The sequence below is a fragment of the Eubalaena glacialis genome, chromosome 18, assembly GCF_028564815.1.
Source record: "Eubalaena glacialis isolate mEubGla1 chromosome 18, mEubGla1.1.hap2.+ XY, whole genome shotgun sequence".
NCBI lineage: Eukaryota > Metazoa > Chordata > Mammalia > Artiodactyla > Balaenidae > Eubalaena > Eubalaena glacialis.
The window spans coordinates 28,241,164-28,383,997 of NC_083733.1; the positions used below are offsets into that span (position 1 = coordinate 28,241,164).

The following is a 142,834-nucleotide window of genomic DNA, read 5'->3' on the forward strand; positions in this document are numbered from 1 at the left end:
TTGAATGGACATAAAATAGATATCAGTGGGATGTGGAACTAAAAATGGTTACCATGACACAGTTGTATCCAGGGTGAGATCAATTCTCAGAGGTACTACCTCTGCTTACCACCAAGTAGAAGGCAGGCATCCAGAAAGGTTTGCTGAATAACTGGACCGAGTTCTGTAAGTCAAACACTGGTCACACAGCCCAAGGCAAACTCAGCAAATTTCCTCATGACCTACTTTCTCTATAAACCACACTTACTTCTGCTGGACTAAATGAACTTGCCCACACGTTCTACTGCTAATACATATACGGGATCAGAGCAGAGGAGGAAACTTGATTTCATCTATTCTGGTTATCTAATGCTGTTACAAGCCACCAGAAAACTTATTGGCTAAAAAAACTCAATTATTTTGCTCTCTAGTCTGCAATTTGGACAGGACTTGGTAGGGACAGCTAGTCTCTGTTCCACCTGGCATCAGTTGGGGCAGCTGGAATGGGGCTAGAGAAGCCTCTTCCAAGAAGCTTACTCATGTGGCTGGCAAATCAGTATTGGCTGGGGTAGCTCAGTTGTGGATGTTGAATAGAGGACCTGGGAGGTGGGGGGTGGTCACCGTTCCTCTCCACATAGGTCTTCCCATGGATGCTTGGGTTTTCTCACACCATGGCAGCTAGGTCCAAGAGCAAATATTTCAAGAGACGGGAAGTGGAAGCTGCCAGTCACTCAATGGCCTGGGACCGGAAACTGGCTCAGTATCCCTTCCACCGCATTCAATTGGTCAAGCAAACATAGAGCCCACCCAGATTTAAGGGGAGGGGGCAGAAATTTCATTTATAGATGGGAGGAATGTCAAAGAATTTGTGGCCCTCTTTAGTCCACTTCACCATCTCTGGCTCTAAGAACAAATGGGAATAAAGAATAATAGGTACCCACCTATTCAGGCATGTGCCAGATACTGTGCTACACATTTAAAAACACATTGTTCCCTTTTAAAATACTTGAAACCCTATGAGAAAAAACCCCAAAACTCTAAAAAGTATTATCTCCATTTTACAGATTAGGAAACTAAGGCGTAGAAGTTAAGTACTTGCATGCAGGTGATAGGCGGCATAGTGGGGTTGGAACCTGGGTCTGCCCCACTCCTAAGAGCCTAACCATCAAGTTATGTATGGTCCCAATCCCCGAGTTGTCAAATAATATTCCTGGAAATCAGAACATGATGTTTTTCTGCTGAAAACAGAATGGCGGACTTTTTGTAGAAAAATAGAAAATTCACTTGTATATATTAAATATTTTCCATTAATAATAATTTCGTCATTCATTTTGGGTTGGCATTAAGAATTGTTTTATGTGACTAAATAGCAAGAAAATGGACCATCTTGGAAACTGCTGATCTTACTTAGTTTTCTTGGTTACATAATCAAGATGGTTGAAATTCATACAAAAGTCATTTTCTGCTAATGAAATTGTTTTGGTTTCTGTGATTGAATCATCATTCCCTGGCATTCTGCAAATGGCACCATGACTTTATCCTGCTCTATCAATATCATTCAAAAAACACAGCAATTCTTAAAATCTTTTTGGCTGGAACCCCGGGGGGCATTTCCCCAATGACTCATTGGAGAAATTACTACAAATTACCTATTTTTCCATCTACTTTTTTCTCTCTCCACTGAATTTACAGACCACTTTTACCTCTCTGCTGGACTACTTCAAAGTCTCCCTACTGGTCATATTATTTCCATTTTTTGCTTGTTCTCTATACTGTGGCGCCCCGCCCCCCTTCCAACCCCACTCCAATTCCATTCTCCAAATAGAAGCCAGAGCCATCTTTTAAACTTATTTATCAAGGCATAGTTCCATGCTTAAACTCCTTTGCTTTCTATCGCACTTAGGATAAAATACAAAATCCTGAACATAGCCTTCACGAGCAGGTCCCTGACCTCTCCAACCTTGGAGCATGCTTTTCTACCCACTCAGTTCCTACCTTACTAGTTCAGGGGACTTCCATCTGATCCTGGGGACTACTGAGCTCCTTTCCTCCTTAGTTAAGGCCTTTGCCTATAATGTGTTCACCTAGCTACCCAGTCCTAGAAGCCTGTCCTCAGTCTCTCTGCCTGGCTACATCCCTAGGTCCTACTTCCTCCTTTAAGTTTTTTTTTTTTAATGGATTTATGATTTTATTTATTTTTAATTTATTTATTTTTGGCTGCGTTGGGTCTTCGTTGCTGTGCGCGGGCTTTCTCTAGTTGCAGCGAGCGGGGGCTACTCTTCGTTGCGGTGCGCGGGCTTCTCATTGCGGTGGCCTCTCTTGTTGTGGAGCACGGGCTCTAGGACCGCAGGCTTCAGTAGCTGTGGTGCACGGGCTTAGTTGCTCCGTGGTATGTGGAATCTTCCCGGACCAGGGCTCGAACCCGTGTCCCCTGCACTGGCAGGCGGATTCTTAACCGCTGTGACACCAGGGAAGTCCCTCCTCTAAGTTTTTACTAATATTACTCCTTCAGTGAGTTTTCTCCCTTTCCCCTCATCTAAATTAGGTTCCCCTTGTTCTTTCTCAAAGGCACCCTATTCTCTTTCAGGGCACCAAAAATTTATTACAATAAGGAGAAATATAGTTTTCTCCCCACTACCAGACGTCAGCTCCACGAACAGATCTGTTTTGTATACCATATAGGTGCAGAGCCCAGAACATATTAGGTGTCCAATAAAGGTTTGCTGGATGAATAAGTGATTAACCTTGTTTCTTTTTTTTTTTTTTTTTAACCTTGTTTCTTAATTCTAATACTTGATTCTGTCCTACGCCGGAAAGTATAAACCTGAGAGTATAATATCTTGGAACCTTAGCAGCAGGCACCAATGAAAGTTGTGAAATCTTAGTCAAAAAAGGCAACAAATGTTTTATTTCTTCAATGCAAATTACTGTATTCACCACAAGCTAAAGAAGAGAACATATATATATATATATATATATATATATATATATATATATATATATTTATATATATTTTTGAATTTACGGAAGACTAAAGACATGGAAAAAATCCAGCACCCCAACAAGTACGGCCAGGAAGGAAATCAGCTCTGTAATAGGACAATTTAATGAACTACAAACAAGAAAGGGTGGGAAAGGAAGAAAAAAATGTGCATTGAATTTAAGACACTGTAAAACTCAGAAGACATATTTACTATTCAAGTATAAACTCAGTAAGGACTTGGCATAAATTGAAAGGCAGCTGCTGAGGTACACCATTATAAAATAAGTTCTATGAATTTACAATTCTACCTTCCAATTTTCTGGGAGAAAAAACCAAACTCTTGAAGGTCTTCACCAGAGACCCTGAGAGGGAATAACACTCTGGATGAAGACATAGTCAACAATCCATGACTGAATTTACTATTCAAAAACATGTATTTATTTTAAACAATAGGAATACGTGCTCTCAGACTGTCCTCTAAGAGTTTTTGAGACTACTGGTTCAAGAGTTGCAAAGTATATTACTTCCAAAAACAATACTGATTTAAAAAAATTTTTTTAAACAAAAAACAGAGAGACCTCATTTGATGGTAGCTTAAAAATACCCTAAATACCAAATTTTCTCCAGTCTAACATTGCGATTAATTTAAGAATTCCTCCTGCATTGTTAAAACATTTTTTCCTCACAAAATGTGGGTACTGAAATTGGATAGAAACACCATGAATGTGAAAATACCACCAATTTTCTGCAGTTAAAAAAAACTAGAATGTTCTTTGGAATTACTGAAATATCAAAAATTTGGGTTTTTTCCTACAGTCTGTGCACCTTCTTTCAGGCCCTCCATGTTGCTTGTAGTATTGACCTGTGTGATTCTAGTTTCATAGCTTCAAGTCTTGCAATATCCATGCTTAACACACCGGTGGCTCTCTGACCAATGGGAAGTTATGCTTAACCCAGAAACGCTGTCATTTACTTCTCCATAATGACTTTTGCCCAAAATAAAAACTTCAGAATATGAGACAAAACATCCTGTGTTAAACAATCAAATGAACCCAACCTGGAGAAATCCGGTGTGGTTTCAGCACTCAGGAGGGCATTGTCTCCTATTGTTTCTCATGGAAGTACCGCAGGCCTAGCTGTTAGCATGCACTTTTCCTTGGCCTTAAAAGGAATTTCTCAGGGCTGGCAAGTTGGGTTAGATTCTAGGAGAATTTTGTCTTTGACAAACTATCGTTTTTTAGCATAAAATCTGGCCATGGCTATAAGTTTCAATGTGCGTACAACTGATTAGAGAATATTTTTTTCTTTGTTTTTCTTTTCAACATTGGCTGGAATTGAGTAGAAGTAAGTCCATGATGCCTCTTCACGTGTGTCATGAAATATGAGAAATCTGTCTGACTCTAGACACTATTTCTTTACGACACAATGGGCAGGTCTCCAGTTGCAAGGCACAATCCATGCACAGGTCACTGAGGAGAAAGGCATAAATGCCAGTTAGGTCAGTGCTTCAAAAGGTCAGGATGACGATCTGCTGACTACACCTAAATTGTTAACAAGCATGTTAACTGAAAGGGTAATAATCGTACATGGCTAAAACAAAAAGTAAATATATAAACAGCAAGTCTCTCTTCCATTTCTGATCCTCAATCTTCCTCTTCTGAGGAATAAGTTAAAAGTTCATGTGCATTCTTCCAGAAAGTCTATATGTACATAGCCTATACATACAGATGTATATATGTAGGTAGAGATACAATGCTATTTTTTCCCAGACAGCTAGCCATCTATCCCAATATCATTTGCCGAATAGTCCTTCTCTCACCACAGATTTGACAGAACGCCTTTATCATATGTTAAATTTTTCTTTGTAATCAGTTCTATTTCTGGACTTCTGGTTCCATTGTTGTGTCATTCTTTTCATATACTGGGACAAAACTATTAACCTTTCTTTAAGTATAGTTGATTTACATTATTGTATTAGTTTCAGGCATACAACATAGTGATTAAAATTTTTTATAAATTATACTCCAATTAAAGCTAGGGACTTCCCTGGTGGTCCAGTGGTTAAGAATCTGCCTTCCAGTGCAAGGGACGCAGGTTTGATCCCTGGTCGGGGAACTAAGATCCCACGTGCCACGGGGCAACTAAGCCCTAGCGCTGCAACTACTGAGCCCTTGCCCCACAACTAGAGAGCCCCCGTGCACTGCAACCACTGAGCCCTCGCACTCTGGAGCCCGCATGCCACAACTAGAGAGAAGCCTGCGCGCCACGACGAAAGATCCTGTGTGCCTCAATTAAGACCGGATGCAGCCAAAAATAAATAAATAAATACATTAAAAAAAAAAGATATTGGCTGTAGTCCCTGTGCTGGACAATATATCCTCGTAGCTTATTTATTTTATACATAGTAGGTCGTACCTCTTAATCCCCTGCCCCTATCTAGCCCCCGCCCTCTCCCCACTGGTAACTGCTAGTTTGTTCTCTATATCTGTAAGTCTGTTTCTGTTTTGTTATATTCACTCGTTTGTTTTATTTTAGATTCCACATATAAGTGATAACATACAGTATTTGTCTTTCTTTGTCTGACTTATTTCACTAAGCATAATACCTTCCAGGTCCATCCATGTTGTTGCAAATTTAACGTTTATTTTAATATATTTTAAGATGTGGTAGGTAGGGTTGGTCCTCTCCATAACTCTTCTTTTTCAGAATTTTCTTGCCTTAGTATCATAAACTTTTAAGTTAGCATTTCTATTTCCAGAAAAAAAAAAAAACAACCCCAAAACCCATGTTGTCCTTTTTATACGGACCAAATTAAACTTAGAGCTTAGGGAAAACTGTCACCTTTACGACACTGAGAGGTCTTCCTATCCGAGACCAGATCCAGTTATTCAAGTCTTCTTTACATTCCTTGGTAGTTTAAAAGTTTTCTTCAGATAGGCAACCTATATTTCTTGGAATGTATTCTTAAGCTTTTTTTTTGGCTATTGTAAAAGGGACCTTCAAATATTTGTTCTAATTGGTTGTTATTTATATATAGAAAGCTATTGTTTTAAGTTATTTTTTGTAACCAGCTAGCTTATTCAATTGTCACAATGATTCTAATAGGCTTTTAGTCAATTCTCCTGATATCTACCTATGTAATCTATTATCTCCAAATGATGAGTTTGCTCCTTTTTCCAGTTTTAATCCCTTTTCTCTTTCTTGTCTGTTTTAGCTTATACAATGCAAGTCACAGTGCTGATAGCAGGCATCCTTGTCTTGTCCCCAGCGTCTCTTGCAATTCTTCCAGTGTGACACCATTAAAAAGATGTTAGTGTTCGGCTGAGATATATACATCTTTTATATTGCTAAGGAAGTATCCATCCATTCTTATTTTATACTATTTTATTCCCTACATCCATTTCTGTTTTGCAGTATTCCATCCATTTGGGATGGATACTGAATTTTAACAAATACCTTTTCAGCATTTTTGGAGAAAGTGTTAATTCTCTGCTCCACTGTCCCTTGGCCTATTTGGGAAATTATACGAATTGATTTCCTATATTGTACTAACCTTGCATTCCTGAAATAAGCCCCCCTTGGTTGTGTTGCTGGGTCCTATTTGGTAATAATTTATTTAGGATTTTTAGGTTTATATTCATAAGTTTTCTTTCCTTTTTTTTTTTTAAGATTTTTTTTGATGTGGACCATTTTTAAAGTCTTTATTGGATCTGTTACAATATTGCTTCTGTCTTACGTTTTGGTATTTTGGCCATGAGGCACGTGGGATCTTAGCTCCCGGACCAGGGATTGAACCCGCACCCCCTACATTGGAAGGCGACGTCTTAACCACTGGACCACGAGGGAAGTCCCACATAAGTTTTCTTTTTTTGTGTGTTTTGTCAGCTTTTCATATGATTACGATGCAGGCTTTGTAAAAAGAATATTGTAGTTTTCCTATTATCTCTGTGGTCTGGAGAAGTTTAAATAGAATCTATCTATTCTCTGAAAGTTTGAAAGAATTCACCTGTGAAACCATCTGGGCTTAGTGCTTTTAGTGGCGGAGGCAAAGGTAGCTTTGATAATCATCTCAATTTCTTCTATGGTAACAGGAATGCTTAGATTTTCAGTCTCTTCTAGGGGTTGGCTCATGTCATTCCGTTTAGCCAGATTTCTCTTCTTAACCTCTACCCTTCTAAAATTGTTGTTGTTGCTGAAAGTGGAGCTAAATTTTCTTATAATTCTTTTATTTCCTCTTCCAACTCTGTTTTGGATATATCTAGGAAGGAGACTGTGGTCATACTTAAGATACCTGGTTCTAAGTTTTTAGATTTCAGCCCTCTTTCATGAGCCCTTATTGTGCACAAAACCACCAAGAAGGGCCAGAAAGCTCAGAGATGAATAAGCCCAGATCCTGAGGCGTTCTGGGCTAGAGAGTTCATACAGAGGAATAATCACAGCTGGAGTCACTGTGCCTTTCTTTCAGAAGAGAGACTGGTATAGCTAGTGGTGAAATGAGATAAACTCACTGCATGTATGTCCCTTACCAGACGATTAGATAACAACACATTTCATAAGATGGCAAATGTACAGAGGCAGAGTCAGGGGCTCAGGCTGAGTCAGACCTGGGGGAGACAAACTGGGGTCCATCACTCCAGGCTCTGGACCCGTAGGCGACCTGCTAGCTAAAGCTATGTCAAGAATAAGAGCAAGGCAGGGTATGGGATGTGATGAATTACAGGGAGCTGGCCTGGAACATCAGCATAGGTATTGATCATATACAGTCAGCACACATGCCTGGGCTAGGCCAAGGCCAGCACACTGCCCAACTCCTCTTCCCCTTTCTAACCTTAGTTGGGATGGCCTTTTTAGGGACTGTCTTACTTGCTGCTCTTGCTGATGTTTTAGACACTCTGTTCTGTAGGATCCAGGCTGCCCTTATCTCATACAACTGAAATTTGGTTAGATGGCAGGGAGGTGCTGCCATCTCAGTGCTTAGGAGGGTGAATAATAAGTAAATGAGAAGGCTCTAAAACTAAAAGGGATTTCCCAAGAGGCTCATAATTAGCATTAAACCTTTTACATTTTGTGAATAAAAACTGTGTTTAAACGATAGTGTTGAGTAAATTAGGTAAAACAAAAACAGGCGTTCCATATCAAGCAGCTGCTTCTATTTCAGGTACTTTCTGGAAGACAGCCATGTACTACTTGGCAAACTCTAATTCCTCATTCAGCCCACTTTGGATATTATAAACCTTGATGAACAGCTATGGAACTGGTAACACTGTAAAAAGCAATTCAGGAACAGGATGAAACTTTGTCTAATGTAATGTACAAAAGAGGAAATGACCAAACAAACCCTCTTACCTGTGTCCACATGGCTTCAATTGTGTGTCTGCTACCTCATCGCAACACAGGGAGCAGCAGTTTTCCCGGATACTAACTTGCTTCAACAGAGCAAGACGCCTGTGCCTGAGTAGAAAACACAGTTTGAAACTCATTTTGTCAACAAATAAATGGGGCCTCTTAGCAGTGATGCATACGAAGTGCCTTGAAAATGCTCTGTACATGTGAGTCTACCATGTATTCCCTAAGCTTTGTTCAGTAAAGTTTTCACACAAGACATCTCATTTCAATCTTACAATGATTTTCTAAAATAGAGAATGAAGGAGGCATGGTCATTCCCATTTTACAAAGAAAAGGGCAGGAAATGATTTGCATAAGGTCACAGACAAGGAAATGATTTGTATAGGTCAGACACAGTAAACAGATTCAGGAATCAAATTTAAGTCTTTTGGTTCTAAGTCCAGTGCTCTTTTTATTTTACCAGCAAATTAAAAAAAAAAAATTTGTTTATCTATCTATCTATCATCTATCTATCTATCTTATCTATCTCAGCTGTGCTGGGTCTTAGTTTCGGCACTCGGACTTCTTGGTTACAGCATGCATGCATGATCTAGTTCCCTGACCAGGGATCGAACCCGGGCCTCCTACATTGGGAGCAAGGAGTCTTACCCACTGGACCACCAGGGAAGTCCCTACCAGCAAATTTTAATGTTTTAAGTCACACATCTCTAAGAGTTTGAGGAAACGCATAGAGCATTTCCAAAGAAAAATGCACACACACAATTTTCAAGGTGTTTATGATAGCTCATCATAGTCACCCTGGAAGTCCAGATACCTCGGGTTAGAACCCTCGCATTATACTTTCACTCAGCTTGGAATGGAAAAGCAGACATGCAGAACTGCTCTGCTGAAGGTACAGCCTGATGGATGGGCAAGAGAAACAGGAAACAAACATTCGTTCAATTCACATAAGGCCTTATTACGTGCCAGGCACTGTTCCAAGCTTTGGAGATTCAGCAGTGAAGAGAGGACTAAAAAAATATCCCTGCCTTCAGAGAGTTTACACTCCAGTGGGGGGAAAACAGACAATAAATCAGATAAAAAAGTAAGGTATGCATAATTTTAAATGCTAATGAGTAGTGTGAAGAAAAAGAAAGCAGGGAGAAGAATAAGGAGTGTGTATGTGAGAGGCAGGGAGTTATAATTTTAAATACGGCAGCTAGGGAAGGTCTCACTAACATGACATTTAAGTGAAGACATGAAGGGAGTGAGAGAGTGAGCCTTGCGGGCATCTTGGAGAGAAACTGTGATTTATGATAAAAAATATATTTTGTTTACATCTGCATTCCTGGCACAGATTCCTAAAACCCTCGACGATTCATAAGTTAAGAGACCTAGAAAGGTCTTTTGTTCTGTTAATGAGGCGGCTTTTAAAAAGCCCCCTAGGTACCTAAGGATGGGACTGGGAACCAACCAGGTGATAAGAAGGTTGGAACCTTTCAGTTCCCTCCTCTCTCCTCTGCCCCACCTCCTGGGATGGGAAGTGGGCTGGAGACTGAGTTCAATCATCAAAGGCCAATGATTTAATGAACCAGCCCTGTGTAATGAAGCCTCCCTACCAACCCAAAAGGACAAGGTTCAAAGAGTTTCAGGGCTGGTGAACAAGTGAGAGGCAGGGAGATTGGCATACACAGATAGCCCGTTCCTGAGTTATATCCTATTATAATAAACCGGTAACCTAGTAAGAAGTAAACTGCTTTCCTGAGTTCTGTGGTGGTAGCTCTAGCAAATTAATCAAACCCAAGGAGGAGGTCATGGGAGCCTCCAATTTACAGCCAGTTGGTCATAACCTGGACTTGTGACTGGCATCTAAAGTGGGAGAAAAGAGCAGTCTTTGCAGGACTGAGCCCTTCACCAGTGGGATCTGATGCTATCTCCAGGTAGACAGTGTCAGAATCGAGTTAACTGCTCAGTGGTACTGGAAAACACACATCAGAACATTCTAGTAGCAGGAAGCATTGCGACAGCAGAACATTCTAGTGCAAAGGCCCTGGGGCTACAATAGTAGACCTGGTATGCTTCAGGAGCAGCAAGGAGGCCAGGATGGCTGAAAGAGCAGGAGCATATGGGAGAGGGTCGGAGGTCAGAGAAGTAATGGAGGAGAGGAGGGGACAAATCGTATAGAGTCTGCTAGGATTTAAGCTTTCACCTTAAGTGAAAGAGGAAGCCACTAGAGTCTTTTCAGCACAGAAGTGCATGATCTGATTTATGTTATAACAAAATCATTCTGGAGGCTGTGCTGAATAGAGGGGTTAAGGCAGGAACAGGGAGACTACAGTTTAAGGGCAGGGCAAGAACAATCCAGGTGGAAAATGATGGCGGCTTCAACCATGGTGGTAGCAGGGAGAGGGACAAGAAGTAGTTGGATTTGGGATATATTCTGAAGGAACAGCCCACAGGATTTGCTGAGGGATCTGTCGTGGAAATGGCAGAAAGTCATACCCTGCCTTGTCAAGGATACTCTAGGATTACAGCCAGGGAAACTGGAATGACAATGGAGCTATTAACAGAGATGAGGGAAAACTGTAAGAGAAGCAGGTGGTCATGAGTGGATGACTTTTGTAGCTGAGAGGTGGGTACATGGTGCTTTATTGTACTATTCTTTTTTTCTTTTGTGTGTATCTGAAGTTTTCCATAATAAAAAGTTTAAGAAGAAAAGAAAAAGAATGAATAGAAGAAGAGATAGAGGCAGAGAGGATTTACAATATAGAACAATTTACAAAATGCCAGATAGAAACAGGATCATGATCTCCTACCCTGAAGTCAGAAAAGAATAGTATTCCTATGAGTGAAAAAGGACCCCTTGGCATTAAGGAGGCCACTCAGTCTCCAACAACTCCTGTCTTGGTGTCACTGTCACAAAAAAACAAAGTCTAGTGTATTATAGGACTGCCCTAGCTTGTAACTCTGCTGTTCTTATTCAAGGCAGGCTGCACTTTGGGCGCCAAAGTCAGGTGGTACCCAGAGAAGCTGCCCATAAAAGAAGACTTTCCGACAGTTGGCGCCTATTGCCATCTGACTTTTGGAAAGTTTAATTCTGCAGGGGCGGTTAACTAAATGCTGAAGCAGTTTTAACCAAGGCCAGCCTCCAGGGGAACTCTTAGATGGATCGATTGTACCTTTCAGGGTGTATGTGAGAAGGCAGACTTGTTTATGGGCCACATCCAAGAAGACAGGCTACATAAAAAAAATGATGGGGTATGACAGATGAGAAAGGTGTTACTGCACACTTTCACTAAGAGGAATCTGAAGTTCAGAATCCCTGTCAGGCACCGAGACAAGGTGAAGGGAAGTTCTAAGAATGAACCTCAGATCTCTGAGCTGGGATACAAGTGGCCCTTCTGTTCCTGGGATATTATGGAGGCTCTGCCGCTGCAGGCAGGGCTGTCGTCACTGTGTGACATTTTCTAGTTCATCTGGAAACTGCTGACTGAGCCACTCTCAAGTCTTGGGACACTGAGTCCAAGGGTGAAGTACAGTGCAGAAGGGCTCGTTACAAACCTGCTTTTTGAGCCAGAACAGGAGCTAGGATTACAACATTACGTTATAGATACCTTTAAGACCATAAAGGCCCAACACTGGCTATGCCATGGCCGGTGTGGTCTCCTTGACTGCAGATTCCTTACCTAGGCAAAATGATTTTCTCTTCAGCTGTTAGGAAGGCGTAGTCATTAAAAGTGCTAAATTTCATAGATGGTGGATATTTGAATGGTTTTGCTCCAAAATTGAACTCACATTGTTGATATGACATGAAACTAGCTGCAGCAAAAAATCCAGATCTACAAATAAAAATGAACAGAGGTCAAGAGAATTCATAAAAACAAAGTAAAGCTCATACACAAAGTGGAGTTCAGAAAGTGGGAATAAGTCATACCCGAGCAGAAAGAAGGGTGACATTCTGTTTATTAACCTAGACAGGACTGTGAACCAGAGAACATCCTGCTCTTACCTTCCTATATCAAACTCTGGGATAGTTTTAGGTAAGATCAAATGGGTCTCCAATTACTTGAAATACAGTGATTTCTCATCACAACTGACTACATAAATGGACAAAGTTTGTTTTTTTCCTGGAGAAAAGTACATTCCATGCATCTGCTCAAATTTTTGACTGAGAGGAGGTACTTACACAGTAGATGAAAAGACTTGCTTCTCAGGAGGCAGCTGGTTGCCATTTAAAAAGAAAATCATTTGCTTTTCATTCAAGTCTAACAGAAATCCTACTGTGTCTCCTAGAGGATAAAGTGAAACACTGTTAGGATATGGAGATTCTGCTGTCTCAGGGTTTTAATGTCACTGTATTAAGTCTGTTTTTATAGCCCTGTACTCAACATATTCATCGTTTTTGCTTCTTCTGCAACTGATCTGACCCATTTACATCAATATTTGGATGTACCATTAAGAGGAAAATGCTGCCAACTAATCTATGAAAAGTCATCAATTGTAAGATGCATCCCAATTTCAAAGATGTGAAAATGTGGGGAAAATGTGCATTCTGGGATCAGTAAAATACGGTAAGATCAAAATCATGAACTTTTTTGCCTCTCTGGTGAGAGTTGAAACTCTCTGAGAGGGAATTCCCCGGCAGTCCAGTGGTTAGGACTCCGTGCTTTCACTGCCAAGGGTGAGGGTTCAATCCCTGGTCTGGGAACTAAGATCCTGCAAGCTGTGAGGCACAGCCAAAAAAACAAAACAAAACAAAACAAAACTGTCTGACATAACAACTGCCCCCAAACATGTTTTATTTTTAAAGCATTCATATTCACTCATAAAGTTTTTGCTTTTTAAAATGTCAAAGGGACTTCCCTGGTGGTGCAGTGGTTAAGAATCTGTCTGCCAACGCAGGGGACACAGGTTCAATCCCTGGTTTGGGAAGAGCCCACGTGCCACAACTACTGAAGCCTGCGCGCCTAGAGCCCTTGCTCCGCAACAGGAGAAGCCATCGCAATGAGAAGTGCTCGCACCACAATGAAGAGTAGCCCCCGTTTACCGCAACTAGAGAAAGCCCGAGGGCAGCAAAAAAGACCCAATGCAGCCAAAAATAAATAAATAAAAAATAAATTTATATAAATAAATAAATAAATAGTCAAAGATAAATACATGAAATTATAAAGTGATGACAAGAAAAACTGACACTCAGTGGTACTGGAGGAAAATCTGGCAATATATGGCAAAAGCCTTGAAATTCTGTATACCCTTTGCCAGAGAAGATTCACTTCTAAGGATTTACCCTGAGAAAATCCAGAATGGTTTATAATTTTTTTATAATAATAATTTTAAAAGGCAAAAATGTAACTGTCCAACCTTGAGGCATTGATTAATATAGTACTATTATATAATGGAATATTGAAAAGCCATTAAAAACAATGTTACTTAATAACCTGGAAAGCTGTTCAAGGCATAGTAAGTGTAACAACAAAAAATATACACCATACACAAAAATAAACTCAAAATGGATTAAAGACCTAAATGTAAGGCCGGATACTGTAAAACTCTTAGAGGAAAACATAGGCAGAACACTTTTTCACATAAATAGCAGCAAGATCTTTTTTGATCCACCTCCTAGAGTAATGAAAATAAAAACAAACAAATGGGACCTAATTAAACTTAAAAGTTCTTGCACAGCAAAGGAAACCATAAACAAAATGAAAAGACAACCCTCAGAATGGGAGAAAATATTTGCAAACAAAGCAACCAACAAGGGATGAATCTCCGAAATATACAAACAGCTCATGCAGCTCAATATCAAAAAAACAAACAACCCAATTAAAAAATGGGTGGAAGATCTAAATAGACATTCCTCCAAAGAAGACATACATATGGCTAAAAAGCACATGAAAAGATGCTCAACATCACTAATTATTAGAGAAATGCAAATCAAAACTACAATGAAGTATCAACTCACACCAGTTAGAATGGCCATCATCAAAAAATATACAAACAATAAATGTTGGAGAGGGTGGGGAGAAAAGGGAATCTTCCTACACTTTTGGTGGGAATGTAAATTGGTACAGGCACTATGAAGAACAGTATGGAGGTTCCTTAAAAAACTAAAAATAGAGCTACCATATGATCCAGCAATCCCACTCCTGGGCATATATCAGGAGAAAACCATAATTTGAGAAGATACATGCATCCCAATGTTCATTGCAGCTCTATTTACAATAGTCAGGACATGGAAGCAACCTAAATGTCCATCAACAGAGGAATGGATAAAAAAGATGTGGTGCATATATACAATGGAATATTACTCAGCCATAAAAAAGAATGAAATAATGCCATTTACAGCAACATGGATGGACCTAGAGATTGTCATACTGAGTGATGTAAGCCAGACAGAGAAAGACAAATATTACATGATATTGCTTATATGTGGAGTCTAAAGTAAGGGTACAAATGAACTTATCTACAAAACAGAAATAGAGTTATAGATGTAGAAAACAAACTTATGGTTACCAGGGGGTAAGGGCGGGGGGACGGACAAATTGGGAGATTGGGATTGACACATACACACTACTATATATAAAATAGATAACTAATAAGGACCTACTGTATAGCACAGGGAACTCTACTCAGTACTCTCCAATGGCCTATATGGGAAAAGAATCTAAAAAAGAGTGGATATATGTATATGTATAACTGATTTGCTTTGCTGTACACCTGAAACTAATACAACATTGTAAATCAACTATACTCCAATAAAAATTTAAAAAATTATTTGAAAGGTAAATTAATTTAAAAAATACATATCTATATATACACACTAGATTGTGTTTTAAAGAAATCTCTGGATGGAGGAATTACATGAGATTTTGGTTTCATTTTGCTTTTTACCCCTATTTTCCAAATTTTATAATAAACTTAAGAAATCTTTTAAAAAATCATTTAAAAAACAAACAAGACAGTCTTTGCAGACAGTGCCTCTATCTTATGCTTTGTTAAATGAAGAAGTGTTGGACTTCCCTGGTGGCGCAGTGGTTAAGAATCCACCTGCCAATGCAAGGGACACGGGTTCCATCCCTGGTCAGGGAAGATCCCACATGCCGCAGAGCAACTAAACCAGTGCGCCACAACTACTGAGTCTGCGGTCTAGAGCCCGCGAGCCACAACTACTGAGCCCACATGCCACAATTACTGAAGCCCATGTGCTTAGAGCCCGTGCTCCGCAACAAGAGGAGCCACCACAATGAGAAGGCTGCGCACTGCAACAGAGAGTAGCCCCTGCTCACTGCAACTAGAGAAAGCCTGTGCGCAGCAACGAAGACCCAACGCGGACAAAAATAAATAAATTTATAACGACAACAAAAAAATATCAGAAAAGTATTTAAAAAAAAAAATGAAGAAGTGTTATGTTCCTTTAACCTGCAAACCCTTAAAATGAGGGCTTATGTCGGCTTTGCAGGTTTTTTCCTTTCCACACTATTAGTTAATTAAGAGAAGCTGTCCCCTCACAGCAAGGGTCAAATTCCTGCTCTCTTAGCATGCCTGAAAATTCAGTTTACATCTATAATGCTGATTGCGGCAGGAAACAGAGAGAGGGAAGCTTGGAGAAGAAGCTGGGCTATATCCCCCATCTAGCTCCAATGCTGGGAATAAAATTTTTCTGGAGGTTCCATCCCCTACCATATGACTCTATGTCTTCAGAACAAGGCAGTGCACCAGGAGGCCCCTTGAGAATACTACCCTCCAGTGCAGTGGTGCTGAAGCAGGGAAGCCCTGTTTTCACTGTATTTAGTTGGGGGTAAAAACACTCACCGTAAATTTTTTGGTATAAGTGTTTAACAAATCAACTGTGGCTCTAACTATGCTGTTTGAATCTTTCATTAATAAATGTTTTCATGGGTCTAGGGCGGTGGATATTGCAAAGCAGTTGGAAAAAAAAACTGAATGGGGCAAAAAAGATCATGCTGTTGATAAGATATATTCTTGCTAAAATCCTAGAGCCTTGATTGAGAGTCCTGGTAGCCTATGCCCCTGCAGCACCCTGAGCCCGATGTCTGGAGAAATGAGGCTGGGCAGAAGTGTTTGAGACTAACAGTACTCAAGTCACCCTTAAAAGCTGCCCTAGAGAGCCCCGGAATGTGTCCACTGAATAGTGCCGATTCTCTGAAAATAACCTTATTTTATTGGCATTACAATTTCAGTGTCCTCAATATCTCCACGGCTGCTTTGATTTAAGACATATACCCAGAGAGGAAACTAGAATTCATATTAATCTTAAGATGATCATTTTCCCACTAAATTAAGAATTTTATAGTCTGAAATGTTTTGCTAAAGGAAGGGCTCCATCAGAGGTGAATATCAGGAGAGTACGGTTCACATCTATGGTAGGGGATACAAAGGCTAATATCCCTTTTCACATTTACTCTTTTTCCATTAAAAGATTTTAAAGCCTAACATAATAAATGCCTCATCATAACCAGATGTCTTAACCTAATTAATAAATTCATGATGGAGAGGAATGAATACCTTCTTTCCAGCAGGGGTGTTGGTGAGGCTTACTTCTGGCGTTGTACCAAATCAGCTGCCGGCAGCCATCGTATGCACAGGAGTATTCGTCGTCCCCAATGCCGTAGCCTTCCTGGAGGGAGAGAGGGCCCAGAAGATTAGCAAGGCTCTGCCTGCTGTGTTCTGAGAAAACAGAGTGTATCTTTTATAACCATTAACCTGGTGGCTAGAATTCTAAGCTTTTTGGATGAAGGGAGACAGCCTACAGTTCTTGGAAGATACCAAAATTCTGACATAGAGTCAGAATAGAGTGTGACTTCACCGACAAATTTTTCCCAAGTTTCATGTCTGTTAGTTCATTTAATTCTCATGAACCACCTTGAGGCTGGTGGTATTATATTCCATTTTAAGAGGAAATAAGGCTCAGAGAAGTCAACCAGCTTGCCCAGGGACATGTTACTAAAAAAGTCAAGTTTGGACCTTGGAATTTTCTGATTCCAAGGCTGGTGTGGGCAAACACCTTTCTTTCATGTAGTACACTTCAAAACACCCACATGCTCAGAGATTTCAAAACTGGAGACAACAGAAGGTTACAGTGGGTAATCAGCTAATAGGTATTCTGAGATATCTGAACATCACACAAGTCCTTGGCAGCTTCTTTTATTACTTACTGCCTTTTAGTTATTTCACAATTATTTTATTGTTAACATAAAAGGGTAGGTGGGATCTTAAGAAATTATTTTGAGCACTTATAAGAAGAAAATAGAAAATACAGAGGAAACATGCAGATCAGACAACTGCTATCTTTAAGCCTCAATGGTGAAAGATTCTAGTGGAGAAAGGCATTGAAAATGTGGGCTGAATCCAAGTAAGATCTCAGATCCTGGTGATGGTCTGCTTATTCTATGCGATAATGAAGTGAGGAGATAGATTGGAAAAAGGGCTCCAAGATGCTTCTTGACTACTCGGACCACAACATACTGAATTCGGATGAGTGTTCTCCAAAGTGAGGCTTCTGAATGCACTATTCAGACTATTCAAGAGTTAAACGAACTTGCATTAAGTTCTCAGCGTAAGGCCGAGAAGATATTCACCAGTCTATTAGAAAAAACACCTTGCTATTCCTTTCAAAGCCTGAACAAATAAGTAAAAACTTATTTTTTATTTGTGGGTGTTGGGGCATAGGCAAAAGGCAAGCAATTCTTTTCTATCTTTCCTTTCTAACGTCCTATGAAGTCCTCCACTGAACACTTGAAAGAAATTCCTAGAAGATTCCCAGCCACCAAGAATTGGTTAAGAGCAGACTTTACCATGCAATGTCTTCTATGCCTGGATGAATTTCACAGTAGAGTGGCATTTGGAGACAGAGGGGGGACTCTAATCATTTTAACCACAGATCAACTTCTACAGGCTAAGAAGTAGGTGCCTCTGCTAAGCAGAGATACACTTTATTTTTTTTTAATTTATTTATTTTTGACTGCGTTGGGTCCTCGCTGCTGTGCACGGGCTTTAGTTGCAGCGAGTGGGTCCTCGTTGTGGTGCGTGGGCTTCCCATTGCAGTGGCCTCTCCCGTTGCGGAGCACGGGCTCTAGGCACGCAGGCTTCAGTAGTTGTGGTGCCTGGGCTCAGTAGTTGCGGCTCGCGGGCTCCAGAGCACAGGCTCAGTAGTTGTGGCACACGGGCCTAGCTGCTCCATGGCATGTGGGATCTTCCCGGACCTGGGCTCGAACCCATGTCCCCTGCATTGGCAGGCGGATTCCCAACCACTGAGCCACCAGGGAAGCCCAGAGATACACTTTAAAAAGCCCTTTGAGCTCACACACCAAAGAGCAGTCCAGATGTACTACACCCTCTTTCAACGTGAAAACATTCCCAGCAGAACTATAACTATGGTCTCCATCAGCTGAGGCAGATAAATGAGAGAACAGTGTAGCTAGCTTGGTACTTGGGGTGATTATTTTGATCTGCCTGTTTCTGGTCATGTATACTCTAGTAATGGCAACATTACTAAAAACAAACAAAAAAAAAGCATTTATCCATAGTTTGTTGTTTAGGAAATATACTGACTCCTTCCCTATGTGGTGGACACCATCTTTTCTTCTGCTGTCCAGTATCCCTACCACTTCCTGCTATGGGGAATGTAATGAAGATACAGTGTCCTGCCTCCTGCTCTGGAGATGGAGGGGTAAGATGTGACCTTGGCCAACCGGACCCTCCCATCAGATACCTAGTGTCTGTGACCCCACATGGAGGAATGGTTAGGACCTTTGTGGCAGCAGTGTTGGCATCCTGGTCCCTAAAACACTGGCTGTTGTACTTCTTGTGTCTTGGCCTCTGACGCTGCCTTGGAGCCTGTCTGGTTCCCAAACCCCTCAATAGTCTGGGAGCCCCCAATAGGCTTCCAAGTCATTCTTTTTCTGTTTAAGATAGCAGAGTCATTTTCTCCATGGCAAGAGGCTTCAACAGGGAAAGAAGCACGGGCTGCCTTGACCAGGGTTTGAATTGTTCGCCAGCAGTTGGAGGCTAGGTGACTTTGGGCAAGTTTCTAAATTAATTTCTTTTAACTTCATTCTCATCTTTAAATGGGAGAATAATACCTTCCCAAACTCTCAAAAAGATTAGAGATGAGTATGTGAAAGACCTGTCACATGGTAGATGCTCATGAAAAGGCAAAAGATATTTTAGATAAGTCCAAATGCACCCTTGGAGACTTGCTCCTCCCAAACCCCCATAAAGATATACAAGATAACTATTCTCTAAGTGACCTGAACAAGAACTATCCTTTAGCTTCTCCGATTAATGATCTATGTCCAAGCCCAACACTTTGATCATCTTTTCAAAACCGAAGCCCAAGCAGTAGGAGTTAAAATAAGTCTATGAACAGACTTCAAATTTTTAGAAACTGCGTGTATCCTAGCAATGACTTATTCCATAAAACCACACTCTATCTGTACAGGCAAAAAGATTCAGAATCACCAGAACAATGTCCATGTGAAGCAAAGTTGTAAGTATGGCAACATCATTAAAATCCTACATTTGGGGAAAGATACATCAGACTTCACCACTTTCTAACCAACCAGTACTTGAATCAGGGAAAAATGTTTCATTTTTGTTTTTTAAAGAAAGAAATTAAGTCTATCAAGCAATCTGGAGGGTAGGAAGATAGTATGTTAAGCCTCTTAACTTGAGAAGCCAAAGTTTTTGCAACTATATGGCAGAAATTAGTTTCATCCATCAGATAAAATGATCCAGCTTCATTGGCCATTAAAAAAAAAAACAATCTGCAACATTCAGTCTCAAATATACTACACTCAGACCTGTAGTGTGCTGCCAAATTAGGAGAGGCACATTTTATATCGAAGCTTTCTCCCGAGAGGAATCCACATTTCTTCTAGTTCCCGAACAAATCTTTACTTCCAAATGAGACTAGCTACTTCTCTGAGACTCTCCCCATTTTCAAATGCAAAGAACACAACTATTGTAGAATAGGAAGGGGACTGAATTCTAGTCCTAGTTTCTTTTTGTCCCAGTGTTAGTCTCAGTTTTCTCATCTGTGAAATGGAAACTGTGACAGTAAAAACTGTTGTGGGAATCAGATGATAGGCTCTAAAATGAAGGTGCTCTGGAAATTAAGATTTTTTTTTTAAGTCCTAAAAAATCATCTTGAGGACATCATTTGGGGCAGGCTGTCAGTGTAACTGATACTGTCTTCTTTAAATTAGTGCCCAAGTTGGGCACTAAAAGACTAACTGGCATTGCTCTCCAGACCCACTTACTTCTGACTACATGGTGCCACAAAAAAGCCCCATTCTTCCAGGTTTTAATTAAGGCCTAGTGGACTAGGAGGCGCTGCATCAGGGAAGGTTCCCAACAAAGCAATGGCAGACTGGGGTCCAGTTTTCCATCCTGGACAAAAATCCAGACCTGACCTCTCCCTGGGCCCTCTTCCTCCAATTTGTCTCTTTCCAGCAAGGAGTTTAGTAAAATGCCATGAACAATTCCAGGATGCTGTACAGCCTTGTTGAAAGGGCACTTTAGAAACTAGCTTTATGGGAGGCAAGTTTAGTTTGATTTTGCTGGATCACTTCTAAAACCCATCCCAGGACCTTACATATGGGATGGAAGGCTATTATTTAGATTAACATAAAAAAAAAAAAATCTAAGGGACTTTTCCCAGCTCAAAGGGTAAAAATCATATGTCCACAAAATATACCTGATCAAAACTGGATTAATTCCAAACAGCTTATAATATGACTATGAGAAGAAAGCCAGTTGGGTTGGGCATTAGAAGGGTATAAAGTGGCAAGAAATTAACATTTGTAGGAAAGCGAAGAACCCCAACCTCTCACACCCAGGTAGAGGCAGCCCAATTCTGCTTCCTCTAGTGGACTTAATTTTCCCTTATAAATTACAGCTTTGTATAGCAAAAGATAAATACTGAATATTGAAAACAAATGTGCCTACTAATTACAAGGTAAAAGTAAAGTAAGAGGAGTCAAGACAACATTTAGTATTTTATGAAAGGAATAGAATTCCTACAAAGTTCCTAAAGCTTAAACGCAAGGTAAAAACCATCACTGGACCCAATATAAAAACTGAGCCAAAGATGTGGCTGGGGCTGGAGCAGAGCCAAAAAAGAAAAAGAGGGGCTTCCCTGGTGGTGCAGTGGTCAAGAATCCGCCTGCCAGTGCAGGGGACACGGGTTCGAGCCCTGGTCCAGGAACATCCCACATGCCGCGGAGCAACTAAGCCTGTGCGCCACAGCTACTGAGCCTGCACTCTAGAGCCTGCGAGCCACAACTACTGAAGCCCGCACGCCTAGAGCCCGTGCTCCACAGCAAGAGGAGCCACCCCAACGAAGAGTAGCACCCCCTCGCTGCAATTAGAGAAAAGCCCACGTGCAGCAACAAAGACCCAATGCAGCCAAAAACAAAATAAATAAAATAAATAAGTTAATTTAAAAAAAAAAAGGAAAAAGAGCACATCTAAACTCTGGGTGGAAGATTAACATGAACTTAAAACTTGAGGGAAAAAACCGCTGAGGGGCAATTTCACCTGTGTTTTCCTAATTCTAAATCAGTTTAGAAAACCACTGTTAGGGATTTGGCACCATGTGATTCAGCCCAAGGAACGATTATTGTGCAAAACTATCTGAAAAATGAGTATCCGCCACCCACTCGCCAAAAAAACTGCTGCTGCTCTCATCCGCACAGGTCTCCAATGTACTCACATGATTGAGAAACTTGCTGTCTCGTGTGGCCCAGCCGATCTGCATGACACCAGAAGTGACCACTGTTACTTCGTAGTACCACACCCCAGCATCCACACAAAAGGTGCAGCGCACACTTTCAAAAGAAGAGGCATCACAGCGAGCCTGGCAAAATCAAAGAGCATGGCAGTCCACCATCAATGCCTGAAGACCACCAGAGATAACCGACTGCTCAGAAGGTGGAATCTATTCTTCCTCATTAAAGCTCCTGGTGGACTACTGTCTTCTTCCCTGTGCATTCTCAGTGACAAAAAGTACAAAACCAAAGGAAGGACACTCTATTTTATAGTTTAATTTCCAGGGAGTTCCAGATTGAAAGGATTGGAAGACCTCAAAATAAGAATTAGTGAAGGCTACTGGCTTCATTTTTAAGTACTTACAGAGCTTTGCTCTTATAGTAGAATCTTTTCCAAATGCATAAACATTGCCTTAACCTGTACTTGTTAGGGAGGGAGATGAGGGAGAGAAGGATATTGAAGGGTATAAGATGGAGTACCTAAAAATAATCTAAAGCAGAAAACTACGTAAAGCATTTGGCAAGACGTAAGATCAAAGAACCTATGTGCAGCCATTCTTCAAATGGCTCTTTAATCTTGACATGTCTAGTGCCTAACGGTACCTTCCTGTATATAAGTGGCTCTTTCATTAACCTTCACCCCCAAATCAGCAACATTTTCAACATACAGGGAGAAGGTGAAGCTCTAGACTGAATACAATTGGTTATGCAGGGATTTAAAAAGGGAAGGGCCTCTTTTAGAAACACTAGTCTTTGTACCTTTAACTGCATAAAATGGCAGAGATGAAAATCAGACATATTTAAACCAATCAATAAACATTATAGCATGTACTATATGTATAGGACCATGTGAGATATGAAAGAGTAAATAATATCCCAAACACGCTCTCTCCCACCACTTCTACCTCTAAACACTCTTTGAGTACGTAGAAAATTTCCATCTATTTTGCAAGGATTGCTTTTGTTCAGAACCAGGGCACGAAAATGAGGACAAGATTTTCTCCCCAGAATGGTCCGTCTATGGAAGCTTTACCTCCAAGCCGTGAGGCGAGATCTTCAGGTACTCGCTGACGTCGTTGCTATTTAGCATGGCCTTAATGCTATTCAAGTCCACTTTCTCATAGGTCAGCTGCCTACCTTCTTTTAAAACTGCAAAAGAAAAAGTGGGCACATTTCTAAGGCAGGCTGTTGTGGAGAAAAAAGCTACTGTCATCGCTAGTTGCCATTCTAGTTAAGAAGTGGAGGTGCTCATAAATGGCAGAATTGGTAGACTTATAACCTTAGCTTTGCTGCTACACTGCCATATGAAGATTAATTAAGCAAATGCTAGTAAAGGCAGCACTTCTAGGTTTATATTTCTGTTCCCTATAGTCATTATTTTGCATGTAGCAAAATCCAAATGGTACTTTTTCAGAATTATTCTTTAACTGGCACTACACAGGCTGGGCACTGAGCTACTCCGCATAATGTTGCAGTAGGAGCAGAGGGGTCACATGTCCAACTGTGCTTTAGCACAGTGCTACCTGTGGGAGGGGGAGTGAGGTTAGAGCAGTAATATAGTTTTAGTTCTTGCAGCCCTTGGAGGAGAAAAAGAAAAGTTGGGAGCAACTCTCACGGTATAGGTAAGACATGACTTGAGTTTTGAAGAGCAAAGCTGGGACAGAGAGAAGAGTAAAGAGGGAATTCCAAGTGAGGGGAACATGCCCAGGGGTAGGAATGATTGGGAACTGCTTGTAGGACAGTGAGAAGAGTTTGTGTTGGAAAGAGTTGATTAGACAGTGGCATCTGATTAATGGCCTGGATGTAGGAGGAAACAGGGGACCAGTAAAAGTTTTTGAACAGGAGAGTGCTGCAATTAGAAGCATTCCATCTAATAGTCTGAAGAGTCCCTAGAATACTTTACTGCTAGAATATAGCCAACCCACCAGTAGAGGACCTTATACGGAAAAACTCACACTGTCACAAAATAAAGACCTGTGATCCTATTTAAGAAGTGGATCTGGAAATGAAAACAGGCATTTTAATAAAGGACAACTCCTACTTACAGAGATTGTCTAAGCTCCACTGGGCACAGAAACCAACTTGACGTTTCAGATAATCAGGATCATCAGCCCAGGACTCTAATGTGACAAGCCGGTCACTAATACTGGATTCAGATATAGTCAATTTATTTTCACCTGTTGGGAAGACATAAACCTTAAATTAACCATGAAAGAGTAGGATGATTTGCTGGGTAGATTAATGGAGGGAAAGAGTGAGGAGAGACAATTAGAGAATCTGGAAACTATAATAATGACAAAGCCCAAGAGCTCTATTTTCTAGAAAGTAGCAATATGATCACTAAATTTTTAAAGCTATAAAAAGTGGGTAATCACGGTCACCAAGTTTTGATTCTTTTTATTTATATATATATATATATATATTTTTTTTTAACATCTTTATTGGAGTATAATTGCTTTACAATGGTGCATTAGTTTCTGCTGTATAACAAAGTTTCTGCTCTACATATACATATATCCCCATATCTCCTCCCTCTTGCGTCTCCCTCCCACCTTCCCTATCCCACCCCTCCAGGTGGTCACAAAGCACCAAGCTGATCTCCCTGTGCTATGCAGCTGCTTCCCACTAGCTATCTGTTTTACATTTGGTAGTGTATATATGTCCATGCCACTCTCTCACTTCGTCCCAGCTTACCCTACCCCCTCCTCGTGTCCTCAAGTCCATTCTCTACGTCTGCGTCTTTATTCCTGTCCTGCCCCTAGGTTCTTCAGAACCATTAAGTTTTGATTCTTTAGGTGAGAAAACTCTTGCCTTTGTCACTGTTACATCTTACTGGCTTTGAGATGTTTACCCAGACAAGTCAGAATGTATGCATGCTTCTTATTTATTTATTTGGCTGTGCCACACGGCTTGAGGGATCTTAGTTCCCCAACCGGGGATTGAACCTGGGGCCACGGCAGTGAAAGCCCAGAATCCTAACCACCAGGCCACCAGGGAATTCCCCAGAATGTATGCATGTTTGATGGGGTTCAAAAGCATCAGCTCATCCAGTAACTATGAAAAATAAGATTTTTAACAAGCAATATAGATCATTAATGTAAGAAGTCACTATACCTACTTGTCTGTGCAAACTTTTCCAGTGCGATAAGTGCAAAAAGCATGACTGTGGGGTGGGACTGTAATTTCTGAAAGACAACAAAAGATAAAAAAAAAAAAAGCAAGAAAAAAATCATTGTCCTGCGGAGGCAGCAAGTTATCAATTTCCTCTTCTTACCCAATGTGTGCTAGATGTTTTTTTGGAGCAGTAGGAAAAGTTTTACTCATTCAAGTCCATGATTATCCATTTGCTAATATTGTTAGTAATAAACCAAGATAGAGTCTCTTAAAATCTTATATTATTTTCTTGAAGTTACTGTGTTCGTTTATAGATATGGAAATTTCAAAAGTATCTTATTAAATGTACTATGTTATTTTACTTAGTAACATTTATATATTAAAGCTTTGTTAAATAAAATCATGCTGATTCTTATATTCCTTTAAGCAAGCCAAACAGAAGCCCAGAAATATAGCTAAAAATGGCTTTTTATTCAGAACCCTAAAAGGAGCCATTCATCACTACCAAGTTCCAAAATTATAAATAATGAAATTAACAACTCATGGCTTCATTTTCAATCTGTTCTCTGAAAGGAATTCTACAAATGCTGATGGTAGGTGGGAGAGAGCAACAAGTGAGCTCTTTCAGTTACATTTAAGTTCATGTCACATGTGTTCACATTTGAAGGAAGGTCTATCTGCTTAACATCGTATCTTCTCACAGCCATCCTTCCCCACAGCTATGCTAGGTGCCTGCAAAAGAGCTCTAGAACAACAGATGATTTCCACTCACTTTTCTGGTGCCCAACTGGATTCTGCAGAGCTCATGTAACCATCGCCCTTCCCTGCTGCAAAGCCTGTTTAGCACCCTGCTTCTTGCCACATCCATCCTCAATCCCTCTGTGTGGTTTTTCAGGCCCTGAGCCCTCCCCACCTGGCTACTAAGTCTATGTCCTCCTGTCTCTGAACACTGTCTTCTGATCAGATAATTCTCCGTAATATGCTGGGAACATGGCCATTTCTGGCTCTAGGCTTCTGCCGGTGATGTGCCCTTAGCCAAGAAACCCATTTCTTCCTCCTGTGTGCACAAACAAATCTTAGCCCTGTGGTGTGACCCAGCTGAGGTCCCACCTTCACCAGGAAGTCTGCCTCCCATGACTCCCAGCCTCCTCCACCCGTTTCTCCCACCTCCCAACCACCTTCTCAGATCCCTTGGCACTTGGTCTGAAGGAAGCTATTTTGCCCTTGATCATATCCTGTCATAAAATGGAGGCTAATTGTCTTGTCTGAGTAGTTTTGTTCCCCTAACCAGGAAACTGCTTGAGGGCAAAGGACTATTAGACTACTTCTGTACCCCTACATTGCTTACTTAGCATAGTGTCAAGTGTTTTAAGTACATATCATATAGGTCCTGAAAAATAGGGTCTTTCAGATTTTGAAAAAAGGCCAATGCACAGTAGGCCTGCAAAAATAACTTTAAAAAACACAGACCAGTCAAGACTGCAGTCAAGCAGTGTGAGAGATCCGATAGCACAGCCTTGGCAAACCACAAGCTTCCCAGACCATATATCAAATAATCAACAATAGTTTTAAGAGCAGTAGTGGTGGGAGGGATGGAGGAACAGAGATTTATATACACTGGGAACCTGACCTCACAGTTTCCTGGCCGTGTAATTTTGTTTCCACTGTGGAGGTTCCTACTACCATTTGGCAGACTCTAAGGACGCACACACAAAAAAGCCAATCATAGCACCTATCTTATGACTAAATTTAAAACCAGACCAACTCAGCTGTTTTTGCTTGCAATAAATTCCTATCCTCCCCTTACTTTTTTTTAAACACAGGAAGGAATAGATAAACACTCAGGAAACACCTGCAAATAAAATTTATAGCTGATTCCATTCTCTGTGCCAGTGGCTAAGTGGGCAATTTTAGAAAAATGCACAATTCTAGATGACTAAGAATAACTAGCTTTGATGTCTCACTTACCAGACACTGTAGCAAATATTCCAGTATTCCTGGGCTAAGTAAACCTATACTTGCAGGACCTAGAGGAATACAACAAACACTGGATATAATTAAATGTGTTACATTATTTTGAATTTGTAACTAATACCAATAAAATTGTAGAGCTCTTTTACAAAGTACTCTCATGTGCATTATCTTATTCAAGTCTCCTGCTTAAGGTAGGGAATAGTACTATCCCCATTTCACAGTTGAGCAACTGAGCCCACTCCTGGGACACACTCCTGAAGTGACTTACGCCAGGGCACTTGGGGAGCACATGGCAGAGGCTGAACCAGTACCCATGTTTTGATTTCTAATCCATTGTTTCTTCCACCATAAATGATACAACTAGCTGGGTTATTCACCTATACTTTGATGTTAACTTTCCTAAAATGGGTAACATTCACAGACAAGTAAAAAATCTGCTTGTCTTCTCAGGAATTGCTCCAATTTAAAGTTCCTTTTCTTCTTCCGCTACCGAATATGTCTCTATTGCCTAGCTAAACTTTATAAAGTGTGTGTATACGTATATTATATATTACATACAATCTTTATTTATCATATGAGCTTAGCCTTTTCTCTTATTTTTAATTTTAAAGCAAATAAGGAAAACTTTTTCTTTTACATTTCCCTCTGAAAGTCCTCAAAGCTAAATTAGTTTGCATTTACCTCTGTGGCCTTGAGTAATTTTTTTCCAGTTAGGCCCTGTTGCTCAATTTTATTTTATTTTTTTAGAGACACTTCTTTCTGGTAAAGCAGGTTTGATCAAAGACCTGCAGTGCCATCTTCCCCTTGATGTTAAACAACTTAAGATCTTCTTTGGTGGAGCTTCCCAGAGTTACCTGCTAGTTTCTCAGCCAAGCAGCCTAGGACTGCAGATGTGTTCCTGTGTTTGGCAGGATGACCTGAGTCCTGGCAAGCTACTTCTCCATTTAAGTTGAGAATTTCAGTCAATTTCTGGAGTGCATCCTAAAAACAAAAATGTACAAACGGATTTGATAAATATATTACTTAGGTTTTTTTTCTCAAGGTAATTCTTTGACACAAAAGCAATAACAACGTGTTAAATTAACTCAGAATGACCATACAAAAATGATATAATATAGCCACAGGATACCACTATTGATGGGAAATATTATTTGATCAACCTGAAAGTTTTCTTAAATGAATTGCTAGATTCCATTTCATTCAAAATGTACCAGTTGTATCAAATATATGCTATATACTTGAGTCGTTAAACAGACTAAATCCACCCAAATGCCAGTATGATTGATAACAATAGGGCCTAGTGATACTGAAGTAAAAAGTTTCATACAAAATTTTTTTTTTATCAATCAAGAACAAATATCACCAGAATTTTAAAGGCAAAGACTTTAAAAGACTAGGCAAAGGTCAATTCACCAGTGACAAGGCCAAAGACTTTTCCCTCTGTCCATGTTTTCCATGTTAGGCCCAAATGTCTGAGGCTTAAACAAATGAAAGATGCCAGAATCCAAAATTTTTAAAAAAGGATCCCACAGACCATATGGAATAAGGCAATGTAAGTTAGATACTTTCGTTCTACATAAGGGATAATCAAAGTTATGCCAATATTTAATATGTTTAAGACTCAAAAGTGCTTTTGGTATAACAGTGTTTTCTCTTAATAGAAAATATTTAAAAAACTTTTGTTATTAGGAAATTGTTTGGAGAGAGATAAGTAAATCAGCTCAGCAACTGAACATTCTTTTCTAGTTTCAAAGATTGCCATTTCAGATATAAATGCTTCCATTTTTAACATTTTTAAAATTTTAAACTAAAGTTTTAGAGTAAGCTATTGACAGAAAGAGGATGTAGCAATTTATTAGTAATAAAAAACAAGTTTACATAATGAAATTAATATTAAATAAATCAGACCCAAAATATATAAAAAGAAATGCATTATATCAAATGTTCTTTGTGGTCATTCACCCTGTGTTTAAGCGTAGATGTCAGTTTCATAAAAGATAAGTATTAACTTACTTTAGTGGGCAATGGACATTCATCTAGTAATAATGTTATAACAGCTGGTCCCAGTGGATCTTCCAATGGAATAACTCTAATTAAAGACTGGACAACGTCCAACCATCCTTCATCTAGGAGCAAATCAAGACGATTATACGATGGAGCCATATTTTAAAAATGTGAAAATACATAACTTACAACACAAGATGACTTCACATTAAAATAGAAACACTCTTGGAAAATAGAAACATCCTATAGCTTTTAAGCAGCTAGTATTTGGCATGGACATGGTCATCAATTGCTAGCCATCACAGTAGAGACAAAGAATCCTAACTTATAGGAGTCTGGTGATTTGGGGGTATCTTTATTTGAAGAAAATTTAAGCTATGGTTCTGGGTTCTCAAATTATGATTAAATAGTTTCCAGCATCTTATTTATGACATAGGAGTTAACTGAGAAGATTAAGTATCTGAAACAGTTGGCTCTATTTTCAGAATGACATTTAGGAAATTGAGGGACAAAAAAATTATCCTCCCCATTCTAGAAGAGTTATAGTCAAAGATCTGTCAATGCCAAAAATAATTTTATTTTAATAATTTTAGTGAGATAAAACCATTACTGAAATATGCAGCATATACTCAGGATACAATACAGTGCTTATTAATTATTGTCCTCATACAAGAAAATTTCCATAGACTAAGGGGTTTTTTCTTCATCATGTGTGTTAAGTATTTTTGAAGTCTTTTATTAAAAAAAAAAAAAGTGGCTACACTTCTTCATGATCATTAATTAGGAAGTATTTTAAAAAACTTTAAAAATACCTGTTTCTGCCATTTCGTGCAATGTAATCATTGAATAGGGAGGTTCCTGATCACTGAAAAACAAACATTCAAGACATCAAACTTGAAGAAATAAGAAATGACAATTTCAAATAAAAGTTCAAACTGGAAGTGTGGGGGTAGGAAGAGAAAAAAATGTACATGAGTAAGTGTAGAGAAAGAGATGGAGGAGACAACCAGAGCTATAATCTATAAGGACAAACGCACACCACGTGTGCTCATTTCCAAGGTTACTGTCTATGACGGCCCACAAATAAAATGGGCACAAGGGCACATGAAAGGACCACCATGTAGCCTGAAGTCAAAGCACGGGACTAATACTGGAGCCCAGAGCCCACTTTCAGCTTTACCTCTAGTGGCCTGATGCCAATAGAGACAAGCCAGGGAGGTCAACATCATCTTCCTCATATGTACCTCAAAGAATCACCAGGAAGGGAGATGACAATCCCAAATGAGGACTTACAGAAGCAAGGGCCTACATAATATCTTCATATTTAAGTGTTCTTCTGGTAAATATCACTATGTGCTTAAACTTCATAAAATGGTGTTAGAAGAAAAAGAAACCAAACTTAATTAAGGAGCTACTTAATCTTCTAGACACTGCTCTAAAATGGCATTTTCCCCTTAATTCAGTGGATTTTCAAACTGTGATCTCAGGAATCCAAAGAGGTGCTTTAAGGGAACTTTTAATAATGAATGAAATATTTCCCATCAAACAATGATAATCTAATTATTTAAGGAGTATATTCACTGCTTATTTGTTTACATATTGTGGCTCTCTGTTTCACTGTGAAAAAAAACAAAAACAAAAACTATTGTCTTCAATCTTTTAATCCTCAGAATAACCTTGCAATATGCGAATTACTAAATTCATTTCAGGTACTCATTAGGTTCCGGTGTTGGACACATCCTGTGCCTTTTCATAATAAGGGAAAATTCTTATTTAAAAGAATTGTCTTAAATGATATAACTAACTGATACAAACGTTGCTCTGGGGCAATCTGGCAATAATGAAATTAGTATGCATATACTCAACAATGCTAGAGAAAGTATTACACAGGTGCATATGAGGTTATTTGCTGCAATGCTATTTGTAGGAACAAAAAATTTAGAAGTAGTAACCTAAGTGACTGTCACCAGATTATATGATAACAAAATATAGTACTTTTGAGCATATAAAGGAATACTCTGTAGCAGTCAGAAGCAGTTGTAGCTTTATATACAGCAACATAGGTCTCAAATATAATGTTGAGAGAAGTTAAAACCAAAGAGACTTCTCTGTTATGTAAAATTTAAAAATCATACACAAAACAATATTTATAAACTTCCTATACAGACATAAACAAACATATGCCAGGCATATTGGAAGAACATACCTTAAATTCAGTAGAATGATTACCTACTGATATTTGGAGGTGGGTGGTAAAAAGGACAATGGGATTAGGGAAGAAGGGCAAACTAATAAAAATATGACAAGGTCAGTGACCAATAAGGAATATGAGCACCTGAATTCTATACAGACACACTTAAAGGACATACACATCCCTACACTCAAAAAAACAAGATAAAATTCTTTGTGGAACAGAAATAGTGCAGAAACTTCCGGTGGGATGCAAAAGCTAAAGTCATCAGACTACTGGGCTCTGGGTCAGGAACTAGACAGAGGTCACCAGGAGCTTTATGCCTGCAAGGCAGGTAATGGGGACCAAAACCCCACCTGTGCAAGTGATGGAGCAGACTCACCAAATAAAGTGGGAACAGGGTACCGTTCTCAGTGAAAGGAGTTGCAAAGCTCTGAATGATAATCTGAGCTGCAACCGGTATAAACCTTCAAGTCTCCGGTGACAGAAAAAGGCAGAGAAAGCCATGCAGCAGGACCTGGGCTTCTTACAGTGGGATGGGAACTCAGAACCACCACCACTTTTAGGTTCAGCTGTGGACTGAAGGTCCCTGAGACCCAGATGGAGACAACAAAGGTGACAGAGAGAAAGGGAGAAAAAGACAGGGAAAACAGACACACACACACACACACACACACACAGAGTGAGGAAAAAAACTTCCATCAGGAGGAGCCTGCAAATTAAAATTCCAAAGTCATGAGAATAACATTAATACCATTAGCAATCTGAGGGTAAAGTTACTACCAAAAAAAAAAAAGCAAATAATCAAACTTCAAAATGATTTTAAAATAAGTGTACTTCAAGTGTATTTCCTATAGCAGGTCTCTCACTATGCCATTAAGAACTGTACTGTCCTCTCAAATCAAGGTCATCCTCTCCTAAGTAACAAGGAGGGAGGAGAACAATAAATATAGGTCATTTTATAATTGTGATATCTGCATACACCCTTTTACATATATTCTTACTAAGCCCATCTGTCCTTTTTTTTTTTTATGGTTTTTTTTTTAACATCTTTATTGGAGTATAATTGCTTTACAATGGTGTGTTAGTTTCTGCTTTATAACAAAGTGAATCAGTTATACATATACATATGTTCCCATATCTCTTCCCTCTTGCATCTCCCTCCCTCCCACCCTCCCTATCCCACCCCTCTAGGTGGTCACAAAGCACAGAGCTGATCTCCCTGTGCTATGCGGTTGCTTCCCACTAGCTATCTATTTTACGTTTGGTAGAGTATATATGTCCATGCCACTCTCTCACTTTGTCACTTCTTACCCTTCCCCCTCCCCATATCCTCAAGTCCATTCTCTAGTAGGTCTGTGTCTTTATTCCCGTCTTGCCACTAGGTTCTTCATGATCTTTTTTTTTTTCCCCTTAGATTCCATATATATGTTAGCATACTGTATTTGTTTTTCTCTTTCTGACTTACTTCACTCTGTATGACAGACTCTAACTCCATCCACCTCACTACAAATAACTCCATTTCGTTTCTTTTTATGGCTGAGTAATATTCCATTGTATATATGTGCCACATCTTCTTTATCCATTCCTGTCTTTTATGTTTAGTTTTAATAGCCTTATAAACTTCGCAAGTTAAGAAATTCTTTTCTTTAGCAGTTAAAAAAAAATAAGCTATGTAACTATGTTTACAAACTGTCTGAACCCCATTTTGCCATTATATTCTCCAACATGTCCCTTCATACTTGCTCTGCATCTGCCTAAGTTTTCCATTCTCAGAAGAGTTTTAACTATAATTCAGTACAAACAGGTTTAAGGTAAAAGTTAGGCTGTTTTTCAAGTGTACACTACTTGCCTCACATAAGTGGATTATGTGCTTTAGCAACAAGTTCTCTTATAATTTGTAATATTTTCCTGAAGCTTGGAATTAAAGCTCCTCCTGCTTTGCCCCCACACTCTCTTAATCACCCTTTTAAAAAATACAGCAAAGTCTATTCTGTACCTGTTTTTCCAATGGGCTTAAATAACACTGCTGTGGTTTACTTCCTTATTTGGGAAGGACAACTTTTCATTACAATTTCACAGCACGTTTTAAACGTCACCATGAAGAAACTTTACATAACAGCTTCTAGACCCTTGCTTGAATTTAGAGGATGTAAATGGCATAGATTTATATTCAATAGATATTTCCCACAAACATATAAAGATTACATTAAATTAATTCAGGTACCAGAACTACTTCAAAGGCAGGTTTTAGTAAACTTAGGAAGGCCTTTCTGAATTGGTTATGGTGAATATTTGTAAGAACTACCTTCCCCCAGCATGCTCTATGGCAGATAGAAAAATATGCAAAATAAATCTATTTCTATGAGGAAAAAAAATACCTCAGAATAATATGCACAGGTATACCTTGCTTTATGCTATACTTTCTCAGGAATAAACAAAACTGTGTTTTTATAAATGTGGTTATCAAATATTTAGATACTTAAATATATAATACTAGCTGACCCTGAAGCAAAAAGAACCCAGATAGAACTTTTAAAAAAATAGTCTTCTTTTGAGCAATTGTTACATGCAAGGCACCATACTAGACGCTTTATATATATTTTATCATGATAATCCTTGTAAGAAAGGTATTATTCTCCTTTTATAGATGAGGAATCTGGGGCTTAAAAGAAGTAATTTACTCAGTGTCATATAGCTAGTTAAGGGGCTGGACTAGAATTTGAACCTTTGTCCACCATGGTTCTAAAACTTACTCCTAACTACTGTGCTATAGGGTTAAGTTAAAATATTTTTTTCAACTTGAACAATGCCCTTTAATTTCACTGTTATTCAATCTGGGATTTCGTACTTAGACAAAGCAGAGGGGAAAACAAAACAGGTACAGGTGTGTCCTGTAGTTTCTTTTAATTTACAAGCTTCCCAAATGGATCTAAGAGGGCCAACTAAGGGGTAAAAAAGAGGGAGGAGGATGAAAACTCTCCTTGGCCTAAGTCCTTCCATTGCCAACGGAAGTTGCATGCAGCTATGCTCTTGGTAAAACAACTCATCTTGAATCTCTGGTCAGTGGAGTAGATAGTCAAGCAAGATAAGAGTGAGTATTCGTGAAACCATTACCTCTTGTAACTTCAACACAAACTCACTCCATACTGACTACGTTCCCTAATAAAGATCATAGCTTTAAATAGTGTTTTCTGCTACAGAAATGTTTACACATTTCCCGACCGGTGTAGATGTTAGCAAGTAAAAACATCAAACCTTATAATTTACTCTGCCATCAGAGGAGAAATAAAATATTCTCCCCTTGCCCTATGAGCAACAAGGCTTGGCAAATATATCCTAATGAACCGAAGGAGTCCAAAAGTTATGGTTCCTGGCCGAAGGCTTTTCATTAGATAGGAGGTGACCGTGAGCCAGATACTTACTTATCTACAAGAGTCCGTATGACTGCCAGTGTGTCCAGCACTAGCCCGTCTACATTTTGTTTCTTTCTCCTTGGCTCGTGAGGTCCTCGGCCCCTCCTTGGTGGCCGAACAGGGTCCCGGGGTTGGCTCCTCATGTCAGCAGTGGGTACTGCACTGTTATCGGCCTGCTGCTGCTGGGTGTCAACGCTGTCTTCTGCTCCACTGTCGTCTCGGCAGATACAGGAATTACCCATGGTAGCAGTGGCACCTCTAGTCCCCAGGAAGCGGGCTATGTGCTCCTCAAGAGTCAACAGCAGACCCTGGCCAAGGCTTCTGCTCGCTAAGAACACAGCCCAACCAAAGATAATCATTTAGATAGTTTTCAGTTTTCCAAGTACTGTTGTCATAATCTGGATTTGAGGAACCTGCATCCTATTTGTTTTTAACAACTGAATGCTGAAGAAAGTTGCAGAGTTGATCTCCAACATTATCAATTACAAGGAATCCTGGTCATCCAGTGGCAGTTCTAAAAGAAAAAATGACAAGGAAAATGAATAAAAGATTCTTGCCTACTCAATTACTCAAACTTTCCTAGTTTGATATTATAGATATTAGGATTACAATGAAGAATCATCTTTGGTTATTTTTATAGGTTTCTGACGCAAAGAGGTGTCTTTATATAAGAGTTAACAACCAGTGATTCCTTTCTATCATTATAGTATAAAGTTGATTGCTAAACTATATCCTTGTAAACCATAGGAGTTACCATAGATTTTTTTAAAAAAAAAATCTCTATCGATACAGAAATACATGAGAAGAATGTGTACAACTGTTTTAAGGGCTCCTTTTGTGGATTAAAAAAAAATTTGTCTCCTTTCTTAATTTAAGTGTATGAGAAATTTTAATATGTTTCAAATAAAAATATCTAATTACAGATGTTTGTCTACATGGGGAAGGATGGCTACATGTATATGTATGGCTGAGTCGCTTTGCTGTACACCTGAAACTGTAACAATGTTGTTGATCTGCTATACTCCAATATAAAATAAAAAGTTTAAAAAAAGAACAGAAAAAAAAAGTTATGATACCAACGTGATAGCACCCACTTTATAACAAGAATAATAAAAGGATAGAGTGTTCTATTTAAATTACCCAAACTGCATAGATTTCCCATTTGGAGGCACTCTTGAGAATTTACAGAAATCATATAAGTAGTTACAAAGTTTTTCTGTTATGTAAGCAAGACTCTGTTTTGGGGAAGGTAAATATATATCACAAGGCTACATTTTCACAATGATAAGTTTGTTGCACACAACTGCTACAAAGTTAAGAACAGGGATGCACCAATGATCTTTGTCTGAGCACCTCATATCAGGCACCTGGCTGGCACTGGGAGAATAAAAATGAACAAGATACAGTCCCCACCCTCCAGGAATTTGTGGATGGCCATTCTCATCCCACACAGCATGTTTATCACAAAAAAAAAAAGCCTAATGATAGAGCCAGCTCTTCATTAAGCTGAGGAAATCTGGTTACGTGTAAAAAGAAGTAAAGATTTGGAAGCAGGAGACTAACGTGGGGCTGGTAGCAAAAAGTAAAAAATCATGTTGAGACCTGAAGACTAGGACCCATAAGGACACAAACAGACACATAAGGATTAGAGACTGGTACATAAGGATTAGAGACTGGTAGTCTCTACTCAACATTTGGTTATTTACAATTACATCCTCATATCTTGAGCACTGGCTCAGAAATAGATATAAATAAAATAATTTAGTGAGATCAGAAGCAAGAGAAAACTTATTTGTTATTTTGGACAGATTTGTAGTAAATTCTTTTAAATATTTTCCCAGTCTAATTACTGCTCATAGGGGAAAAATGGAAGGGAAAAAATATATATATAATATTTAATCTAATCTAATATGTAGAGAGGGGGAGGGACAGGGTAAGGGAGGGAGGGAAGAAGAGGAGAGAGGAGAGGCAATGGATAGACATTATCTCCCTCCAGACTACCAAGACAGCAATGCCTGAGCCAAGCAATACCACAGATGTTCCTGGTTCTCCCAAAATGGTCAGGCTGTCTTCAAAATTTGGAGGTTGTACTTTAAAGGATGTGACTAAAGTATAGGTAGGAATATGATGCAAGGATTCAGCTGAAAATAACCTTTTAAAAGAGAACACAGTGGGAATTCCCTGGTGGTCTAGGGGTTAGGATTCGGCGCTTTCACTGCTGTGGCCCGGGTTCAATCCCTGGTTGGGGGACTGAGATCCTGCAAGCCGTGTGGCACAGGCAAAAATAAATTTAAAATAAATAAATAAATGAAAGAGAACACATTCTAAAACAGCAAAGAGTGGAAGTAATACCATACCATTCCCATCACTGCAGGGACCAGGGTATATAATTCCCTCCAGAGGGTAGATAACCAAGAGATTTCAATGCTTAAAAGGAGACAGAAATCAGAAATAACCCTTTTAAAGGGTCCTTGGTATAAATTTCTGTTGATCTTATAAATTATGCTGGTTTCTGAGAAAGACCAAAAAGGAACATTTAAGAAGTGATGCTTTGGAACTTCCCTGGTGGTACAGTGGATAAGACTCCATGCTCCCAATGCAAGGGACTCGGGTTCAATCCCTGGTCAGGGAACTAGATCCCACATGCATGCCGCATCTAAGAGTTCGCATGTCACAACTAAGGAGCCTGAGAGCTGCAACTAAGACCCGGCACAACCAAATAAAATTAAAAAAAAAAAAAAAGTGGTAAAATCTCAAAGACAGCAAACATTAGGTTAAAAAAAAAAAAGTGATGCTTTGGCCCTTCTCACAAGAAACTTCACAGAGAAGGCACTGCTGGAACAATTTGGATGACAGGAGGTAAGAATCCAAGGTTTCTGGCAGGTCTGCCACTGGTCAGTAGCCTAGCTAATGTCACTTCATTGAAATCTTAAATTATTAGATTAAAATTTTTTCATCCATTGATTTTTTAAAATTAATTTTTATTGGAGTATAGTTGCTTTACAACGTCCATTGATTTTTTTTAAACATCTTTATTGGAGTATAATTGCTTTACAATGGTGTGTTAGTTTCTGCTTTATAACAAAGTGAATCAGCTATACATATACATACATCCCCATATCTCCTCCCTCTTGCGTCTCCCTCCCACCCTCCCTATCCCACCTCTAGGTGGTCACAAAGCACTGAGCTGATCTCCCTGTACTATGCGGCTGCTTCCCACTAGCTATCTGTTTTACATTTGGTGATTTTTAAAAAATAAAAAGTGAGAGGGAATTCGCTGGTGGTCCAGTTGCTAAGACTCTGTGCTTCCACTGCAGGGGGCACAGGTTCAATCCCTGGTCAGGGAACTAAGATCCCACATGCCGAAATGCGGCCCAAACAAACAAGCAAACAAAAACAAAAAACATAAAAAGTGAATACATGTTCGTTTTAAGACCTAAATGCTGCAAAGGTCTTTTGCTCTTTTCTGAAAGGCTTTCTTCATAGCCCATTTCCTTCCTGGAGGTAATCCCTGCTAAAAGCTTCATGAATCTGTTTCCACACCTATTATTACGTACTTACAAATTGGCTTTAAAAAAATTAATTAGAACATCACCATATTTTCTATGATTTGCTTTTCCCCCCTTAACATCTTTCTATACCAGTATATATAAAACGACCTCATTCCATTTAAGGCTGTACAGAAATCCATACTCTGGATTAACATAGTTTCTTAACCAATAGTCTATAAACGTTTGTGGCTAAACCAGCTAATACTTTGCGGATGGCAGAATGTAGTGGTCCAAGATTCGATACAAGGGAACTCTACTTGGGAATGAACGCTCTATCTCCTGGGGAGGTGCTCTCAATGTTATCAGAGCAGGAGGGAATTCCACTGGCTTCTCTAAAGCTCCAGAGCCTTTCCATGCAATCAGTATGGAAGTTGGGATGGACATGACATGCAAACAGTAGATTCAATCCAACATGACACATTAAATTGGGGAAGGCATACCTGAGGAAGGGAGACAAATCAGGTACTAAAAATATCGGCAATGATTTGGGGATGTCAAGGTGAGATTAAGTCTCAGAAAACAAAGCCTTGAAGGGGAGAGAACAGGGGATCCTATAAAGTTACAGTTTAATGCTAACACTTGTAGAGCTATTTAGAATAACTAACAAGAAACAATGTTGGGAGTGATTGTGAGGAAAGCAGTGGGTTAAAAATAAGTTTGTAGACATTGAAAAACAAGTGGAAAAGTGTGAGTCATGATATATACATGATCTGTTAGGATACAACTAACTATCCATGTAACCGGAATGAGATTCCTATCACAAGCCATATTTGAAAATTCCAAATGGATGAAATTTTTTAATTTAAAAATAAATACATAAGAAAGAAAGAAAGTAAGTAACTTTGTTAGATCTCAAATTCTTTTTTTTTCTTAAACATCTTTATTGGAGTATAATTGCTTTACAATGGTGTGTTAGTTTCTGCTGTATAACAAAGTGAATCAGCTATATGTATACATATATCCCCATATCTCCTCCCTCTTGCGTCTCTCTCCCACCCTCCCTATTCCATCCCTCTAGGTGGTCACAAAGCAATGAGCTGATCTCCCTGTGCTATGCGGCTGCTTCCCACTAGCTATCTATTTTACATTTGGTAGTGTATATATGTCCATGCCACTCTCTCACTTTGTCCCAGCTTACCCTTCCCCCTCCCCGAGTCCTCATCAAATTCTTAAACTTTATTCTATCCAAATTATTTTTGCTAAGGCTTATTTAAACTGAATGTAGAATAATTAAATCCATGCAGATTTCCATTTAGTACATTTCAAAGCAAATGGAAGATATCCAATAATACAGGTATTTCTAAAAATCTGACTAATTTGGAGATGAGGAGAATTAAATGTACTGGGGTTTTGTTTTTGTTTTTTTTCTATTTCCAAATTGAACTCAAGTATAGTTCATGTCAATTTTTTCCAAAAGAGTCATTTTCCTTAAATGACCTAGAAAATGATGTCAACTACAAAATTTGTCAGAGAAGGAAATGGAGTAAAAAAATACAAGTATTTTCAATATTTTAAAACCAAAGACTCTTTTTTAAGGACTATCTGTAAAGACCAGGTATAAATAAGTTAATTAGGGGGGAGAAGCCAGGAGGCATTTCAAAGCAAAGACTATGAAACATACAAGGAAAAAATAAGAGCTGTTATCTTTAATTTTTTTCTGAAATGAGCATACAGAGTACTCTTGAGGGTTACAGCCAAAAGCAGGACAAATAAGTGAACAAAGTGTAAGATCTTTCAGATTTATTCAGCACTAAAAAATGTTTAGCTTTTCATCTGGAAATGGCTGTCACTTATGACACTTCTCAGAGACTAAATTGTGAATACTTTAGGCAAAAGACTGGGTGGTGAAGCTAAACAATTATACTTTAGACAGCTTCATTTTATCTCATTCCAAAAAGCATTATGTGGCCCACTTTCCAAGGACCATTGTTTTAAGACAGTAACATTCAGTGTACAGATCTTGTACGGGATGCCAGAGGCCACCTACAGTACAAGGGCACTGGCTTTGCAGTCACACAGTTTGGGCACAGGTCCCAGCCCTGCAATATTTCCAGCTACGCATTCTAATTATCCTGACTACTGACACACTTTAAAACATGGAGGGCTTCCCTGGTGGCACAGTGGTTAAGAATCCACCTGCCAATGTAGGGGACACGGGTTCGAGCCCTGGTCCACGAAGATCCCACATGCCGCGTAGCAACTAAGTCCGTGCGCCACAACTACTGAAGTCTGTGCACCTAGAGCCCGTGCTCTGCAACAAGCACTGCAATGCGAAGCCCACGCACCACAACGAAGAGCAGCCCCCGCTCACCACAACTAGAGAAAGCCCGCATGCAGCAACGAAGACCCAACACAGCCAAAAATAAATAAATTAATAAATTAATTAAAAAAACAAAACAAAAAACATGGAGATAGTAATAGTTCTTACACCTCATAGTAGTTCTATGAGGATTCAATGAAATAGTACGTGTAAAACACATGGCACAGTGCCCAACATGTAAAATGGATCCCAAAATGCAAGATGTTATTATAAAATGAGCAGGTAGCTAATCAGAAGTAACCAGATAATCTGGGAGGTGGGGGCTATGGAATCAGATCTGTCTTTATTAAGAGCACTAAGATAACTAACAAACTCATCTTTTATAGAACTCATCTACCCTGTACTGAAATAATTTTTACTTATCTATACTTTTAGACAAAGAACCTTGGAAAAGATTGTAGCTTAATAATCCCAAAGGTGATGGGCATTAGAGTCACTTAGGTACTTCTTAAAATCCAAATTCCTGGTTCTACTCCAAATAGCCAGCATCTGAATTTCTAGGATGTGGCCCAAGCAAGTGTTTTCTTAAAAGCTCCCCAGGTGATTCTGATGGTGGCCAGGTCTGGAAATCACTGTGCTATAGAACCCAACACAGAAACTGGCACTGTAGGCAGGACTTCCTGACTGAATGAAGGGACAAATTGAAACACTAAAGGGTGATTCTTCTGGGGTATAAAAAGTTAATCTCCTTTTCCAGAAAAATGAACTGAGACTATCTTTGAACATAGTCTTTTGGAGAGGTTAGCCAAAATAACCATTAGAAAAGTTACATCCATTAGTGATTACGTACAGTACATACTAACACAATGAAACAGCTCCCTGTATTTCCCACCACATCCATCCTATGAAGCATCATACTGGACCTATATGGTACCCTGCTTATGGGTAATGTTATCCAAGGGTTGACAGACTGAATGGAATGGAAAATGAGTAAGACTAGAGATTACGTAAAGGCAACACATTTGTAATACCTATATACTTCACCTTAAGTTTGAAGACTACTTAGCATTAGATGGTCAAGTCAGTTTTGAAACCAAAAAAAAAAAGCTAGTCACATAATTTAAATATATACAACTATCAGATTTGCAGCTGTGGCAATCATCAACTGATTTCATGATAGTGATACCACTGGATGCCATTGCTTAGTAGAAATACTTTTCTTGGGCTTCCCTGGTGGCACAGTGGTTAAGAATCCACCTGCCAATGCAGGGGACACGGGTTCGAGCCCTGGTCCACGAAGATCTCACATGCTGCAGAGTAACTAAGCTCGTGTGCCACAACTACTGAGCCTGTGTTCTAGAGCCCACGAGCCACAACTACTGAAGCCTGGGCGCCTAGAGCCTGTGCTCAACGAGAAGCCGCGCCCCGCAACGAAGAGCGGCCCCCACTCGCCGCAACTAGAGAAAGCCTGTGGGCAGCAACAAAGACCCAACACAGCCAAAAATAATAAATAAATAAAAATAAATAAATTTATTAAAAAAAAAGAAATACTTTTCTTACCATCTAAATGGTAATGCTTTTTAAATCATTACGCTGTTCATGACTATTTTGCTAAAAGGGCATAATTACAAACATTTCCTTTGCAAATCTACTTCTCTGAAGTGTAGTATTATTTATTTTTATCCTCCCCCTTTGAAAACAGAAAGTAAAGACTATTCTTTCCATTCCTATATCATTTATGATTTATTAATTTTACATTTTATATGTTTTAAAGCCGCTCTGAGAGGGGGAAAAACAAACTTGGGCTCTCAGTAAGTTTAGTGTTAAAGGAGTGAGGTCTGGTTCTCAAAACACAGACCTCTACCATCATAAACAGCTCACCACAGAGACATCTGCCAACTGGCCTAACCCTCTCTAACAAATGGTCCAGGAATCAATGATTCATCTCTTCAAATATTTGCTTGCATTCAATCATAATACAGCTCAGTGACTTTAAGAATACTTTCTTTTCTCTGAAAATAAGACTTCAGGATTGTGCTGCCAAGACAGGAGAGGCTGGTTAAATGAATGACCATAGGAAGAAAAACCAAACTTTGGGCATAAAATTACTATTGCTGTCATCTTTACCTCATTGTTCCAAAACAGTGGATGCAGCACTTTTTTCCAATCCACCACCCAAAGGCTAAATCGTATAGCATGAACAGTAACAATATATAATACACTGGAAATTTTAATGATTTTCTCTCCTTAGAAAATGTTTTGGATTTTTCCCCTAAGACAGTGAATGCATTACAAGTGGTAGCTTCTAGTGTTAATGTTCACTATGCCCCTCCAACATTTTATTATGAAAAATTTCAAACATATAGCAAAGGTGAATTTTACAGTGAACACCTATATACCCACCACCTAGATTCTACCATTTACATTTTACTATACTTGCTTTATCACATCTCTACACATCTCTATCCATCATCAATCCACCTATTTTTTTTGATGCATTTCAAAGGCATCAGTATACTTCCCCCTAAAAAATTCAGTATGCATATCACTAACTGGACTTCAATATGTTTTGAGGTTACATTTATATGTAATAAAATGTACAGGTCTTAAGCATGTATGTGCTGAACTTTGTCTAGTGCGTATACCTGTATAACTCAAACCCTATCAAGATAGGGAAACTTACCCAGAAATATATTTGCTTTTAAAATATCCTGCAGGACGCCCCAATGACCACAATTTTCTTGTATTTAAATGGGGAAAACTTGGAGGGCAACAAGATTCTTTGGTAGCAAAGTAGATAAGAAAGGTGTATTGTATATCAAGAGTACACTTGCCAGTTGAAACAGAAACCACCTAAAGACATTTTAACAAGAGCATTTTTTGTCTCTAGACTCTAAGGTATCTGATATTCAGGGGAAAGGGAAGTGAAAGATTGTGAAATATTTGGTTGGAACTTCACTTTTCCCCCAAAAGGAAAGGCAGCTCTGATAAGATATTTTTACATGTCATCCAGGTGTCCAAAACTGTCTGCAGTGGCACTGGGCACTTGAGGTTTAAGTCACATAGAGTATTCTTATCCCCTGGATTGTAACCTTCAAGTTGTCTGGGAAAAGCACTGAATGATTCTGATACTTCTCTTATGCACTGAGGTTGGTTTAAGAAAGTACATCTTTGAGGGAAAAGTAGATAATTTTTCTGGTTGAACTGTTAGAGAAGGAGTATTTATGGCTAGGACAGAGTAAGGGATTTCCAGAAGCAAATAACAATAAAAAAGAGAGAAAAAAAAAAAAAAAAGGAGAAATGAATAATCCCTGTCTGGTCTCAAAGGTTGAAAAATTTGCCTTGGACCCAAAAAGGAAATGCTAAGGAAGAACTGAGGTAAGTGGTAATGATGGCTACCATACAGAGGAGAAAAACAAATGTAATACTCCATGCTGTTTGGGATTTTCACCTCCAGGAGACCAAATAACAGGAAATAATATAGTGTCATTCAAACACATACATGATTAACAAATCTGAAGAAAAAGGATTTTTCTGTTATAGGAAACTCTTTGCTATTAAGAAAAGCAAACAAAATATGTAAACAGTATGAATAGCAACACTTTCCTTAATGAGATCCACTTAAAAGTGGTGTCTGAAAACACTCAATTGCACACTCGACTGTATACCTACCAGAACCTAACAGGTATTCAATAAGCATTTTAAGTGAGTTTATTCTAAAATCTGTAAAGGGGATATATGTATATGTATAACTGATTCACTTTGTTATAAAGCAGAAACTAACACACCATTGTAAAGCAATTATACTCCAATAAAAATGTTTAAAAAAATCTGTAAAAAACATATTTATCTCTTTGAGAAGCTGAGACAACATCACTCAATAAATATGAATCTAATGCTTATATGCCAGGCACAGAGCAAAGATGAAAAAAGGTCCCTCGTGCTCTTCTTAAAGGGATGAAGGACAGACAACACAGAGTGCCCAACCCATAATACAGCACCTGCCACAGAAGCCCATGCATATAGTGTCAGGTTCACTAGGAGGAGGCCTCTCGCTCCACCATTCTTCCAGTGGAAAAGGAACTTAGTAATATTCAAGTATCTCCACAGGAGCAAGTTTTTAGGTGACTGTATAAATCAGCATTAGCAAAAGAGGAATGAAGGATTTATATTTGCACTGCAACATATTCATGTCTTAAATAGCCAAAATATTGTTCGTACAAATATCCCTGACCACACAGTGAAAGGTTAACTGAAAGTCCATAAATTAAATTGATAAAGATGAAGCTAATAGTAACTCTAATGAAAAATAAAGAGGAAACACGATGAAAAACCAAAATCAATTTGAGACAATACTGATGATGCATCCCAAATAAGCATCATCCCTTCCTGAATATTGTAGGAATCCCCATTCTGCATATGACATGTAAGAAGCTTTGCACTGGTGCCAAGTTTCCTATGACAGTACTTCCTGGCAGAAAAAGGTATTAGAGCCAACAGTAAACTCTTTAATGTTGTGCTAGTTTTGGTTTATGAATATTATGTTTTAGTAATCCTTAATAATTTACTTGGCAGGTTATTAATAAGTAGCCTTTAGGCATAGGTAGGTATGAGCAACTATGAAGCAATAAGAATTGAAAAAAAGGAGAGGGGCCAGGTAGGAGCCATACTTTGAGAATCACTGCATTAAAGGAGCACAGAAGAGGAAACTTAATTCTTCAGGAGGTAGAAGGGGTAAGAAAAAAAAACTAACACTGAAACATTAAACTGAGGTAATAATAAACCTGCCAAGTAAGGTATTTCAAAACCTTCTACTTTATGTGTATACGACCCATGAAATTATGCTTGGAAACTATAATTTCAAGCAATAAGAAAGCTACATACAGGGTTCATTCCTTAACAAACTTAAGGAGTGCATCAATCCTTTGCTGTCTCAAATGCATTCTTAGTTTTCAAAAGCTTAGAGAGGGAGAAAGGGGAATATTCTCTAAGAGCTTATCACTATTTATTAGATAACTTTATCTCATTTAGCCTTGTATATATCATAGTTATCTACAGTTAAACATGCTTTCACATACCGAACCAGCAAGCATTCCCTTTTGGAATGGACACTGAGAGTAAAATATAACAAATATGAACTTTTTTTCTAATCATAAAGGTTGGCAAGAAAACTATATCAAAAGCCAACTTATTGAACAGATAAACCAAAGGGAACATATTCACTTTTTTGCCTTCCTAAAAGTTGTGAAAGTCTCCTCCTAAGGTTGTGGCCCAAGTTATGGCATTTACTACTTCAGAACTGTTCTGTTCTTCAATTTTCTAACTTGCATACCAGGAAAAAACTATCCAAATTCAATGGTAAATGCCTTGAAAAATGCCCAAATATTTGAAGAGAAGCTAAATAGATACTTTACTACCCACCCTTCCCCGGCCATAACTCTTTTGAAATAGATTACTGTGGTTCTACTGTGGTTCCTGTCTGTGATGCCTAATGACTTTTCACTTACTTTTGCAACCCTGTGACAGTCACATCCTACTTTACAAGAATCCCACCACAAAACAGAAAATTTCCAATTTAAAGTAGCGTTAATAGTGGGACTTCCCTGGTGGTGCAGTGGTTAAGAATCCGCCTGCCGATGCAGGGGACACAGGTCCGATCCCTGGTCCGGGAAGATCCCACATGCCGCGGAGCAACTAAGCCTATGTGCCACAACTACTGAGCCTGTGCTCTAGAGCCCGCGTGCCACAACTACTGAAGCCCGCGTGCCTAGAGCCTGTGCTCCACAGCAAGAGCAGCCACCTCAATGAGAAGCCCACACCCTGCAACGAAGAGTAGCCCCCGCTCGCCGCAATTAGAGAGAAAAGACTGCGCGCAGCAACGAAGACCCAACACAGCCCCCCAAAAATAAATTAATTAAAAAAAAAAGTAGCGTGATAGTGGTTACCATCTCAAGAATTCCTAATAATTTTTCAAACTATATAGGTACTAGATTGTCCAAGAGAGTTGTATTTTAAAGAATGCAAAATGACTTCTCATTTCATTATAACAAATTACTTCATTATTAGGAAAAGCATAGGCAATTCTTGATAGACTGAATTAAGCTCATGAGTTGAAACAGACTGTAATAAATTCACTTTAGGAACACACAATGATTTTTTTTGATTATACTCTTGCCAAAACATACTTCAAAGTTGTTATTTTCCCCTATTCACTACAGAATAACATACTACTACATAAAATGCTAAGTTTTTATTTTCTCTTGATTCTTGGCCAATTTACTAACTGGAAAGTTATTTTGCTGACAAAGCAGAAAAAGTCCACATAGAGTATGCTGGAACACTTCCTATAGTCAATAACGTAAAAATAATCATGGAGTACAGAAATAATGAAAACAGCAAAAGCAGGACACAGACCTTAAGCAGTAGGTCTGGACGACATGTACCCTGGGAAACAGAAAGCTCACAAAATCACCACAGTGATTTTTTCAAAAAAGACTCATGGAACATAAGATTAGAAAAACAGGAAGTTCAAGTCGGCTTTTTGTTAAAAAAAAAAAAACTTCAAAAATCACAAATTACTAAATATTTGTTAAACCAGCTCTAACAAATGCAACTAACCAAAAATTAGGAAAATGTCAGACATGGGCACAGTACGTATAACCTCACAGAGGGAGCTACAAGGCAAGATGTCACCCCAGGAAATGCAAACTATATATGGTGAAAAGTAGAAAAAAACACTGTGGAAGAGAAATATAAAAGCAATTGCTAATGCGCCTCATAATCTATAGTTTGGGGCTACTACAGGAAGGCATAGTATTCATGGAAAAAAAAGGAGGTCTCATTTATAAAATCACAACTGAGGGAGGAAACATGATATTCACTACCTGTAGACATCCAAAGGCCACAAATACATTTATATGGGAAAAGGGGAGGTAGTTTACAATATTGAGATCAAATTACCTACAGGAAAATTTCAGCTGTCAGAAAAAAAAATTCCCGAAGGAAAAGATTATATCATAGGGCTATCTTCTGCCAGTACCATCAGAAGTTCAAAGTAAATTAAAACTCTGGGAGCAAAACTGGAAATCCCTCTACCCCCATCTAAGCAGGGGTTGAAATCATGGGTTTAAGATTATATGACCTACAAAGCTGTAAACCTTGAAGCTTTCAGTACAATATGGCTCCCAGCACTCCACAGGTGATCAACAAGTGTATTAATGCTAATCCCTTACATCTACATACTGCTTTACAGTTTAGAAAGTGCCTTCACTTTCATTTCTCAACAGCAACCCCTTTGATGGTAGAATCACAATACTTTACTTTCACACAGCTTGTAGTCTGTAAAGTACTTTCACACACTGTTATTTTACAGAAGAGACCCAAGGAGGTTAAGGAGGAGGAGATGGTAGGTAAGGGGCCTGGGCAACCAAGGGACTCTATTCAGTCAGTTAAATAGACACGTCTAACCTTTAGAAGTTCAAAGTACAACACTCCAGGGGGAGCAACCTCATTCAGACAGCTATACAGGATAGAACGCCAGAGTCTCAGTGGACCATTTCTGCCTCTACCTCCGCCCCCAAAGACAGGGAAACTGAGGTAGCAGGTAGAACAAAAGCCTGATCTAGAGTCACGCAGGGCGTGCTGGTGGGACGGACTTCCCCCACTCCACCTGCACTATGCCCAGAAGCGGCTGAATCCTGTGTTTGAGAGGAAAACGCTTGCCATTCCCGCTTCCCTCTCACTATTCCCCATCCAGGCTTTCCTATGGATGGGGGTCTTTTCTCCCCGGAACCGCGCAGCAAATCCCCTCTCTCCAGGCCCTTACCCATTTGTCACATGGGGCCTCCGAGGTAGAACCCGCTACCTCTGGCTCCCAACTCCTAGTCTCTCTCTCTGAGGCGTCTCTTGACCCTAAGGCACGTCTAAGCTTCCCCGGCTACGGTCTACCTCCCACTCGTGCCACCTAAACCTCAAACTCCACAAAAGGAAACCCTCCCCAAGCGTCCTCCCACCTACCTCCTCCACCCTGGGAACCCCTGAGGAGCACTCCTAAGTATCAGCAGCCTCCCAGGAGCTACCTGCTTCTCACCTGGGCCCCTTTAGCCGCGGCCTCCTCAGAAGGGCGACCCCCAACAACCTCCTCGGTCAAGAACCCCCTAAAGGGGGAACACCCTCTTCCAGAAACCTCTCCGGGCGCCTTCAGCACGGCCCTCGCTGGAGGACCTCCGGGCTGTTTCCTGGGCTCTGCCCAACGCCACCCCCTCCCAGGCCCCTTCTCGGAACCTCCCCCAGCCCCAGTCCGGTCTCTCCGCCGCAGACTCGGGCGGCTGTTCCCCTCCCTCACGGACGTCCCCAGCCCTGGGGTTCCCCCCACTCCGCGTCCCCAGGGGCTTCCCGGAGCAGCGTGACTGGGCTGCGGCACTGACTTTCTCCAGCTCCCGGGCCCACCCGAGGGAAGAGGCGACGGCGGCGGCGGCACAACTCCTTTGTGACAGGTCCGAGACAGCGGTAAAGATGGACGCGAGGCCACGGCGCTGCCATTACGTGCTGGGCCCACCCCCGCTTCGTACCGCCCAGGCCCTCCCTCAGTCCCCTAGGAAACGCCCCTTCCTCGGTGGCAATCCCTCTTCCTGACAGCCAATCATCTTTCAGAGACCACGTCACGTGTCATCGCCGCTCGGCCCGCCCCCCTGGAGGAAGCTGGCCAATCCCCTTGCTGAAGTGTGAATGGCCCAATCAAGTCTCTCCCGCTAGCTTTCCAGGGACCGGATTTCCATCTGTCTCCTGGGGAGGAAGATAGGTGCGGATTGGGTTACGCTGCCGGAAGGGGGGAGGAGCTCTGTTGTGGCGGTGAGGAAAAGGAATCTGAGAAGGGTCGGAAGAAATATAAAAGCAAAGGCTGTTTTTCTTGCTTTCTTTCTGTTTTTACTTTCTTTCTTTTTCTTTTTCCTTAAGAGCGAGCGGCCCTTGCGGTGGCGGTTTGGGGTGGGCGCCGCCGAGGTGAGGGGGTCTCGCCTCCCGCACGCTGGTAGGTGAGTGCGGCCTGGGCCCTGGCCAGGCAGCGAGACCTGGGCTCCGGCTTTCTCGCTCCGGAGGTGAGGGGCTGCGTCTGATGAGAGGTTTAGGGCCAGGTCTGCCCTCAGTCCGCTCTCTCGCCTAGTGTTCTGAGTCACCGGGGACAGGGGCTTGCGGGGCCCAGCCTGAGGGAAGCCGAGGGAGCCCGCGGGAATGCCTTCAGGTCCTGTGGAGGAGGATGCCGACCCTTTCAAGCGGTCCTGGGACTTTGGGCCTCTAGTCGGCTCCCCTCTACCTTTTCTGTCAGGTGGGGCCACCCAGGCTCCAGGTGAGGAGCGGCCTCTTGTCCCAGAGGTCTTGGAACGGCTCCAGGCTCCTCGGGAGATGTGGGGGGTGCCTGGTTGGAAATGATTGAGTCACAGAATTAGCGCAGGAGGAGAAACATTTATTATGTACCATGTACCAGTAGATGTGCTCAGTGCGTTTTCTTCTAATAGAAAACAAACCGGTGTGCTCGTTTTGCAGAAAATTTAGGAAACTAAGACCGCGCGGGTTGAAGCGTCTTGTTTGAGAGTTGCTGGCCCAGGTGAATGTCAGTGCGCATGGCGGGAAAGGGGGAGACCTATTCGTTCAGAGCACTGGTTCTTAAACTAGTAGAAAACAAGAGCTTCTGCGGCCCTTTTAAAATGCAGATTCTCGGACCCCACCCCAGATAGTCGGACTCGGGTCTTGGGTGGGACCCAGGAAGCCAAGTGCGTCTCTGGTGGTCAGAATTCCCAATGACCTCTTGTGTACCAGCTGTTGGGTAAGATTTGTTGATAATTCATTCAGCTGTTTGCCTTATTGCTGTGTTAACAAGGACCCCGTGAAATGGTTTGGAAGGCACTGCTTTTGAAACCCTTGAGAGGAATTAGTGTGTAGGCCCCTTTTTGATAACAAGCAATTGAGCTGAGGTAAAGGCAGCTTGTACAGTCTTTCAGATGGAGCTTGAGGTTAACAATTTGTAAGGGTCTGAAAGCAGAGGCTGCCCAATTATCTTTTTCACCTGAGGTCTTGGTGCCTCAGGTGAGAAATTCTTCGTGGTTGTAAGAAAGGAAGAATTATGTCAATACCATTTACCTGGTTAGCAGTCTTTACCTTTAGCTTCTAAGAATCTTGCTGTTTTGGTTAGAATCAAGCTGCTGCTTCAGAAATTGAAAACCACGTATCTGGTAAATGAAGTAATTTAAGTGCATGGTTCAGCCATAGACTCAGTTGTGTGTAATTATGTCTTCGTGGCAGCTAAATTAAACAATTTCACTGTGCTCACTGTTGATCACCTTTTGTACGTGCTTTGTCTTAATTGTCAAATATGATCTGGATCACTTTTTACTATAGGATGTGTTTTACAGATTATTTTGTGCTTGTCTTTGGTTTTCTGCATTTTCATTATGATGTATGCAACTATGGATTTGTTTCTGTTCAATTAGTTTGGTGTTTATTACACTTATTAATTTGTGGATTGGTGTCTTTCATTAGTTCTGTAAAATTCTCAGCCATTTTATATTCATGTATTGCTTCTGCCCTGTTGTTTATCTTTCTTTTTTATTGATTTAACATAGACCTTTTCACTCTCTTCTTTATGCCTCTTACTCTTTTTATTTTTCTATACTATATTCTGGATAATTTCTTCTTTATTAATTCTCTCATAGGTTATTTCTAACCTGTTACTAAACTCATCTGTTGCAATCTTAAATTCAGTTATTGCATGTTTTAGTTACTGAAGTTCTATTTTTTTTTTTTTCTTTTCAAATGTGCCATGCCACTGTCTTACAGTTTCTTATTCTCTGCTATTAATTTTGAGGCTTGGTTTTTATTTCTTTAAACATGGTAATCATAGTTGTTTTGTAATCTATATATGTTAATTCCTTTGGGAATGTAAATTTCCTTTGGGTCTGTTTCTGTTACCTATTATTCCTGCTTTTTTTCTTACCAGTTCACCTTTACCTTGATGGTGTAGTTCTTTGGGGTACCAGATTAAGATGGAGAAAAAGGTGGTTATCAGACTCCGCACATCCTGGGTGGGCTCCCTGCTTTTGAGTTTTGCTTCACAAGGGCACCAAAACAGCAGCTTTCAAGATCAGAGAAATCCTTGGGATGAAAACCAGTTTGAATATTGGACTTAATCTGGTTTTCACCTTGTCTTGGGTTTTTGGGCAAATTCTTTACCATCTTGTTAGCTTTTCTATTTGTTTAAAAATTATTTTAAAAAATTCTTCCAGTTTTACTTATCATAGAGGTAGGGGATTGGTCTCAATTACCTAGCCCACTATTTCTGGAAATGAAAGCCCCCTTTGATTTTGATTTTAGAGTGTGAAATATGTCATTTCAGGGAAACTTGAGTTAAAGATAATTTTTCTTAATATATCTAAACTTCCACCACTTTTCACTGTGCAGTGTCATAGCTGCAAAATTAAGCTTCCCCTGTGCTTTTTTTCTAGTCTTCCTTATCTAACTTCTATTCTCTTAGAGCATTTAACCTCATTCTGCATTTCCTTAAATTGCTCATGTACCAACCTTATCTCTTTTATTGAATGCAAGTTCCTCACTTGCTAAAAAGTAGTGCCAGTTTACTACCTAACACTGTGCCTTGCACATAATAGGTTCCCTGTAAAGATTTACTTCAAAAATACAGCTGAATGAGTTAGTGGGCCTTGTATAATTGGTGTAATGTAAAACCTTTTTTTTTCTTTTTTAAATTTGGCCTTAAGAGAGGAGATACATAAAGCCTGGAGGGTGGGGGTGGGAAGGAGTATGATTTAGTGTGGGTTAGGTTCCAAAGTTAGCCCAGATGGTAAAATAGTGTGTAATCAAAGCTATCCTCGAAAAACTTTTAGGGAGGCACCATGTTGGATGTAGGTATACCAGTGCAGCAAAATTCCAGCATGGCCAGATTTTCCTCCAGCTTTGAAACAGATGCTGTTTTTCTTCCTTTGAGTCCCAGATGAAGTAGTTCGTTTGCATTTAGGAATTACAATGTGTAAAAAAATATAACTAATATTAGAATCACACATAGTGAGGGAAGTATTTATACTCTGAGAGGCACACACGAATTGGGGAGCTGAGAATTAGCTAAGGGAACCAATATTTAAGTTCTCTTTTTTTCTTCCAGTGGATATAGATGAATTCAGGGTAAATGCACATATGATGAGATTTTTTTCTTGTGCTATGGAAAGATAAATGTATATTTAGTTTTTTTTTTAACTTTTAACTTCATGTGTTTTTTAGATGCCTAGACAACCAGAAGTTTACTTCAAATTGCTCTTTATAGTAAACATTCTAAATATGAATTACATTGCTTATGGTGTACCTTCATTTTGAGATTCTTTAGTCTCCTTTGCTAGTGGAATAGGTTAAATAAGCCTCAGTGTTAGAAGAGTGACTAAGGATTACTTTGTCTAGTAATAAGTGCTGACAAAGTGTTCTCTGTTAGTAGTTGTCATTCATTCTCTGAAGTTTTATTTATTTATTTATTTATGTTTGGCTGCGTTGGGTCTTCGTTGCTGCCCGCGGGCTTTCTCTAGTTGCCGTGAGCGGGGGCTACTCTTGGTTGCGGTGCGCGGGCTTCTCATTGCTGTGGCTTCTCTGGTTGCAGAGCACGGGCTTTAGGCACGCAGGCTTCAGTAGTTGTGGCACATGGGCTTAGTTGCTCCGTGGCGTGTGGGATCTTCCCAGACCGGGGATAGAGCCCGTGTCCTCTGCCTTGGCAGGCGGATTCTTAACCACTGCGCCACCAGGGAAGTCCCTGAAGTTTTATAATACAGGGAAAGTTGGCTTGATCTAAACTGCTGTAGCTTGGTAGAAGTGCCTTCTGGCCAGAAAGCAGTCTTTATTTGGAATATTTTTGAGTTTGCCAGATGACAAATTCCTCTTAGTTGCTGTCCTGCATTTTGAAATCCCATGTGACTTGAACATCAGGATAAAAATGTTGAAAGAGCGGTACTTAAGTATATTTACTGACAGAAAGAAAGTGGATTGACCTATTGTTTTTGCTCCCCAGAGGGAAGCCTTAGAACACCATAACACAGAGATCTGATCCTCCCTGGTGTATTTTTACACGTACAGTGTATCTAATGTTAGAAATTAGGAGCGTATGGTGGCTAGTGATGTAAACACTTAGGTAGTCTGCCATCACAAAATTCAGTTCCATAGGAAACCAGATCTCATTAATCTGTATCATGGCACGAGCTAAATGGAATAATTTTCAGGTCAACAATAGCAATTATTTTGGGAGCAGCAATGTAAGTTTTGTTTTTTAAAACTTGTATAGCATGCTATGTGTGAGTCCATTCTGTCATTCTGTCCCACCAACCTGGAAATTAAATACTTCAGTCTCCAGTACAAATACAGTAGTGCAGTGTTTAACATTTACTTCAGCTTGAAATATAAGAACTTTGTTTCTTTGGCTGTCAAGCAAATTTGAAAACTCTTTGCATCAGTTTGAAACTTTTAAGTTGAGACAAAGTGATTTTGGTATGGTTTTGGTTTTCCATGAATTCCATATTTGAAGAACGTAAATAATCCTTTTAAAAATAATGTAATGTTTAATTTGATAATTAAACTTGAGTCAAAAAAGCTATGTGAGTAAAGGAACATGCAAAAAAGCTATGTGAGTAAAGGAAAGTTGACAGCATTTATTCTTTCTAAAATTAAACACAGTAAAGACAAAATAAGCATTCCCAATGTAAATCCTCTTCATCCCTGAATGAATTTTTATAATTAGATCCCCACACCCCTGGGCTTTTGTTTGTTTGTGTTTTGTTTTAAATTATTCTAGCAAACAAAAGAGGAAAATAAGAGACTTGTGAAAAATTAGATAGGCTGTAGGAATTTGAAATAGACACTTTAATTTCTGGTTTCTCTGTCTACTTGCAGAAGAAGGTAAGTTGTGGGTACTCATCACCTTTCTAATGCAGAATAAACAGTGAATGTTGGACTCTTCAGAGTAAAATGCTTTGTGTGGGAAATATTTATTGCTTAGTGTGAGAGCATTTTTTTAGTCAGTTGAAATTAAAGGAAAGTAGCAAGAGTTTTTTTAAAAAATTATTTATTTTTGGATGCGTTGGGTCTTCATCGCTGCGCACGGGCTTTCTGTAGTCGCAGCGAGCGGGGGCTACTCTTCGTTGCGGTGCGCGGGCTTCTCATTGTGGTGGCCTCTCATTGAGGAGCACGGGCTCTAGGCGCATGGGCTTCAGTAGTTGTGGCACGCGGGCTCAGTAGTTGTGGCTCGCGGGCTCTAGAGTGCAGGCTCAGTAGTTGTGGTGTATGGGCTTAGTTGCTCCGTGGCATGTGGGATCTTCCTAGACCAGGGCTCGAACCCGTGTCCCCTGCATTGGCAGGCAGATTCTTAACCACTGCACCACCAGGGAAGTCCCGCAAGAGTTATTCTTGAAGAAGATGTCAGTTATCTAATATAGTAACGTGATGTAATCTTTGGTCTTGTGTTTCCTATTGCACAAGTTGTATAGTGTTTGAATAGAATTCCCTATGGGACAAAGACGCTTTGGTGAATATTTGTTTAATGACTACCATTTTCTATAATTTACATTGGACAGTATCTAAGAATATTCATGTGAGAGCATTCCTCCCTGCTCAGATTCTTCAGATCCTCTCCATGGTTGGTTTATTCAATAAGTATGTCTTTATATTTAACGTATGGCAGACACTGTGCTAATAAGCACTGTGAATAAAAAGAGCTGTTGGAATAGTCATAAATGATAAAACACAATGGGTAAGTGCTATAGTAGAGTAATAAATAGCTGGAATGGGGGCCAGAGGAGAAACAGGGAGACTAATGGAATGCTCTTGCAGTAGTTTATGCAAGATGAGGCCCTGAAAAGAAGAGATTAGAAAGGAAAGGACTCTTAAAGGAGAGGATGAATTAGAAAGAGATCATTATGAGGTAGAAATAACAGAACTTGGAGACTGGTGGCATGTAAGGGAAAAAGGAAAAAGGAGTGTAGATATATGCCCAGGTTTTCAGCCTGGGAAACTTGATTGATCCATATTTGTTCCCTTCATTACTGCCTCTTACCTGTACTGTTCACTTTGGTAATTTATTACATACACTATTATCTGGTATTAACTAGTGCAAGAGTATTAACTCTTAACGTTTATTTTCTTTATCACCCCATAGAATTTGGCACAGTGCTGGACACAGTTCAGCATTCAGCAAGCACAATGTTGAGTTTATTTAAATTGAATTAATAATAAAACAGTAAAAGAGAGAACCACAGTAAAGGGGAAATATAGAATTACCAAATATGTATCCATGTACGTTTTTCCTAATCTCTGTTGTGGTCCCTTTCCCACTTCACATATCATGGTTGTTTATGTCACTGATTTATTTCGCCTGCACTCCTTGAGTGCAGACAGTATTTCTCTCACTCCCATAACCAGAGCTTAGCATAGCACTTTGTAGTAATGGCAAACCTTTCAAAGCATTTTTAAGCAGGTGCCAAACACTGTGCTAAGTGCTTTACATGAATTCTCTTGTTATCCTCACAAAAGCTTTATGTTGTGCAGTACTATTTTAATCCCCATTGGTGAGTGCAATCTGTGGATTAGGAAACTAAGGCTCAGAGGAGTTAAGTGACTTGTCCAGGATCATACAACTTATAAGTGGCAGAACCGAGGTCTCTTGATCTCAGAGTCTATAGTCTTCATCATTACCTGTATCATTACCTCTTGTAAGGAGACTGCAGCAGAAGGTATTTGTTATATATTGGTTGAATTAGATTAGGTTGTAGTGAAAGGTGTCTGAAGTTAAGCTGACTTCTTGGCAATATTTATTGACAGTGAAGTTTTGAATCCTGAAAAGACCTGAATATTTCTGGAGAAGAAGTATTCTGAATATTATCCAGAATACTCAGGAGTATGACCACTTGTTCATGAACATTTTCTGTCGTTTAACTTCTCCTAATATAAAAATTAATTAGCCAGAGGGCCACTGGTGGCATTGAAGGCAAGAAGGGAACAACAGTAGTTGAAGTGCCAGGGAATGAGGACCTACAGAAGATGTGCAAATTGAAGAAAGAGATGGATAAAGCAGTCTATGGTTTAGTCTTGGCCCCTTTTTTAAAAAATTTATTTATTTGTTTATTTATTTTTGGGTGTGTTGGGTCTTCGTTTCTGTGCGAGGGCTTTTTCTAGTTGCGGCGAGCGGGGACCACTGTTCATCGCGGCGCGCGGGCCTCTCACTGTCGCGGCCTCTCTTGTCGCGGAGCACAGGCTCCAGACGCGCAGGCTCAGTAGTTGTGGCTCACGGGCCTAGTTGCTCCGCGGCATGTGGGATCTTCCCAGACCAGGACTCGAACCCGTGTCCGCTGCATTGGCAGGCAGATTCTCAACCACTGCGCCACCAGGGAAGCCCTTGGCCCTTTTAAACTCACAGAAATTTATTGTAATTAGGTGTGGCCATCTTGTTTTATTTTGGGAATGAGGGAATGTCAGGATTATATTAGCTTTAAAGAACAGAGTTTTGGACTTCCCTGGTGGCGCAGTGGTTAAGAATCCGCTTGCCAATGCAGGGGACACGGGTTCGAGCCCAGGTGTGGGAAGATCCCACATGCCACGGAGCAACTAAGCCTGTGCGCCACAACTATTGAGCCTGTACTCTGGAGCCCACAAACTGCTAAATAAATAAATAAATTTATTAAAAAAAAAAAAAATAAAGAACAGATTTTTTACAAGTGTTCATTAGTTTTTACTGTGTGAGTGTTTTCTTAGGAAATCAACCCTTTGAGAGAAGTAGAGTTTCTCTGTCAAATTCTAAATCCATTGTCTTTAAATTTCCTTTTTTTAATGTGCTTCTGCCTTGTTTTCATTTTCATTAGCCAACGGTGATCCTTGATTTTGTCCTTATTTGTGAAAGATGGGGAAATAGCACAGGCTAAACTCTTTGGGTAGAAGTTGAATTCTAACACTTTTTTAAAAAAATCTCTATTTATTTATTTATTGGCTGCGTTGGGTCTTTGTTGCTGCTCGCAGGCTTTCTCTAGTTGAGGCGAGCGCGGGCTACTCTTCGTTGAGGTGCGTGGGCTTCTCATTGCGGTGGCTTCTCTTGTTGCAGAGCACGGGCTCTAGGCATGCGGGCTTCAGTAGTTGTGGCATGTGGGCTCAGTAGTTGTGGCACACGGGCTTAGTTGCTCCACGGCATGTGGGATCTTCCCGGACCAGGGATCGGACCTGTGTTCCCTGCATTGGCAGGTGGATTCTTAACCACTGTGCTACCAGGGAAATCCCGAATTCTAACACTTTTGAGAAAAGATTGATGAAAAGGAGAGTAAGAATGTCTTGGAATCCCATAAATTTGTCTTTTACCAAAAGTAATTGATAAATGTTGGGAAGATTCTTATTTTTCTAGAGTTTCTGTTTCAAATTCAAACCCTTGTTTACATGTATCCTAAAGGCTCTGTCCCTTGAGTTTCAGGGATCTTTGTTAAAGTTAAATGAAGGTAGGTTCTTTTTTTTCCAAAAACTCAACAGGCTATGAAAATTAAATAAATGGTTTTATTTCCTTAATTTTACATTATAAGAATAATCTTAAGAGTCTCTGAATTCTTGTTTAGATCGAAGCATGTAAGATTCTAGGTTTTTATTTTGGCTTTTTAAAAGAGTTCTTTCAGTATTAATATTATATTTTCATTTTTTAAGTGTAACGAGAGTGAAGAGATGCATTTAATGGCATACCAGTTGCATTACCATATCCTAAAATTTATTTCCCAGGTTTACATCATATGCAATTTGTTAAGTTCACTGCTTTGAGACACTTTTTTCTCTATTTTATAAGATTAAAGGAACTAGAAATGTTTGACCTAGAAAAGTGACAAATTAGGAGGAAAATGGGAGTTGTCTTCAAACAACTGCAGCGTTGTCATGTTGAAAAAGGGATTTGGCTCCTTTTGTGTAGTCCCAGTGGATTGAACCTGTGTGTGGAATTTATAGGGAGACAGATTTCAGTTAAGTTTAAGGAAGAACTATCCTACCAGTCAGATCTGCTCAGAGAGAGAGTCAGCTGCCTGGAAGGGAGTACAGTTTTAAAGTATGGGTTGGATGAAAATCTCCTGGGTATGTATGGTGGGTTCTGTTGCCAGATGGAGAATTGTTTGAGGTGGGCTATAAGGACCTGTTGCACTCTGAATTATTTACCAGGAAATAAGGGTGAGAGGACAGCCAATTTAGGGTGAGAAAGGAGAGCTACAGCTAAGAAAGGAGACATTGAGGACCCAATATATCTCTCCCATCCATTAGAGTTCTACATAGTTGATGTTTTCTCTGCTAGAGAGATTTAAGAAAATGTTGGCTCTTGTTCCATAAGAGGTCATTATGCAGAACTTGAGGAATTTTTGGCATGGTCACAGAGACAGAACAATTCTGTTTCTGTAATAGGCCTCTGGCTGGAGACATCAAGTAATGCTAAATCAAAAGTGTCCAGGTTGTGGGCTTTAGGTGGGAGCAACAGCTTCTGTCAATTGATTTGGTTTTCTTTCTAGTAAATTTAAAAATGTTCTCATTGTTGTTTCGTTGAACTAAACTTCAACAGTAGGATTTAGGCGGAGACTATTCTTTTGTTCTCCATGTTTGGATTTATTTTCTCAGTTTCCATTTTCGTCTTTACTAGAGAAAAATGTTTCATGAACATTCTCTGCATTGGAATTTGATGTAGGAAGAAAGCTGAAATTGACATGTCCTTCTTTTCAAGGAGGATCCCTGGTTTCTGGGAAGGGGTATGGTGAAGTGGGTAAGAGTATGAATTTTTGCTCTCAGGCCTGGATTTGATTCTCAGCTCCACCATTCACCACCTTTATCACCTTAGACAAGTGACCTAACTTCCCTGGGCCTAAAGTGCATAAAGTGGTTGAGGTCATTGTGGGAATGAGAAAAAAGAAGGATGGAGGATAGAATCTTAAGTGGGGCAGATTTGGAGTTTACAGGGAGGAAGGTCAGGAAGAGATGAAAGAGGAGTCATTTTAGTAGAGTACAGAGGACATGGAACCTGAAGTGGGGAGATCTGGGTTCTTCTAGTCTTACTTTCTCCACTCTTGGTCTGTGTGCCTCTAGGCATATCACTTCCCTGCTGAACGGACTAGACTCATCTCTAAGGCTCCTTGAATATCTGAGTTTCTCCTTTCAGAATCTACTTGGAAATAAAAACAGGTGAATCAAGGTGGTGTAATATCCCTGAAACAGGAATTTCGAGAAGGAACAATGTCAGGGTGCCCAGGAGGCCAATTTGTCTATATTAGAGGGACAGAGAAAAATCTGGAATGTAAGGTTTACTGTGGCATATCATGAGAATTATTCCAGGTCCTCTCGCTGAATTTGTAGATAACATAGATGTTGATAAAACTACTTGATACATTAGGAAAATGTAATCATGTGCTTTCATCAGTGGCCTGTAAATTAAACTGCTTGAGGATTTCTCAATTCAAGGTTGAAAGGAGTTTTGAGGTAGTCTATTGCTGGGGGAGACAGAGCTCAATCTTCTTGTTTCTCTTTGGAATTTTAATTGCAGTTCTCACTTGAAATTTTTTTTTTTTTTTTTTTTTGGTAGACTGATTGTTCCATTATGGATGGAGGGGATGATGGTAACCTTGTTATCAAAAAGAGGTTTGTGTCTGAGGCAGAATTAGATGAACGGCGCAAAAGGAGGCAAGAAGAATGGGAGAAAGTTCGAAAACCTGAAGATCCAGAAGGTATAGAGGCTTGTAGACCTTTAATCCTTACAACCCTGCAAAGTGGGTATTAATGTCTTCGCTTTAGAGTAGAGAAACTGAGGCTCAAGGGACCTATGTAAGGCCTCCATAGCTGGGAGCAGAACCAGGGTCCTCACATCTTTGCCCTTTCCACTCTGCCACACTGTCTTCCAGGAGATTCCGCTAGTCTATTCCATCTATTCAGGTGGATCCAGGATCTGAACAGCTGAGAATGCTGCTACCATGCAGGGTTTGGGTGGATCCCTCATCCAGTTAACTGTCTCAGGCCATGGGCCCTATTAACATTGATAGTTGGCTTTGAGAACTGCTGGCCCCTCTCTGAGGTCCAAAGGGAAGCTGTGGACTTTGTACTATTTTTGTGTTATCTTTGCCCTCAGATCATGCAGAGACTTGACTTCATCTTTAAAATCCTTTGTGATTCCAAAATAATATGAAAGGATTCTAAAGTATGTATTTTTCCCCCTCCCTTTCTTTCAGAATGCCCAGAGGAGGTTTATGACCCTCGGTCTCTATATGAAAGGCTACAGGAACAGAAAGATAGGAAGCAGCAGGAGTATGAAGAACAGTTCAAATTCAGTAAGCTTCAGAAAACACAGTGTCCAAGGGACTCTGCAGGGCCTTTTTGGTGCACTTTTGCCCTGTGCAACACTTTTACTAACCAACCATGAAATTGTCTTGATTATCTTTAGATAAAATTGTCTTTAGATGCTCATTTGGTGGAAAAGAGACAATTTTCTACCATCTAGACCACATTGAACATTTTTGTTTAGAACTCAAGATACCCATTTTAATTTTACGCTAATATCTAGTAATAGGAGAGATGCCTTGATTTTATGTCATGTTATCTATCCAAAAGCTTTGGTGTTTACAAATTCTTTCTTCTAATCCCCTGAAGTATCTGCTATTTATTAAAAAATAGGACAAGGAAAATTCTTATTTGACTATATTTTTCCTTTAGCCTGTTAAGTGTTCCTTGTTTAATTATTTCCTCAGAGAACATGGTAAGAGGCTTAGACGAAGATGAGACCAACTTCCTTGATGAGGTTTCTCGGCAGCAGGAACTAATAGAAAAGCAGCGAAGAGAAGAAGAACTGAAAGAACTGAAGGAATACAGAATATCCTTTGTACTTTGTGAGGAATGTATAAGGTGTCAGTTTCTCATCAACATCTATGCATTTTAGTTTCTTCATAAGTAGAATGAGGGTCTTCTGCCTGGTGATCTCTAGTTCCCTTTCAACACGGATGTTCCTATGACTCTGAATAACTGGCAGTGATATGTAGAGTTATGTTGCGTGCAGGAATCTGTTGCAATCAAAAGTCCAGATCCTTTAGGATTAACTAAAGGCCTAAATCCTAATAGTCAGGACCAGGGTATTCTTGCCTTGTGGGATTAGACTCTGAAACAGGTGGGTGATGCAGTGAACCTCATCCAGGGGAGACACTGGCTTCTACGTTTTAAAAGGAAATGTTTAGCAACCCTCCTGTGTCCTTAGTAAGACCTTACCTACAGATACAGCCTGGTTTGTCCCCATAGGTGGGTAGAGAAAGCATCCAAGAGAACTTTGCTTTGGTTCACTATTGCCTTTTTGGCATCCACTTGAATGTCTTAATAGACATCCCAAATGTAACTTGGCTGAATCAAAATTCTCAATTCTGTGCCTCATTACCCCGACCCTCATCACACCACCTCCCCACCCCCGACTCCCAATCTCTTCTTTTTCTGGTCTTCCCAATCTCAGTAATGGTACTCCTATACTCCCAGGTGCCTGGCCAAAAACTACCTCCAAAATGTACTCCAAATCTTGCAGTTCTTGCTTTCTCTGCTGCCACTGCAGTCGTCGTAGACCTTCTCTGGACTACTGTGACCATCTAATTGTCTCTGCTTCTGCTCTCCTCCCCCACAATCCATTCTCTAGACAATAGTCTGGGGAACGTTTGAAAACATACATGGGATCATATCACTTTCCTGTTTGAAACACTAGTGGCTTCCTGTTGCATTTAGTCTTAAGTCTGCATTCTTTACCAGGTCATACAAGGCTCTGCATGATTTTGGCCAATCCACCACCCTGTTGTATCTTGAACTACTCTTCCTCCTGTTTACTGTACTCCAGCCTACTGGCCTTCTTTATGTTCCTCTCATACTGAGCTCTGTGAGGCATTTGCTATTTCCTCAGCCTGGAATGCTCTGCCCTCAGAGTTTACAAGGCTGGCATTTCATGACACTTGGGTCTCAGCTCCATTCCTCATAGAGCACCCCACCTAAAATTGCACCCACCCCCATCACTGACTATAATGTCATTTTTTTAATGGTCTCTGTCACTACCTGAAAATCTTAATTTATATACTTACTGGTTTGTGTGCTTCTTTATTGCTGGAATATAAAGTAAGCTCCGTAAGAACAAGGACTTGATCACCACTGATTTCTCCAGTGGTTGGCATATAGTAAGTTCTCAGTATATACGTGAATATATTAATGAATGACTCATAGGAGAGGTTAAAAGGGCCACCTTAGCTTTTTCCTTCTGTGAGAAAGCTAATTTGAGTATTTCATGCTTGTATGTTGAATAACCTCACTCGTGTGACTGAACAGGCTTTACCTCTAAGATTGATGATATGACTGTGTGTGTGTGCTAGTTGGTATTTTTTGCAGAGAGTGTGCAGTAGGTTCCATTAAAGAGTTATGTAGGAAAAAATGTGGACAGATTCCCAGGGATTTGGTTTAAGACAAGGTGACTGACGGTGATCGAGATAAGGTGGCAGCACAGTGCTGCAAAACCTGCTCTGAACTGGTAGCGGAAGACCTGGCTTCAAGTCCCAGTTCTTCTCGTGGAATTCTGGTATAACACTAAGATAAGAGTTGATGGAAAGTCACACCTCCATCCCAACTGTAGGATTGAGCTTGATTTTTCTGAAGCTTCCCTCCCGAACTCTGTTCTGTGGTGACCCCAGGATGATGATATGCGTTGATATATCTGAGATGGGCAGATATATGTATTGCATTGTTTCAGGCACCTGGCTTTTTCCTCTGAAGAAAAATATGTTAATTACACTCTCATTTGAATTATGTCTTGTTTCATGTGCTTAATTTGGTAGGCAAGCAAATAAGCCAGAGTGTCTCCTAAAGCAGCATTTTGGAGAGTATTGTTGGTGTGGTATGAGTGTGAGAGGCCTTTTGGTTTTCAATTCAAAGGGAAGAATGAACATGGCAGCCATGAGGCAAAAGATACTTTTCTGTCCTGGTAACATTACAGCACAATATTGAAGAGGCTTCAGGGGTATTAGCTTTTTTTTTAATATTTATATAAATTTATTTTGTTTATTTTTATTTTTGGCTGTGTTGGGTCTTCGTTGCTGTGCGCGGGCTTTCTCTTGTTGCAGAGAGTGGGGGCTTCTCATCCCGGTGGCTTCTCTTGTTGCAGAGCACGGGCTCTAGGTGCGCAGGCTCAGTAGTTGTGGCGCACGGGCTTAGTTGCTTCGCGGCATGTGGGATCTTCCCGGACCAGGGCTCGAACCCATGTCCCCTGCATTGGCAGGCGGATTCTTAACCACTGCGCCACCAGGAAAGCCCAGGGTATTAGTTTTTATTGGAAACTTGGAACGTTCTGACTGTCTAGAAAAACTGAAGCAAAGCAAGCCTTCCAACCCACTGATGTGCTAATCCCAAGCATGCATGTAGCCAGAGTCATGTTGAAATAGGAATTGAAGGATTAGACATTTGTTTATTGAAGCTCTAAATCAGGAGCTGGTTCTTGGCTTTGCTTGGTTGCTATAAAATGATACATTTTGTAATGTAATACTTGTGAATACAAATAAGCTATGGTTTGTGCCAGTATAAACAACAGAACTCTTGTTTCTTTCAGGTTAGAGCAGTATTTATTAATATTATGTGTGTTTTAAAACAATGTGATTTTTAAAAAAATGCTCATCTAATGCATTCCATGAGATTTTTGAGATGTGTTTGTGTATTTAAAGCGTTTTAGGGGGAGAGGGACTTAGGGGAAAAAAGGGCTTATGCTTTGGATGTGGATCAAAAATACAACTACCACTTCCCTTCCTGCCCACCAAAAAAGAAGAGGTTGAGGGCTTTCCTTCACTTCAAAAGAATAGAAAGTTAAGTGTTGGTTTTTGTCTTTGTCTTGGTATTATAAATGTGTGGTTTTGTTATATTTTTTCCATTTTTGTTTTATTTTTCAGTATTTAATATTAAGAATTTTCTTTGAGAGTTTCTATCCTTTAGTGATGGAATTGTAGGTAAAAATCACAGCATGCTCATTGTTTTTGGTATTCTGTACTAGAAAGATGAAATTTCTGTTTCCTTCATTTTTATTCTAAAAAAATGAACATTTAGTATTAACATATTATCAGTTTCCATGATGACCTTAAAAACATTAAATTGATGAAACTCAGAATAGTACTGAGCATTATGCATAATCCATATTGAATATTACAAATGTTTAAGATAACTGGTGCCCATAAGAATCGAGTTAGTGTCTGAAGAGTGATCAGAATTAGAATTTCCTAATTTCTGGTACCCAATTTCTCTGTTGTTCAAAGATACAGGAATAGCTTAGACCATATACCCCTACCCCCACCCCTTTGGGCCGATAATACATACTTCTTAGATATCTTGGGCACTAGATGTCACTATTGTTCCAGCAAGGCATTACTGCATCTTAAGTAAGATGTTCCAATACATGTTTCAGTACTTATCTGTTGATTGATATGTTGTGGGAGAGCATGAAAGGGAAGGAGAGGAGGGGGTTGGTGGAGAGAACAAAAGAAACTGGCAAAGCTTGAGGGCCAGAGATTGACATGAAGCATGAAAAAAGTATTTTACAAGTGAACTGGTTGTTTTATGCTTTTAAAACAACTTTTCAGTCCTGTGTTGTGTTGCATATGCCCTGGGGTTTCTCATTAAAATCACCTTGAGAGTGTTTAAAACAGGTTCCTGGGCCTCTGGAGGTCCTCATTCAGTAGGTTTGGGACAGGGGAGGGACTCTGTCTTTTGATGAGCCGTAAGGTGATTCTGATGTTGTCTTGCACCAGCTGAGTAGGAGTTAGTCTTCATGATGTCTAAAATTGAATGCCACTGGTAGTCATAGGACACTCCGCAAAATTTGATTTTACCCTTGGGGGAAAAAGCAAATATTTTTATGTTTTCAGGTAAGCTACATTTTTTTCTGTTGCATTCTTCAAGATCTTTGTTTTCTCCAGCAAGCATGATATTGGCCATGTCTTTGGTAATAGCAGGTTTTCTGGCCGTACTCAGATTTTCATTGAGAATCAAAGGGAAAAAGTTTGCTTCTCTGTATTATTTTGGGCTTGATTTGCTGTTTTCCTCCTAGTTACCTTTATTTATTAAAAAAAAAAAAATTTATTTTTTTGGCTGTGCCGGGTCTTACTTGCGGCATGCAGGATCTAGTTCCCTGACCAGGGATCGAACCTGGGCCCCCTGCATTGGGAGTGCAGAGTCTTAACCACTGGACCACCAGGGAAGTCCCTTCATTTCTTTTTAAATCAGCTGGATTTGACTGGCAGAATAAGGAGGGGAGGGCATTTTTAAAATAAGTAGGTTGAACATTCCATGGCAGAGCTGAAGTGCTCACGGGTTATATCTGCCTTCCATCTCTTGATTTATCGTTGTCCTGCTGTAGCTCTTCTTTTTGCTTAGTTTGACCCTTAACCTGTAACTCACAGTAATCTCAACAAGGTTGGAATTTCTCAAGACAACAAAAAGGAAGTGGAGAAGAAAGTGGCTGTGAAACCCACAGAAACCAAGACCAAGTTCTCCCAGGCAAAGCTGTTGGCAGGAGCTGTGAAGCATAAGAGGTCAGCCCGAATTCACACAACTTTAATCTCCTTCTGACTGTGTGCTTTGAAATGCCAGATTAATGGTAGCCAGAACAAAAGGTTACCTAAGCATAGGTCTTGGTGAAGTTCCTTTGGTGGTCTTACCTCTCTCTCCCCTACCAGATTTGGTGTCTTCTATAGCCTTTGACCCTTGTCTCTCTGTTCATTCAACATAATAGCTACTCTTCATTGGATGCCTGCCATGTGTCAGGCATTGTGTTAAGTTCTTTCCATGCATGATTTCTTTTATTCCTCTCAACACGTCTGCGAAGTACACGTTGTTATTATCAGATGAAGAGACTGAGAATCTCAGAGGTTGAGAACCGTTGTCCAAGGTCACAAAGTAGCAGGAGAGGTGGAGTTCAATACTTGAGCATCTGTTTCTAGGCAAACAAGGTAGCAAGTTCTATGGAAGGATTTATATAGGGTGTAATGAGATCAGGGAGGAGGAATAACTCTGCCTGGAGGTGGATATATGTGCTCATGTTGGGGAAGTTAAGGCATTAGAAAGAAGAGGTTGATTAGGTAAGATGACTAGGGCTTTGACAGGCAGACGGGGAGAGCAGAACACCCCAGGAAGGGAGAAGAGCTGAGGCAATGGCACTATGATCTATAAGAACATGGCAGCTGTGACAGGGTTACACACCTGGCTGGGGCTCTGCTTGTTTGGTGTGGGGTGGCAGCACTGCCTTGTTTGCTCCTGTCTTTTCAAGTCTTCAAATGGCACCAAAGTGATTAAATCTGGTCATTTCAATTTGACCACCCTACCACAGGCAAAAGGATGTTAAGCTTAAGTGCAGACTATTAGGAAAATCAATATGGTGTATTGGCGACCAGCCACATGTTTTGAAGAAAGTGTGTTGTTGCAGTTTTGTGGTTTGGCACACCTTCTGTCTCCTGATGTTCCCAGGAACATTGCTAGGAACGTTGCTTACATGTAAAAATGTTGTCATGGTATAGCAGCCAAGGGGAGGAATATCAGTATCCTGAAAAGGGCCAGTTACCCAGCCATGAATTATTCCTTTCAAGTTTTCATATAAGCTTTCTTGCTGGCCCAGTGTCTTTGAGGATTTGGATGTGGGTCAATTGTACTGGGCTATACCAAGAAAGGGCTCTCTAGATGGTCAGTTAGTTACCTCTCAGCAGTGTCTTGCTTCTAGCAGAATGTGTGTTGTAAGTAGCTCTCCTAGTCCTTAGATCAACTTTTATTAGATCATCCTTTATTGTTGTTTTGTGTAGCAAGGTGATAAATTAGTCTCCTGGGGCAGGAGTTCCTAATCTACCCAGCCTTGGGTTTATTAGAGTCACCTGGGAGTTTGTTAATACTGTAGATTGCCTCACACTAATTCTGCCTGGCTCAGTAAGTTTGGAGTGAGCTCTGGAAGTCTAATTTTTAAAGTTCCATGGATAATTCCGATGCTTGGTGAAAGTCTGATGCCTGATGTGTGTATGTTATGAAGCATAGTAATAAAACAAGCCCCCCTGAACCCATCACCCAACCTAAGACCTAGAGCATTATCAACAATATGAGTCTGCCTCTGTGCTCCTCCCCATTCTGTCTCTGTGCCTTGCCATCCTCACGCCACTTTCCTGTATCTAGTTTACCATTCTTTTGCCTTTCTTTACTCTTAGTAGTTTTGGGGTTTTTTTGTTTTTGTTTTTTGCTACCTATATAGGTACCCATAAACAATATAATAGCTTGCTTGTTTTGAACTTTATAAAAAATGATTTTATTATATATACACCACCTTCTGTGAATTTGGTTTTTCAATCAAATTGTTTCTCTGATTGAAACAATTTTGTATGTGTGTATGTATGTGTATGTACAGCTATAATTCGTTCACTTTCACTGCTGTATAATAGTGCCTTATTCGAGATACTGAAATTTGTTCATTCTCCTGTGAATGAATGTTTGAATTATGACAGATGGTGCTGACAGGTCAAGGACATGCTTTGTTACATATGTACATCTGTTTCTCTAGAGCTGTGTGTCCAATATGTTAGTCCCTGGGCACCTGTGGCTATCTAAATTAATGAAACCTAAATGAAATTTAAAATCCAGTTCCCTAGCCACACTAGTCACATTTTAAGTGTTAAATAGCTACACGTGGCTTGTGCTGCCCTACTGGACAGCACAAATACAGCAATAAAGTGATTTATAAAATAGTATCTCCTTATGGTCTTAATTTGCACTCCCCTGTTAACAAATGTAGTTGACATATCGTATGTTGATTTGCCATTCATGTGTCCTGTTGTGTGGAAGGTCTGTTCATTTATATTGCCATTTTTCTACTGGGTTATTTGTATTCTTATTGATTCATAGTTTTTTTTTGTTTTTAAACATAGTCCTGATATTTTTTTCCTCCAGTTTATAGCTTATCTTTTTACTTTAAAGTGGTCAAATATATTTAATTTTAAGGTGGTCCGTTTTTAAAAATTGAGATATAATTGACATATAACACATTAATTTCAAGTGTACAACATAATGATTTGATAATAATATGAGACATATACATATATATATATAGTGAAATGATCCCCATAGTAAGTCTAGTTGACATCCATCACCACACATAGTTACACATTTTTTTTCTTGTGATGAGAACTTCTAAGATCTGTTCTCTTAGCAGCTTTCAAATATACAGTACAATATCATTAACTATAGTCACCATGATGTACATTACATCCTCACTACTTATTTATTTTATAACTGGAAGTTTGTACCTTTTGAAGGTGGTCCATTTTAAGGTGGTCAAATCCATCAATATTTTCTTTTTATGGTTAGAGCCTTTTATATTTTGTTCAAGAAATTCTTTCTAACCTGAGGTTGTAATGTAGTTTTTCTTGTAAAAGTCTTAGAATTTTTGTCTTTCACATGTTAGTCTTTAATCTATCTGGAATTGATTTTTGTGAAGGGTATGAGGTAGGGATCACATTGCAATTTTTTTCTTCAAATGAAAAGCCAATTTTCTAGCAGTTTACTAAATACTTCTGCCTTTCCTCAGTGATCTTCAGTGTCACCTCTGTCTTATAACAAGTTTCCATACCTATATGGGTTTGTCTGTGGATTCTTTTTTCTGTTCCTAGGATCTGTTGGACCAGTATCACTCTGTGTAATTACTGTAGCTTTGTACAGATCTTGATATCTGGTAGAGCAAGTCCCCTTACATTCTTCTCAGGGATGTCTTGTCTATTCTTGGCCACTTCATTCTTCCATATAAATTTTAGATTTAGTTTAAATTCTTTAACAATCCCTATTGGGATTTTTATTGGAATGTTATTAAATTGCTTGATAAATTTATGGAGAGAACAGATCTTCACGGATTTGAGTCTTTCTCTATCCATGGCGAATTGATTTTGGGATATTTACATCCAGCCACGCAATTCTTATAAACTTTAATAATAACTCTTGTTAACTTTAATAATTTATCAGTGGATTCTTTGAAATTTCTATGTAGAGAGTCACCATTTGTGAATAATGACAGTTTTATTCTCTTCCTTAATACCTTTTAGTTCCTTTTTCTTATCTTACTGTGCTGGCTGGGACCACCAGTAAAATGTTAGAAAGAAACAATTACTGCGCACATCCTTGTTTTATTTCTAATTTTAAATAGAATGTTTAACTTTTTCACCACTAAGAATAATATTTATTGTTTTTGTTTTTTCAGATATCCTTTAAGGTTAAGGAAGTTCTGTGCCTAGTTTCATAAGAGGTTTTTTGGTAGCCATGAGTTGTTAAATTTTGTCAATTTTTTTCTGCTTTTGAATTGATAAAATAAATTTTTCTTTGTTACAGTGAAAAAATAAAGATTTTTCTAATGTTGCATTCCTGGTGATAAACCCAACTTGTAGTGATGTATTTTCTTTTCTTTCTTTTTTTTTTTTAACTCTGCTGGATTTGGTTTGCTAATGTTTTGTATAGGTTGTTGCATCTGGAATCATGATGGAGACTGGCCTGTATTTTTTTTCCCCCACTTTATCTGATTTTGATGTGTAGATTAAACCTAGCTTCATAGAATGATTTAGGGAGTGTTCCTTCTTTTTCTGTTTTCTGGAGGAGTTTGTATAAGATAGTAGTGTTCATTTGTGGCAGTTTGGTAGAACTCTATAAAATCACTTTGGTCCCTGTTCTTTTAACTTGTGATTATAGGACTATTTACGCTTTTCCATGTCTTTTTGAGTCAGCTTTATTTAGTTATATTTTCTGGGAATTTGCTCATTTTGTCTTTTTTCAAGTGTGTTAGCTAAATTGTCAGTATTCCTTATTTTTGTGATTGCTGTTCTGTCTGTAATTGTCCTTTTTTCATCCCAAATATTGATGAATTATACTTTTATTCTTATTTTCACTATTTTCATGAGAGGGTAGTCTCAGTTTTATTAGTCTTTTCAAAGATCTTTTGGGTTTACTTCTTATTTTTTCTATTTCATTAATTTTTGCTCTTTAATATCTTCTACCTTCTTTCTTTGGAATATTCTTTACTTTCTTCAAACTTATACTTTTATTATTTCTGTTATAAACAACTGTCAGATACCAAGCTAATTAATTTTCAGCTCTTTTCAGTTATAAGCATCTAAAGCTATAATTTTTCCTCGGCTTTCATTGTATACAATTTGGTATTTCCAACTAAGTACTTTTAAATATCCATTATGATTTCTTTGTTGACTCATGAATTAGAAACTTTTTTAAATTTCCAAACATATTGAGGTAACTTAACCATATTTCACTGGTTCTAAGATGAACCTGTTTCTCCCTCACATTTTAATACCTTATAATCAGTGGTGTCTTAGAGTCTGTGAAATATAATCTTTATCTTTTGTTACCAATTTCTACCTTAATTGCATTATGGTTTATATGTGCTGATTCTTTTGAAATTGCTTTAGACTAGCTTTGTGACCTATTCCTGAGATTAATTTTTGTGAATGTTCCAAGTTGAGGAGAATCTGTGTTTTGTAATTGTTTGTTCTGGGTTCTATGTAGGTACAACAAAACAAACTTATTGATTGTATTGTTCAAATCGTCTGTTTCTTTACATATTTGTCTGCTTGTTCTATCAGTACTTGAGGAGAGTTTTTGAAATCTCCCACTGTAGTAATGATTTCTTGATTTTTCTTCAGTCTGTTGAACATAGTATATTTTTAAGCTCTTTTAGAAGCATAGATGTTCAGGATTGTTATTTCTTCATAGTGAATTAAACTTTGTTTCATTATAAACTAACCTCCTTTATCCCTTATAATACTTTTGGTCTTAAAGTCTATTCCCTTAATATTAATATAGGTACCCCAGTGTTCTTTGGATTAGTATTTGCCATGGTAACTCTTTTTCCATTCCTTTACTTTCAGTCTTTCTGGGTCTTAAGTTGTTTGTTTTGCTTCTGAATTTTTAGGTGTGTCTCATAAATAGCTGATTTAAAATTTAGTCTGTTAAACTCTCTTTATAGGTAGGCTTGGACTTATTAGGATTTTTTATACAATTCTACTATCTTTTTTTAAAAATTAATTAATTTTTTGGCCATGCCACGTGGCTTGCAGGATCTCAGTTCCCCAACCAAGGATTGAACCTGGGCCGTGGCTGTGAAAGCCTAGAATCCTAACCATTAGGTCACCAGGGAACTCCCCAGCTTCTACTATCTTAATGTTATTTGTCTTTTTACTTAAAAAATTTTTTTCCATGTATTCTTTTTATAAAAATTGATTACAATTTTAAAATCTTTTATTCATTTTCTTTTCTTTCTACTTCTTTGGATTTTTGTATTCTATTTCTATTCATTTGGTGGCTTACCTTGCAATTTATCAAGAATACTTAGTAAAACCTAAAGTAAATAGCTATCTTACTTCCCTGCAAAATTATCCATGGACCTTAGAACTTTTAGCTACAGTCACCTTCTTCCTTCCTTACATGCTGTCCAGGACTTTAGTGTGGTCATGTTTAACCCCACAAATTAGATGCTGTTTTTTTATATAGACTGTTTGTTTAGATTTGTATTTACAAGTTTCTTTGTTCACCATCCCTTCCTTCTGGGATTAAGGCCTTCCTCCTGGGACCATTTCCTTCCTCTTTGGAGTGCATTCTTTTTTTTTTTTTTTTTGACCTAAATTTTTTATTAGGTAAGAATTTACAAACATTACTTAATATTAGTGGTAACAGTGGAGCTGGAGAGCATTGTGCCTTCTAGCTGCATGGCGAGAGAAGTACATTCTCTAGATATTCTTTTAGTGAAGGTCTTTTGGGTGACTTTCAGAATCTCTAGCATGTCACTAAAGATATTTCTTTCAATCTTTAATAACTTAACTAAAATTTTGTCATATATAAACATGTCCAGATAGTCTTGAAATCCATCTGTGGTTCTAACCAAGATGAATGATGACAACAAAGAATCTGATGTTTTGGTGATGCTTGAAGATGTAATGCTTCACCCCTTGAATTGGTCAGAGGTTTAAATTATCTTTATAACAATAATATAACTGGAAGGAGATTAAGAACCTGAAATGGAGACTTTTCATTTCAGATCATCTCAGTTCCTTGAGGCTGCCTAAGACCCATATAAATAGTTATTGGAGCTCCTGATTCCCAAAGTTTGATTTCCAAGATTGGACCTAGCTCAAATCACCATATTTTTTTGTTACAGCTCAGAGAGTGGCAACAGTTTGAAAAGACTGAAATCGGACCCTGACCCAGATGACAAGAATCAAGGTGGGTGGCAGCTTTCATTTCGTTCTTTACTCATCATATATGTGAACCATGGTAAAAGGCTGGAATGCATTGTATCTGCGGAGGAACGCGTGCATCTCTAAGCAAACCTACCTAAGCTTAACTTACCAAACCATTTTTAGACCATGCAGGATTTAAACCTAGCAATATGTCAGCTGCCCTGCAAAGTAATATGTTAGAAACCAGTGGAACTGATAAATGACAATTGTGTTCTCCCATGAGCGCTTACAAAGCCAAAGCCCTGGTCATATCACCTCTACTCACAAAGAGTTTTTCTCTGTCTCCCTTAAATGTCAAGTTTCTTCATTTCACCTGGCTGGCTACCAGTGAGAGCTAGAATGCCTGGCTCCTGCTGTTGGTTGGATTGGACTGGACCGAGAGGCTACAAAATACAGTTTCCAGGAGTACACTTTCTTTGGTGGTTCCTTTTATGTGATCAAATCTGCTACTGTGTTAAGTGGCACAAAGTTATAAGTGAAAGTGAGTGTTACTCAGGACTGAATCAAGGATAAGAAATTCAAGAGTGTTTTCAGTTCTTCTACTCCTGACTCCCTGTGGAATTGAGACTCTGAGCTGAACTCAAAGGGTCATTGATAAAATAGGGCTTACATTTATTTCTCTGTCACACACAAAAAAGGATATTTTAAAATATATTTTTTTCTTTCAAAAAAATAATGATTATTTAAAAAAGTATATCCACTGAACTCCAGTAATGGTGAGCTGTTGCTGATATCTTTTTACTCTAGAATTTACTTTTGAAAAAGATACTAAGCGAAGAGACTCCCTTCTACCTGTATGTCCTCTTCCATCCAATTCTCCTTCCCAGTGGGAAATAGTATTGTATATTTTTAATGTATATATGTATATATCCAGAGCTATTCTATGTATGTATAAGCAATTACAAATATTCTCTTTTTTTTAAAGTGTTTTATTGTAGATAACTTAAAACATATTCAAATATTGAGATGATAGTATAATGAACCCCGTCATGTACCTTCAACAGTTTTTTTAAAATTAATTAATTTATTTATTTTTGGCTGCATTGGGTCTTCGTTGCTACGCATGGGCTTTCTCTAGTTACAGCGAGCGGGGGCTACTCTTCGTTGCAGTGCGCGGGCTTCTCATTGCGGTGGCTTCTCTTGCTGTGGAGCATGGGCTCTAGGCACACAGGCTTCAGTAGCTGTGGCACGCGGGCTCAGTAGTTGTGGTTCACGGGCTTAGTTGCTCCGTGGAATGTGAGATCTTCCCGAACCAGGGCTCGAATCCGTGTCCCCTGCATTGGCAGGTGGATTCTTAACCACTGCGCCACCAGGGAAGTCCCAACAATTTTTAACACATTTCCAATCTTCTTTTTTTTTTTAAAGAAAGTTTTATTTATTATTTATTATTATTATTATTTTTTGGCTGCGCTGCACGGCTTGTGGGATGTTAGTTCCCCGACCAGGGATTGAACCCAGGCCACGGCAGTGAAAGTGCTGAGTCCTAACCACTGGACCGCCAGGGAATTCCCTGTCCAATCCTATTTCATTTAAATCTCCCAACTGTAGTATTTTGAGACAAATCTCAGACATCAAATTATTTCATCTATAATTCTTCTGTATGTATCCCTAAAAAAAATAAGGATTCTTTGTTTTTTTAACATAATTGCAATACTATTATCACACCTGAAATAATTACAGTAATTCCTAAATGTTATCAAGTATCAGATTAGTATTCATTTTCCTCAGTTTTCCCATACATTTTTTTTCTTGACAGTTGATTTTTGTTTTTAAGATTCAAATGCAACACTGTGATCACTTAATTGTTTTTTTTAAATTGTATTGAAGTATAGTTGATTTATAATATTGTGTTAATTTCTTCTGTACAGCAAAGTGACTCAGTTATACATATATATTTTTCATATTCTTTTCCATTGTGGTTGGTCATAGGATATTGAATATAGTTCCCTGTACTATATAATAGGACCTTGTTGTTTATCCATGCTATATATAATAGTTTGCCTCTGCTAATCCCAACCTCCCAATCCTTCCCTCCCCCAACCTGCCTTACCCTTGGCAACCACACATCTGTTCTCTATATCTGTGAGTCTGTTTTTGTTTCATAGTTATGCTGATGTGTGCCATATCTTAGATTCCACATATAAGTAATATCATATGGTATTTGTCTTTCTCCTTCTGACTTACTTCACTTAGTATGATAATCTCTGGGTTCACCCATGTTGCTGCAAATGGCTTTATTTCATTCTTCTTTTATGGCCGAGTAATATTCCATTGCACATGTGTGTGTGTGTGTGTGTACACACACACACACACACACACACACTACATCTTTATCCATTCCTCTATCGATGGACATTTAGGTTGTTTCCATGTCTTGGCTATTGTAAATAGTGCTGCTGTGAATATAGAGGTGCATGTGTCTTTTTGAATTAGAGTTTTGTCTGGGTATATGCCCAGGAGTGGGATTGCTGGATAATATGGCAACTCAATTTTTTTTTTTTTTAATTATTTGCTTTATTTATTTTTAAATTTTATTTATTTATTTATTTATTTATGGCTGTGTTGGGTCTTCGTTTCTGTGTGAGGGCCTTCTCCAGTTGCGGCACGTGGGGGCCACTCTTCATCGCGGTGCGCAGGCCTCTCACTATTGCGACCTCTCTGGTCGTGGAGCACAGGCTCCAGACGCACAGGCTCAGCAATTGTGGCTCACGGGCCTAGTCGCTCCGCGGCATGTGGGATCTTCCCAGACGAGGGCTCAAACCCGTGTCCCCTGCATTGGCAGGCAGACTCTCAACCACTGCACCACCAGGGAAGCCTGGCAGCTCAATTTTTAGTTTTTTTGAGGAACCACCATACTGTTTTCCATAGTGGCTGCACCAATTTACATTCCCACCAACAGTGTAGGAAGGTTCCCTCTTCTCCACACCCTCTCCAGCATTTGTTATTTGTAGACTTTTTAATGATGGCTACTCTGACCAGTGTGAGGTGGTACCTCATTGTAGGTTTGATTTGTAGTTCTCTAATAATTAGTGCTGTTGAGTATCTTTTCATGTCTGTATGCCTTCTTTGGAGAAATGTCTGTTTAGGTCTTCTGCCCGTTTTTGGATTGGGTTGTTTGTTTTTTTGTTGTTTGGTTGTATGAGCTGTTTGTATATTTTTGTAATTAGGCCCCTGTCCGTCGCAGCATTTGCAAATATTTTCTCCCAGTCCATAGGTTGTCTTTTTGTTTTATTTATGGTTTCCTTTGCTGTGCAAAAGCTTGTAAGTTTGATTAGGTCCCATTTTTTAAGTTTTGCTTTTATTTCTATTGCCTTGGGAGACTGACCTAAGAAAACATTGGTACGGTTTATGTCAGAGAGTGTTTTGCCTGTGTTTTCTTCTAGGAGCTTTATGGTGTCTTCTCTTATGTTTAATTCTTTAAGCCATTTTGAGTTTATTTTTGTGTATGGTGTGAGGGTGTGTTCTAACGTCATTGCCTCTAGGCACGTGGGCTTCAGTAGTTGTGGCGCACAGGCTCAGTTGTGGTGCGTGGGTTTAGTTGCTCCTAGGCATGTGGGATCTTCCCGGGCCAGGGCTCGAACCTGTGTCCCCTGCATTGGCAGGCGGATTCTCAACCACTGCACCACTAGGGAAGTCCCACATACTGATTTGAGTATGTTGAACCATCCTTGTGACCCTGGGATGAATCCAACTTGGTCGTGGTGTATGACCTTTTTTATGTATTTTTGGATTTGGTTTGCTAATATTTTGTTGAGAATTTTTGCGTCTATATTCATCAAAGATATTCGCCTGTAATTTTCTTTTTTTGTAGTGTCTTTGTCTGGTTTTGGTATCGGTGACGGTGGCTTCATAGAATGTCAACCCATTGGGAGTGTACCCTCCTCTTCAGTTTTTTGGAAGGGTTTGAGAAGGATCGCTATAAGTTCTTCTTTGTATGTTTGGTAGAATTCCCTAGTGAAGCCATCTGGTCCTGGACTTTTGTTTGTAGGGAGTTTTTTTTTATTACAGATTCTATTTCATTTCTAGTGACCGGTCTGCTCAAGTTATCTATTTCTTCTTGATTCAGTTTTGGTGGCCTGTATGTTTGTAGGAAAGTTGTACATTTCTTCAAGGTTGTCAAATTTGTTGGCATATAATTGTTCACAGTATTCTCTTATGGTTTGTTGCACTTCTGTGATATCTGTTGTGATTTTTCCACTTTCATTTCTTATTTTGTTTATTTGGGTCTTCTCTCTTTTCTTCTTGTCGAGCCCAACCAGAGGTTTGTCAATTTTGTTAACCGTTCAAAGAACCAGCTCTTGGTTTTATTGATTTTTTCTATTGTTTTTTAAATTTCTATTTTATTTATTTACTCTCTCATCTTTCTTATCGCCTTCCTTCTGCTGACTTTAGGTTTTGTTCTTCTTTTTTTTCTAATTCTTTTTGGTGGTGGGTTATGGTGTTTATTTGAGATTTTTCTTGTTTCTTAAAGAAGGCCCCTATATTGCTATGAACTTCCTTCTGAGAACTGCTTTTGCTGCATCCCATGGATTTTGTATGGTTGTGTTTTCATTGTCATTTGTCTCAAGGTATTGTTAAATTTCTTCTTTGGTTTCATTGTTGATCCATTGGTTTTTTAGTAGCATGTTGTTTAGTCTCCATGTAATTGTTTTTTTGTTTTGTTTTGTTTCTTTTTCAGTGGTTGATTTTTGGTTTCATGCTATTGTGGCCAGAAAAGATGCTTGAAATAATTTCTATACTCTTAAATTTGTTTAGGCTTGTTTTGTGCCCAAGTCAATCCTAGAGAATGTTCCATGTGCACTTGAAAAGAATGTGTATTCTGCTTTTTTTGGATGTAATGTCCTGAATATATCAATTAAGTCTAACTGTTCTATTCTGTCATTTAGGATCTCTGTTGTTTTATTGATTTTTTGTCTCGAAGATCTGTCCATTGATACGAGTGGGGTGTTAAAGTCTCCTACTATTATTGTATTCCTGTCAGTTTCTCCCTTTATGTCTGTTAGTATATGTTTTATGTATTTTGGTGCGCCTATGTTGGGTGCATATATGTTGACAAGTATAATATCTTCTCCTTTTATTGATCCTTTTATCATTATATAGTGTCCTTCGTTATCTTTGTTTTAAAGTCTGTTTTGTCTGATATGAGTATTGTGACCCCTGCTTTCTTGTCATTTCTGTTTGCATGAAAGATCTTTTTCCATGCCCTCACTTTTAATCTATGTGTGTCCTTTGCCCTAAAGTGTGTCCCTTGTAAGCAGCATATTGTAGGCTCTTGTTTTTTTATCCAATCTGCCACTCTGTGTCGTTTTTTTTTTTTTTAATTTTTAAATTTTATTTTATTTATTTTTTTTATACAGCAGGTTCTAATTAGTCATCAGTTTTATACACATCAGTGTATACATGTCAATCACATTCGCCCAGTTCATCACACGACCATTCCCACCCCCCGCGGCTTTCCCCCCTTGGTGCCCATACATTTGTTCTCTACATCTGTGTCTCAACTTCTGTTCTGCAAACCGGTTCATCTGTACCATTTTTCTAGGTTCCACATACATGCGTTAATATACGATATTTGTTTTTCTCTTTCTGATTGACTTCACTCTGTATGACAGTCTCTAGATCCATCCACGTCTCAACAAATGACCCAATTTCATTCCTTTTTATGGCTGAGTAATATTCCATTGTATATATGTGCCACATCTTCTTTATCCATTCGTCTGTAGATGGGCATGTAGGTTGCTTCCATGACCTGGCTATTGTAAATAGTGCTGCAATGAACACTGGGGTGCATGTGCCTTTTTGAATTATGGTTTTCTCTGGGTCTATGCCCAGTAGTGGGATTGCTGGATCATATGGTAATTCTATTTTTAGTTTTTTAAGGAACCTCCATACTGTTCTCCATAGTGGCTGTATCAACTTACGTTCCCACCAACAGTGCAAGAGGGTTCCCTTTTCTCCACACCCTCTCCAGCATTTGTTGTTTGTAGATTTTCTGATGATGCCCATTCTAACTGGTGTGAGGTGATACCTCATTGTAGTTTTGATTTGCATTTCTCTAATAAGTAGTGATGTTGAGCAGCTTTTCATGTGCTTCTTGGCCATCTGTATGTCTTCTTTGGAGAAATGTCTATTTAGGTCTTCTGCCCATTTTTGGATTGGGTTGTTTGTTTCTTTAATATTGAGCTGCATGAGCTGTTTATATATTTTGGAGATTAATCCTTTGTTGATTCATTTGCAAATATTTTCTCCCATTCTGAGGGTTGCCTTTTCATCTTGTTTATGGTTTCCTTTGCTGTGCAAAAGCTTTGAAGTTTCATTAGGTCCCATTTGTTTATTTTTGTTTTTATTTCCATTACTCTAGGAGGTGGATCAAAAAAGATCTTGCTGTGATTTATGTCAAAGAGTGTTCTTCCTATGTTTTCCTCTAAGAGTATTATAGTGTCCGGTCTTACATTTAGGTCTCTAATCCATTTTGAGTTTATTTTTGTGTATGGAGTTAGGGAGTGTTCTAATTTCATTCTTTTACATGTAGCTGTCCAGTTTTCCCAGCACCACTTATTGAAGAGACTGTCTTTTCTCCATTGTATATCCTTGCCTCCTTTGTCATAGATTAGTTGACCATAGGTGTGTGGGTTTACCTCTGGGCTTTCTATCTTGTTCCATTGATCTGTGTTTCTGTTTTTGTGCCAGTACCATATTGTCTTGATTACTGTAGCTTTGTAGTATAGTCTGAGGTCAGGGAGTCTGATTCCTCCAGCTCCGTTTTTTTCCCTCAAGACTGCTCTGGCTATTCACAGTCTTTTGTGTCTCCATACAAATTTTAAGATTTTTTGTTCTAGTGTAAAAAATGCCATTGGTAATTTGATAGGGATTGCATTGAATCTGTAGATTGCTTTGGGTAATATAGTCATTTTCACAATATTGATTCTTCCAATCCAAGAACATGGTATATCTCTCCATCTGTTGGTATCACCTTTAATTTCTTTCATCAGTGTCTTATAGTTTTCTGCATACAGGTCTTTTGTCTCCCTAGGTAGGTTTATTCCTAGGTATTTTATTCCTTTTGTTGCAGTGGTAAATGGGAGTGTTTCCTTAATTTCTCTTTCAGATTTTTCATCATTAGTGTATAGGAATGCAAGAGATTTCTGTGCATTAATTTTGTATCCTGCAACTTTACCAAATTCATTGATTAGCTCTAGTAGTTTTCTGGTGGCATCTTTAGGATTCTCTATGTATAGTATCATGTCATCTGCAAACAGTGACAGTTTTACTTCTTCTTTTCCAATTTGTATTCCTTTTATTTCTTTTTCTTCTCTGATTGCCGTGGCTAGGACTTCCAATACTATGTTGAATAATAGTGGTGAGAGTGGACATCCTTGTCTTGTTCCTGATCTTAGAGGAAATGCTTTCAGTTTTTCACCATTGAGAATGATGTTTGCTGTGGGTTTGTCGTATATGACCTTTATTATGTTGATGTAGGTTCCCTCTATGCCCACTTTCTGGAGAATTTTTACCATAAATGGGTGTTGAATTTTGTCAAAAGCTTTTTCTGCATCTATTGAAGTGATCGTATGGTTTTTATTCTTCAATTTGTTAATATGGTGTATCACACTGATTGATTTGCGTTTATTGAAGAATCCTTGCATCCCTGGGATAAATCCTACTTGATCATGGTGTATGATCCTTTTAATGTGTTGTTGGATTCTGTTTGCTAGTATTTTGTTGAGGATTTTTGCATCTATATTCATCAGTGATATTGGTCTGTAATTTTCTTTTTTGTAGTACCTTTGTCTGGTTTTGGTATCAGGGTGATGGTGGCCTCATAGAATGAGTTTGGGAGTGTTCCTTCCTCTGCAATTTTTTGGGAGAGTTTGAGAAAGATGGGTGTTAGCTCTTCTCTAAATGTTTGATAGAATTCACCTGGGAAGCCATCTGGTCCTGGACTTTTGTTTGTTGGAAGATTTTTAATCACAGTTTCAATTTCATTACTTGTGATTGGTCTGTTCATATTTTCTATTTCTTCCTGGTTCAGTCTTGGAAGGTTATACCTTTCTAAGAATTTGTCCATTTCTTCCAGGTTGTCCATTTCATTGGCATAGAGTTGCTTGTAGTAGTCTCTTAGGATGCTTTGTATTTCTGCGGTGTCTGTTGTAACTTCTCCTTTTTCATTTCTAATTTTATTGATTTGAGTCCTCTCCCTCTTTTTCTTGATGAGTCTGGCTAATGGTTTATCAATTTTGTTTATCTTCTCAAAAAACCAGCTTTTAGTTCTATTGATCTTTTTCTTTTTTTTTAACATCTTTATTGGAGTATAATTGCTTTACAATGGTGTGTTAGTTTCTGCTTTATAACAAAGTGAATCAGTTTTACATGTACATATGTTCCCATATCTCTTCCCTCTTGCATCTCCCTCCCTCCCGCCCTCCCCACCCCACACCTCTAGGTGGTCACAAAGCACAGAGCTGATCTCCCTGTGCTATGCGGTTGCTTCCCAGTTCTATTGATCTTTGCTGCTGTTTTCTTTGTTTCTGTTTCATTTATTTCTGCTCTGATTATGATTTCTTTCCTTTTGCTAACTTTGGGTTTTGTTTGTTCTTCTTTCTCTAGTTCCTTTAGGTGTAAGGTTAGATTGTTTACTTGAGATTTTTCTTGTTTCTTGAGGTAGGCTTGTATAGCTATAAACTTCCCTCTTAGAACTGCTTTTGCTGCATCCCATAGGTTTTGGATTGTCGTGTTTTCATTGTCATTTGTCTCTAGGTATTTTTTGATTTCCTCTTTGATTTCTTCAGTGATCTCTTGGTTATTTAGTAACGTATTGTTTAGCCTCCATGTGTTTGTGTTTTTTACGGTTTTTTCCCTGTAATTGATTTCTAATCTCATAGCGTTGTGGTCAGAAAAGATGGTTGATATGATTTCAATTTTCTTAAATTTACTGAGGCTTGATTTGTGACCCAAGATGTGATCTGTCCTGGAGAATGTTCCGTGAGCACTTGAGAAGAAAGTGTAATCTGCTGTTTTTGGATGGAATGTCCTATAAATATCAATTAAATCCATCTGGTGTATTGTGTCATTTAAAGCTTCTGTTTCCTTATTTATTTTCATTTTGGTTGATCTGTCCATTGGTGTAAGTGAGGTGTTAAAGTCCCCCACTATTATTGTGTTACTGTTGATTTCCTCTTTTGCAGCTGTTAGCAGTTGCCTTATATATTGAGGTGCTTCTATGTCAGGTGTATATAGATTTATAATTGTTATACCTTCTTCTTGGATTGATCCCTTGATCATTATGTAGTGTCCTTCCTTGTCTCTTGTAACATTCTTAAATTTATTTATTTATTTATTTATTTATTTATTTAAAAAGGAACTCTTTATTTATTTATTTATTTATTTATGGCTGTGTTGGGTCTTCGTTTCTGTGTGAGGGCTTTCTCCAGTTGCGGCAAATGGGGGTCACTCTTCATCGCGGTGCGTGGGCCTCTCACTATCGTGGCCTCTCTTGTTGCGGAGCACAGGCTTCAGACGTGCAGGCTCAGTAGTTGTGGCTCACGGGCCTAGTTGCTCTGCGGCATGTGGGATCTTCCCAGACCAGGACTCGAACCCGTGTCCCCTGCATTAGCAGGCAGATTCTCAACCACTGTGCCACCAGGGAAGCCCTCTTGTAACATTCTTTATTTTAAAGTCTATTTTATCTGACATGAGTATTGCTACTCCAGCTTTCTTTTGATTTCCATTTGCATGGAATATCTTTTTCCATCCCCTCACTTTCAGTCTGTATGTGTCACTAGGTCTGAAGTGGGTCTCTTGTAGACAGCATATATATGGGTCTTGTTTTTGTATCCATTCAGCAAGCCTGTGTCTTTTGGTTGGAGCATTTAATCCATTCACGTTTAAGGCAATTATCGATATGTATGTTCCTATGACCATTTTCTTAATTGTTTTGGGTTTGTTTTTTGTAGGTCCTTTTCTTCTCGTGTTTCCCACTTAGAGAAGTTCCTTTAGCATTTGTTGTAGAGCTGGTTTGGTGGTGCTGCATTCTCTTAGCTTTTGCTTGTCTGTAAAGCTTTTGATTTCTCTATCGAATCTGAATGAGATCCTTGCTGGGTAGAGTAATCTTGGTTGTAGGTTCTTCCCTTTCATCACTTTAAGTGTATCATGCCACTCCCTTCTGGCTTGTAGAGTTTCTGCTGAGAAATCAGCTGTTAACCTTATGGGAGTTCCCTTGTATGTTATTTGTCGTTTTTCCCTTGCTGCTTTCAATAATTTTTCTTTGTCTTTAATTTTTGCCAATTTGATTACTATGTGTCTCGGCATGTTTCTCCTTGGGTTTATCCTGTGTGGGACTCGCTGCATTTCCTGGACTTGGGTGGCTATTTCCTTTCCCATGTTAGGGAAGTTTCTCTTCAAATATTTTCTCTGGTCCTTTCTCTCTCTCTTCTCCTTCTGGGACCCCTATAATGTGAATGTTGTTGCATTTAATGTTGTCCCAGAGGTCTCTTAGGCTGTCTTCATTTCTTTTCATTCTTTTTTCTTTATTCTGCTCTGCAGCAGTGAATTCCACCATTCTGTCTTCCAGGTCACTTATCCGTTCTTCTGCTTCAGTTATTCTGCTATTGATTCCTTCTAGTGTAGTTTTCATTTCAGTTATTGTATTGTTCGTCTCTGTTTGTTTGTTCTTTAATTCTTCTAGGTCTTTTTAAAACATTTCTTGCATCTTCTCGATCTTTGCCTCCATTCTTTTTCCGAGGTCCTGGATCATCTTCACTATCATTATTCTGAACTCTTTTTCTGGAAGGTTGCCTATCTCCACTTCATTTAGTTGTTTTTCTGGGGTTTTATCTTGTTCCTTCATCTGGTACATAGCCCTCTGCCTTTTCATCTTGTCTGTCTTTCTGTGAATGTGGTTTTTGTTCCACAGGCTGCAGGATTGTAGTTCTTCTTGTTTCTGCTGTCTGCCCTCTGGTGGATGAGGCTATCTAAGAGGCTTGTGCAGGTTTCCTGATGGGAGGGACTGGTGGTGGGTAGAGCTGACTGTTGCTCTGGTGGGCAGAGCTCAGTAAAACTTTAATCTGCTTGGTTGCTGATGGGTGGGGCTGGGTTCCCTCCCTGTTGGTTGTTTGGCCTGAGGCACCCAACACTGGAGCCTACCTGGGCTCTTTGGTAGGGCTAATGGCTGACTCTGGGAGGGCTCACGCCAAGGAGTACTTCCCAGAACTTCTGCTGCCAGTGTTCTTGTCCCCACGGTGAGCCACAGCCACCCTCCGCCTCTGCAGGAGACCCTCCAACACTAGCAGATACGTCTGGTTTAGTCTCCCCTGGGTTCACTGCTCCTTCCCGTGGGTCCCAATGCGCACACTCCTTTGTGTGTGCCCTCCAAGAGTGGAGTCTCTGTTTCCCCCAGTCCTGTCGAAGTCCTGCAGTCAAATCCCACTGGCCTTCAAAGTCTGATTCTCTAGGAATTCCTCCTCCCGTTGCCAGACCCCCAGGTTGGGAAGCCTGATGTGGGGCTCAGAACCTTCACTCCAGTGGGTGGACTTCTGTGGTACAAGTGTTCTCCAGTCTGTGAGTCACCCACCCAGCAGTTATGGGATTTGATTTTGCTGTGATTGCGCCCCTCCTACCGTCTCATTATGGCTTCTCCTTTGTCCTTGGATGTGGGGTATCTTTTTTGGTGAGTTCCTGTGTCTTCCTGTCGATGATTGTCCAGCAGCTAGTTGTGATTCTGGTGTTCTCACTAGAGGGAGTGAGAGCACATCCTTCTACTCCGCCATCTTGGTTCAGGCTCCCTTATTTATTTTCAATTTGGATGATCACTCTGTGTATTTTGATTGGAGAATTTAGTCCATTGACATTTAAGATAATTAATGATAGATATGTATTGATTGCCATTTTAAACCTTGTCTTCCTGTTGATTTTGTATTTCTTCTTTGTCTCTCTTTGTTTTTCCTTTTGTGGTTTGATGATTTTCTTTTGTATTATGCTTATGTTCTTTTTGGTTTTCGTGAATCTGTTGTATGTTTTTGATTTGTGGTTGCCCTGTTTTTCAAGTATGTTAACCCCTTCCTATATCTGCTTGCTTTAGACTGGTAGTCATATAGGCCCAAACACATTCTAGAAAAAAAAAAAATCTACATTTTCGTACTCTCCTCCCCCACATATTATGATTTTAATGTCCTCTTTTGCATCTTCATGTTCATCCTTTTGCTGTTCATTGTGGTTATCATCACTTCCACAGAAATTTTTTGATTTTTTTTTTTTTAATCTGTGTACTGTCTTATTTATGTGATTTACTTTCCAATTGTGATTTTCTCTTTCCTATAGATTTTTACGACTTTCTATTTAGAGAAGACCTTTCAATATTTCCTTTAGGATGGGTTCAGTATTCTTCTAGTTTTTACTTGTCTGAGAAATTCTTTATCTCTCCTTCTGTTCTAAATGATAATCTTGCTGGGTAGAGTATCTTAGGTTGCAGATTTTTCCCTTTCAGGACTTTGAATATATGTTGCCATTCCTTTCTGGCCTGCAGTGTTTCTGTAGAGATATCAGCTGGTACCCTTATGGGTGTTCCCTTGTGATTCTGTGTTTTTCTCTTGCTGTCTTTAGAATCGTCTCTTTAACTTTTGCCATTTTTATTATAATATGTCTTGGTGTAGGTCTGTTTGGGTTTACCTTGTTCAGGGTCCTCTGTGCTTTGTGTATCTGGATATCTGTTTCCTTCTTTAGGTTTGGGAAGTTTTCAGCTGTTATCTCTTCATTTTCAATCCCCTTTTCTCTTTCTTCTTCTTATGGGATCCCTATTATGCATAGATTGGCACGCTTTATATTATCCCATAGGTCTCATATTTTTTTCATTTTTTTTTTCATTTGGGTTTTTGTCTCCTGTTCTAATTGGGTGATTTCCATTATTCTATCTTCTAGATCACTTATTCGTTCTTCTGCATTATTCATTCTACTATTCATAGCCTTTCAGCTTTCATCTCTTCAAGTGAGTTCTCTAATTTTTCTTGGCTCCTCCTTATAGTGTCTAGTTCCTTTTTACAGTAATCTGCATTTCTATTGATAGCCTTTCTTAATTCCTTCAGTATTTTCATTATCTCCTTTTTGAATTTGGTGTCTATTAGACTGAAGATGTCTGTTTCATTGTTTATTCTTTCAGGGGAATTCTCTTGATCTTTTCATTGGGAGTGGTTCCCCCTGCTTCTGCATTTTACTTATATTTCTCTTGCTCTATGAGTTTAGGAGAAACAGTTATCTACTGTGGTCTTTGAGGGCTATTTTTATGTGGGAACATGCCTGTGTAGCCTCTGTGGGTTTAATATTTTTTGGTGTGAGGGCTGCTTTTAGTATGGATACTTGCCACCTCTTTTCTCAGTGTATGCAGGCCATTATCCCCTTGCTAGGAGGTGTGACTGATGTTGTGGTAATTAGAGCCTGCACTGGCTATTGAGCAGGGCCTCCTCTTTGCTCTGTGGTTGTCACTGCCCTGTCCAGGGCAGGGCCTGCTCCCTAGTTGTTGGAGTAGAAGCCCCCAGCTCCATTTCTGAGCTGTGTTTCTGATCTGTGGTGCGAGGTAAGCGGGATTGGAGTGCTCCCACTGGGAGAGGAGCCACTGAGTATTCCTCCGCTGGAGGCGTTCACCTGTGAGTGTGCTCTGTTTTGTCACCTTTCACCCATTGTGTGGGCTCACAAAGTACACTGTTGTTGGCACTACCCTAGGCCCCACCTCAGTTGTGGGTATGCTGGCAGTTGGCCCTGGTGCCTCTCAGACTTTGTTTTCACAAGGCCACCAGTGCAGATCCACTGAAGTCGCGTCCCAGGACTGCAGTAGTTGCACACCTGGACCCGCTATGGGAGCTATGGAGGCAGCTCAGACCCTGGCCTGGACCGACCCCTGTGTGTACGCGCCCTCAAAGCCCATAGCTGCTAAGGCCAGACCTGTCCCAGCCACGGGAGCACCAGTTGTCCGTTCAGATGTTCTGCAGGCACTGAATTCACAAAGCTGGCAGTGTAGGTGTAAATCTGCGGTTTGCACAGCCGTGGGGAGAGATTTCAGCTCTGCTTCCTAAGTTGCACGACCCCTGGGGCTCAGCTGTGATTTCAGCCCCACCTCTGCGTGTGGGCAACCCACTGGCGTCTGTTCCCAAGACCGCTGAGGCAGCGGCCGGAGCATGCGAGCCTGCTCTGGCGGGAGGGGGCCGGAGCAGCTTGGGTGCATGAGCCCGAGGAAGCAGGAGACGGCAGGTGGGGAAAGAGACTGCAGTGTTGGCCCCACCCCTCCCTTTTGCATTGCCACTTAACAATGGCACTTCGCTTCTGTGGCAGCCCAGGGTTCTGCCACGAACACTCCTGGTTGCAGCACCCCACACTCCAGCCCCTTCAGGCTGCCTCCGCACAGCCCCCAACAGTCCTCTCCCCAGGTCTGTCCTCTAAACCCTGTGTTCCAGCACCCAGCCCCTGCCCATACCAGTGGACATGCCTCTCAGGCTGGGGTGTGCAGAGTGGTGACACAGACTGTCTGTGTAGGTCTCTCTCTGTCCTGCCTGCCACTAACTAGTTGTTGCGCTCTCCCTCTGAGCCTCTGAAGCTTCTTTTTTGTCCCAGCTGATCTCCCCGCCCATGAGGGGACTTCCCAGGGTGTAGGAACCTCTACTCTCCTTCAGCTCCCTCCCAGGGGTGCCAGACCCGTCCCACTTTCTCGCTCTTTTTTTTTTTCCTTTTGTCCTACCTGGTTACATGGAGATCTTTTTTGTCCTTTCAGGTGTTTGAGGTCTTCTGCTAGTGTTCAGTAGGTGTTCTATGAGAACTGTTCCATTTGTAGATGTATTCTTGATATATTTGTGGGAAGAGGTGAGTTCCACATCCTGCTACTCCACCATTTTTATTCCGATCCGACAATTGGTTTTTTAAAAAAATTAGTATCCAAGGAAGGATTAGACATTGTATTTGGCTTATATGGCTTAAAAAAATGATTGAGATATAATTCACATACCATAAAATTCACCCTTTTAAAGGATACAGTTCAGTGGTTTTTAATATGTTCAGAAGAATGTGTATTTATCACCACTATCTAATTCCAGAACATTTTCATCACCGCAAAAAGAAGCTCCGTGCCCATTAGCAGTTATTCCCCATTCTTCCCTCTCCACAGCCACCAGCAACCACCAATCAACTTCTGTCTCTATGGATTTGCCTTTTCTGGACATTTTTTATAAATGAAATCATGCAATATAGGGCCTTTTGTGTCTGACTTCTTTTCATGTAACATAATGTTTTCATAGTTCATGTTGTGGCATGTATTTATGGTATGCCACCTTTTTGTCCACTCATCAATTGATGAACATTTGGGTTGTTTCCACGTTTGGGCTGTTACAAACCATGCTGCTGTGAACATTCATATCCAAGTTTTTGTGTGAAAAACTGTTTTCGGTTCTCTTGGGTATATACCTAAGAGTGGAATTGCTGGGTCATACAGTAAATCTATGTTTAACTTTTTGAGGAACTGCCACACTGTTTTCCACTGTAGCTGCACCATTTTTATATTCTACCAGCAGTATATGAGCGTTTCAGTTTCTTTACATCCTTATCAACAGTTGTTATTGTATTTCTTATATCCATCCATTGGGTGTGAAGTGATACTTTATTGTGGTTCTGATTGGGGTTTCCCTAATGACTAATGATGTTGGCATTGTGTACTTAATGGCCATTTGTTTATCTTCTTTAGAGAAATACCTACTCATATCCTGAGCCTATTTTAAAATTGGGTTATTTGTCTTTTTATTTTTGAGTTGTAAGTGTTCTTTATATGTTCTGGATGCTAGACACTTGTCAGATAGATGATTTATAAATATTGTCTCTTTCTGTGGGTTGTACTTTCACTTTCTTGATAGTGTTCTTTGGAGCACAAAAGTTTTACATTTTGATGACATCAATTTATTTTTTCTTTGGTTGCTTGTACTTTAAGTGTCATATCTAAGAAACAGTTGCCTAATTCATGGTCATGAAGATTTACGCTTACATTTTTTTTAAAGAGTTTTATACTTACATTTTGATCTTTGACCCATTTTGTGTTAATTTTTTGACTCAATCATTTGTTGAAAGGACTGTTTTTTTCTCCCACTGAATTGTCATGACACTTTGTTGAAAATCAGTTGAACAGCATGTTTGGGTTTATTTCTGGACTCACTTTTCTCTTCCATTGATTTGTGTGTCTATCCTTATGCCATCACCACACAGTTTTGTTTTTGTTTGTTTGTTTTTGTTTTGTTTTATTTTTTGGCCATGCTGCACGGCTTGTGGGATCTTAGTTCCCTGACCAGAGATTGAACCCAGGCCCTTGGCAGTGAGAGCACGGAGTCCTAACCACGGGACTGCCAGGGAATTCCCTACCACACAGTTTTGATCATTCTAGCTTTGTAGTAGGTTTTGAAACCAGGAAGTGTCAGTCCTTCAAGTTTGTTCTTTTTCAATATTGTTTGCTATTTGAGGTCCCTTGCATTTCCATATGAATTTTGGGATCAACTTGTCAATTCAGGCAGCTGGGATTTTGATAGGGATTGCTTGAATCTGTTGATCAGTTTGGGAAAATTGCCATTTTATGGCATCTTAACAGTAGGCTAATCTGTCTTTTAAGTCTCATTTAACCTATGGGTTCTTCCTCTTTCTTAATTTATTTTTTGTTTCCTTTATATTTTACTTGTGAAGAAACTGGGCCTCTGCCCTGTGGAGTTTCCCGCACTCTAGATTTTGCTAATTGCATCCCCATGGGATTCCTTTATATCCTGTGTTTCCTATAAAATGGTAATTAGGTCTAGAGCTTGGTCAATTCACGTTGATTTTTTGGCAAGATTTACTTCATATGTTGTTTTGCATTTCCTATCATCATCATTATTTTAATTAACATACTCTTCTGTTCATTGCTTACTTACCTTGGGAATCATAGCACACCTGTGCATAAAGAGCTTCTTCATTCCTTTTTAAGGCTGTGTAGTAATCCATTGTATGGTTGTACCATAGTATATTTATTTCGTTTTTTATTGATGAACATTTAGATTGTTTCCATTCTTTCTCTATTATGATGTTTCATTAAATGACCCTGTACATGCATCATTTTTCACATTCACAATATGTCAGGTTAAATACTTAGAAGTAGAATTATTGAGTCAGATATACATTTGTAACTTAGAAAAATATTGCCAAATTGCCCTGCTAAGAAGTTATTCCAGTTTACATTCCCATCAGCAGTGTAAGAGTTCCATTTAACTGGGATCTTTTTAATATATAAAAAACTTGTTAAACTGTGGCTGCTTAAATAGGATAAGTATATACTGTGTGTGCACACATACACAGAGGTATATAAAACTTCATAGAAATCTAAAATATATTTCAACTAGTTACCTAGTAGCCCTGTGTCTGGTGCTTATTCCCTAATAGGAATTATGTATATCAATTAATGGAAAGGGAAACTTGTATGGCTGCTTTAAATTCTCTCAGGCAGACACTTGTATTTAAGAGCCATCTTGTTTTTGTCATTCTAAATCCCTTCATTCTTATAGCAGAAACTGGACAAGAAATATCCTCTTTTGCTAGGAGCTAAGGTCCCACAGGAAGACTATCCCCTGAAGCTTCTGTTAGTCTTGACCTCGGCAGTAGAAGACTTGCCCCTTTAGTCCCCCAGAAGATAGCTCTGTAGTCCTTACGGAGATTCAGCCTTCCCCCACTGGAGGCTCTGACTTAAGCTCTGAGCAGAGCCAGTGAACACACAAGTTGGTCCCATCTACTCTCAAGTCACGTGTCTGTCTGAATCCCAAGAACATTCTCCATTAGTAATTTTCAATGTTAATTTGGTATGACAGTGTGGTCCTGCAAACGCAGAAGTTGGCAGGAAACTTCACCAAATGGGCGAGATCAGACAGCACCATTTTGTTCTCTGTGGACAGTTAACTGCTTTTGTTTTTGTTTTTTTTAAAGTCTTTATTGAGTTTGTTACAATATTTTATGTTTTGATTTTTTGGCCCCGAGGCATGTGGGATCTTAGTTGTCCGACCAGGGATCGAACCTGTACCTCCTACACTGGAAGGCAAAGTCTTAACCACTGGACTGCCAGGGAAGTCCCAGTTAACTGCTTTTGGAATGAAATTTGTTAGAGTTGCAATCTCTTTTCTTTCTTGAAACTTCCTAGATAATTGGGAGATTTGGTCCTTTTGCTTAAACTCTGCTAATGCCCCTGTGGTCCAGATTCCTTTGGTTACATTTCTGTGGCTGGCTTCCATCCTTCCCTTAGGCCGGCTCTAGTCCTCCACAGGTATTCTGAACTTGATCTTTCTTTTCTAAGATAGACCCTAAAATTAAATTCACCCTTGAAATACTTAGTAAAAGGACACATTTCACTGAATAACTTCACATAAATTACTTTTCTAAGTAACTGATTCATACCCTTATGATATCAGGGTTTTGTTTTGTTTTTTTTTAAACAACCCAATTTTTCTCACAGAATACTGAAAGTATCCTTGTATGTGTGAAAATAGTAATACAATGAATGTTCAGGTAATGAATGGTTTATAATTTGATGTTATGTCCCAAATTTTCACATTCCCCCCACCCCCACCCCCAAAATTTAGCCATTTGCAGTGAAACTCTGTTACGCATTTTCCTGCATTCTCACACATTGTGAATGTTGGCCTGCTCTGTGCCAGGCCCTCTGCTCTATGCCCAGGGGATGGGATAGAGAAGAAGGAGCCCTTGCCCTCCAGAGACTTACAGTCTGAGGAGAATGTGGATAAGGAGAAGATAGCCATTAGGACTGTCAGTCTTCTACAGCCTTCTTGGCTATAATACAGGGATTACAGAGGTAAGAGGGGCTGTTCCTTCTGAATTAAATGGCCTAGGATACTCTTTGAATTGTGGCATTTGGCTTTCTTAAAAATTGTCTAAATAGGTAGTTATATGCACCTAATAGTAAATTGAAAAGGGACACAAGAGTGTGGAATAAAAAGTTAAGTCTCCCCTGGTCCTTAGCCACTCAGTTGCTCTCCCCAGAGCAGGCGCTGTTACCAGTTTTTAATGTATTTTTTCATACATTATCATGCATATTTAATGTCCCCCCCCCCCCCAGATTATAACTTGTACTCACCCTGCCTCTTTCATTTAACACATGGTATCTTAGAGATCATTCAATACCAGTACACACACAGATGCTTTATTCTTCTTAATGGCTGAATACTAGTCCATTACACTGGTCCTCTATTAATGAACCTTTTGGTTTCTACTCTCAACAGTGCTGCATGAACATCATTTAAGTGTGAAGGACTTAGCCAAATAGTCCTACATTCCCTCAGCAACATATATAGATGCCTATTCCTCCGTATATATTGTTTATTCTCCTATGTTTAAAAGTCATTTGTTTCTTTTTCTGTGAACTATTCGTGTCTTCTGTCTACTTTTCTGTTCAGTTGTTGGTTTGTTGTTGGTTTTGGAAGAACTCTTTATATCGTAAAGAAATTAGCTTTTGTGATACTTATTGTAAATATTTGCCTGTTTTCTTGTAGCCTTTGTTACCTCTTGTAGCCTCTGCAATCATTGTGAGCTCTCACTTTTCTACATCTCCATGTTTTCACATTACTTATCTTTAGCAGCTTCCTTTCCCCTTATTAGTACTTCCTGTATAAGCAAATGAACTATGTGTACTGGCTGTTGGAGATCTCTCTTTGCTTCTCAGTGATATTTTTTACTTACTCCTGATTTCATATACTTGGAACCATGTATCCTTTTCACATTTACATGAAGTGTTAGGGGTTTGTTAAGGCAAAACCCTAGAAGGTAATATGCTTGTCAGCCTGATACAGTGTTTGAATTCCAACCCTTACTCTGCAGTGAGCTCTGGGATCATTTTAGTACATTATCTTTTGATTCAAATTTAGTTTAATGTTTTCTACTCTAAGTGGCCTTTAACTTTAGCTGGGTTTTGGACCTCCCTCATCAGCAAAATGGGGGATCCCTATATACCAGGTTGTTGTAGTGATTAAATGAGGCTGGAAACAGGGAAGAAGAAGGGATGGAGGAGAGTCCTTAACTTTTCCTCTAACCTTCAAGTCCTGTGTTTTCTAGGTTGAGGCTTTCTGTCATGGAGGTTCTGCTGTAACTCTGGGTTTCCTGGGGCAAAAAGAGCCCCAGCTACTTGGTGATATTCTGCATGGTCTTAAAATGTTCTCTGCTGTGGCTTCAGTTTTCTCAGTTGTAAACGAGGAACATTAAGATGAAGATGATGATAGTGTCGACTGCATAGGGTTGTTTTGAGGCTTCCAACATAAAGCCCTCTACACATGGAAAGCACACCATCACCTTTGGAAAAGGGTGATGAAGTAACAGTCCTGCCTCCTTTTTTGCAGAAGCCCCGTCCTGCGTGTCTCTTGGAAGCACATCTCTGAGTGGTCCCTCCATCCACTGCCCCTCCGCTGCCGTCTGTATCGGCATCCTCCCAGGTTTGGGCGCCTACTCTGGGAGCAGCGACTCTGAGTCCAGCTCAGACAGCGAAGGCACCATCAATGCCACCGGCAAGATCGTCTCCTCCATCTTCCGAACCAACACCTTCCTCGAGGCCCCCTAGTTCCTCTGTTCTTACCGCAGGGAGCTCCTCCCCAAGAGTAGACTGGACAGTTTATTCTGCCTGCAGGCATTGCCTCCCACAGAAAAGTCCTTTGCCTGCTCCCTGTGCACACCATGACGTTTTTAACCTCATCTAAAAATGTCCAGAATCCACTTGTGGCCCGACTTGTGTTTGTTTTCTCTTTCTACTCCAGTACAGATGCCCAAACCTGTCTCACGGCTTCTGTCCTCACTGATTTAGTAGGGCCCAGCAGAAATTCCACTAAAAATGCCCTGGGAAGATAGGTACCAAGCAGCTTGCAAAGGGTTTGGGTTCTGTTGCTTTCTTGTTTTTTTGTTTTTTGTTTCTTTTTTTTTCCTTTCCCAACACCACAAAGAAGCAAGGACAGTTATTGAACGGGTATCATTTAAACATTCTATTCTAGACGAAGGCGCCGTTTGACTATACTGTGTTGTGGGGTGTGCAGGCGGGAGAGGAGGTCCCAGGTGATGGAATGGCGCACTGCCCTGGAACTAACCTATTCTTGATGTTGTGTGACTAAGTAAAGGTTCTAAACTACATCCGCAGGGGGTGTCACTTAACACTCATCGTTCATTGTGAAGTTTTCCCTTACCCTTGGCTATTCCTTCTCCCTCCACCTAATCCCATTTAAGACACTAAACCTTAAAGAAACAAACATAGGCCTTATTTTGTTGTAGCCAGAAATCAGAAGTGCTGGTAGGTGTGTGGACGAGGTAACTTATTTCTGGCAGCTCCTGGAATTCTAATATTGCAAGCCAGTGCGACCCACCTGCATATTCTAGCTACAACCTGTTGAGGCCCCTCTCTGTTGGCTACATTTCTAGTTGTGGCTTCTAACTGTGGAAGCTGTTTCTAGCCTAAAGGTGCTACGCTTGTCCTTTCCTCTGCTTTGACCTGCTGCCCTTCCTGCTCTTCCCTTCCCATACAGAGCAGCCAAGACCCAGAGGTGCTGCTTCACCTCCATCCCCTAAAGGGAGGCAGGAGCTCTCCCTTTGGGAGGGAGGGAAGGGCAGGGGGAGACAAGGTATGGAGGCCCTGAGGACAGAGGTAGGCCATGAGCTTTTAACAACAACAACAAAAAGCTGTAGGCTCCCCTGCTTCAGAAGAGTGAGCCTGTGCGGTTCTTTCTTCCGCTGGGTTCCTACGTCAATTGTTTCTACTTCCTTGTGTGTGAGACGGAGAGAGACACACACAGAATGTGTTGACACTGTGATGCTGGCAGGCAGAGAAGCTACTCAGTTTTAACGTGGGCAGAGAGGCCCCTGGATCTCCTCCAAACCCACTCCTTTTCCCTCCCAAAGCAGTGACACTCTGGTGCCCGCTGGCAGATGGTGACTTCCCTTCACCCATAACTGATGCCTTGTGAATTCTTTTTCCTTTTCAGAGCTACTCTGTGCTAATTGTTCCTGACTGTCAGTACAGGCACATCAGCTCCATCCTTACAAACAAGACGTTGAGGTAAAACTGTGTAGGCACCTTCTGCTCCTCTGCTTCGTTGTTCTGCAATTGTGCTGTTGCTATTACAGCCCGTACCCAGAGCAACGTCAGATCATTTCAGGAGGCAGACCGAGGAACCAAAGTCACCATCTTTATGTGGTTTGACTTTTGTTTTTTTTTTTGGCCGCACCACACAGCATGCGGGATCTTAGTTCCCCGACCAGGGATCGAACTCATGCCCCCTGCAGTGGGAGCACAGAGTCTTAACCACTGGGCCGCCAGGGAAGTCCCTGGTTTGACTTTTAAGAGGCCATTACTATACCTCATTGCCTCTGTCGATGTTGGGAGAAGTTGACAAAGGGTTGCAGGGATTAAAAACCTACATTAATTTGAAAGCTAATAAACCTGTCAGAGAATAAGATCTTGCTTTTCCTGTACTGGATCTTGTGCTCCCACCTCTGTCCCCATCTACTGTAACAGCTAGATTGTGTCAAGGAGGTTGAGACTCATCAGATTGAGAGTTCTGCTCTTGGTATCTCAGAAGAAGTTGATAATCACTGGTGATCATTTCATCTTTTGCCGTACCTGTTAGTGGAGAGCCCTGGAGCTGAGGCACGGGTTCTGTAGAAACCATGAACAGCAAAGCAGGGTCTGGTCTCCCAGTGGAGGAAGTCACCTTGGAAAACATCTAGTGCAGACTGTGTTTCAAACCCAAAGAAGAATAGGAAAACCTGGGATGGAAGGAAACACTGCTTTAAATCACAAGATGCAGCTCTCCTGCCTTAATAGATAATTGGGATTTAATAACTAGGTGATAAGGGATAAAAACAAGGTTTGGGGTGGTTTCTTAAAACTTGCTTGCGTTGTCCTGAGTGGTAGTCTTCTTACAACTTTGAACCATGTTGGGGAGAAAGCTTGTCTCTGAGGAATCCTATTGCCAGCTCTATCTGGATTATCTAGCTTGTGTCATACCACGGCCTCTCTCTCAAGCACTTCCTGCTAGCATCTACCTTTGGCCCTGTCACCCACCTGGGTGGGGAGGAAGGGAGCATGAAATCCAAAGCATCCATTTTTCCATCTGTTAAAAGTAGGGAGGGCAATGTGACTGGACCCACAGAGCTGGCTGGTGACCTGTTTATGTCTGCCTTCCCTGGGCCCAGACCCAGGAGGAGAGAAAGCTGGCTTCTCAAACACAGAGTTGGGAGGGCATTCTAGACTTTTTCAGGAGCATTCTAGACTGAATGTCCCTAACTAGGAGTGGCTTAGGCTAGTCTCTTGCGTCCTCATTTCTTTCCCTTTCCACCTCGTGGGTTCTTCCCTTCTGGCTACCTCTCAGGAATCTCAACTCGGTTCCTCCTCCTGTGGGTACACCACAGTGGCTATGAGCTTGGAGCCAGACATTTACTAGCTGGATCACTTGGGCAAAGTCCTTAACCTCTCCACGCCTCTGTTTCCTCCTCAGTAGATAGGAATCAGGACACCAACTTCCTAGTGAGGGTGAAAGAGGATCTATAAGAGATACTTGGTGTGGTATCTGGTGCTCAGAAAATGGTAGCCATCCTCATTAGTACTGTTACCCTCGGCCTCCCCCATTTCTGGGTAGATCGTCTAGAGCTTCTGTTAGTGGTGGTTTATGGCAGGTGTATCCATCCTACTGGCATTCCTCAGTTGCAGGTAGAACACTGACATGATGACGGGTCAGATCTGGTCATCAGAGCTCCAACCACCCGCTTCTGCTGCGTGCTTCCCTCTTAGCTAAATGTTAATTGCTCAGGCACACCCAGTTCCTTGGCTCGGGTGTCCTAACCGTGGGTATGTGGCTCAGCTGTCGTCTTAAGCCCCTCCAGAAAAACAAAAAGGAGAGAGAGCTCAGCGGCAGTACACCATCACTTGGACTTGGATCTTTCTTGATTTCTTGGCGTGCCCAGCCCACTTACACGTAACAGTATGGAATGCAAGTTCTGTTTGGTGGGAGGCTAGATCTTGGCAACACTTTCATAGTGTTGAACACAAGAAGCCAGTCGCACATTTATGCCTTAGTGATGCTGGCAAGGGCTAGTATTTTGCTCCCTTACCTGCTGGAGCAATGGTTTAGGGAAAGAGGGAGCCTCATAGCACTAATAGGCAGAAGGCGGCCCAGCATCAGAGTTTCACAGAGCCATGGGCAGCACAACCCAGAGACAACCTCCACTGTGAGTTTTAGCCATCGGCTGGGCATCTCCCTCACTGTTTTAGACATGGTCATGCACATCATTATCCCTTATGTCGGTTTGTTTATCGGTGAGCATTTACTGAGGGCCCGCTATGGACGAGCCAGGCACTGTTTGAGATGTTTGCAGACTGTAGTGTCTTTCATCCTGAAAAAAAGTCCTGTGAAACAGCCCTTCTCTACATTTTATAGAGGAAACCGAAATTCACAGTGATTCAATGACTTGCCCAAGGTCACACAGGTAAGTATCAGAACCAGAATTTTAATTTGAGCCTTTAATTCTAAGCCTGGTTTTCTGTGGTTTCAATGAAACTTTAAAACAAATGCCAGTGCCAAGGCCTCAGTGGAGGTGATTCAAGGGTAAAGGAGCCTTTTAGTCAGATTTCCAAGTTCACCTTTCATCCTACTATCCATGTGCAAGAACCAAATAGCAGCACCAAGGCTTGGTTTGTTTTTACTGAAATACAGTTGACATATAACATTAGTTTCAGGTGTACAACGTAATTATTCAATAATTGTATATATTGTGAAATGATCCATCACCACACATAGTTACCAAAACATATTTTTCTTGTGATGAAAGTTTTTGAGATCTACTCTCTCAGCAACTTTCAAATATACAATCTGCTGTTATTAACTATAGTCACCATGCTGCACATTACATCCCCAGGACTTACTTATCTTGGTTTGTTTTTTAAGTGGTGATTTGCCTGGTCAGGAGTTGAGGACATTCCTTTCCCTGGTGAACTCAAACCAGCTGGGAGTAGAAGGCTTGTTTGACTGATCCACCCAACCTCAGGCAGAGAAGGGGGAAGAAAGATGGCTGGGTCTGCTCCCTCGTGCAGCTGCAAAGTGGGGGCCGCCGGCACCACACTGAGGTACGTGGTCCATAGGAGTTCGAGCATTTATGATGGGCCCTGATGCAAGGCAGGGAGTCTACCTTAACCCGGCCCAGTAGATGTCAGTCTCCATAGCTTCACCAATCTGGTAGATTATTCCCATGGGGAGGTGTAAGGGAGAGGTCTGCATCAGGTGTCGCCCCAGTACACCCATCCCCTGAGGGCTAAGGAGGGGATGTGGGGCTGGGAGGAGAAGGCTGTTCCACTATAGAGGCCTCTGGTCGATCAGAACTTGACAGATTCTCCCAGGCTGAGTTGGATACGAACTTCCCTGGATCTGACATCCAGCTAGACACTTCAGCTACCAAACGGGAGGGTAAAGGAAGCAGTCACATGGTGTTATTTCAACCATCACGCAGTCTTGCAGCTGTCCTGAGCGAGGGCTGGGTGTGAACCAGAGGAGGCAGATGCGCTGGTCCTGGGTTTCTACCCATAGTGCCGAGCTGGCCTCTGGGCTGCTGTGCTGTGATTTCCCAAAGGTCCCTGAGGAAATCACGGCTCCCTGCAGTCCTGCAGCCCTTTCAGGAGAAGTGAAGGTGTCCCTCGAGGATATTTCAGCTGGCTTTTAGTGGCCACGGAATCAGAAGAGGCATTGGAAGCCTAGGATACAGATGTCCCTCGCTTGCTCCCACCAGATAAACACCGGCTCCTGAGCTTACCAGGCACCTGGAGCTAGGAACCTGCCTGGCGTACCAGCCAGGTCTAGCAGGCCACTGGTAAGAATTGCTGACCTGGGAGAGTAGGTTGAGATGTCCGACTGCCCAGTTTCATTGGAGGGGAAGGACAAATTCAGCAGCAGGTTGAGAAGACTGCCTCGTAGAGTCACGGGAAGACATTCAATGCAGTGGAACAAGTGTGGGCTCTGTGGAATTGGCCAGACCTGGAGCTAAATTCTGGCTCTGCCTCTAATAGATTCGATTAGCCTCTCTGCTTGTTTCCTCATCTCTGAAATGGTCACAGGCAGGGGCTGGTGGAAAGGTTCAAGATTATGCCTGTAATGTGCTTAATAGGGAGCTGGAAACCTAGTGCTTAATATGAATGTTAGTTGTTGGTTGCACATGAGCCTGTGGCAGAGGGGCTGACTGGAGCTCTAAGGAGGAGGTAGACAAAAGAGAAAGATGTGTTCTTTGGAGGAGAGAAGGGAACAGGCCAGACGGCTGGGGTTTCAGAGATGCGTCGCCTAGCTGGTTTCGTGAGGTTGGGCCCAAGCCCAGGGTGGGGTGTGCGATAGAAACCAACGGCTGCTGCAGGGACAGAAGCAGCCCCGTTTAGCATCCTGAAGCCAGAGAGGCTTTCACATGCTGTAGACCACAGGGTGTACTCCAGTGCCTGGGAGACCTACAGGAGGAGCAAATGGGTGGCAGCGACTGCCACTGCTGTGGTAGGGTAGGGTACATAAGACAGCGTGGACCACGAGGAAGAAGGGTGGGGCACCGTGTGCTGTTGGCTGGGCCAGCATGGGCTCTGCTAGGGCCCAGAAGGCTGGTGAGGGCCCGTGCATTTCATTGCCCCACAGATATTTATTGAGCATGTACAATGTGCCAAGTTCTGTGCCAGTTTAACAGCTGCATTACTGTTTGTGTGGAATGCATGTCCCCAAGTCAAGTGATTATACCAGTTTCACAGGCTTGCTGGGGGGAAGGGGTTTTCATGTTTCCTTTCCCAGATCAGTGAGCCCATCAGGTCCCAGCTGAGGAAGGAGCTGACACAGGGACATCTGAAACTCCTTTATTACCCTGAGTATAACAAGTAGAACACGGTCACAGTATTAAAAAACAGAGCAGGAATTGGGTGCAGGCTACCACACAGTATGCACCGGGGACACATTCCTTTGAGTCTGCAGTTAGTTACTTGGAAAAAGCCAGTTATGATTGTAAAAATTTTATTCTCTTTAATAACAATTCCACTAAAATTATACAAAGTACATTCAATACTTAAGAGTGGCAAGGGTGGGGAGAGGAGGAGAGGAAGCCAGTTTGGCCTGGAAGTATCATCAGTCGACTCCAATAAAGGAAGCCCAGCTGGGCTGGAGGAAGTTGGGGGTGGAGGTCCGGTTGTAGAAAATAAAAATGTGGATCAGTTTAAAAGAAAAAAAAAAAAAAAGGCCACCCACAAGGAAGCAGGGTGAGCGTGCATGTTCCTGGGGAGGGTGGGAGGCCCAGCCGGCATGCTGCTGCTGGGTGAGGGCTGGCACTCAGGCGGGCTCCGAGTTGGTGGGGGGCAGGTTTTTATGCTTGAAATACTGAACAACTTGTTGGGGCAGCTCTGCCAGCACAGCTTTCGCCAAGGTCTCTTTTGCCGCCTGCAGGGTAGGGTGGAGAGAGGAGAGAGAAAGGATCACTGGATGAAGTGGTGAGGGGCACCATGCCCAGGGAGCTGGTACAGAAGGTGTCCCTGGAGGACAAAACCAGAGCAGAGGGCCAGAGCTGTCTAAAACTAGCGTTCCTCAGCCCAGCCCAGGCCTGAAATCCCACCCTTAGCAGTGCTTTCCTTCACATTAACTCTTACCTGAGCACTCGAGGTGCCTGGGAGTAACGTTTCAGGATGAATTTGTCTATGGGAGGCTTTTGGGGGAAGGAGATGGTGGAGGTGAGCTGCACAGCCTACTCATCTGGCAAACATTTCCTGAGCACCTTCTTGGCTGGTATTAAGGGGTTGTGACTGTCTGATTCACTGCTCGGCACCCAGTCACAGGCTGGGCACACCAGGAGCTCGTTCAGTGTCCATGCAGTGCCTGGGTGGCCAACACCCAGCATTTGTCCTCAGGAAGCTCACGCTCCAGAGGAAGGAACTGAACCTGCTCAGGCAAACCCAGAGGGTACTGGGCAGAGATGTGAGCACCAGTGGTTACAAATCGGAATGGCCAGTTCTTGCTGGGACTGGCTCCCAGGACCTGAGCCACAGCACCCGGAGGCTTACAGCTGCGGCAGCTGAAGCCAGGAGGAAAGGTCAGGGACTTGCCCAAGGCTATACAGTGTGCCTCTGGTCAAATGAAAGCTAGGCCCCAGGCTGGCACCTGACAGACTGCTCCCTCTGGGGCTGCCTACGGGCCCAGCTGCAAGGGCAGCAACCAGGAAGCTACTGCCAGCCTCCTTGTAAGCAGACCTGGGTCACCTGCAGATAGGACCAGAGCCACCTCCAGGAGCAAGGGAGGCCACCAGTTCCTCCTAGAGCGGCCCTCAGGGAGAGGAGGCCATCCTAAGATGGGCCTTGTTTTCCACCTGAAGCGAGACGGTTGGCGAGGTGTGATTTCCAGGAAAGCCCCTCACACCTCTGGGCCTTGCTCCCATCTCTTTCTCCTGGAATGCTTTCCCCCACATGGATGACGCCGACTTCTGATTCAGGCTTAGAGGGTAGGTCCTCCAGGAACCCCTGTCCTGGAGCCCCAGTCTGGACTGGGCACTACGCCCTTGAGTTCCGTCAGCTTGCTGAAGCAAGTGCTCACGCAACTGTCATATGGCCTCACCTGGGGGCAGGGCCTCGCATGGCGCCGGGCAGGTAGTAGGCTCTCAGGAGGTGAGTAGTCAACAGAGCTGAGGGTAGAGGAGCCTAGGATTGGGCAGACAATCCCAGTGCCTTCATTCTGGATTATTAACTATGGTTGTTGGGGTCCTGTAAGCGCCTCCTCCCCAGCCCGGGCCCACACTCACGTTGCGGAATTCTCGAAAGGGCACGAACTGCACGATATCGCGGGCTGCCTCCTCCCCTGTGTGGGAGCGCAGCGTGCGGCTGTCCCCGTCCAGGAACTCCATGGCAGCGAAGTCGGCGTTACCCACGCCCACGATGATGATGGACATGGGCAGCTTGGAGGCCTGCACCACGGCGTGCCGCGTCTCCTCCATGTCGCTGATGACACCATCCGTGATGATAAGGAGGATGAAGTATTGCTGCGGAGGGGGTCAACAGGCACTCAGCACAGCCCTCGGCCCCTGGCCACCCTTCCCCTCCGTCCTTTCCCAATCTCCCCAAACCCTCTGACCCCTGGGAGGAAGATGGCTCGTCTCCCCGAGCTGTTGCTGAACCCCAGCCACCTCCCTAGGCAGCCACCTCTCAGTGCTTGGGCCCTGTAGGCCTCTCCTCCGTCACAGCTGGAAGCACAAACTGCTCTCTTCCTCCTGCCCTGTGCAATGTCAGACTCCCCAGCTTGGGAGTTTGAGAGCCCCGGACTCCAGGCCTGGCTCTGACAGTGGCTACACCGTGGGACTCTGGGGAACTGGCTCAATTCGCCGTGCCTCAGTTTCTTCATCTGCAAAGTGGAAGCTCCTGCACCTCTCAAAGAGACCACGCCGGCCATGTGGCAGCAGCTCGGTAATCGACAGCTGCGTCTGTGGCAGAGTGAGGCCCACGGCTGTTGAGGAATATGCATTCTGGCTTGTGGACTCTGGGAGCAGCCTCCCCTTCTCTGCTCCACCTTCACATGAACACCTGTGATGCTGCTCGTTTCCCATTAGCACAGCCGGCCTCACAGACCCCTTGCAGGAGCTAAGCAGACCATCTAGGTCAGTGCTTCTGGGATTGTGGGACTCTGCTGGCAACAAGCAGACCTGGGGGCACACCCCAGACACAGCATCAGTCACAGTGGGAAGGGTATTGGTTTTGCAGTGGTCTTTGAATTCTACAAACTGCACCCAGGAGGAAGTCGCAGTTTGGTGCTCGTGTGTCCCACTTGCTAACCTTCCTTATTAAAAAAGAGAGAAAAGGCAGGAAGCTCAGAGCTCCAGGGACAGCAGTCTCTAGGTAGACTTTGATACCACTGTGCAGCCTGGTGTATTTATTTTTATTGTTACTCTCTATGGCAAGTGATAAGTAACTTTTCCCTTACAGTGGGTTATAGTTTCTTTATAAAATTATTTACATGAAAAAAATACTGAATAATTACTGTAGGTGACAGGTGGCCATAGCATAGACTGTGGAGGTGGGGAGTGAGTGAATGAAGTTCAGGAAATCTCACTGGATGATCTGTGGGCAGAAGCCCCAGCATTCCTAGCTGCCTAAGACCTCATTTTCAACTTGGCTCTGTGCTTAGCACCCTCTGGCCCCTTTTGGGGAACTCAGTTTTCCCCATACATAAGATGAACAGAAAAGCCCTTGTGGTCCTAATGTTCTCTGTCTGGGGCTTCTGCCTTCTCTTCTGATCCTTCTGATTCTCAGGAGAGGAACTGGGGACCCAGACTAGTCAAGGTCATGGAGCTAAAAAGGGAAGAACCAAGCCAGCCCCCAAGACAGCATCTGGCCACCTTCTCGCCCAGCAAAGCCGTCTGCTCCCTGGGAAACATACAGAGACCACAAGTTCAGCCATCTAGGATGCCTTGCTCTCCTGCCTGTCCCCCAAGCACAACCTGAAAGGAATGAACCGTGTGGAGGTACGAATGCCACCATCCTAACCCCCAACCCTCGACAGCAGTAGTCCAACTCCTCCTGAACTGTGCCTTTAAGAGGCCGAAAGCTTGGCTGGCGATGGATACCTGTTGCTATGGAGATGGCAGCCTGAATTCCTGTAGTGGAGGGCTGCTGCTGTCAGTCCCCATTCCTGGGGTTGAGGGGCACCTCATAAGCTCATCCAGACCCTTGTCCCCTCATAGCCCACCATCATCCTAGCCAGCACCCCTTCCTTAAGTGGCCCTCTAACCCCACTTCCATCCCACCAAAAATAGTCCATGGCAGTATCTCTGGGGCACCTAGGCTGGCAGGAGGGAAGGCATTGAGAGGCCTAGCAATGAGGACAGAAAAGAATACTTGGCCTTGGGTGACAGGCCTCACCACTCGGGGTGGGACTGGTCTCCAAGCCCCCTCCAGCTCAGATGGCTATCTCCCACCCTCCTCCCCACATGGCCCTCTTGGCTCTCCCTTTCCACCAGCCACGTGTCTACATTAGGAGACTTGGAGCACACAGGCCAAGGCCTCCCTCACAGCCTTGTAGCCTTCTTCCCCATGGCCTGGGTTCCTGCAGAACAGTAGGCACCAACTGAAAAGGTGAGTCACGGTGATGGTGACCACACATGCTCCATGTCATCCTCACGCTGGGATTCTCCTTTTGGAGGTTGGGGAGACAGGCTGAGAGAGGTTCAGTGACTTGCTCAAGGACTCACAGCCAGGAATGGCACAGTTGAGATTCAAGCCCAAGCCTCAACTCCAAAGTTAGGGCTCTTTCCACAATGGCATCAGTGGCCAGTAGCTGTCTCTCCAATAGTGGGGCCTGGCAGGGAGAAGCGAAGTGCCGCTGAGAAGTCCTAGGCTTCATGCCCATCCCAGGCAAAAATGAGATTGTCCAGGAGCCTCTAAGGTCTACTGCAACCCCAGGGGTCCATGATCCCATCCCCAAGACAGATCAGAGGGGAGGTGGTGGGGGGCGGGGGGCTGTGGAAGGGGAGAAAGAAGGGTGGAATCAGGCAGGAGGAGGTGGGAAGGGCCTCTGCTGTCCCCATGGATAGTCCTGGTCTACCCTACCCCAAGCTTTCCCACCTCCATGCCTTTCCTGGTTTACTTCCTTCTGCCTGGCGTACCCTCCCCAGCCACAGCTCCAAGACCTCTCTGGGTGTCTACTCCTCCATCCCGAGTGAATGCGAAGGCTCCCCCAAGCCCTGAGCTCTGCTTTCGCTGCCAGCGATTACCTCTTGGGGCGGGTTTCTCTGGATACTCCTCTCCCCTCACACCCTAAGAGCTCCTCAGGGCAGCCCCTCCCCTCACACCTCTGCATCTCATGGGCCTGGCACCCTGTGCGGGCTCCACAAACACAGCCAACTGCTGCCAGGTCGAACCCAAACCCCAAATTTCCAACACATTTCAAGGACAGAGTATCTCTAGCATTTACCCAAGAGGTTCTTCAGGTTTCTAGGGCTGTAAATAGCCACTTCCCCTAATGCATTTAACATGTGATTTGATTTATAAGAAACTGACTTGACCACGACAGTTCCAGGCAGAGTCCGGGGAAGCTGCACTCATCCCTAGCTTATTTCTGAGAAGTTGGCTGCTGAGGGCCCTGGGGAGTGGAGGAAAATTTCCAGGGTGCTGGCTGCTTCCCAGTTCCCCCTCCACTATGGCACCAGTTGCCTAGGTAGCCAACCAGCAATGGGCCATGGATGGGAAGGCCCAAGTCATATGGGTCAGAGCAGAGGGAAGGATGAGGCCCCACAGTAGGAGTCCCCTGGTACCACCCGAACCTCTTAATACCTTTCAGTGACTCCCCACTGCCCTTAAGAGAAAATCCAGATTCCTTACTGGCTTCAAAGGCATCTGTGGGAGCTGGCCTACCTTCTCAACCTCATCCACCCCCACCCACCCCTCTTACATCACACTCCTTCCCTTAGTTACGCCACACACCATGCCTCCAAGCCTTTGCCTATGCTGTTCCCTCTGCCCGGGACACTCCACACATGCACATGCACACACACACACACCCTTTATGAGACTAACTCTTAAGCATCCTCCAAGTCTCAGCTTGGACATCACTTTTCCAGGAAGCCTGCCCTGAGCCCTCTGTCTGGGTTAGATGCCACCTTTATAATCCTATAATTCCGTCATCACAGTTTTAATTGGCTGGCATCACAGCTGCTGTTCCTGGCCTGGCTCCCCACAAGACCACAGGCCCTGGAAGGGCAGGGGCCATGGCTTGCGCATCATGGTCTCCCTAGTGCCGCAGAGAAACACACGTGGTAGAGATGAGCTGCGTGAATGAATGGGAGAACACAGGCCTGCCTAGAGAGATGCTTCCACCATCTGCTCTTGATTTCCTGTGCGTGGGTGTGCATGCATGTTCGTGTGTTGGGGACAGGGAGGATGAAGCCACACCAAGTGTTTCCCAAAAAGCAGCTGTACGAAAGCATCAGGTAACGCACAAATTATTTCCTTTTGCGTTAGGCCTACATGGGCTCAGCATCACCAAATGCCAGGTGTCCTAAGAAGATTCATCCGCTCACGTTTATTAGGTGCTATTGTGTGCCAGGCGCTGTGCTGAGCAATTTGGATGCCGAGCTGGTTGAATCCTTGCAGTGCTTCTATTAGGCAGGTACTATTCCATCATCCTCATTGTACAGGTGAGAAAACTGAAGTTCAGAGAGCTTAATAAGCAACCTGCTCTGGGTCACACAGTCAGGAAGTGCGGGAGCTGGGGTTTGAACCAGGTCGATGGGCCTCCAAACCTTGAGGCATCCCCACCTTCAGTGCACGGTGAGATGGACGGAGTAAAGGCAGGAGGTAGAGAATTATCTGTATCTTCTTGAACATCAGAGTAGGAGAGGCCAGTAGAGACTCCTGGCTTGCCTCCTGCAGCCCAGAGATGCTGGCCCAAAGTCACACAGCTGGGGTGGGTGACAGCGCTTCCCCAGGCTGAGGGAGCCGGGGAAGGCTGCCTCCTCAGGTTGGGAGGACCTGGTCATGACGAAAGCGGCTGGGGTATTGTGAGGGTTAGGACTGGTGAGGATTAGGACTTGTTCACAGAAAGGGCCCAGTTCTTCCCTCTGGAGGGCCCTCAGCAGTTGTTCCCCAGAATGCAAAGACACCTTCCTGGTGGTCCCCAAGCCCCTCCAGACTTAGGATCCAGCAGACACAGGCCCCTTCTCCCCAGGACCTCATCTCCTGCCCAGTCCTGCCCCTGCCTGGCAGGTGAAAGAGCCCGAGAGGAACACTGGGCTTCATTCCTGCTCCGCCCCATTTTTTTCCCCTTAAACAAGAATGCAGGCCTTTCTTCCATCCCTCTGAAAGCTGGTTCAGGCAGATAAAAGTCTGGGCGGGACAATGGCCTGGCTGGCAGCAGGCATCCAAATGGTGTGCAAGCTGAGGGGCTGCCCCTCACTCTGCCCTCTCCATCCAATTCTAGCCCAGCACCCCAGGAATTTAAAAAAGCCATTCCCAGGTCCTCCCCAGTTACTGTCCCATTCAGATGGGCTTACTTGTCCCATTTCATAAAGGAAATAGGCTCAGAGCAGGAAGGGACTTGTCTCAGGCCCTCAGCTGCCACCACCAAGGCCAGGACAAGAGCAAGTCACACTCCCTGAAGCAGAAATGACCAGGACCATCTTCCTTCAATCCGACATCGTGCACTGACCTCCCTCCTGTCCATCCCTGGCATCTGCCATTCCCTCTGCCTGGGGCGCTCTTCCCAGAACTCTCTGCCACTCTCTTCCTCATCCTCAGGTCTCTTTGGGTGCCAGCTGTTGTGTTATCACATTTAATCCTAACACCACCTCCTTAAGGTAGGTCCTATTAGTATTCCTATGGTACAAACGAGGCTCAGAGAGGGTAAGTTTTACCTAGGTCACCCAATGAGGGATGGGCAGGGGCTGGATTCAAACCCTGGCAGGCTGACCCCAGGACCCCCTTTCCCACAGACCCTCTGCTGCCTCCCAGACAATCAGACCACCTACTGCTGTCCTGCCCTCCCCAGGCTGGCCCTGGTGTCCTCTTCTCTTTCCCATAACCTCCCCTTCTTTTATCTTTGTCTCCATCTTCAGGAAGGCAACCTCTACCTCCTCAGTGACCGAGCAGGTGCCTCCCTCCTCTGGGCAGTCCCAATGGGACTAGGTCCCTTTCCTTCTGAGAGAGGCCCTGGCTGAGTCACCTCCTCCCAGCTACTCGCACAGCACACAGCACACGACAGGGGCCAACTTAAATCCATCCGTTCCCAGAACACGAGTGTCTGCCACAGCATAGGCCACCAAGTAGATGACGGACAACACACAGACACAGCCTGGCCCTGTCGGGCCGAGAGGCCAACCAGGGAGACACCCAGTAGACAGAAACACGGAGTATGTGAAGGAGATGTTGCCACCGTCATCAGAGTCCAGACGGGAATAAACAGAGAAGGCAGGAGATAGATAGGCTTCAGGTGGGTGGGCAAGGAAGGCTGCAGGGAGGTGGCATTTGAGGGACACTGAGGGATGGGACAGAGCAAGCCAGGGAGAGAGGAGAAGAACCTCCAAGCAGAAGAGACGGCAGAACAAAGGATCTGTTGGGAGACAAGCTTGGTGTCTTTGAGGGATAGGAACAAGGTCAGTGGTGGAATGGTCACAAGTAAAGGAAGGGGTGTGGGGTTCCGGGGAGGAGAGGCCAGGAGGGGGTAGGATCTGATGTGCGCAGTTAAAGGACCCTCTAGCAGGAGCATGGATAGGAGGGGCAAGAGGGGTGAGGGGCGGCCGTGGTGTCCAGTGAGAGATGACAGTGGCCGTGGCAATGGGGAAGCGGGCGAGTTGAGGATAGTATTTTGGAGGCAGAGTGAAAAGGACAGTCAGCAAAGGACTTCAGCACTTGTGCAGCAACCCTTTCCTTCCAGGGGAGGAGGAAGCCCGGACAGGGGCAGAGGCTGTGGCTCGGGGGCCTGGTCAGGTGGGAGTCGGACCCACGTCCCAGCCCGGGCTCCACCACCCTAGGGCCGGGTGCCGGGTTCCCAGACTTGGCTCAGCTCCTCGCGGCAGTAGCCCTGGGGCAGGGGCTGGTGGATGGCGGGCGAGGTGGGCAAGGTGACCCTTGGTGACTCCAGCACTGGCACTGGGCCTGCAGCTGGGTGCAGGGAGAGGACCTGGGATGCAGCTGCCCAGGATGGCCGTTTGCCATATATTCCAGATGCCACACAGCAGCCCTGGCAGCCTCAGGCTTGAGCCTCGTCACTGAGCGCCGGACCCGGGCCAGACGATTCCAAACCCTTCAGCGTGAGGTGGCAGCTGCTCTAATGGGAACTAGGTGGCCCAGAGGGTCAGCCTGAGGGCTGTAGGGACTACAGTCTCCGGGTTTCCCTCTGCCTGGAGGCATGCACCATTAATCACAGCCCCTGTTTCCTACTAAGCACCGAACGAACGGAATTGCTGTCTGTCCTGGAGTCTGTGCTCCAGGAATCCAGAACCAGTCAAGTTGAGCTTCTTCCAACCCCCTTCCCATCCCTGCTGGTAAACTAAGGTGGAGAGGCCGGGGCTCACCTAGGATTTTAGAACAAGGGGAGGCAGAACATCCAGCTCGCCAGCCAGCCCCATGGGTGGGTAGGGTAGGAAGGACAGACCTCCATCTGGTAGGGAAGGCCCAGCCTGTGCCAGCCCTATCCTGCACGTCCACGCCAGTGATCACCTACTCACCATGGCTGTCTGCTGCTGCGTGGCTTGGGCCGCAAACCGGGCCACGTGGTTGACGATAGGAGAGAAATTGGTGGGACCGTAGAAGCGGATGTGGGGCAGGCAAGCCGAATATGCCTGGGCGATGCCGTCCACGCCTGCCTCGGGGAGAAGACTCTGGATCAGCCAGGTTCTCCCTGACCCTGCACCCACTCTCATCCCAATTGCTGCCCACCCCAAATGCCCCTGCCGTGACCAGTCTGGGCCCTGTGGTACTGGAAGCTCCAGAGGGCAGGGCCAGAGTGGTGTAAAGAGCCCTGAACGTGGAGTCTGACCTGAGTTCCAATTCCTGCCTTTACCACTTCTTAGCTGTGGGACCTAGGGGAAGTTATTTAAGCCTGTTTCCTTGTCTGTCAAGGAGACTAGTAATCTACACCCTTGGGAAGCTGGCAGGAGGGTGTCCAGCAGGCTCCTCCCAGAGAAGGGGTGGGCAGAACCTGCAGTGACACTTTGGGGTCACAGGGAGCCACCTGGAGGTCCATTCTGGACACGCTATGGCTTCTCAGGGTTGCTGGGGGAACTGAGATGCTTGCACAGCTCTGCAGACAGTAGGTGCTCTGTAAATAGCCACCGTTACAAGGCTAAGAATACCCCCCTGCCCTGCTGTCCTGTCCAGATGGCCTCTGGCCAGAGATGAGGTTGACCAATCTGAACTTGGATAAAACATCTCTGCAGACCTGCTCCAAACCAGACAGGCCCCAGCAGGAGGACAGGGCCACGCTTTCAGCCAACAGAGGCCCATGGCTTCTGAGTCACAGCATCATCCCCATCGTGGTGACTTGATGCATTTCCCTTCCAAGTACAAACCTGACCCAGCTTCAGGGATTCCCAGGGAAGGTAGATGCTACACCCAAGGCAAGTCCTAGGCTGAAAGCTCTCATGGTGTCAGGAACCACCCTCTTCCATACCCACCTGGGAGCCCCTTCTCTTTCACTGTTTCTTAACTGACTCTGGGAGGCTCAGAAATCCTCTTAGGCCTGGGGCAGGGAGAGCACAGACACCACTTCTGCTGCCTGCCCCTCCCTCTTGCCCAGCACCCCCGCCCAGGCCATGCTCAATCCTTAGGTGCCAAGGCTCCCTGTGGAAGGTGGGGAGAACAGGGTGGGGCAGGACAAGGCTGAGCCCTCCCAGTGAGGGCAGAAGGGAGGTGAGAGGCAGGTGTGTAATTTGCTGCTCTCACCTCCTCCTGGTCTACACAGGGCTTTCTGTCAGCGCTTCCCTTAATTCTCACCTGACCACCCAGTGAGGTGAGCTACCCTGGTATCACACCTCCTTGAGGCAGGTGAGGAGGCAGAGGCCCAGTGGGGTGCAGTGATCTCTCCGAGGTCACACAGCCAGGAAAGGGCAGCAGCTGGCCTTGAATCCAGGGCCACCTGACTCCAAATTCCAGCTTCTCCCCATCTGCCACCCTGAGCAAGTGCGAGGGGAGGGGAGGGGAGAGAAAAGAACAGAAACCCGTACTCCTCCCCCGCGTCTGCCCAGGGAGATGGCCAGGCCTGGCGTAAACCCAGGGCAGATGCAGGTGGGCTTGACACTCACCTGAGCAGAAGGGGTTGGTGGGGTTAAAGTTGATGGCAAACTCGTGGGAGACCTGAAATGCAGAGAAAATGATGAGCTGAAAGCCTCCTGGCCTAAACCTGGGCCCAGGCCCACCTGCTACCAGGCAAGGCTCCCTCTGAGGGAACCTGGCTCTTTGCCACCCTGACCCCAGGTCAAGGCTACTGATACCCCTACATCTGCTTTCACCTCCACTGCTGGGTCTGACCCACAGAGAGGCCCAACCACCCTCACTTCATAACAGAAGAAACAGAACCTTCCACACCACCCCAATCTCTTCCGGGGGGTCAGGGCTGTCTATGCCTCCTCGCCCCACTATAAAAGTCCCTAGGGACTTCCCTGGTGGCGCCGGTGGTTAAGAATCTGCCTGCCAGGGCTTCCCTAGTGGCGCAGTGGTTGAGAATCTGCTTGCCAATGCAGGGGACACGGGTTCGAGCCCTGGTCTGGGAAGATCCCACGTGCCGCGGAGCACCTGGGCCCGTGAGCCGCAATTACTGAGCCTGAGTGTCTGGAGCCTGTGCTCCGCAACAAGAGAGGCCGCGATAGTGAGAAGCCCGCACACCGCGATGAAGAGTGGCCCCCACTTGCCGCAACTACAGAAACCCCTCGCACAGAAACGAAGACCCAACACAGCCATAAATAAATAAATACTTAAAAAAAAGAATCCGCCTGGGGATGCGGGTTCGAGCACTGGTCCGGGAAGATCCCACATGCCGCGGAGCAACTAAGCCCCTGAGCCACAACTACTGAGCCTGCACTCTAGAGCCCGCGAGCCACAACTACTGAGCCCGTGCGCCACAACTACTGAAGCCCACGCGCCTAGAACTCAACAAGAGAAGCCACTGCAATTGGAAGCACGCGCACTGCAACAAAGAGTAGTCCCCGCTCACCGCAACTAGAGAAAGCCCGCAGGCAGCAACGAAGACCCAAAGTGGGGGGTGGGGGATGGGGGTGGGGTGGAAGAGTCCCTGAGTAGGGCGGAGATGCATCTGAGGGTGGCGGGCTCAAGGAGCAGTTGGAGTGCTCCTTCGTCACCTGCTTTCACTGTGGTGGGGCTATAACTAGAGTTCCACTTCTTCGGGCCTTGAGTGCTTTCCCCCATCCTACTAATAAGCACGAGTGCTTGGAAGGGAGCCCACCTTATGCCAGCGAGCCAAACTGGGGCTTAGCTGACAACCCACTTAGAGCTGGGCTGGAGGATCAGGAAGCATAATGGGGCCAGAAGGGCAGGGAATAGAGAGCCCTGTCCCAGTTCCTGCAGACCCAGCCCCTAGCCCGGGGGCATCATCAGAGGCTGATCCTGCATACTCCCAGATGCCGCTGGCCCACAGAGGGACTGATAACTAGACCCCATTCAGGACTGTGGGTCAGACTTTGGTGGCTGCAGAACCTAAGGCCTCAGGAGAGGCCAGAGCTCAGATGGGAGGACCACCCTCCCTCCCTCCCCTGCTGCCTCCGTCAAAACCCCCACTCGGCCCCTTCCCTGTGAACTGTGTGCCACAGTCCATGTTCAGGGCTTTGCTAGCGTCCCCTCACTCCTTCCTCACAACAATCCAACGGAGGAAGGCCTGATATTACTCCCTTTTTCTGATGTAAACCTGAGACAGAGAATGGACCAGAATGTTCCCACATTTACTGAAGGGGAGAGTTGGGACTAGAACTGAGCTCACAGTCCATAAACCCACTAACCCGAGAAGGTGTTCCTCTCCTGAGGAGTTTAAATGGGAGGGTGAAGAGATGCCCACGGGGAAGGGACCCCACCCTCAGAGGCTGGAGGAGCGCTCCAGTCCAGGCGCAAACGATCCCAGGCAGACGCTTTAGCTCCGAGACACTGCAGGGGGCTGCTGGGAGGCCCTACCAAGCCCAGCATCCGCATTTTACAAGTAAACTGACTGAGGCCCAGAGAGGGGAAGCCAGGTGCCGTGGCCACACAGAAGAACAGACCTGAGGCCCAGGCCCCTCAAGCCTGGTAAAGGGGTTGGGCTGCTGACCTTGGGGAGCCCTCCTGGGCCAAGACGGGAAGGACTCAGCAGAGGAATTCACCCCAGCACTGCCCTGTACCTGGCAGCCTGAGGAGAAGACCCCTACCTGTTCAGGGGAATGGGCTTTTCTGTTCTTTGCTCCCTCAGCCCTAAGTGCTTGACATGGAGCCATTCCCCTGATGCCCTTCTTGGGCCCTGTTCCTGCCCAGGGGCCGTCTTCACCCTGTCCCCAGCCCGGGCTCCAGGTGTGGGGGCTGGAGGTCTTTGTTGCCATGGAAACTTCATGAGCCTCTATAGTGACTAAGAGGGGGGGCTTGTACAGAGGGGGCTGAGAGAGGAAAATGGTTGCCAGGGAAACAGCCCTCCCTTGGGCCAACGACTTCCTGCAAAATCAGATTTTAGGAGATTTTAGAGACCAAGGGGGAAAAGCCCCCTCCTCATAGGGACGGATTAATATTCTGTTTTCTCGGCCACCCAAATTCCTCATTCTCCATTTTTTTCCTCTATTAAGGGGAGAGTGGGGTCTGGTGGTCAAGTGGGTGGGGCTGTGGGTGGTTACCCATCTACCCTGGAGGCCTCCCAGGTCATCTACTCCACCCAGCAGCTCCATTTCACAGGCAGAAAAACTGAGGTTCAGAGGGGGCCAAGGAATGCCCAGGTCACACGAGTGAACCACAGCAGAGACGGGACCAGATCCGGGGGACAAGAGTTCACGTTGTCTGTAGCAGCCCAGCCTCGTCCCACACTTGCTGCCCTAGTTTGCCCGAGAAATGCCAGCAAACACGACAAGCTTCCTGGAGGCCACCCCAAGCTGATTAGAGGCCCCTGGGGACTGGCCAGCCACAGGTCTTTGCCCTGGGACTCCCTGCTGCTTTCTGACGATCAATGGTCCTGTTCACCCCACCTGGCCAGGCCCAGCCCATGGTCTTGAGTTAGTTACTTAAGAGGCTGTTCCCTCTGGTCTTGGCAGGGCAGTGGATGGTGACATGGAGGGAGTCGAAGGAATCTCAGAGTGACCATCCCCTCTGAGCCTCAGTTTTCCCATCTATAAAGTGGGGAGAGTCGTAAACTGTGCTCCTCTCCACCCCAGACCTTTGTGCAGGCCTGTCCTTCAGCCTGATCCCTCTCTTCATCTGACTAACTCTGGCTCATTTTGAAAGGCCAATGTTTCCTGAGTCCCTCAGCCACTACCCAGGTCAGGGGTCCTCTTGGGGCTCACCTGGACCAGGCCCAGGGAGGGACTGAGGTCCTGAGGGCCGGCAGCCAAGTGGCACGCTCCTTCTAGCTCCTTCCAACTTCCCACACTCAGAGAACCAACACCTCTGTCTGCTCAGGCCACTGGGCCCCAAATTTACTGTCAACAATCACGTACTGCATGCCTGGAGCCAGACACAGCAAGAAGGAGACCAAGTGCCCTCCCTGAGACAATGAGCAAATCAACACATACAGAGTGACCACAAAGTTCCGGGGCAGGGAGGAGGGGCCCCACGTGCGCACGCTCAAGGTAGTCCTTCTAGAGGAAATGATCTCTCGGCTAAGCAGCAGCAATGGGAAGTCAGCGAAAGGGGGCAAAAGGCCAGTGGAAGACCACATGTAAAGACCCTGAGGTAGGAACGAACAGAAGAAGGTTCATGTGGCACGGCAAGGTGAGTTAGAATGAGAGGGAAGGTAAGGGGCCGGGAGGGGCCAGGCCTGGCCAGCTCCAGCAGCAGGGGGAGGTGGGATAGAGCATCTGCCCTTTCCAAGCCTCGTTCCAGCATCCCTCCTGGCACCACCGGGCACTCCAGCCTGGCCAAGCCCCAGCCTCCCCAGAATTGCCCTGTGACATTTCCAAGGAGGCTTTTGCGCAAGAAAACATCTCATTCAGCCAGAGTTCTTTGAAAGCTGGCTGGTGTCCTAGCAACAAGATCGTGCTGGGCCTGGCTGCACCAGCCCGCCCTGCCCACAGTGGCATCACCATGTCTGCCCAGAGGCCCAGCTGTGGTCCACAGGGTCCTGCCCCCTACCATACAATGGCCAGCAGGCCACAGAGCCACTCCCTGAAATTCTAGGTGAAAACTGCCCTCCCCGGATAGGATGGGAGGGGAACGCTCACTCTGGAAACAGCACGTGGTACAGCAGGGCAGACAAGAGGGGCCACTGGCTGAGACATGTAGATTTAGGAGTCCTCTATGCCCACAGCCCCAGGCTTCTCATCAGAAGGGTAGCACATTCTGAGAATAGACATGAGAGTCCACCTGCCCAGTTGGAATTCAGGCTCCCTGTTTTGAACATAACCTTGGACAAGTCATTGAGTCTCTGTTTTTTCACCTGTAATGGACATTGCCCCTTCTCTCCAACCCTCCAATCTTGCCCACCATCACCCCAGCCAGTCCCCACTCAGCAGCCAGAGTGAACCTTCAAAAATGCCAATACCCCATGTAGACCCACCCATTGCTTGCTGCACAGCTGGCTCCCCACCTCTCCAGCCACATCTCTCTCCATCCTGCCCATCTTTCATGGAGAGTTCATCACACCCACCTTCTTTCAGTTCCTCCAACCACCCTGCTCCCTCTGCCTCCCAGACGTTGCACAGGCTATTCTCTCTGCCCTGAACACTCTACCTGCCACGTCACCACCTCAAGTCACTCTGCAAACTCCTACTCTCCTTTCCCCTCTTGGCTTAGACCTGACCTCCTCCAGGAAGCCTTCCTGATACCCCCAGGCCAGGTTGGGGCCCTCCTCTAGGGACCGCTGCCCCGTTCAGCACTGATGACACTGCCTGTCTTTAGGGCTGCCAGACAGAATACAGGATGCCCAGTTAAATTTGAATTTCAGATAAATAATAGATAATTTTTTAGTATAAGTATGTCCCAGACAATATTTAGGACATACTTAAACAAATTGTTTATATGAAATTCAAACTTAACTGGGTATCCTATATTTTTATTTGCTAAATCTAGCATCTTCCCCACCTGACTGGGGTACCAGGGCACAGATATCATAACTTATTCCTTGTTCTAGCCCCACTGCCTGCGTGACGTTCAGGCTAAGAAATGCGTGTGGGTTTGGGGTAAACGCAGAGAAGGCAGAGTGGCTGGGCCATAGCCCAACCTTTCCAAAGCAGATCCCAGAGAGGCCATACACACAAATCCCACCTCAGCCAAAAGGAAACAGTCTGGCTTCACTTACCTTCCAGTCTGGGGGTAACTGCGCCCCAAAGCCCAGAGCTGGAAACATCTTATCACTAATCAGAGAAAGGAGAAAAAATTACTGTGAGACAACCAGACAGGGGCCTCATCTACCCACGCTCACCCTCCCAACCCCCTACCCAGGGCTGGGCCCACTCTGCCTTGCACACCTCCATGGACAAAAAGAAAAAGCTCACCACCTCTAGAAAAAGCTCTGTTTGAATGATCTATTGAGCCCAAACCCACTTCTGGGTATCTGGTGAATAAGAGGCTTGACCCCCATCTACACCTATGGCAGACATTGCTAATCAACCACAGCACTCCTAACCATGGGCCTGAGTACAGCTAGATCCTTCTCAAACAGGGACCTTGGCAATCACTAAACCACAGTCATGATGCAAGTGAAATGTATTGGCTGTTTCTTGACGTCCCTTTTATGGTTGGGAAAAATTCTAAAATGAGAACACCGGCTTGGCATTCAAGACCCTTCATCATCTAGCCCAAGAGCCTAGTCTCATTTTCTACCTGCCCTCCCTCATTCCCCACTCCCCCAGCCCTGGCCACTGGCTACTCACTGTTTCCCAAACACACAGGGCATCTTCATGCTCCAACTTCAATCCTATTGCACCCCTTCTTGAACTACCTCCCCCCAATCTGTTCCCTGTGGCAAACTCCTACTCATCCTCTAAGGCCCAATTCAAATGGCCCATTCTCTGTGGGTTTCCCTGAGACGCCAGGATGCCTCTCTCTTTGGTGCTCCCATAGATCCTGTCTCACCTGTAAACTGGTCTCTTGGAACCCCAGTGATTTCTTCCCTATCTTCCTCCTCGAATGGGAACTCCCTGAGGGCAGGGACCGTATCTCATTTGTTCATTCATTCAACATGTATTTATTGAAGAATCCTCTGGCTGCTGTGTGGAGGACAAACTGTCAAGGACTAGGGCAGAAGCAGGAAGACCAGTGAGGAGGTTACTGAATCGCTCCGGGCAGGAGGTGATGGTGGCTCAAACAGGCTGGTAGCAGTGGGGGTGGGAGAAGAGGCTGGATTCAAGCATATTTTGAAAGGATTTCCTGAAGGAATGATGGGGGAGATGAGGGAAAGAAAGGAAGTGAAGGGTTTTCAGTGAGTGGTAGTGCCTCTCCCTGAGATGGGGAAGAGGGTAAGAGGGGTAGGGGTGGGGCAGTGTCCAGTAACGCCTGAATGCCCATGAGAAGGCTCAGCAAAGGGGCTGAGTGGGCAGCTGGATACAAGGGTCTCTGGAGCAGCAACAGCAGGCTCCTCCACCGACCATGCAGGTGGGGACTTCCACCTCCCCTGCTCTGCATGCCGTACCTCTCTTAATGTGGCCTGGGGTCACAGCCACCCCTTAGGTCCTGAGCCCCCTGGGAGTCAGAAGCAGGACCTTAGGCTGCCTCTCTCAAGGAGGCCGAAGTGCACACAGGATTCCTGAGCCTGCTCTTGTTCCTACCAAATTTGTGGGACCTGCTCCTTTCTCCCCTGCTCCCCATGTGTCCTCCTGGTCATCCCACACTCTGACCTGGAGGTCCGAACAAGCACCACCTGTGACAATGACAACACAACCCTCAAGTGACTTCTAGATCCTCCAAGGCCCTCTTGACTTTGCATCTGGCCCATCCTGTTGGTGGCCACACCCTCTACACAGCTTTCCCTGACTCTCCACTTTCCCCCCCCCAACCCAAAGATCTCCAGGAAGCATGGTCATGGGAAGAGGACCCACACATGCTGGCTGCTCCTCTGAAGTTCCCAACAGGAGTGAGACTGTTAGGCCATTAGGTGGCGGGTACAGGAATCAAAATGTCTGGGTTCCAGTTCCTTGATCTGGGTGACTTTGGATAAATTCTCTATCTACATCCTAGGCCTGTTTTCCCCCAGCTCTAACAGTGGAGGTTGCAGCAATAGCAGACATATTTCATTTTCTATCCTGACTCATTTTCTTACTCGGTGTACGGTGTGGAGAAGGATCTCAGTATGGATCTGGGCTCAGTAAGTCAGAGATCAGCAGTTGATTAGCAATGTCTGCCACGGGTATAGGAAGGGGCAGTAACTGCATGCATGTCCTATGCTACTCATTCCTAGGTTTGTTGATCTCTGGGTCCCTTCTAGCTTTGAAAAGCTGAGCTTCCCAGGATGGATGGAGCCCAAGCTGACTAGTCAGAGTCCCTCCCCATGCTTACCTGTCATAGTCCTGAATGATCTGCCCAACAGCCCAGATGGCTGACAAATATTCATTGGTGCCCATGGGGTTGATATAGTGCAAAGAGGAAGGGTCGAGGGGATTTCCATTGGAGGCTGTGAAGTCTATCCCAACCTGCAGAGTGGGGGAAAAGGCCACCCAGTGTAGCCAGAGACTCCAGCTCCCTATCTCACCTCCAGGGAACAGACAGGCTGATGGGACACAGGAAGCCCACTTCATCTCCCAGCCCTGACCCACCCTTCCAAAAGATGGTCCAAAACCTGGAAACTGTCTGACTGTATTACTCCTCTGGCTCTAATGCCGTCTGTGGCTCCCTATTGCCCAAGCATAAAGTCTATTGCCCAGATGTGATACAAAGCCAACTTACAGCCCCAAATTCCTTTTCCCCCTCACTGTCCCAAACCCATACACTCATCTGCTCCCATTTCCAGGCCTTTTTTCATGAGTTTCCCTCTACCTGAAGAGCCAGGCCACCTCATCTCCCTATCTAATTCTCCTCCAATTTGCAGGCCCAATTCAGATGCCACTGCCCCACTGAAGCCTTCCCAGACACCTCGCCCCCCGCACCAAGCCATCTCCCCATCACCCCTCAGACCACCAAGGGGCACCAGGACCTGGGGCTGCCTGGTAGGGCAGTGCCCACCTTCCCAGTCAGACTGGATGATCACTGCAGGTAAGACACATGGCCCTGGAGTCAGGCCCAGGGCTGGGCACAGAGCACCAGGTGGGTGCCCCACAGGGAGCTGGAGCTGGCGGGTGGGCAGGGTACTGGGCTCCACCTGCTCTCTCAGCCCCGAGGGAATTCCAGCACAGAGGGGCGGGTAAGACTGTCCAGCTGGGGAGGACTAGGAGAGGGACCCAGGGCATGAGATGGCCACCTGAGAACTCAGTTAGGATCAGTCAGGGACCCCTGCAGGGGCACGGCCTGGAGTCTGGCACACAGGAGGTGCTTGGTATCATTTGCTGAGTGAACACATGCACGCAGGAGGAATAATAGGGCCCGGCCTCTCTGCAGGGGAGGGGGGCTGTGGTGACCAGTGGGGTTACAGGTCAACAAGGCCAATCCCCTGCGCCTCCTTATAGTCCTGCAGATGACTTCCAGCCCCCATGGGATCAGAAGCAGTGATAGAGAGCAGGGAGGCTAGGTGGGAGGTGGGCAGAGTATGGGACCCTGGCAGGTTCTCCCCTGAGCTTGAGGCCTCCCTTCGGGTGAGGAACGGGAGAAATCTATGGGGCATACACTCCAGGCCACCGGCAGAGTGACAATTCATTCTTCCAATGAGCATATACTGAGCAGGTGCTATGTGCCAGGCACTGAGTGATTCACCGAGGGTGGAGGGGAAAAAAAACAAAACAGTGGCCCCGCACTCAGGACACCTACAGTCACTAGTCGCTAGTGGGACAGGGACAAGTGAAAAATACTTAAGAAAATTCAGCGTGGCAAGTGCCCTGAAGATAATAAAACAGGAGAAGTGACAAGAGGAACAGGAGGCATCGGGGGAGGTGACCTCTGTGTCACAGCCTGCAGGATGGCAGGGCAGCAGCCAAGAGAAGGTTCTGGGGAAGAGCATTCCAGGCAGTGGGAACAGCAAATGCAAAGCCCTGAGACAGAGCAGAGCTTAGCGTGTTGGGGGAGGATCAGTGTGGATGGAGCCGAGTGAGCAAGGATGAGGGCACAGCAGATGAGGCAGGAAGGGAAGTGGGGAAGAATTTGCCTTTTTTTCCTTCTGAGGAAGTGTAACCAGTGACACTCTGAGGGCTGGGCAGCCAGGCCCTGACCTGCAGCTAAGCTCGGACTCAGGCCCATCCACCTATACCCTCTCCTCTGGGCCAGACACACCCCTTGCCCTGGGGAGGATTCTTCCTGAAGTTTATCCCAAGTCCCTCCTGCTGCAATCACGGCCCAAGCCCTTAGGGAGGATCCTCACTGGGGTGGGGTGGGGTGGGGGAGAGCCTTACAGTGAACATGAGCTGGCAGCCTCCCAGGATGTAGTCCAGGAAGGAGTAGTCCCGGTTTATCTGGAAGGAATCAGAGGGGTGAGTGGGCCCGTGCCCTGTACCTGAGGGCTCGCCTTCACTTGGCCACACTCCACAGATGACCTTTGGGGAGTTGTTGCTCTGTGCCCTGACAGGGGTCAAGGAGGCGGAAAAAGGCAGATGGACCTGATCTGATTACAACAAAACCCAAATCCCTCTATAACAAAGCACTCAGAGCAACGGTTACCAATAGGTGGGACACACACACACACACACACACACACACACACACACACACACACACACACACATGCCCCTTGATGAGTCCAGGCAGTGTCCCAGGGCCCAGTGTCAATCATACCTACCAATTACATGACAGAGAAAGTCTCAATTTGTTGCCATTTGGTCCTTAAGCCTCTCTAGCCCTTACCAACCTCGACTTTGAACAGGGAGAGGCCAGGCCTCTGGCTCAAGGCCTTCTGCTGTAAATTAATAATTAATAAAGCTGCTAAAACATTGTTTGTTTGGATGGTCTTTGCCTCCTTTTGGCAAAGGATACTGGCCTTCCAATTTTGGTGGCGTTAGAAAGGTTCCTTTCAAAATAAATGTATTTAAGGGCTTCCCTGGTGGCGCAGTGGTTGAGAATCTGTCTGCCAATGCAGGGGACACGGGTTCGAGCCCTGGTCTGGGAAGATCCCACATGCCACGGAGCAACTAGGCCCGTGAGCCACAATTACTGAGCCTGCGCGTCTGGAGCCTGTGCCCCGCAACAAGACAGGCCGCGACAGTGAAAGGCCCGCGCACCGCGATGAAGAGTGGCCCCTGCTCGCCGCAACTAGAGAAAGCCCTCGCACAGAAACGAAGACCCAACACAGCCAAAAATAAATAAATAAATTAAAAAAAAAATTCTAATACCAAATATTTAAATAAATAAATAAATAAATAAATGTATTTAAGTAAAAAAGACACCAAAATGGGGGGAGGAGGGGCTGAATACAAAACATAATAAGGCAGGTGGAAGAAATCATGAAGGGGGATGTGAATGACCCAAGTTTCAGAAACAAGGACCCGAAATCATGATGCTGCAACCTGCCAGCTTAACTTCTACAGGGCACTGCTACGTTGTGACCTCACTGAATGCTCACGTAAATCCTAGTCTCCAGACAAGGAAACTGAGGCCTCTGGTCGGTCAGCTGGTAGAGAGTGCCAGCACTTGGAACCTTCAGGCCCAGCATCCAGGGTTCTTGCTGCTCTGGCTTGGGCTGCCTTCCTTAACGTCCTACCCAATTCCAGCAGATACGTGGCCACCAGATATCCAGGGGGGTCTGGCCCCTGACCTCAGCCTGGCCACTGCCGGTGCAAACTTCATTGTCTTTGTGGACTTCAGTGGCCCCAGTTACACCACGGGCCAGTAACCTCAGCCCTCACTAATGTCACTGCCAGAGGAAAGGGCACCCTGGCGTGATATCCTCTCCCCCTCTGACGCTGAACATGCGGTGGGCAAGCCTGGGAAGCAGCAACTCCCTATAGTTACCCTCCAACAGGAGACCCTGGAAGGTCATCTCATGCCCTCCTTGACTTCCACACAGGAATGTGATATGAGACTAACACTTTACATGCTTTACCTTGTTAACCTTCCCATTCTATAGATGAGGAGACTGAGGCCCAGAGACGTTAAGCTCAGGTCACAGAGCCTGGACATGGCAGAACCAGGATTTGAACCCAGGCCTTGCTGGCTCCAAACCCAATGCTCTGTCTCTTCTGCAGCGATATATCTCTGTGTGACCCCAAACCGGGACTGTGCCCCATGCCACCCACGCTGGCTCACCTTGCAGGAACGCAGGATAATGATGCCCGAGTTTTTATAGTTCTTCTTCTTCTTCTGCTTCTTGGGGTTGATACACTCAAACTCCCGCTGGGCAACATAGGAGAAAGAGGAGCTCAGCTTGGGGCTTCTGTGGGGACTGACCCTCCCCTGGGCCCCAGAATCTACTCCACAGCATTGACCAAGGGGCAGCATGCCTCCTCCAGGAAGCCCCCCAGAAATGGTTCCTGCCACCTTGGGCTCATGCCAAGCTATATCTGCCCAAGGTCAGAAGATGTGCATCTGCCCTCCATCCCCAGACAACTCATCCACGTCATGTCCACTCATGCACCCAGAACTGTCACCCAGAGCCTGGCTTCTCAGAGTTAAATAGACAGCTCCCGAGTACTCACTATGCACTAGGTACTTTACCTGTTTAATCTCATTTAATTCCCACTCTACTCTTCTGCCTCCACTTGACAAATGGGGAAACTGAGGCTCAGAGAGATTAAATGTCTTGCTCAAGGTCATAAGGCAGAGAGGTGGGATCCGAGCCCCAGTCTGCCTGATTCAAAAACCTGTGCCCCTTCCCCATCCCCTGCTGAGGTCCTGGGGTCACGCACATGTGCACATCTTACCGGGATGCCGTCACGAGCCTCACACATCTGTGACACCGAGGTCTGGAACTCACCGATGAAGTCATGGCCCCCATCGTTGTCATAGTCATAGCACATAACCTGGAGTGGGTCCAGTGAGGTCACCCCAGAGCTGCCCCACAGGAGGCACTCGCCAGCTCCTCTCAGCTCCCTGAGCAAATCCCATGTCTTTTTTGGGGGGTGGTACCTCCCTCTGCCCCCCCAGATCTGACTAGCTGGCTTGGGATGATGCCGGTAGCTCCTGAACTGCCTCCTGCAGGAAGCCTTCCATTAGTGCCGGGAAAAGGAGAAAGGGTGCCCGCTCTAGTAATGGAGCCCATTCCCTCTGGAGCAGGAAGCTGCACACCTCCCACACGTGACACTGGGCTGCTAATCTATCTTGGGTTGTGGCCCACCTGGCCTCATGGGCCATGGTCTGGAGTCCTCCCTAGACTGGTATTTTTTTCCTGAGATGGGCACAAAAAGTCCCAGCTTGTTATGCTCTCTAACTTAGCTGCCATGACACTCCTAGAAGGAAGGCAGGAATTGTTGTACCCATTGTACTGATGGGTAAACTGAGGCCCTGAGTGGGAAGTACTTGCCCAAAGTCTCACAGTGGCAGTAGTAGACCCAGAACTAGAACCCAAGTTTCCTGGTGCCCTATCTGGGGATCCCTACATGGTCTCGGGGCCTCGCCCCACCTCGTCTGCTCTCAGACACGGCCCCTGAGGACTTAGGACTTTTAGAGACTAGTATTCATCACCTTCATCACAGCAACAACACATGGTTGTTTCCAAGGTGATTCTGCATTCATTATCCTAGCTAGCAGCACACAGCCCTCCGGGAAAAAAAGAGCAGTCACTCTGTTCCCATTTTAGACAAGGGAATCACAGAGATGAGGGCTCTGCCCAGATTACTCAGAGGGTCAGGCAGACCTGGGACAAGGACTCAGGTCTCCTGCCCCTCCCCCCACAAGGGTTCTTTTTCCATCTTAATAAGAAAGAGCTTTGCCAAGGCACCCCCAGGAAGCCTCAGGTAACCAGGTGGCCGGAGCTGGTAGGGTGGGCAGCAGGGTTCTCATAGCCCCCCTCACCTGAATGGGCTTCTCCATGTCCCCATCACACAGGGACACCAGTGGCACAGTGAATGGCTTCCACACGGGGTCCAGCGTGTACTTGATCACCTGCAGGACAGTGAGGGGCAAGGGTGAACTCAGGCCCAGGGCCAGTACAGCTCTGGGGTTGGGCCAGCCCAATGGGACAGGGAGTGGCAAGGTGGAGAGACCCACAGCCATGCCTCTGGGGATGGAAGTGAGCATCCCTGTGATGCGGAGGGAACAAGTCCTTTAGGGGCCAGCTTGGGTTTTCCTGTGTACCGCAGAACTGTGACTGCCTAGCCCCGTCCTGAGCTGTCGGGTGTGGCCGGACTACAGACCCACAGGCGCAGAAACCCCTGGAGCCCCACACACCCACCTCAGTCCTGTGGACCAGCATCCACTTGCCATCACCTCCTGGTTTATAAAACTCGAGAAATGGGTCTGACTTCCCAAAGAGGTCCTGGAGGAAGCGGGAGGATGTGGGTGAGGAAGGCATAACTCCACCGGATTCAGATGGGGTGGGGGTGTGGCCCCGCTGCCTCCCACACCTGGCGTCAGGAGGGCTGTGGGCAGAGCCAGCCTGGCCCCTCTCCCCTCAGCCTCTGCAGGGTTCAGCAGACACCCAGGGCAGTTGCAGCCCCCTGGGACCAAGCAGCAGCCCCAGGAGAAACCGCCCCATCCTGGGGTTACCAGAGCTTGGGCTCAGAGACCCTAAGACCTGGAGCCTGTAGAAGTTACAATTCCAGCATCTTCAGTGGGGCAGGACGTCAAGAGGGAGATTGTTCCCAGGGCAGAGGGAGGCACCCAGCAGGATGGGATTTTAATTTGCTTTAGTGGGATTCTGAAAAACTGAAACTATCCTAGCAGAAGAGTCCTTTAAAACTCCATTTATTTAAGAAAACATGGACTCTAAAGAGGCTATATTCAAGAGGGGGAGACATAAAATAAATGAGTAAGTAATATACATGAGGCAGCAATTAGTGTTAAGGAGACAAATAAAGGAGGAGGGGGCGGGAAATCAGGGACCACTGCAATTTCAGGGAAGGCCTCACTAGGAGGTGACATGGAGGTGAGGGAGGGGCCTGTCATGAGAATATTCAGGGTAAAGAACATCCCAGGCAGAAAAGACAGCACGTGCAAAGGTCCTGAGGCAGGACGGTGCCTGGTTTAATTCTAGGACAATGAAGAGGCTGATTTGGCTAAAACAGAATGAAAGTAGGGAATGCGGAAGGGGTGAGGTCAGGGAGTCGGCGGGGCGGGGGGGGGGGGGAGCTGAGGACACATCAGGTGGGGTCCTGTAGGTTACTGTAAGGACCCTAGCATTTACACTACGTGGGATGGGGAGCCCCAACGAGTGGGTTTACAGCCATGTCTTGAATATCTCTAAGTGATAGGAAACTCACTACCTCAGTGGTGAAGCAGTCCTAATTTGGGGTGGCAGTAGGGCCATGTGCTGTGGACTTGTCCCTGGAGGGGCAGTGAAGGTGGTGGCCAGAAGTCCCAGGCCACACAAGCCCAGGGCTGGGGGAGGGCTGCTGCTCCTTGATGGAGAGCCCCCTCCCCTGCCTGCCTCACCTTCTTATCCAGCTTCCTGCCCACCAGGCTCAGCGTGATGACCCGGTTGTCTGAAAGCTCCTGGGCAGCAATCTGTAAGGCCAGAGGAACGTCGGGGGTCGGGGTCTGTCCTGAGACTCCCTCTGGCCTCCGTTCAGGCAGGGTGGACATAGGTTGCCCCAGGAGTCAATTCTCCAGGGCTAGGAGGGGAGTGGTGGGGAAGAGTGGTGCCAGGTGACCTGGGACAAGTCTCTCGTCTTCCTCAAACCTCAGTTTCCATCTTCTGGAAGATGGGGGTAATAACTCTTCTGGATATGAGGAATCAGAAAGTGACCCCAATGTGGCTCAAGAGATGGGCCATGAGATGGTGGGGGGGAGATGAAGCAGGGACCAAACATGGAGGGTGGTCTTGAGCCCTAGGGAGAGGTTCTGAGCCAGCGAGCAGCCTGACAGACCGTCTCATGTCCCCACTGCAGATCCAGGGAGCACACACAACCACCTCAAAACACCAAGGCATCGGAAATTCTAACAACTTCACTGTGCAGCCAGGGAAACTGAGGCCCAGGGCAGGGAAGGGACCACCCGAGCTCCCTCTGCTGTCTCGTCAGCTCACACCACTCATCTATCCTCCATGCCTTCCCCATCAGCCATGGCCCTCTGCCCCAGGCCAGCCAGTGATGCACCACCTGGGTGACCTCGAGGCTGCCATCTGCCCTCTCTGGGCCTCTCCCTCTCCCCCTCCCCAGAGTGGCAGGGAAGGCCCTCTGGCCAACAGCAACCCAAGTGGGCTGGGTCCTCCCTCGGCTAGGACTTCCTCTGCTCCCACACCTCTGGGATGGCTTCACCTAACGAGCTATTTGACCCTGAGAACCACAGACAGAGGCCAGGCTAGAGGCCCCTTCTCCCCTTCCTCCCCTCCAGCTGAGACTTGCTCAACAACCCCATAGGGTAGGCCCTATTACTGCCCCCATTTCACAAGAGGACGGAACCCAGGTCTGGAGGCAAACTGCTGGAAATGCTGGAGGATGGCATACCCGCTGGGTGGGGTCCTTCTGGTCTGGCTTCCATGTGGAGGGCAGCTGGCTTGTGGAGGCATTTAGATGGGGAGATTTTGAACCCCAAGAGGTGGGGGAAGCTGGGAGGGGACATTCCAGGTGGCAGGAACAGTGGATGAGGGCCTGGGGTAAGTGCAGGGTATGCTAAGAATTCAGTTTGCCTTGAACCCAGGCCATGGACATGAACGGGGTAAAAAATAGCTGAGACTGCTGGGTCCCTCCCAGCCTGGAATGCATGGCTCCACAGGCACTGGGGAGCCAGGAAGGCTCCAGGGCAGGGGAGTAACGCCGTGTGAACACACACAGGTACAGCCCTCCTCCCTCCAGAACCCCTGGCGTCACACAGGCTCTGAAGAGGGACAATCCCGGAGCGAACTTCACTAGCTGAACCGCCCAAGGGCACTTCCTCTCTGGGTTTCAGTTCCCTCATCTGTAAAACCAGGTTTCCCTGCCTTCCGGGGGTCTAATGACTAAAGAGCTCAGCCGCTCAAAGGGCCTGCGCATCGCAAGAATCACTGTGCTTCGCAGGGATCACTGCGCATCAGAGGAATCATTGCGCATTGCAGCCACAAGCAGAGTTCCGATGGGCAAGGCGCTCCTGAAACGCCTGAAAGACGCCCAAGGGGCCAGTGCCGGGAGTGGAGGCAGGGAGGGCTCTGGAGGCCTCCAGGGAGGAGTAGTAGCGCCCCTGCCTGGGGAGCCACCGTGGGGACCCCTGGCAGTGCCCCCCACTTCCCAGTTTGGCAGCCCCAACGCATCATATGTGGAGCCAGGAGCCCGTTGCTAAGAGACCTGTTGCTTAGTTGTAAGTTGGGCCTTTTTACTCCAAACAAAGCTGGTGATTATCTGCCAGTGAAGTGGCCCATTGATGGGGGAGGGCAGTGGGCAGTGTGTGGCGGGCCTGCAGAGAGCGGGGAGGGGGGCTGGTACCGTAATCAAGCCCTTCCCCGCAGGCTTGTCATTCATCAGCAGCAGAGGCTGAGTGATCTTCTTGCTGGAGACGATCTGGAGGGAGAGAGGAGAGGCACTCACTCTGAGGGCTGGGGAGGAGACCCAGGGAGGAAAAATCCTCAACAGGCACTGCTCACAGCACGATGCTCCATGCCAGGCGCTGGCTAAACCTCCCCCTGCGTGATCCCCGCCATGGGAGGCAGACAGCAACCACTGCTAACCCCACCGGGCAGCTGAGGAGACTGAGGCTCAGAGAGGTTAAGACACTTGCCTGAGGTCCCACAGCTGGGATAGAATCCCAGCAGTCGGATTCTGCTGACTGGATGTCCCCAGGAAAAGGCTCTTGTAAGGCTCACATTCTGGAGACTGCTGAAGAGAGGTTAGCCGCGTAACTGCAGCTAACTGCCTCCCCGCGTAACTGCCTCCCCCAGAGTCATCCAGAGACCCCCACCCTCCCTCAGGGTGTGATCCCTGATGGAGAGGATCAAACCCTGACTCCTCCTATGTATTTTCATTGCTTTGAATAGTGAATACATTCACACAGTGTTCAGGATCAATACAATATAGAAAGGACAAGTGGAACACATTGTAAAGTATCCCTCCCACCCGTCTCTGTACACCCCATTCCCACACCCTCCATGTGCCACCATGGTTCTGTTTCTTGGGGAAAAGGCCAGTGTTTCTTTGTGCCAATGTGAGCATGTTCCTAGTCTCCCTGTGCTAGGTTTTCTCCCTAGGTCCACTCTCTGCCCTTCTCCACCTTCTCTATGCCACTGTGGACTGCATCACCTGGCTCCCCTGTCTTACAGCTTCTCGGGGTTCAGCCAACGGGGGTGCCAGCAGGAGCCAGGAGAGCAGGAGGGGAGAAGGGCTGGACTGAGCCTTGGCTGAAGCTTTGTTGCTCATCATCGGCCTGGCTCCAGTCCAGAGGCCTCCCCGTGGTGGCCACAGCTCTCCCCAGGACCTGGCAACACCACTTCCTGCCCCGCCCCTCCCTCCAGGCTAGGGGTGGCCGGCTGGGCTTCTGGCAGGTGTCAGCCCTGTAAAGGTTTCCTCACCCCTTGCTGGTTCCTGCCCCTGCCCACTGGTCCTAAAGCTCTCTCCTCCATTACCCTTTGAGGGTATAGACACATGGCGGGGACCCTGAGAGACACACTCCACTTCTTACGTAACTGCTGGGCCCTCGCTTTTTTTCATTGAACATCATCTCCTGGAAGGCCCAGGGCATTTCAGTCTCCACTAGAACCTCTCGAAGCATTTTCCATTTTATTCACCCACCATCCCTATAGACTGGGCAGAGTCTATCCCCAAGTAAAATATGGGGAAAGTGAGGCTCAGAAGGGTGTGGGGCTTGCCCTAGGGCACACAGCCATTAACAATGATCGGAACTTGTATCAGGAGCTCTTAGCCCTGCAACCTCCATAAGCTCAGCAAGGAGTGAGCTGGAGGGGGAAATATGGCCCAGAGAGGGAAAGGAAGATGCCCAAGGTCACACAGTGAGCCAGCCATCAAGTGGGACTATCACAGGTGTCTTGGTTGCTGGTCAGATGCTCTCATCCCAGGAAGTCAAGACCACACTTGCTTACTTCTACCACTGAGAAGCTCTGGCCACAGGGCGCCCCACTCCTGTGTGGCACTGTGCTCAGTGTCTTCCGAGGGGAACACTTCAGCCTGGCCCCAACCCCACCTGCCTACTTCCCCCTTTCTGTGCCTGCTGGCCCACAAGGCTGTCTGCATTTGTGATGCCACCTCGGGAGCCAGGCGGGAAAATGGGACCAGGGAAAGCAGGCAGCAGCAGACTCTCCAGGGGGCTGCCCCATCCTTGGGAGCCAGGTGACTTATGGCGGCACTGCACTGACCCCGCCCCCTGGAGGAGCCCGGCTCACCGTGCCCAGGCTGCAGGAGAACTGGCCCAGGAAATCATGCTCCTCGAGCTGCGTGCTGGACTTGTCCTGGTCAAACAGGGCAAACTTGAGCTTCTGCACCTCCTCAAAGTGGTAGTCAAGGACGAACTTCTTGGAGAAAGCAGGGTTGAGGTTGTTGACTGCAGTTTCTGTCCTGTCATACTGGCAGGGGGCAGGGAAACAGGTGTCAGAGTCAAGTAGCTGGTTCAACCCTTCTTGGGCTACAGGGAATCATGGTGCTAACTTGCTGAACACCCAATTCTGTGCCAGGCATTCATGGCCAGTTACCTGGGTGGCTGAAACAATCATTACTCCCAGCTCACAGATAAGGACACTGAAGCACAGAGAGGTTAAGTGACTCACCCAAGGTTGAACAGCTAGAGGGCAGGGCCAAGATTTGAACCCAGTCCTGACTCTACCATTCACACTTTTAACACACTGGTCCTGACTCCATACCCAGGTTCCAAGGTAAGAGGTCAGACCCCGTCCCTGCCTAGGTTAAGTGACAGAGGGAGTCCCTTTTCCCATCTGGACCTCAGTTTCCCCTTCTGTAAAATGAAAGGATTTGACATCTGTGGCTTTCATCCTTTTTATTTGGGGAGAACCCTTTTTTCAAACCACATTTTACATGGAAGCTGAGAGAAGAAACAGAGAGAAGGAGGGGTACTTAGGGGGAGGTGAGGTCAGGGGTTCCCCATCTCCCCGGAGGCAGGTGTTTGTACCTTCCTCAAACCCTGGAATGTCAAAACCAGGAAGCGAGCGGCCCCCACCCCCCACCTACTGTGGAGACCGAGGCCTGGGGAAGGGCAGGGCCTTGCACTGTGGGTCTCTGGTGGGGCTGGGGCAGGAACCCCGCCTCCCGGCCTCTCTGCACTGAGGCCCCAAACCGCGGAGTCTGGGTGACAGTCTATTTTGGGGCCTGGGCTGTGTTGATTTTTCCTCCCACCCATCCCATTTCCAAGGGCCAGAGAGCAGCAGGGACGGAAGAGGTCTTGGCCCTGGGCTATTTTTAGCCAGGGTGTCTGGCCTGGGTGGGAGAGAGATTGTCACGGAGGGTGGGGGGCATGCCATGAGTGGGGGTGGGTGCAGTGGGGGAGGACATCACTCCCCGAGGGGCGGGGCGGGGGCAGGGGGAGTTCCGGAGACCTGTCAGAGGGGACTTTGGACATGCTGGCCTCAGGCCTGGGGCTTCCCCCAGCAATCCTCGGCTGACCTCATGCCCCACCTCCCACTTCTGGCTGTACCACCAACGTGCTGGGTGAGACAGGTAAGTCCCTCCCCGCTCTGGGCCCCAGTTCTCCTCTGTAAAATGGGTCAACAATCCCAGCCCATTTCCTTGGCATCATAAGAAGGAGCCAACATCTGTGGAAACTCTTTGTAAACCACAGTATGTTCTGTGGGACGCCCACCGAGGCCTCATTAAATAACTATGAAAAATAGAAACATATTTTGGAAAATTTATATGCATGTAAAACTATCTGGAAGGCTGGATACCAAACCATTAACAGTTGGTTCTCCCTGACAGGCGGGTTCCCAACCATTTTGATTTTCTTCTCTAGGTCTACCTGGATTTTCTAAATTTACTGCAATGAATATAGACCCCTTTCGGAATAGGAAACAAAGCCATTTTTAAACGTTGAAAGTCTTAACAGTTTGGATTTCTCAATATCCTTCCTTAAGCTGCATCTTTCACCAGCCCTCAGGCCAAAGTCTTCCAGCTCAGAAGTCCTTGGCTGTAGCACCATCAACATCCCCAGCTCTGGGACTCTCCAAGGTAGGAGGGAAAAAAATCCCCATTTCACAGATGAGGAGACAGGCTCAGAGAGGGATAGCCACCTGCCCAAGGCCACACAGCAGGGAGTGACAGAGCTGGGTCTTGGTCCAGCTCTGGGACCAAAGCCTGAGTTCCCTGTTTCTCTCTCTGCTCCTCACTGACTGTGCTCATTTAGGAATAAGAGGGCAAAGTTATTTTAAAAATGAAAGCAAGCATTTTGCAAAACTCTAAGGTTTTAACTATATATTACAGTAACTTAAAATACTGTAAAACACTAAATATAAAATTATATAAATATAAATCTATGAATTATAATAAACACAAATATAATTATTTTAAGTACTGTTATAAACATTTTAAATAAAATTTGATTTTCAGAATAACAATCTTCTAAGTAACCCCCGGCCCACACTGCAAGTACTTCCAAGGGCCTGACCCCAGGTCCCTGGGATCCAGTGAGAGCCCCTCCCCAGCGACCGAGCCACCCTCCCTCCACCCATTGCAGCTGCACACAGAGGGGCCTCACCTCGCTCCACCTGCCATCATTCTCTGTGAAGAGGACACAGAAGGGGTCGGACTTAGAGGTGACGTCCCGGTCCAGCAGGTTCTGGCCACTCACTGACAGCTCCACCTTGCACACGCAGTACTGGGAGCCCACGGGGGCCACCCCCGGTGCTGGGGCACCTCCACCCGGCATGTAGGCCATGGGGGTCGGCAACGGCGGCAGCAGCTCCTCGCAGTCTGAGGGGACAGCACTGGGGGTCAGAGAGGGGACAGCCATCTGCTACACCACTCCACCCTGGGGAGGCATCACCATCTGACCCTCAAGATGTGGGTAAAGATGGAAGAAAAGGAGTGTGTGTGGGGCAGGGTGGCAGTGGGGATGACATGGGCAAAAGCTTGGAGAAAGAATGCAGGAAGGGACTTCACTGGTGGCGCAGTGGTTAAGAATCTGCCTGCCAATGCAGGGAACACAGGTTCAAGCCCTGGTCCGCGAAGATCCCACATGCCACGGAGCAACTAAGCCCGTGTGCCACAACTGCTGAGCCTGCGTTCTAGAGCCCGTGAGCCACAACTACTGAGCCCACGCACCGCAACTACTGAAGCCCGCGCGCCTAGAGCCCGTGCTCCACAACAAGAGAAGCCACCGCAATGAGAAGCCCACGCACCCCAAAGAAGAGTAGCCCCTGCTCACCGCAAGTAGAGAAAGCCTGCGTATAGCAATGAAGACCCAACGCAGCCAAAAATAATAAACAAATTAAATTAAATTAAATTAAAAAAAAAAAAGAATGCAGGAAATGCGTGAAAAAGGAGTCTCTTGTAGGTGTGTTTAGTTTGAAGTCATTCTCTGCTTTGGTCCATCTTTACCTGTGAGATACACACAGGTCCAAGCTGCCCCTGTCGGATCAGCAACAAATCACAGTGGACACAAGCATCCCATTCATTTTGCCAGGAAAACCTGGGCTTCTCCTGAGCAATTGACATATCGGCATCTTGCGGCTACAATGGAGCTTGTAATTGCTCAGGTTTCCCTCACTGCTTTGGCCACTAGGAAGCTACCTTCTGGTCACTTATCCAAAACTTGACTTTGTTCATCATCTGTCTTGTTCATCCTGTATCACCAGCCAGAGCACAGTGACTGGTCCGTAGGAGGCACTCAGTTTACATTTGTTGGATTAAAAAAAAGGTAAGTGTATAAATCAACGAATGGACAAATGCTCCATATCGCTCAGATCTTGCCTGAGTTGGTCCTTATCCTCAGCTCTCTGTGCCTCAGTTTCCTCATGTGCTCACGACACATCATGACACAGTCCTACAAGGTGTGGTCAGATCTTATTTCCGCTGGCACATCTGAAGTTCACCCAGGCCCGCCTTCCAGCATCAGCCACCCGGCAAGATGTCCATTTTGGACATCCCTAGTCCCCGTTCCCCTCGCCGGGTCACGGATTTGCTCATCCCTCCCTGACTTGGCATGGCCACCCTGCGGCACACACGCAGCTCTCCAGCCCCTCCGATGGAAAGTAGTTTTCACACGACAAGAATATATACTGCAGGCAAACTGCAGTGCTGTGCTGATGCTCTGGGCTCGTGTGACTATAATGAGGTTCTGTTCTAGGGACAGACGGTGGGAGGGAGGAGGCAGAGCACGGGCTTTGTCACTGTCCAGATCCTCTCCCTGCCAGGTATGCCCAGGGCGCTGTGTCTGGAGCGGAAGAGGGGACCATGCTCGCGCAGGCCTCCTGCAGACCGGCGCTTCACGTGCCCAGCGAGAGGCTGGCGCTCAGGAAGCGGGCCCAGCACTGCCACCGTGGCTCGGTCCTTCCCGCATGGATGAGGGCCACCTCCTCGCCAGCCTCCCTGCTGCCTCTCCTTAGTCTAACCACCCCTTGTCCCCACAGGGGCTGGAGTGAGCTTTTAAAAACACAAATTGGACCATGTCACCTCTCTGCTTAAAACCCTCCAAGACTTCCATCACTCTCCGAATAAAGCCCCAGCTCCCTCCGGGAGCCTGCAGCCGCAGGACCTGGCTGCCCTCCGCACGCTCTCAGCCAGACTGGAACATGAGGTCCTAGAGGGCTGGAGCTGGGTAGTCTTCTTACCGCAGGATCCCAGCTCTGGCACAGTTCTCGGGACTTGGCAGACACTCAGCAAACACTCTAGAGTGAATGAACGAGCCTCAGTGTCCCCGTCTGGAGGGTGAGGCGATTTTAGGACCTGCCCCGCCAGAGTGAATAAGGATTAGCGACATCTTGCGGGTGACGTGCTCAGCTTGTAGTCAGTGCTGGTCAGCGTGGTCAGGTGGGTTCGTGCTCTCAGAAGGAATGGCCTCCTCTCACCTCCCTCCTCTGGGGCAGTGCAGGGCCAGTTACCCACTCGACAGTCAGGGGATAAGATATTAGTCAAGGAGTTGGAACCTGGCCCTCGTGGGTAAGTGTTTGGGGGCTGGACTCGTCCACACAGAGGCTGAGAGAACACCTGTTTATGTTTACAACTACCTGGGGTGGGGGGGGGCACAAGTCACCCCCATTTTGCAGATAAGGAAACTGAGGCTCAGAGCAGAAGTCACCTATACAATGTCACACAGTCAGGAAACAGAGGCAGGCTGTGAACCAATTTTCCAGACTCCCAGGCCAACGTACGGCCTTCTGGCCAGGGCCAGGGGACTGCTGGGCATGGTGGGGACCTAGAACCAGGTGGGGGCATCTGGGGAGTCAGCCAGGCCAAAGGGAGCCTGAGGCTAAGAAGACCCCGGAGCCCCCAAGGTCACCAGTTCCTCTGGGGTTACCCTGTCCGCACCCCCGTCTCTCCCATCATCACTAATGGGGTGGATTCCAGCTCACCCACCTCCTCTCCACCTCACAGGCCCCCTTCATGACATGCTAGATGCCATTTGGGCCAACATTCCCCCTGCTGCCAAGTCAGAGACCTCTGTTTTCATCCTGTACCTGAGGGGTATCAGGTACACACACCCAGATTCACACATTTCCTTGTGCACGTCACACTGATACACACGCACGCACATGCCCGCAGACTAACAGATGCAAAGGCAAGCGCTTGTATGAACACTCTGGGGCCACTTCTCCCCCGCCCTCCCCCTAGTCTGAGCTACCATCATCCGTCGCCTAGGTTACTGCACTGTCCTCCTACCCCTCACTGGCTCCAGCCTGGCTGAGGGTGTGGCCAGGAGGGCCAGGTCCAGGGGACAGTCGGGGCTCCTCAGAGCCCACTGTGGCCCCACCTGGATCAGCTTGCAGGCCCCAGAGAGAGTGAGTGATGAGTGGGCGGGGAAGGGGCACTCCTCCCCCAGCTAGGGGCAGGTCCCCCATCCCCAACTCACCCTCTGCTTGGAAGCTTCTGGATCCCCGAAACGGGGAGCACATGATGTCTGGAGTCGGGGCAGGCAGGGGTCAGAGTGGGCCCCTCTGTGCCAGCCGGCAGCGGGCAGGCAGGCCAGACCCTGAGGCCTGACGCAACGGAAAAAGAAACCATGGCTTAGGCTGGGCCGGGCCCCCTCCCCTCCTACTCCAGCAGGAGGGCAGGCAGGCAAGGTGTCATTAAGGGAGGGTTGGGCCTGCCATGCGCATCTGGGCAAGATGGAAACGCTCCCTGGTGCAGGCCGCACAGGTAATTTGAGGTTTCAGGCTGGAGAGGGGGCCTGGGGAGCTGGGGCCTGCTCGTGGATGGTCCTGACTCCTGGCCCAGATGGACACAGGCCTTCTGGGGTGACCAGAGCCCCAGGGAAGGAATTGGAAGGCGGGGATACAAAACTAGCAGTCCCGGGCTTCCCTGGTGGCGCAGTGGTTGAGAATCTGCCTGCCAATGCAGGGGACACGGGTTCGAGCCCTGGTCTGGGATGATCCCACATGCCGCGTAGCAACTAGGCCCGTGAGCCACAACTACTGAGCCTGCGCGTCTGGAGCCTGTGCTCCGAGAGGCCGCGATAGTGAGAGGCCCGCACACCGCGATGAAGAGTGGCCCCTGCTTGCCGCAAACTAGAGAAAGCCCTCGCACAGAAACGAAGACCCAGCACAGCTAAGGATAAATAAATAAATAATAATTTTAAAAAAGATTTTAAAAAAACACAAAAAAAAACCAACAAAAAAAACCCCTAGCAGTCCCTTTTACAGATGGGTTAACTGAGGCAAAGAGCGGGCAGGGCTTGGGAATTCCCATTCATTCATTCAGCAAACATTCCTTGAGCACTCTCGGGCTTCAACAATGAACAAGACTGAGGCTTCAGCTCCCACAGGGTCCGCTGGCCCGGGCTCCTAAGACATCTTACCCTTTATTTTTTTTTTAAAACAGGTTTATCAAGATATAATTCATATACCCTACAATTCACCCATTTAAAATGTACAATTCAACGGATTTTAGTACATTCACAGATATGTGCAACCATCACCACAGTCAATTTTAGAACATTTTCATCAACTCAATAGGAAATCCTGTATCCTTTAGCTATCACCCCACCCCACCCCTAAATAACCACTAATCTACTTTCTGTCTCTACATTTACCTATTCTGGACTTTCATATGAATGGAATCATATAATATGTGGTCTTTTGTGACTGGCTTCTTTCAGTTACCCTAATGTTTTCAAGATTCATCCACGTCCTACCTTGTATTGGTGCTTCATTTCTTTTTTTATGGCTGAATAATATTCCATTGTATGGATTCTTCCCAATTTTGAGCAATGGAGAAAAGGTTGGCATTTTAAAAACATTTGCTGAAAACTGCTTTTTAAAGGGAATTTTAAAATGTACAAAGCATAAAAACTGTCACACTTGCCAAGTGTATGTTTTTAACCTTCAGAGGTTATCACTGCAAGAACTGGTAAGACACTTCCAAGAGCTCAGCCAAGAGCTGAGCACAGAGCAGTTTCCTCACGTGGACAGAAATACATGAATGAAAGATCACTCTGCCCAACTCCCTATCCATGTTGGAATCCCTTCTGCAAAACCCTAGCTCCTATTTGAAAAGTTCTAGCATCAAAATGTCATTTCTTCACAAGGTGATGCATTCCACTTTCTGTCAACTCTCATGGTTAGAACATTCTTCCTCTTAAATATTGTTTCTGTCCCTATAGGTTATTGCTGGAATGGTGGTGGTTTGGGGAACTCTTTTTTGGTGAGATGGTGAAGTGGGAAGGTAAGAAGCTAAATTATCAATAGTTGCCCTTGCTCTATTTAATCTGGAAATCACCAGATAGATTATTAGTGGATTATAAACAAACAAATAGACCACTGGCAGATTTGTAGATCAATGTCTTAATGTGAGGTTGATAGGATTTTTAAAGGTTGTGATGGGTGATAAAGATCAAGTCAGGAAATTATGGGAACATGCTATAAAAACCATAAAGTACTCCATATACAGGTGTAAGGAGGTGGCATTCCTGTCACCACAAAACTAGTGGATTAGGCCTATATGCGATGTATGGTGGCTTCACGGAGGAAGACGGGTAAATATGAGGTGGATGAACCCAGAAGGTAGGTTGAAGTTATAGCTGAACAGCTGTAGACATCTAGCAGGAGACAAGCCTAACCTACCGTTGAAATCCATTGAACTCTATTGAACTATACACACAGGTTGACATTAGCTTTGTAGACGGCTTTGGATGGGCTTATTAAAACTGTGTGTGATACAAAGCTGGAAGGGAGTGCAAATTCAGTAGAATTTGGAGGAAGAGTGGAGCCAATCCAGGGACAAATGTTTCTGACAAATGACAAGATGCAATTTGATAGAGATAACTGTAAGCCTGTGTTCAGTTCTGAGTTCAGTGTGGGGCGTGCCTGGCTTGACAGCTGTTTGCATATAAAGGATCTGGGCATTTCGGATATGCACAACCTCAGTTGTCCCGGCCGTGTGATTCAGCTGTTAAGAATGTCAGCCAATTATTAATGCATTACTATATAATGCATTACATGGTGTGATGTCAGAGATCACAAAACAACAGTCTGTGGAACAAATCTAGCCTCCAGACAGGTTTTGTTTGGCTTTCTAGCACTGACTTGCAAGTGTTTAAAATTTTTTTAATCATTTGCCTGCATATTGGGAGGTTTTACTGAAATGCCTGGATTTCAAGTTTCTAATGAAAAATTAGAAGACTTGGCCATCTCGGGCCCTTATTCCCACATGGCAACATTGGCTGCCTCCTTTGGATGGGCAGGTGGACATCTTACCCTTTAGGCAGAAGAACAGGATTTGGAGATTCTGGTGCTGAGTCACAGGTCTAGAACATTCCAGTTTTAGCCAGAAGCCTAGGAACCCATCCTCCTTGACCTCTCTCTTTCCTTCACCCCCCATATCCTGCTACTGCTGTCGGTTCCACCGCCAAGATGCGTCCAGCATCGTCCCCATCTCCCCGCTTCCACTTCCCTGGCCCACGTCAGGTCTCCCTGAGCAACCCCAGCCCCCAGACTCTCTCTTTTCCACGCCCACCCGAGCCAGAGGGAGTCTTTAAACATGCAAATCAGATGCTACCACAGCTCTTCCTGAAAATCTCCCAGTGGCTGCCCTTCCTTGTCACACAATCCAGATCCTCCCCAGGCCAACAGGGCCTGACCTGACCCCACCTTATGCCACACTCTCCCTCGCTCCCTGTGCCCCAGCTGCACTGGCCTCCTTCTGCTCTGCAAATATGCTAACCTCTCTCCTGCCTCAGGGCCTTTGCACTTGCTCTTTCCCCTGCCAGAAATGCTTTTCTTCACATGGCAGGTCTTTTCTTTTTTTTTTTTAATTGATTTATTTGGCTGCGTCGGGTCTTAGTTGCAGCATGCAGGATCTTTCGTCACAGCACGCAGGCTTCTCTCAAGTTGCGGCATGCGGGCTTAGTTTCCTCACGTCATGTGGGATCTTAGCTCCCTGACCAGGGATCGAACCCGTGTCCCCTGCACTGGAAGGCGGATTCTTAACCACTGAACCACCAGGGAAGTCCCATCACATGACAGGTCTTAGTTGTCAGCTTCATGTCACCTCCTCAGAAGCCTTCCTTGGTCACCCAAGCTAATGCAATCTCAGCCCCACACTGGTTCCTTCACAGATCAATGCAATCTACAAGCATTTTTACTAATTTGTCTATTTGCCTTGTGCACTGTCTGGAATGTAAGTTCCACAAGGGAGGGATCACCGTTTCCCCAACACCTAGAGCAGCACCTACACGGTGGCAAATGAATGAGGAAGGGAGCCCCTCAGGCAGGCTCTTTAATCTGCAGCCCCAGAGGAATCACAACCACCTCCCCGCTACACACAGCACTTGAGAGATCACAAAGCCCCTTCTCAGTCCTGGGACCATCATAACTGCTCCAAGAGGCCAGCACTAGAGGGGTTCATGTCCCATTTCACAGAGGTGGTAACCAAGGCCCAAGAAGGGGGCAGTGGTGCTTCTAAGCCAGGGAAGAATGGTGCTGAGGCTAAGAGCTAGGGCTGCCCTACTCCAACTTCCCCGCCCATCACTGGCCCCAGCAGCTCAGGACCCAGGAGCCGGGCTGTGCACCTCACCCACTGTGGGGAAGAGACGCCGAGGTGGCCTGCAGGGGCCCCAGTTCAGAGACGGGCAGTGACGGGAGACAGCAAGAGAGGCAGGTGCAGGGAGAGAGCCGGTAGGGGGCGGGGGAGGCAGCAGCTGAGGTGGAGACCTGGAGACCCAGATGGGGAAGAGGGGGATGGGAGGGGCAGGGCAGGGCCGAGGTGCCCCTCACTGCAGGGGCAAGTGCAACAGCGGGATGGCCTGTCAGAACTGGGGGGCATCGTGTGCCCTCTGAAAAAGCATGCTCAACCTGATATCTGAGAAATGAAATTCTGTTTTCAGTGCCAACTGCAACAAGTAACGCGCCACAGTCTTGTTGGCAGCAGTTACGAGGACAAGGGTGCGGTCCTCTGGTCGGTACTGTGCTGAGGGTAAGAGCACTGACTCTGGACTCAGACTGCTGGGTTTGAATCCCTGGTTGTCATTTACCTGCTGTGTGATCTCAGGCAAGTTACTTAACCTCTCTGGTCTTTGTTCCCCTTCTATAAAAACAGGAACAATAAAAGTGCTTTCCTCAGGTATTGATGTCGAGGATTAAATGAGGTAAAGCATTGAGAATGACACTATGCAGCTTGTGCTATTGTCAGCGATTCTTGATGGCTGGGGGCAGGGGGAGAGGTGTGTGAAGTTTATGGTGTACGTACAGGGGACCAGGAGTGAAAACTCGTTGAGGATATGGTTCTAGGCTCCCTTTCTCAGCTGGAAGACACAGCTCAGAGATGCCAAGGGACACCAAGGTGGTAGATAGGGGGTCAGGGAGGGAATAACAGACTCAGACCCCACACCCACACGCCCTTCAAGGTGCTACTCTCCCGGGCTGAGGGCTCCTGGGTCTTCATCATGCAGCAAATCCTGCTCAGTGGGGCCTAATCGGTGACAACAGAGGATCCTGGGGTGGCCTCAGGCTCTCTCCGCTCCAAGGGTGGTTTCCAGATGGGCCTCCTCAGCATCTCCTGGGAGCTTGTTAGAAAGGCAGGTTCCGGGGCCCCAAACAGACCTGCTCAGAGTCCCCAGAATGGCATTTGTGTTTTAACAAGCCCTCCTCATAACACACAAATCCCAGAGGGGTGGGTAGGTGGGGCAGATTCTGATGCAGCAGGTCTGGGGAAGGACCTGAGAGTCTGCATTTCTAACAAGCTTCCAGGCGTTGCTGAGGCGGCCCATCTGAGACCACACTTTGAACACCAAGCTCCTAGGCGGGAGGCTGCTACACGGCCCACCAGCGGCTGACCATACCCCAGGGATGGCTCTGGTTTAGCCCGCTCTTGGCCTAATTAGGCAGATGTCATACTTGGTCCCCATACAAGCCCTGCCAACTTCACAGGCTGAGTTCCCGCGAGGTCTCGGCAGATGTCTGAGTTTGCAGCCTCTGGTCTAGATGGTGACACTCTGGTAACTGGAACCCTTGGCTAACCAGATGCCTGGTCCCCACTGGCCCTGATGGCTGCATTTACTGAACTTACAGGGTCAGAACGTGCCTTGAACACATCCAGATCTAAGTTGCCTCTTTCACCCCATCTCCCAGATGAGAAAGATCCAGGAAGACAAATGGCAACTGTATTAGGGTTCTCCAGAGAAAACAGAACCAATAGGATATCTACATATATATAGAGAGATTTCTTTTAAGGAACTGACTCATGAACTTGTTGGGGCAGACAAGTTTGAAATCTGTGGGGCAAAACTGAAGGCTGGAAATTCAGGTTAGAGTTGATATTGCAGTCTTCAGTCCGAAATCCACAGGGCAAGACAAGCAGGTTGGAAACTAGGCAAGGTTTCTATGTTGCAGTCTTGGGGCTGAATTCCTTCTTCTGGGAGAAACCTTAGTCTTTGCTTTTAAGGCCTTTGATTGATTAGATGTGGCCCACCCACGTAATGGAGGATAATCTGCTTTAATAAAAGTCCACTGATTTAAATGTGAATCACATCTAAAAAATACCTACACAGCAACATCAGACTAGTGTTTAACTGAACAACTGGTCATGATAGCCTAGCCAAGGTGATACATAAGATTAACCATCGGGGCTTCCCTGGTGGCGCAGTGGTTGAGAATCTGCCTGCCAATGCAGGGGACGCGGGTTCGAGCCCTGGTCTGGGAAGATCCCACATGCCACGGAGCAACTAGGCCCGTGAGCCACAACTACTGAGCCTGCGCGTCTGGATCCTGTGCTCCCAACAAGAGAGGCCGTGATAGTGAGAGGCCCGCGCACCGCGATGAAGAGTGGCCCCCGCTTGCCGCAACTAGAGAAAGCCCTTGCACAGAAACGAAGACCCAACACAGCCAAAAATAAATAAATTAAAAAAAAAAAAAAAAAAAAAAAAGTCATGGTTTCCAGTTTCCCCATTCCTGGTTTCACACGCCTACAAGTACTACAGTTTTTAAAAAAAAAGATTAGCCATCGTAGCAACCTTCAGGTCCTAGAAGACTTGCCGTGGGGCAGGAAAATAGGGTGCTGAGGCTAGAGTTCTCTGCCAGTCCTTCCTAACTGTGGGAGCTAGGAGAGCCCACTCCCACCCTGTCACCCTGTCAGCTGGCAGGGAAGAGAGGGGGTGGTATGGCTGTGGTGATGGAGACATGATATAAAATGAGAGTAATAATAACGCCTGCCCCAGGCCCTGTGCCCAGTGTGTTATGGACTTTAACTTCTATAGCTTCACAACAGCCTTGAGCGAGGTGTTATCACCACTCCCATTCTCCAGAAGAGCAAACTGAGGCTTGGAAGGATTTGCATTCCAGAGCCTCTGCTAATATGACTCAGGACAAGTCATGTGGTCTTTCTGAGTCTCAGTTTAGTTTTCTTATCCATCAAATGTAAATTACAAAATGCCTGACACACCGTAGGTACTCGCTCAAATGAGAAAATCCTCTCTGGGACTCCATACTGTTCTCAGGACAATGTCCAAACACCCTGATAGCCGCCGCCCCCCGCCCGCCCCCCCACTGCCTCAACACATTTCTGGCTCTAGCTATGCTGTTTACTACAGAGTTCCAACAGTACTTTTTCATGCCTCCGTAATTTTGTACATGCTGTTCCATCTGCCTGGAATGCCCTTCCCTCTTCTTCACTTAGCTCTGTCATTCTTCAAACTCAGCTCAGCAAAACCAAATGAAATCAACGCCACTATGCCCTCCTGCCCCCACCCCCAGGATAAAATTTTAAAAGCTGGCAATACCAAGTGTTGACAAGGATGTGGAGCAACTGGAACTCTCACATGTCACCAACAGGAGTGTGGATTGGTACAACCGGTTTGGAGAAATGTTTGGCAGTGACTACAAAGCTAACTCAATGCATCCCTTATGATGACCCAGCAACGCCCAGCAGAAACATGCAATATGTTCACCAAAAGACACACTGGAGAACTTTCAGAGCAGCACTATTTGTAACAGCCCCAGGCCGGGAGTCCCCTAAATGCCTATCATCTGGAAAAGGGATAAATAAATGGTGAACGTGCACACAGTGGACTACACTGCCACGAGCATGAAGGAAGCACAAGGACAGCAACAATATGAATAGGTCTTATGAACATATTGAATGCAGGAAGCCAGACGCAAGGAAGCACGTCATCCTGTATAATCTCATTACATGAAGTTAAACCCAGGTAAAACAAGTCTACGCTGCTGGAGGGGGCCTTGCAAGATAGTGGGGCAGGGTGTGAGTAACCGGACGGGGCTACCAGGGGGCTTCAGTGAGGGTCACGTTTGTTTCTCAGTCTAGGGGCTGCTAACATGGATGTTTTTGGTTTGTGAACAGTCATTGAGCAGGAAGTCTGCTCTATTTTGTATATTATACTTCAAGAAAACGTTTAAAAAAAAACACACAACTTGGGGACTGCTCTACAAAGTGCCCCCTGAGCCCCTGGCCCTGGAGAGGGAAGCACTTACATTGTTACCATATTGCAACCACTGGCTTAGAAAATGTCACCCTCACTTGAGCTTAAAGATGGGACCAGATCTTATTTT

At 44.3% G+C, this 142,834-nt stretch overlaps 3 protein-coding genes and 1 non-coding gene across 21 annotated transcripts in view; 1 reads left to right on the forward strand and 3 right to left on the reverse strand.

Moving 5' to 3' along the window:
* Positions 1-2,921: 2,921 nt before the first annotated feature.
* RSPRY1 (ring finger and SPRY domain containing 1) lies at positions 2,922-49,145 on the reverse strand. Of its 4 annotated transcripts, none has more exons than XM_061172966.1 (15): positions 49,036-49,145; positions 34,786-35,290; positions 29,982-30,034; positions 29,179-29,291; positions 28,020-28,146; positions 27,160-27,218; positions 25,196-25,262; positions 24,123-24,254; positions 23,111-23,226; positions 22,023-22,166; positions 16,814-16,925; positions 12,474-12,576; positions 11,974-12,126; positions 8,309-8,413; positions 2,922-4,431 (listed from the first exon to the last, which is right to left on the reverse strand). In XM_061172966.1, exons 2-15 carry the CDS (start codon positions 35,133-35,135, stop codon positions 4,335-4,337), a joined length of 1,731 nt encoding a protein of 576 aa, XP_061028949.1. In that variant the 5' UTR covers positions 35,136-35,290; positions 49,036-49,145; the 3' UTR covers positions 2,922-4,334. The 4 variants fall into 4 exon arrangements, with proteins under 4 accessions (XP_061028949.1, XP_061028948.1, XP_061028950.1 ...); XM_061172965.1 differs by having other exon boundaries at positions 49,014-49,145; XM_061172967.1 differs by lacking the exon at positions 49,036-49,145 and adding an exon at positions 48,677-48,788.
* A 254-nt stretch (positions 49,146-49,399) lies between these two features.
* PSME3IP1 (proteasome activator subunit 3 interacting protein 1) lies at positions 49,400-94,340 on the forward strand. 12 transcript variants are annotated; one of them, XM_061173998.1, is made up of 9 exons: positions 49,421-49,619; positions 50,295-50,407; positions 59,704-59,799; positions 60,197-60,338; positions 60,837-60,935; positions 61,353-61,474; positions 66,055-66,188; positions 72,836-72,900; positions 93,296-94,340. In XM_061173998.1, the coding sequence occupies exons 4-9, from the start codon at positions 60,212-60,214 to the stop codon at positions 93,511-93,513; spliced, it is 765 nt and encodes a 254-aa protein (XP_061029981.1). In that variant the 5' UTR covers positions 49,421-49,619; positions 50,295-50,407; positions 59,704-59,799; positions 60,197-60,211; the 3' UTR covers positions 93,514-94,340. The 12 variants fall into 12 exon arrangements, with proteins under 12 accessions (XP_061029983.1, XP_061029980.1, XP_061029984.1 ...); XM_061173997.1 differs by lacking the exons at positions 50,295-50,407; positions 59,704-59,799 and having other exon boundaries at positions 49,404-49,437; positions 49,543-49,619; XM_061174001.1 differs by lacking the exon at positions 50,295-50,407 and having other exon boundaries at positions 49,418-49,437.
* On the reverse strand, positions 65,782-65,854 carry TRNAG-CCC (transfer RNA glycine (anticodon CCC)). The gene has a single exon. It is a non-coding gene; the product is annotated as a tRNA-Gly (tRNA).
* Positions 94,341-99,810: 5,470 nt separating the features above from the next.
* Positions 99,811-142,834, reverse strand: part of CPNE2 (copine 2) — a 54,928-nt gene continuing 11,904 nt past the window's right edge. For 2 of the 4 annotated variants that reach the window (XM_061173991.1, XM_061173990.1), the window contains exons 2-16: positions 131,377-131,591; positions 129,059-129,238; positions 127,152-127,226; positions 125,188-125,259; positions 123,989-124,072; positions 123,610-123,699; positions 122,520-122,618; positions 121,906-121,992; positions 120,060-120,119; positions 118,081-118,214; positions 115,886-115,940; positions 110,715-110,766; positions 109,140-109,273; positions 101,730-101,966; positions 99,811-100,381 (exon numbers count right to left, since the gene is read on the reverse strand). In XM_061173991.1, the coding sequence (XP_061029974.1) occupies positions 100,274-100,381; positions 101,730-101,966; positions 109,140-109,273; positions 110,715-110,766; positions 115,886-115,940; positions 118,081-118,214; positions 120,060-120,119; positions 121,906-121,992; positions 122,520-122,618; positions 123,610-123,699; positions 123,989-124,072; positions 125,188-125,259; positions 127,152-127,226; positions 129,059-129,238; positions 131,377-131,556 (1,647 nt within the window). In that variant the 5' untranslated portion in view covers positions 131,557-131,591 and the 3' untranslated portion in view covers positions 99,811-100,273. The remainder of the gene's footprint in view (positions 100,382-101,729; positions 101,967-109,139; positions 109,274-110,714; positions 110,767-115,885; positions 115,941-118,080; positions 118,215-120,059; positions 120,120-121,905; positions 121,993-122,519; positions 122,619-123,609; positions 123,700-123,988; positions 124,073-125,187; positions 125,260-127,151; positions 127,227-129,058; positions 129,239-131,376; positions 131,592-142,834) is intronic. The other 2 variants (XM_061173992.1, XM_061173993.1) reach the window with 2 other exon arrangements.

Excerpts from the sequence above, each read along its gene's own strand:
- RSPRY1 (XM_061172966.1), bottom strand. The coding sequence starts at position 35,135 with ATGATTATCTTTGGTTGGGCTGTGTTCTTAGCGAGCAGAAGCCTTGGC. Across the intron at positions 24,255-25,195 it reads GGAAAAGTTTGCACAGACAA|GTGAAAATAAATTGACTATA; the intron begins GTAGGTATAGTG and ends TCTTCCCAACAG. Across the intron at positions 4,432-8,308 it reads TTGAAGCCATGTGGACACAG|TGACCTGTGCATGGATTGTG; the intron begins GTAAGAGGGTTT and ends CTTTCTCCTCAG.
- PSME3IP1 (XM_061174000.1), top strand. The coding sequence starts at position 60,212 with ATGGATGGAGGGGATGATGGTAACCTTGTTATCAAAAAGAGGTTTGTG. Across the intron at positions 66,189-72,835 it reads GGAGCTGTGAAGCATAAGAG|CTCAGAGAGTGGCAACAGTT; the intron begins GTCAGCCCGAAT and ends TTTTTGTTACAG. Across the intron at positions 72,901-93,295 it reads CCCAGATGACAAGAATCAAG|AAGCCCCGTCCTGCGTGTCT; the intron begins GTGGGTGGCAGC and ends CCTTTTTTGCAG.